The 116,571-nt window shown below is 42.6% G+C and overlaps 3 protein-coding genes and 2 long non-coding RNA genes across 7 annotated transcripts; 2 read left to right on the forward strand and 3 right to left on the reverse strand.

The window, feature by feature from the left end:
* Nucleotides 1–18,532: 18,532 nt before the first annotated feature.
* Nucleotides 18,533–20,632, reverse strand: LOC142160747 (uncharacterized). Its single transcript, XR_012693293.1, has 2 exons — nt 19,218–20,632; nt 18,533–19,181 (listed from the first exon to the last, which is right to left on the reverse strand). It is a non-coding gene; the product is annotated as an uncharacterized LOC142160747 (long non-coding RNA).
* Nucleotides 20,633–24,192: 3,560 nt separating this feature from the next.
* SHOC2 (SHOC2 leucine rich repeat scaffold protein) lies at nt 24,193–63,077 on the reverse strand. The gene is made up of 9 exons (XM_075215702.1): nt 62,976–63,077; nt 43,645–44,536; nt 34,852–34,989; nt 31,242–31,372; nt 27,588–27,776; nt 26,054–26,176; nt 25,610–25,747; nt 24,684–24,801; nt 24,193–24,592 (listed from the first exon to the last, which is right to left on the reverse strand). The coding sequence occupies exons 2-9, from the start codon at nt 44,342–44,344 to the stop codon at nt 24,384–24,386; spliced, it is 1,746 nt and encodes a 581-aa protein (XP_075071803.1). The 5' UTR covers nt 44,345–44,536; nt 62,976–63,077; the 3' UTR covers nt 24,193–24,383.
* Nucleotides 63,078–63,241: 164 nt separating this feature from the next.
* On the forward strand, nt 63,242–70,428 carry BBIP1 (BBSome interacting protein 1). Of its 2 annotated transcripts, none has more exons than XM_075215707.1 (3): nt 63,242–63,346; nt 65,621–65,675; nt 70,079–70,428. In XM_075215707.1, the coding sequence occupies exons 2-3, from the start codon at nt 65,630–65,632 to the stop codon at nt 70,243–70,245; spliced, it is 213 nt and encodes a 70-aa protein (XP_075071808.1). In that variant the 5' UTR covers nt 63,242–63,346; nt 65,621–65,629; the 3' UTR covers nt 70,246–70,428. The 2 variants fall into 2 exon arrangements, with proteins under 2 accessions (XP_075071808.1, XP_075071807.1); XM_075215706.1 differs by lacking the exon at nt 63,242–63,346 and adding an exon at nt 63,413–63,515.
* A 1,200-nt stretch (nt 70,429–71,628) lies between these two features.
* PDCD4 (programmed cell death 4) lies at nt 71,629–100,611 on the reverse strand. Of its 2 annotated transcripts, none has more exons than XM_075215704.1 (12): nt 100,488–100,611; nt 90,910–90,984; nt 89,356–89,646; nt 88,150–88,244; nt 87,526–87,639; nt 84,387–84,608; nt 83,153–83,250; nt 82,301–82,415; nt 80,620–80,727; nt 80,430–80,540; nt 80,177–80,316; nt 71,629–72,291 (listed from the first exon to the last, which is right to left on the reverse strand). In XM_075215704.1, the coding sequence occupies exons 2-12, from the start codon at nt 90,950–90,952 to the stop codon at nt 72,231–72,233; spliced, it is 1,398 nt and encodes a 465-aa protein (XP_075071805.1). In that variant the 5' UTR covers nt 90,953–90,984; nt 100,488–100,611; the 3' UTR covers nt 71,629–72,230. The 2 variants fall into 2 exon arrangements, with proteins under 2 accessions (XP_075071805.1, XP_075071806.1); XM_075215705.1 differs by lacking the exon at nt 71,629–72,291 and adding an exon at nt 76,717–77,456.
* Nucleotides 100,612–102,897: 2,286 nt separating this feature from the next.
* On the forward strand, nt 102,898–114,900 carry LOC142160750 (uncharacterized). Its single transcript, XR_012693295.1, has 3 exons — nt 102,898–103,130; nt 112,684–112,729; nt 114,206–114,900. It is a non-coding gene; the product is annotated as an uncharacterized LOC142160750 (long non-coding RNA).
* The last annotated feature ends 1,671 nt before the right edge of the window (nt 114,901–116,571 follow it).

A 116,571-nucleotide genomic window follows, 5' to 3' on the forward strand; every position in this document is an offset into this window, starting at 1 on the left:
TCAGAAATCAATACATTTCCAATACAAAAAATTTGTACATTTGCAATGATATACATTGGCACACTGAACTACTAATTAAAGTAAATTTATATAAGAAGTTATGTCTAGGTGATCCAGCCATATAACCACTCCGCTATCTTTGTTTGCTAGATACATACAACGTCCAGTAAAGTATAACTACTGCTTACCAATCCGGGTGTGATTCCATCTGCAGTATGCTGGGAGCATGGAGCCTTCTCTCCATAGGTTACATACCACACATCACCCAGCGTAAACAGTTAAACTGATGCAGTCACTGTCAGCATGTTTTGCCAATTGCGGTAGACTGCCAAAAGTATAGATGTTTGAGAGCGGTTTCCCAGCCAGAGCTGTGCAATTACCCCAATACTGAGGCTGACAATTAACTGTAAAAGTGTTTATCCTGCCATAGAACAGATTGTGCTATAATTCTTAAAACGGGGAAATAGGTGTATTAACATTCATAAATAATAGCAATATACTTCACACTCAGTCATTGTTATTCCGCATGTAGCTTTATTACATAACAAAAACCAATGCAACATTTTTAGATGATGCAGAAGATTTTGGTAGGGCTAGATATATAATTACTTAGATGACTTGGCTTCTACTTAATCGATCTACATTCATAGACATTAAGTCTTCCATTACGAACTACTTTTTAGATAACAACTCCTGATGTGACCCCCAGGAATTGTTTGGGAGGCCCATAAAGCTACTATTCAGGGTCAATTGATTAGTCACTCAGCGGCTATCAGAAAAAAGCCGGCGGAGGAAATATCCTCTTTGGAACTTAGACTACGTTCACTCCTCACTCAACACCAAACCCACCATGACCCGGTCCTGCTTCCCAAGATTGCCTCACTGAGGAGTCAACTAAATACCCTCCTTTCCCGTAGGGGCGGCCGTTACCATGCAGAAACCACAACAGCGTTTTTATGATAAAGCGGATAAAGCCGATTCTGTTTTAGCTAGAAAACTCTGGAAAAAATTGGCCGTGCTTCACATCGATAAAATATGCCAACACCCCTCTGGCCATATTACTTACGACCCAGCAGAAATTGTTAGTGAATTTAGGGAGTTTTATTCTTCTCTCTACAATCTGGATGTTCCTCTCCCTCGTCAGGATCCCCTGACCTCCACCTTGGCCGACTACCTTTTATCTATACGCTATCTCGCTACTTAATGTTGACCTGAAAATATTTGCAGAAATTCTTCACGCTAGGTTAAACTCACTCCTCCCTGCCCTCATCAATTCTGATCAGGTGGGTTTTGTTCAAGGGCGTCAAGCCCCTGAAAATATTATAAGGATAATTGACTTAATTCATACGATACATAATGATAATCTTCTTTCCCTCCTTATGGCGCTTGACGCTGAAAAGGCGTTTGACCGCATATCCTGGTCGTTCATGGAGGGAGTTCTTCGAACGATGGGGTTCACAGGCAGATTTCTAACAGGTATTTTAGCCCTCTACCGTTCCCCGTCAGACACTGTTTCTGCTAATGGTCTGACCTCGTCGCCTTTCCCAATCAAGAATGGCACTCGCCAGCGTTGCCCTCTCTCCCCGCTTATATTTGGCCTCGTTATTGAGCCTTTTGGCCGCTAGAATTCGGAACAACCGTGAGATATCGGGTATACAGGTAGGCCCTTCCACTCATAAGATTGCGCTTTATGAAGACAACGTTTTGTTATCCATTACTCATCCCATTACTTCGGTGCCTCCTCTCTTGGCTGAGTTAGATCTATATGGCTATTTTTCTGGCTATAAGGTCAACCCAGACAAGACAGAGGTTTTGGACTTTAATGTCTCTGACGCAGAGAAGATATCACTGGAGTGCTTTTTTCCATTCCATTGGGGTCTTCATAAAATCAAATATTTGGGTGGTTTTTTTTTTGTTTTTTTTTAAACATATTTTATTAAGGAGATTTTTCAGTTTTCAAAACAGTGTAAAGGTTAAGTTACATTGATCAAACAACAAGTACCTTGCAGATGAAAAGAACAATGTGAACTTTGTCAATCAAAGTAAAAACATAGAAAGGGAAAGAAAAGAGGGAAAGCAGGGAACAGGGGCAGGGGAAGGAAAGAGGGAGAGGAAAGGAGGCAATGTTAGTGTGGTAAGAGGGAGAAGGGAAAGGGGCACCTGACCTGGCATCTAGATGTATTACGTGTATCTACCATATGTTGCACATCTTCTAACTCTATATTTAATAGTTTCCATTCTAATCAGGCCTTGGTTGTTCTGAACCATAGGAGGCGAGCCAAGGATCCCAAATCGCACGAAATTTATTGGGACGGTCATTGAGAATGCTTGTAATGTGTTCACAGCTATATGTCTGCCATGTTCTATTGATGATTTCAGGCAGCGATGGGGATTCTGGATGTTTCCAATTTGCTGCTATTGCGCATTTAGCCGCATTAAGTATATGGCCTATGAGCGCCATAGTATATTTGTTAACATCCGGTATAGGCCTATGCAATAGTGAATATGAGGGGCAGGGGGGGAGTTTTACTGCGGTGACTCTATTAATTAAATTGTGAATTTTCCGCCAGAATTCCACAAGTCTCGGACAGGACCACCAAACATGTTGGAATGAGCCTTCCTGTCCACATAGTCTCCAGCATTGACCAGAGGAGTCAGGATATATGGCTTTCAAGCGGGTTGGGACCAAATACCATCTATATAAGAGCTTATACGAGTTCTGCTTGGTACGGACACAGATAGAGCTTTTAGCGACTCGTGACCTGATCTTAGCCCATTCCTCTATCTCTAGCTCGACGCCAAGGTCTTCTTCCCATTTCAGCTCGTAACGATCTTTGGCAGGTTGACGAAATGCCACCATGATACTGTAAAAAGTAGATATTAGACCAGTAGGAAAGGATTTACGTCTGCAAAAAGTTTCTAAAGGTGTACGTTGGTATATAAGCTTAAGCGTTGGGAGCGATTGATATAAGTGTCTCAACTGAAGGTATTGATAGAAACGGTCATGGGGAATGCCATATCGTCGTTGTAAGTCCGCAAATTCAGGGAATATCTGCGTGGGCGCTATGTCAGTAATAAATCTTAGACCTTGTCGGGACCAGTGGTGAAAAGAGGAGTGTTGTTGCCCTGGTGGAAAAGCTGGATTGTTCCACAGTGGGAACATAGCTTCTGGGTTTTTTATTAGCTGAAACGTGCGGGTACTGTAGTCCCACATCTGGAGGGAGAAACGGGTGGTGGATAAGAGTAACGGGAGTGGTGGTCTATGTTTGATTGATATCCAAAGCAGTGTATAGGGCGAGAGTAATTGCAAAAAAGTAGCCTCAATGTCTACCCAGAGCCTAGTGGAAGATGGAGAGTGAAATAAGACTAGCTGGGTTAGGTGTGCAGCATTATAGTATTTAGAGATGTTTGGGAGGCCCACCCCCCCTTCTGAATTTCGTCGGAAGAGCGTGCAGGCTCTTACTCTGGGTCGTTTGCCTGCCCAAACAAATCTAGTAATTTGCTTCTGGAGGGTCTGTAGCGCCAGAGAGGGTACTCGAACAGGTAGGGTTTGAAACAAATAAAGAATTCGTGGCAAGAGATTCATTTTTACCACCGCCATGCGGCCGAGCCAAGAGATATATAGCTTATCCCATTTTTCAAGATCACGTTTGAGTGAGTCTAAAAGCCTAGGGAAGTTAGCTGCGTATATCTGATTATAATGGGTCGTTAAGTAAATTCCCAGGTATTTAAGTTTATCTTGTTGCCATCGGAAGTTTGTTTGGTATTTGGGTGTTTTTATTACCAAACATTACCGACGCTTTTTCTAAGCTAATTTCCCCCATCTCCTTGACCAAATAAAGTCAGACCTTACAGCTTGGTCTCATTTTTACATCTCATGGATTGGCCGCATTAATGCCGTCAAAATGAATATCCTTCCTAGACTGCTTTATTTCTTCCAGACTCTTCCTATCCGTATTCCACCCTACGTTTTTAAATTCCTCCAGTTTCATGTCACTAGATTTAATTGATCAGGTAGACGGCCCCGAGTTCGCCTTAAGATTCTTCAGACCCCGCGGGGAGGCAGCCTGGGGATTCCTGACTTCCTGAAGATACTATCTCTCTGCCCAACTCACTCAGTGTGTCCTATGGTGCGGTCCGATAGAAGCTAGAGGTTGGTCTAAAATTGTGGCTGAAGGTCTGGAGCTGCTCCCATTATCCTCTTTCTTATGGCTTCTAAAGTCTCGTCGCCCAAAACACTTTTTACTTCACCCAGTTATACAACATTCTCTACCCATCTGGGACTCATCATCTCAAAAATTTGGCCTGTCTCCTCACCCCTCTCTGGTAATACCGTTATTTATTTCCCCGGATTTCCCTCCAGGAACTCATCCTAGACGTGGCACCCGCGGTCAGATTTCTCAATCATCCAACCACCTCCGCATCTTTCCCTCAATTTTTTGATATTCAGTCACATTATCATATTCCTTCAAAGCATTTTTCCCTGTTCTTGCAATTACGTCATTTTCATGGTGTTGTCAAGGACCGTCTTTCTTCCCACCCCCTCTCTCTACCTTTGAATCCCTTTGTTTACATCCATCCTCAAGAAATTGTTTAATTTCTGCTCTTTATTATGAGCTTGCTTCCTCTACCTTGAATTTTAGAGGCCCCCACGAATTAGCCTGGGAGCAAGACCTTGGCAAAGACTTGCTGGATAAGGAATGGTCTGAGATTTACGAGAATGCTGCCTCTAGATCTATTTGTGTAAGAATTAAGGAGAATATCTATAAAATATTATACGGTTGGTACTATGTGCCTACGTAGAATCCTTCCTGACCCATCTGATCGGTGGTGGTGGGGGTGCTCCCAAGAGGGCACATATTTGGTGGACGTACCCAAAGCTGTCAAGTTTCTGGGTGGAGATCAGAAGCAAGATTCACTCAATTCTTCAGGTGGACATTCCCCTGGAGCCTAAATTATTTCTCCTCCCCATGGGGGCTCCCTCGGCATCCCGTCATCAGAATAAACTTATTAGGCATATTCTCTCGGCAGCTACTTGCCAAATGGTGGCAGACTGGCGACTGCAATCCCCTCCTTCCATGCAGTCTATAATCAATAGTGTCTGGCAGACCCAAAGGATGGAATACATGACCAGTATTATCCGTAATTCCTCAACTGCTTTTGCCAAGGTCTGGGACCCGTGGTTATTCTTTTTTCAGGCATGCCCGTCCTTTACATAACTCATTACTATTACCTCTCCTCCTTCCAGTGTTTTCTTCTTCCCTCTTTATTTATTGGATCTAGTCACTTCTTCCCCTCCTCTCATTTTCTTTCCCTTTTTTGCTTTTCTTTCACCCTCTCTTTTCTTCTCTCTCTCTCCTTGGTTTTTCCTCTCTTCTCTAAGTATGAAAAACTTTAGGTCACTCACTTCTATTGCATCTTAATATTTGGTTGACTTGATGATTGCCAGGCTCTGCGCCGGTCGTAGACCCTGGGGTAAATGTATGAATCTCCGGATTCTTCATCTCCGGCGTGTTCAGCCTCTTCAGCGCTTAAATTTAAAGCGGCGCTGCATTGTAAAGGGAAACTTCCCTTTACAATGCAGCGCCGCTTTAAATTTAAGCGCTGAAGAGGCTGAACACGCCGGAGATGAAGAATCCGGAGATTCATACATTTACCCCCCTGTGTGAGTTCCAGTTTTCTTCAATATTTGTATTCACTTTGTCAACCGAAATTTTTTTTAGTTTGTATATGTGACTTGGCAAGATAAATCTTGGAGGAAAAATAAATATATAATTACTTAATGAAACATCTTTCATCATCGTGGACAGCTAATAGTCTCCGGTTTTGAAGAATTTTAATAAGTTCTCTGACTTAAAAGCACCTGGCTAAAAAGGAGAGTAATTATATAGCAAGGATGTACAATTCTGAAGAGGGTGACATACACAGAATTGATACAATAGAATTTAATTTTGTGCAGAGAATACACCTGAAGGTTAGGTGGGGGTGCATTATAAAGGAGGTTGGTATAAAGATTAAACCTATTTAATTTTCTTTGCTACATAGAAATCACAATAACTAGATCTGTTTTCTTCTATACTTTTTTTTTTTAAGAGAATTATTTAAAATGCTATATAATTATGTTATAAGGTCCAGTGGTCAGGTCATGTTGGGGGTGTAGTATCCTATGTCTGTATAGAGTGTAATAGAATTGTATTATGATCATGTCCAGTGGTCAGGTCATGTTGGGGTGTAGTGTCCTATGTCTGTATACAGTGTAATAGAATTGTATTATGATCATGTCCAGTGGTCAGGTCATGTTGGGGGTGTAGTGTCCTATATCTGTATATAGTGTAATAGAATTGTATTATGATCATGTCCAGTGGTCAGGTCATGTTGGGGTGTAGTGACCTATGTCTGTATACAGTGTAATAGAATTGTATTATGATCATGTCCAGTGGTCAGGTCATGTTGGAGGTGTAGTGTCCTATGTCTGTATAGAGTGTAATAGAATTGTATTATGATCATGTCCAGTGGTCAGGTCATGTTGGGGGTGTAGTGTCCTATGTCTGTATAGAGTGTAATAGAATTGTATTATGATCAGGTCCAGTGGTCAGGTCATGTTGGAGGTGTAGTGTCCTATGTCTGTATAGAGTGTAATAGAATTGTATTATGATCAGGTCCAGTGGTCAGGTCATGTTGGGGGTGTAGTGTCCTATGTCTGTATACAGTGTAATAGAATTGTATTATGATCATGTCCAGTGGTCAGGTCATGTTGGGGGTGTAGTGTCCTATGTCTGTATACAGTGTAATAGAAGTGTATTATGATCATGTCCAGTGGTCAGGTCATGTTGGGGGTGTAGTGTCCTATGTCTGTATAGTGTAATATAATTGTATTATGATCATGTCCAGTGGTCAGGTCATGTTGGGGGTGTAGTGTCCTATGTCTGTATACAGTGTAATAGAAGTGTATTATGATCATGTCCAGTGGTCAGGTCATGTTGGGGGTGTAGTGTCCTATGTCTATATATAGTGTAATAGAGCTGTATTATGATCATGTCCAGTGGTCAGGTCATGTTGGGGGTGTAGTGTCCTATGTCTGTATACAGTGTAATAGAATTGTATTACGATCATGTCCAGTGATCAGGTCATGTTGGGGGTGTAGTGTCCTATGTCTGTATACAGTGTAATATAATTATATTATGATCATGTCCAGTGATCAGGTCATGTTGGGGGTGTAGTGTCCTATGTCTGTATAGAGTGTAATAGAATTGTATTACGATCATGTCCAGTGATCAGGTCATGTTGGGGGTGTAGTGTCCTATGTCTGTATACAGTGTAATATAATTATATTATGATCATGTCCAGTGATCAGGTCATGTTGGGGGTGTAGTGTCCTATGTCTGTATACAGTGTAATAGAATTGTATTACGATCATGTCCAGTGATCAGGTCATGTTGGGGGTGTAGTGTCCTATGTCTGTATACAGTGTAATATAATTATATTATGATCATGTCCAGTGGTCAGGTCATGTTGGGGGTGTAGTGTCCTATGTCTGTATACAGTGTAATATAATTATATTATGATCATGTCCAGTGATCAGGTCATGTTGGGGGTGTAGTGTCCTATGTCTGTATAGAGTGTAATAGAATTATATTATGATCATGTCAGGTCATGTTTGGGGTGTCGGTGTTTGAGGCTTAGACGTACACCGGCAGAATGGAGGAAAAGAGGACCCAATCGCACAATGCAGAGTACGTCCAAAGGACATTTTTACCTAATAGATTCTTTACATGGTTTAATTTTTTCTGGTTCTCTTCTTTCAGTGCAGAACCTCTCATACTGCAGAGACCCCCAAGGAAATCGGTCCCGGTTGAGACCAAAGAGAAGGCGGCAAAGAAACAAAGGATTCCTGTTTGTGCGGCCTGTGATCAGCATCATCCAGAGGAATATTCTGGGAAAGTATGTGCAAGTTGTTGAAATTGTATTAGCCGGTAAGCATGTAACTAAAAGATGATTTGAGTCTGACATATCGGACCGGGAGATATTCCAGAAGAGGGAAATTTCAGTTCGGAACCGGTAGACGGCCTTATCGAGTCCATCTATAAAGCAATTGGAATTTAAAAAAAAAAAAAAGATGCTACAAGATTTGTGTTTTGCTGGCACCGGCAGTCTGACCAGTGATTCCGAATAGAGGGCGCATCGGCACTTCAGTCTGACGACTGCGCGACTTAGATGAATGTTCATTTAAAGCAGCAATGTCTGGACCTGAGTGTTTTCTAATTGTTTAAACACAGTCTACGGGGTCCAGACATTGACTCTTTAAATGAACATTCATCTAAGTTGCGCAGTCGTCAGACTGAAGTGCCGATGCGCCGTCCATTCGGAATCACTGGCTGTCACACTGCCGATGCCATCGGACATCTGGATCTTCGGATTTCAGGTAACTCTGTTTTTATTGTAACAACAAAGGATCAGTCAAAACACAAAAGCGCTCATCACCAGCACATAAAGTGAGTAAAATAAAATAAACTTCAAAAGTCCATCACAAATAACACAAAAGTCACTTGTAGAATATAATGTTGAAAATTGTTCTTTCTTTTCCTTTAATGACTGATAAATATAGTAATTCTCCAGATAGCGAATGCCCGATGTGTAGATGTCCTCAAAAAAAGGGAATATACATAATGTGTTTAAAACATAGCGTTCTCACCCAGTGTCAACATTATGTTAATATGGAAAGCACCAAGATAGTAATAAAACAAGTACCCCTATTAGGGAAAAAGAGAGAAGACTCCTTCACCTCTATGATATAGCCTTTTAACGTGCATACACTTACACGTAGTAACGAAGATCCACGATCTAATGAAGGATCAAACACCGATTTTTTTTTTCCCCATGTCATCATCCCCTTTCTGAAGTTAATACTCCAACACGTATAATCAGGAGAAAAAAGGGGGATAACATAGTATATTATCCTTTAATACACACATCTAATATAACAAGTACGTAATTCAGATATGTAGCGTAACTTCCAACATATATCCGGTATTTACAATAGTGGCAAGGCCGCCTACCAAAGTCCAACAGAAAAAAGCCTTCAATATGTCTATTGCAGTCCTTTCCTGCTGTGGCGATGATCTCAAAATGACACAGCGTGGATTTCACGGAAGCGGTCCCGCACACCCCACTTTACCAACGCGTTTCGACCTCAGGATTACTGGTCTTTCTCAAGGCTGGTCTTTCTCTGTTTTTATTGTCTTCGTTTTTTCTGAAATCGTTTTTTTTTTTGTAGGACGGAAGAATGTCAGAATAGTGGTAATCGTTAATATGATTAGCACCGTTGAAGATGGTCCAGGAAATGCAAAGAGCAATTGAGTTTATTTGCAAGGTATTTATGGACTATTAGATTATCTGCCAGAACTATGGCATCTAATGTAACATCTTGAAGATCTTTATAGCTGCATTCAGAGATGGCAGATGCTTATTTCACAAATATATGGGTGACATGACCATGGACAAGAAGGGAAATACTTTTTCAGAAAAAAGCTGGACTCTCATTTCAAAATTATCAGAAGGAAATGGCAGATTATTCTGCAAAGAGATTTCACAGAGGTCAAACAATTCAGCCCCGGAAGAAGTCACGAAAGTTCCATCCGGGAACCTAATGGGATTTTTGCTACAGATTGTTAAGGCATTCGGGAGGTTTTCCAGATTTTACTCCCACTGATGCCGAAGAGATTCATTCTTCGGGACACACAGTAGTAGGATGCGGGATCACCTGGTTTTCAGAGGAATAAACCTCAGAGTAAGACTCATGGGTTTTGACAACAGTTATGAGATGGTAAATCCTGGAATTCATGGGATATTCACTGGCAACAAGGGTCAAAAGATCTCCACCTCCAAAGGCACCACAGGAAAGAACTGCCATGTTGGATAGCAGCAGGAATTGTTGAACCAGAGAGTAGTTTACAGGGTTCCTGTTCAAAGAAACACAGTTTTCAACTCCCAACTTCATCATAGAAAAACATGGAGGATATCATACAATTTTGGATTTACAGAACCTCAACAACTATATGGACCAGAAAATTCAAGATGGAATCTCTAAAGTCTATCCTGAACGCAGTGGGGATGGGGGAAATTATCTCAGAGCAGTCGAGCTCAAGGATGTATACCTCCATGTACCAGACCAAATTCAACGTTTGTGAAGTCATCCCTCGGATTAAGAGTTCTAGGACTCATAGCTTCCACCATATATATAATTCCTTGGACAAGGTTTTATACAAGACATCTGCAAAACGGTTTTCTTACAGTTGTGAACAGAGATGTTGAAGATCTGCTGGATGCACATGGTGGTCCTCTGACAGCCGAAGGTCAGTGAGAACACGTAGCCGTTGCCATCATATGTTAAGGAAATGTTAGCAGTATTCAAAGCATTTCTCTAGTTCTGTAAACCTACACTATATGGACAAAAGTATTTGGCCACACCTGCTAATTATTGAATTGAGGTGTTTCAATCAGACCCGTTGCCAGAGGTGTATAACATCAAGCACCAGCCATGCAGTCTCCATTTGCAAATATTTGTGATACAAAATGGGTCGTACTGAAGAGCTCAGTGACTACAAGCGTGGTACTGTGATAGGATGTGTGGTACTGTGATAGGATGTGTGGTACTGTGATAGGATGTGTGGTACTGTGATAGGATGTGTGGTACTGTGATAGGATGTGTGGTACTGTGATAGGATGTCACCTTTCAATAAGATGGTTCGTGAAATTTCATCCCTGCTGGATATTTCACGGTCAATTGTAAGTGATATTATTAGAAAGTGGAAGCGTTTAGTAACAACAACAACTCAGCCAAGAAGCAGAGACCGCGTAAAATCACAGAGCAGGGTCAACGACTGCTAAGACGCATGGTGCGTAAAAGTCGCCAACACTCTGCTGATTCTATAGCTGAAGAGTTCCAAACTTCCACTGGCATTAATGTAAGCACAAAAACTTTGTGGCTGGAGCTTAATGGAATGGGTTTCCATGGCCGAGCAGCTGCATGCAAACCTCACCTCACCAAGACCAATGCCAAGTGGCGGATGGAGTGGTGTAAAGCCCACCGACACTGGACTGTGGAGCAGTGGAAATGTGTTCTGTGGAGTGACGAATCACACTTCTCTGTTCAGCAATAAGATGGGCCAGTCTGGGTTTGGTGGATGCTGGGAGAACATTACCTTTCTGACTGTATTATGCAACCTGTGAAGTTTGGTGAAGGAGGGATAATGGTATGAGGGCTGTTTTTTAGGTTTTGTGCTAAGCCCCTTATCTCCAGTGAAGGATAATCTTAATGCTTCAGCATACCAAGTCATTTTGGACAATGCTATGCTTCCAACTTTGTGGTAACAGTTTGGGAAAGGCCCTTTTCTATTCCAACATGACTGTGCCCCAGTGCGCAAACCAAGGACTAGAGACATGGTTTGACAAGTTCGGTGTGGAAGAACTAGGCTGATCCACACTGATCCCTGACCTCAACCCCATCAAACACCTTTGAGGTGAACAGGAACAGAGATTTCGAGCCAGGACTTCTCATCCAACATCAGTGTCTGACCTCATAAATGCTCTACAGAATGAATGGACACAAATTCCCACAGAAACACTCCAACATCTTGCTGAAAGCCTTCCAAGAAGAGTGGAAGCTGTTATCACTGCAAAAGGGGGACCAACTCCATATTAAAGTATATGTGTTTGAATAAAATGTCATTACAGTCCCTGTTGGTGTAATAATCAAGTATCCGAATACTTTTGTCCATATATCAAGATGTCATATCAATTGGTGAGTAGTGGCATACATCCAACAACCATAAAGCAGGTACCAGCAGCCAAGCAATGTGAGAGTATCGAGAGAATTGTTAAAATAGGCAGAAGGCAATCCTGAAAAATCTGTCAGAAAATCTCAGAGTAGACAGTGTCAAAATTGATTTTCTGTCATGACACACTGCACCCAGGAGAATAGGTTTTGGTTTTAAACTACTTGAGAAAATTGTGAACATATGTGAAAATCCAAAAATAGATCTCATGGCAACAGCAGACAACTGTATGGTCGGACGATTTTACTCATAGTATGTGGACAACATAATGGAAGTAGATGTCCTCAAAAGATGGGCGTTCAATCTAGGGTATGTGTATCCTCCAATCCCAGTGATTTCCAGAAAAGATCGTGTGAAGATAATTGTAATTCTACCTTTTTGACCAGTGAGATCGCAGTGGGGATCTCGTTGACCCATGTATCTCCCTGTATGTCCGAATCTTACGCATCAAATATGGAATCCGCATCCAGAATCTTTGAAACAAACGTTACGGCTACTGAACGGAGACTGCTTAGACAACAAGGTCTTCAACACAAGTGATACCCACTATCTAAAGTGTACTACGCCATCTGGAAGATTTTCACAAACGGTGTACTTTGGGGGGGAAGATAACAGAATGTAATTTCTCTGTTAGCTACCTTCTGGATTTTGTGAAGGATTAGATAAGGACCTAGCAGTAATCACACTGAATGTAGATTTCTGCCTTAAGACCATCATTACACAATAAACTAGCAGCAGAAGAATTCTCATTAGAGTCATGCAGGTAGCAAAAGGCAGACCAGTATTTCATCATTCTCTGACACTTTGGCAACTGAACCTAGACTTATAGAGGCTCCATTTATACCACACTTAGGAAATAACCTTGACGTTCTTTACTTTGAAGGTAGTCTTTTAGTGGCAATTACATCAGCACAAAAAGTTTTGTAGCTGTAAGCAATCTGGGCGGAGGAACCTCTTCTGAATGCCTTCAGGACAAGGTGGTAACTTAGGGCAAATCCTACTTTTTGCCCTAAGAATGTCCTCTAAAAAGCAGTAAATTGTTCTCCCTTCCCTAATAAAGCCCAAGGGGAATATTTACTATGGAACCGCCAATTCCCAACGCTTTGAAGGCAATTTCTTCAAATTACACTTTTATTAAAGACAAAACTAGATGGGCTTTGTCTTTAATAAAAGTCTGTTTATAAAATGTCTTTAAAGTGCCAGTTCTACGGTACAGCCGCATAGTGAAAATACCCCCAGATGTTCAAAGGATGACAAATGTAACTGTCTGAACTTGTTTAGTGCAGTATGATTTAACTCTCACCACACCAAGAGGACAAGATCAGAAATAAGTAAATTCCATATTCTATCAAGAAAAATTACTAGAACCGGGACACAATAATCGTTTTCCATACTTACACTACTGTATTGATGTCCAAACCTCAACAGATGAGAAATTTTGTATTAAATTGTGTAGTACTAAATATAAACCAATAGTTGTACTATAATTGGGTATGGGCCCACCAAGTGAAGTGACTGCTTGGGTACTACCCCTTAATATCTGCCATTGAAGAGTAAACTAACAAAAAATGACAGTTTCCTTGATCTCCTCCATGGCAGCCTCGTTCCCATCCCTGTGTTATTGTAGTACTTTTTGTATATGGATGGCAGAGTGGTTAGCACTGCTGCCTCAAAGCACCAGGGAGTTTGTATGTTCTCCAATGTTCGCGTGGGCTTCCTACATGTGCTCTGGTTCTCTCCCCGACTCCAAAGACATACATGGTAGGTTAATTGGCTTTTAATGAAACTAACCCTAGTTGTGTGTGAGTGTGGTAGGGCATAGATTATAAATTCCACTGGGGCAGGGACAGATGAGAATGATTACATATTCTCTGTACAGCGCTACGCAACATGTGTTGCTATATAAAAAAAAGATCTGTAAAGAAATACATCTGATTATTGTTTTTTGTTCCAAGATATGTTCACAGCTTGGGGTAAGCCAGAAGACACCTGGAGAGAGATATCTACACAATGTACCTTCCACGAATGTTTCCCGTTCTGTACGGACTCAAACAGAAGGGAGGATTAATCCCTTAGTATCTGCTGCCGTGGGGGAGATCAAGGAACCACAATTAATAATATTAGGATGAGTGTAGGTAAAGAACATACAAACATATACAATTATTTAAGAGTATATAATTACTTTTTACAAACGTGATAAGCTGAAGTTCTCATACTTAATTAAAAGTCAGTCTAATGTTACAGCGCACGTGGATAATGCATATAGTCCACGTATTAGCGATTCTATTTTACAATGGCTATAATTTAACGATTTATTTTGGCACTTTAAAGTGTCCCACTGTTGATACAGTGTACAAATGTGTTTCAAGGTTCCCAGAACTGTAAATTACGGTAACACAATGTAACTAGTAGCTGAAGTCGTTTAGGGCATCAGGGGGGGGGGGGGGGAGGAGAATCACGTGTGGTGCAGTAATCGCTAGCGTTTCGTTTTTGCAGTGCGCACACCTGGAATGGCGTTATTGAACTATGATCTTCTCGGCCCTGTGTGTAGGTGGGGGGGGTCTAAACCTCTTGCAGACAATTTGTGGGCTGAAATAAAATTCATGGCAACGCAACCAATTCTGTAAAGACTGATGACATCAGAGGCACCTCAGTGAGGTCACTGGATACTGGAACCCCCTATAGAATGTCTACCTTCACTGTGTGTAGTTGATGGGTGTACTTCAATCATGTACAGGTGAAAACTCATTAACCATCGTCCTCAGAGGGAAATCCATTAAAGATGACCTGAACCGGAGAGGACTAACCGTGCCAAAGGGTTTGTTACACTTGCAATGGTGCTGAACATTGCTAATATGCAAAACAAGCCGTTTTCACTTTCATCACAGTCAGCCCATTGTGTAGCCAGTTGCACTTTGCTCACACTTTACCATAGTCTGCAAATGGTAAAGTGTGAGTAAAGTGCAACTGGCTACACAATGGGCTGGCTGTGATGAAAGTGAAAACGGATTGTTTTGCATATTAGCAATGTTCAGCACCATTGCAAGTGTTAAACACAGAAGGAATGCACCAGCTGACAAAAGTAAAAATGCGAATTTGAAGGCCAGGTTACCATGGTCACTCTTATTTATTTTTCTAAAACTTAAACTGCAAATGTAACCCTTATCACATTATAATTATTTATATATATATATATATATATATATATATATATATATATATATATATATATATACATATATATATATATACATATGTCCCCTGTCTATATAAATAAGAGTGCAACGAACATGTACCATTTCCTGCTAAGTTTAGATAAGGGAGGGGCAGGCGGAAGCTGTCTCCAGACTCTGTCCTCACCTCTGCATCACAAACCACACATCACAGGGTCTCCAAGAACAGCCAGAACAACGTTTACCGTGCTGCCATCAGCCAGACAACATGGTATGGGAGTTTAGTGTAGAGTGTATCTGATCACCGGTTACAGAGAGGAAAGGGGTTATATTTGTAAAATAGACCTTTCATGGCCCATTTTGTATTCAACACCAATCATCAGCTATTTATATAGCGCCACTATTTCCGCAGCGCTGTACAGAGAACTCGCTCACATCAGTCTCTGCCCCATTGGCGCTTACAGTCTAAATTCCCTAATATACACAGACTAGGGTCAATTTGATAGTAGCCATTTAACCTACCAGTATGTTTAGTACTGTTAGAGAAAACCAGAGCACCTGGAGGAAACCCACGCAAACAAACACGTGGAGAACATACAAACTCTTTTCAGAAAAGGCCATGGTCGGGAATTGAACTCATGATCCCAGTGCTGTGAGGCAGAAGTGCTAACCACTGAGCCACTGTGCTGCCCATACGATAAACAGCTAAGCTGGATTTAGCATTTAAATAATTCATTAGTATACGTGGCCTGTCTGTTTCATGTGCCACTTTTATAGATTTGAACACTTATTACATTGGTGACTTAAAATGCCTTTGCTTGTATACTTGGCAAAAAGAATCACATTGAAAGTACATTCTGATAACTAATCTCCATCCCTTGAAGTTCATTAATATATCTAATTTCAGAAAACACAATCCATGCTCATAGATCTGCTTGTGAGAGCTGGACAATTCTGGCCTGTAATAATATCTCAGCAAGTAACTAATGTGTTTTCCTTTACATGACAAAATTGAACTCGCCTTCTGAATTTCTGTGCAGGACTGTTTTCACTTTCATTTCACACAGTAAATAATCTGTATTCTATGAATAACCATCCACTAGGTGGCACATTTGCATAAATAGAAAAAGAAATTGAGAGCGCAAAAACTGTGAACCAATAGTAATATTGATAGGTAATTTAACATAAATAGCATAGCATAATGTTCGCTACAGAGGCTGTAAACATTTGGGGGGTATATTTACTAAACTGCGGGTTTAAAAAAAGTGGAGATGTTGCCCATAGCAACAAGATTGTAGCTTTTATTTATTTAGTACATTCTACAAAATGACAGCTAGAATATCATTGGCTGTTATAGACAACATCTCCACTTTTTTTTAAATCCGCAGTTTAGTAGATATACCCCTTGGTCTTGTATGTTTTTTAAAAAAAAAAAAATATTAAAGTACTACAGATTTTAAATAATTGTTCAGTAAACACATCGCCATATATAATTCTACAGATTCCCATATTTTGGTATGTATACAATATAAGATCAGAACGGTAATGACTGCATTTGCTCTGCCAAAGTTAAGTAACAGATCATACACCCTGCACAACGCTGCCCCTAGTGGGCAAATCATCAGCAAAAATAGAAGAGTCCGACTTCTAATGTGAAACTACTGAGATTAAAACCGAGATTCAAGTGGTCCTACACACACAATGAAGGCAGCCATATTGGGGTTTGAACCTGTATGCAGACTATTACTTTGCTATGAACCATTGACATCTCTGAGGCATTGCTTAGTTAATGGCAGCAGGTGAATTTATAGGCTTAATAATCATCATCACCATCTGTTTATATATCACCACTAATTCCACAGCGCTGTACAGAGAACTCACTCACATCAGTCCCTGCCCCATTGGAGCTTACAGTCTAAATTCCCTAACGTACAGAGAGAGAAAGACAAAGGTCCATTCTTGATAGCAGCTAATTAACCTACTAGTATGTTTTTGGAGTGTGGGAGGAATCGGAGAGGTGCTAACCACTGAGCCACCGTGCTGCCCATAAATATTCGACTAGCCTAACAAACGGCTGCAGCACTCGAGTGTTGGTGTCTGGTCCACTTTTAGCAACAGAAAACCATCCTGTGGCATCTGCATTCTGTATGACATGTTAGAGAACGATAGGGAATCTTTATTGGTGTAGTTATGCTGTAGGTCGCTTCCCTGGATCCAGATGCTGCCGTCCTCGTCTTTCCAGGAACCAGTGACTCCCTTCAGTAACAAATAATTGTTCACAACAACGAAGTTTGGAATAGATTGAATAGCAATGTCTGTGTCTGGTACATGGAGTGAAGTCTGCCACTCCAGCCTGAACAGGAAACAGATTATTGTGGGATTTGAGAGAGCCGCACCATTGTGAATAGTTTGGGGGCTTAAGAACAGCATCAGGCAGCGCTTGCACCAACAGACTAGCCCCCCACACATAAACCATATGGAAAAACTGGAGTATTTCAGCTTCAATATTCATTTAATCCAATCAATGAGGTTTGAGGCACAACAAGGAAACTTTCGCTAAGTGCTGGTGATTCTAAAGAATATAAGAGCTGAAGAATTCTCCCTTTTCCGCATTTAATGTATTAGGATTGTTTCACACAAGAATAATGGAATGTTATGTGTCCGTTGAGAGCTACCCTGCACTTAACACACATACTTCTGCTGGTGCATAAGAGTGCGAACATACTAACATCTGACTTGAAAATGATTACTAAAGGCACATGGAACATGGCTAATAAAATAAACTTGTTGGCACTTGAAAAATGTTTTAACATTTTTTGGACCGATTTAATAAAAATCTGTAAAAAACAAAAAAGGTGGGGGTGAGGAGGGAGCAAGAAAATTGAATCCACGACATTAAAGCCAATCATAACTGTAATAATACATCATTAATTACAGTGGCATCAAATTTTCTTCTCTCTATTTTTTTTTTTTTTTAAGTTAAAAAGCTCCTAAAATCAAGTATATCAGCACCTGTGTCCTATTTATGTTTTCCTTAATTGTTTTGGGGCACATCCATTTCTCAAATTTACCGAAGGGTTTACCAGCAGAGCACCGATCATGGATCTTCCGATATATCCTGAGGATGGGGTTGGAATCACTATTTTGTATATTGATGGCGTTCGAGAGTCCTGCAGTCTTTTTGTGATAACCCAACTACTACACTGCACACCAAGGAGAGGACTCCAGACCTGGAACATTAAAAGGACAAAAAACTCAATACGCTATGGAGTGTTACCCTCACACCTCTACCTAAGACGTAACACATCATTAGAAACTATTATTCGCTACATTGGGTACATTTATCTATTGGTTATTCTGCCTCTCTATATACAATCTTATTAAAACATATTTCATACAAGTCCCACCACACTCTGCACCTAGATAAACCCACAAAGTGCATCCATCTCCAAGATCCGTGATCTACACAGGCGTACAACACACATTGAGCGTGCCGAATCATCCAAGAAAAGACACAATGCACAGTTTGAACATTTGAATTTAATTTGATACTTGCTGACATTTATATTTACAATGATTAAGAGGGAGGCAAACCAAAACAGTGCAAATGTCTGCCACTAGACGAGAAAGTAAATGTTCTGGATCACTCCTAAGGTCTCGGGTGCCTGGAGTATTACCACAGAATACATGTAATATTCTTATGACCGCAGAGGAGAAGCGCGTTCCCTTGCCAGATTCCGTGGCCCAGAGATATAGGCCGCACCCATAGCCACAGAATGCTGCCGATCCTGTATGGTCTGCTTAGTTTTTTTTAAATCTTAAAATACATAATTCCAAAGCTGGCAGGCATCCCAGCATAACTGGCAAAGGAATAAAAACATGCAGTGCCCGCTTCAACGCTATAGAGGAGGAAAGTAACATTGGCGTTCGTCATCGCACTTAAATTACCAAAGGGAAATGAATACTTATTGCAAATCATTAAATATATAGGACTGCAAAATGTCCTTATAATGGCGAGGCAATTTTATCAAGTAAACTAACCTCTCTGCGCTGATAACAGCCCTGTTTCTCCAATTAGTAAGACAGACTTTACTTCTACTAAAATTAATGATAGTAGTGACTTGCTTTTATATGGCTGCCTGCAACAGTCCAGACTCATTCAGACAAGTGCGTTCTTTGCTGCGCTCATCATACCACAGACATTGGGCACAGTGGTCCTGGAGGAATCCGCTCCTAAGAGCGAAACTTTGGACAATAATACAGGTGTGATATTCTGATATTTACCTGCCTGTTGCACATACCTCTGCTCATGAGTAAATGCTGTGAAAACACTTGTACTGAACAAGCCCTAACAGGAAACTCGCACACAGCTGCAATGGATATTATTTTCTTTTTATACACACATTTTATACACAAAGTTAAACTTCCTAGACCACAAACCAGGAATTCATAACGTAATTCTACGCAGAAGCTACACAGAGAATTGCCTTCAAGTGAATAACTAATACAATATATTTTTTTTTATTTTGGCATGGTATAGTTTTAAAACATTAGTAAATTGTATTTTAGGTTTTGCAGTTTTTCAATGCCTGGAAACTTGTGTAAATAAAAGGGAGACATTGCAGCCACCCACCCCCGTCCAACCTTATCGCAGGCGGTAGGAGCAATGTCCTGATACTGGCTGGGTCTGTGGCATCCATAGGGCAACACTGCAAAATACGTTCAAGTCGCTCTCTATGAGCAACAAGCTTTGTATATATATATATATATATATATATATATATATATATATAAGTATAATATATAAAAAATAAAAAAGTGCTTTACTTTACCAGTAAGTGACGAGGGGTATTCTTAAAATGTGTCTTACATAGTAAATAGAGGATTACGCTGGCAGACATGAAAAGTTCAATGTTTAACCCATCTTACCCTTCAAGCGAACACTGCGACAATCATTAATGTCGTTCACTTATACAACTCTTAAAAAGTTATTTCTATTCCCATCCTATATGGTTCATCCGCACGGAGATTTCATAAAGAGCACAAAGTCATCGGGGGGATAATTTAGTACAACTTTTGATCTGCGTCTCTCACTCAGACACCTGTCCTGTTTCCAACAATATAACCTATATTTAGCCACCTTATTTTCAGGGATAGAAGGGCACCTGCATGGTCACCCTATGATTGGAAGTGAAGGCCATGACAGCTTGGGATGAACATACGCCTCCTCCGGATGAAACTTGTGACATACGGATATGCAGCAAAGTATCAGTGCTGTTGTGACAGTAACGAGTTAGCCGTACATTCCAGATCAGTGGTCAGATACACGCATGCACTCACGTGGGGGGATGATACCAGGGAAAGCCGGAGAACAGAGCGGATACCTTTACAAATCAGTGAAAGCTCAATGTACAAAATTCATACACCAGAATCCCCCCCATGCACAGACGCACAATAACCCCATCATACATATCCAGAACTTACATTAATATCTGTACAGCAAAGGGAATCAACAGGTCCTATATGCTAATTGTATATTTCTGCATTTCCAATGGGAAATGCATAAAGATTGTGTAAGTTGTCCAATGATACTTAAAGTACACATACCATGGAGGCAGACAAGGCTGGACTCAGCCTAAACGCAGAGGCACTTTGTGCCCCATGCCTCAGCAATGTCCCTCCTTCCTGATGACTCGATAGGCAGCTTATTGGCAGTCCCCACACCGTGACTGTCCCCAGTGTAACTTGGAACGTGTTTTAATCAACAACCTTTGTTTTCCTTGAATCAGATGAGAAAAACCCATCTATAACCAGACCGTTGGGTTACAATAAAGAAAATAGAGAAACACAAATTGAATACATTTAACCCAACGAATACTTAGAAGATTGCACAGAAATAGGAGCGGGGGACCTGGAGGCATCTTTCTATGGTATTTGTGCCAACTATGGGACAAGCCACCCGACGCTGTACAGAGTTCTCCAGGCCGGGCACTGGAACGATGGGCGTATATCTCTGATGGTTGCATGAATTCCTGAAAAGCTTTTTACAATAGAAGCTAGATGATAACTTGTTATACAGTATAACAAGCTACAGGTATCAGGCGGATCCCTATAAAGCGTCAGGTTACAGCCAGGATCAGCATTCAGCATTGGACCGCTGTTATACAGGAGACTACAGCCAATAACAGAATACGGGTGAATAGGGGAAGCGATAGATCATCGCTGTATGACGAGCCAGACAAACCTTTGGCATTGGGGGTAAATACTGGGGCGCTACAACACTGGTGAACTTGCGTTTGGCGAAAGGAAGTTTTATGGCACATAATGGAACAAGCACAAGAGTGGGAAGTGCAATGTGAGATACTACTGTACTAGCGCTGTATTGGTGAAATATAAGGTAGGCTTATTTTGGCAAAAAGAAAAAGTTAGAAAATGATAGTTATACCCTGAGCGGTAAAATAATAAGAAATTGACAAGACCATGAAATATAGCCAGAGACGGAGAAGATGTCCACTCGCTGAGACCTACACACATCACCCTCAGCCGTACACGTTAGATGGCGTCATCATGTGAACAGCTTATTATCTTGGATGAGATTATTTGCGAGGAACCTGTGTTCACGTTCGGTAAACACTTTATATCAGGTGTTAAATATGGGACTGAAGATCGCAGGCCTAAGCGGCAGCTGCATTGTGGCCTCTCACTTACAAATGCATTAAATAGTTAACGGGTCATAATGAAAAAGCTTTTTTTCTGGGTTTTTTTTATAGTGTTAAGGAAAATTAAACCCAGATAATTTGCTTTTCAAAATCCCTCTGTGGGCTTCGTCTATTCTCAGAGACGCTGCCTAATGTCCGGGCCAAAATCATTTATGTCATTATTTTGCTTTGCATAGATTTGCTTATCATGGGTTCTAACACTCCTCAACCAAACCAGATGCAGTACATGTGTATTACAATGACATAGACCTGATATAGAGGACCCCAAGACAGAACCTCCCATAACAGCTACATTACTGGCTCCAATTACATCTCACCTACTTGGCTGGAAAGCAACAATCTTGTACAATAAAACAAACAAATACCCGACTGACCACGGATAACAATGGACAGGTTTTCTCTACCTTGGGGTAATTGTGGCAAAAGTTGTAACTCAGATTCTTGGTACCTGGCTTATAAGAAATGTGCACGAGGGGGAAACAAGTTATGGACGTAATGATTAAACCAAAAATAATATGACACGGACAACCCTCTACAAAGGACCACTATATACAATCGAGTAGGTAACCGGTTCCTCATTTCCGCTAGTTTATTAAGCTGCAGAAAGCGTGGTGGACATGTGGAAACATGGGGCAAATTTTAATGTTTTGCACAATAGGAAGTTTTGTCCCTGTTCTATGATCTCAAGTGCTAGTTAGATGAACAGCTTCTTTTAACTGATCGAAGATCTCCCTCTTATCTTCATTACTGCAGAAAGAAGACATATCCATCAGTCATCATTAAAGCTCACATCAGGAGATGTAGAACATCTGGTTGTTCTAAACCGCTAAGTGCTGGGCATGAGTAGCCTCGTACATATCATGGCAAAAGGAAGATGGCGGAAAAGGCTGGCTGGAGCCGCATGACATCTAGACCAGTGGTGATGAACACCATCCACAATACCAGGCCATGATGGGCACTAGTCACCCAGCCCACCACCAGGCCATGATGGGCACTAGTCACCCGGCCCACCACCAGGCCATGATGGGCACTAGTCACCCGGCCCACCACCAGGCCATGATGGGCACTAGTCACCCAGCCCACCACCAGGCCATGATGGGCACTAGTCACCCAGCCCACCACCAGGCCATGATGGGCACTAGTCACCCAGCCCACCACCAGGCCATGATGGGCACTAGTCACCCAGCCCACCACCAGGCCATGATGGGCACTAGTCACCCAGCCCACCACCAGGCCATGATGGGCACTAGTCACCCAGCCCACCACCAGGCCATGATGGGCACTAGTCACCCAGCCCAGCACTTGTTAATATCTACAGTCTAATTGCACTGGTCACCAGACAAGTAACCATGTCACGATGGACACCAGTCATCTAGCCTAGACAGGAGAACATAAGAAACAAAGACATTAAACTGTAGGACGATGCCTCATATCAGCACTGAGGATGTACTGAAAAAGTGACCAAGATCTCTAAATAAAAAGCAAGTACATATGATCAGTATGCATGGCCCGTCTCCTATCTGCACAACTTCAACCACCCATAAAAACAACTGGCCGAAAATATACCGTAACAAACATGTCCATATATCAGGACATTTTACGGTGATCAGTCTCACCGGAAGCAGCTGCTTTAGAGTTTGGATCTCATAGTATTTTGGGAAGTAGGAACATTTTATGACAAGCTTTAGTGTACGAGTAAACTATAAAACCGTAATACACAAAGAGCATCAACAAAATGCCAGAGTTCATGTCTTACTCAATACAAAGATGGTCATCACCAACCCCACCAGGACCACAGCTAATTTATGGGACATAATTATATACAGATAGTTACAGTGGTATAAGAACATTCTGTTACTTCATATGCTGTCTGAAGGGTATGTGGGTGTTCCTGATCACAGCTTAGGGAAGAGAGATTTAGTAAAATGTGGTAAATTCCCTAATCGGGGTACAGTAGAAGAGGGGAATATAGTATCTGTCCAGATTGTGTATCATCCATTTGACGATTAAATACAACACAATCACCCGACAGACCGACAGATTGAATGGTTTCCACGGTAAGCATTAAACCTCTATGCAATTAAAACAGAGCAAATCATGGTCATACAATACAGTGATTTACCCTGACTGTAAACAATATAAAAAAAAAAAGAAGAAAAAACATATTTATATAATAAGTTAAAGACGATATCATGAACTGGGCAGTTACAAATTCATATGTGGGGGGAGTACGGAATCCTGACGCACACGTTATAGCCGTGTGGTTTTCTTATCACGTGACAAAATGGGCATCAAGAAACACAGTAACAGGATCCCGTCAACTGCGATCCCTACCAAATAATGTTGGCAACTGATTAGAACCGTGCTGGCAATTGAGATTACAATGACGAGAAAAGTGAAGGAGGGGAAAGAAAAAAAAAAGGAGACAATAAAATAAAAATACACCAAATTCAGCAAAGAAAGAGCTCCAACAAGCAATTGATATTTTTTACGTAATAAAAAAAAAATCTAAATGGCTATGATTCCTCTATTAGCAAAAACACATAATGCAGTCAAGAAATTTGTGTATGTATGTGTGTAATATATATATTCCACATCCTTGTTCTAGATATATACATTAACACGACATGAATGCAGTTTGTACAGTGTATAGGACATCAGACCATGGCACGATAAGGACCTTGCATTTTGAGGAACTGAATGATAAAGGAAGGACCTCCAGCTACAATCTGCGGTGGGAGATGACTGAGAGGACAGTTCTCGATACTCATGATTGACAATTTGCTGCACAGGGCCAGCTCGAAGGGCAGGCCGTGTAAGTTGGGGTTATCATTGAGATACAGCTCCTCCAAGTTCTCCAGTGTACCTGTACGGAGGAGGAGGAGGAGATACAAGTGTCAGTGGAGTATTATCAGCCGAGGAGCTTCTAGAGAGAGTAGAGGTTACTGATCACTCACCTATTTCCTCAGGAAGATGCGTCAGGAGGTTTTCCCCAAGACCAAGGTGCGTTAAGTTGGTGAGGTGGCCAATCCCTCTTGGCAAGGTCGTCAGCTGGTTATTTGTGAGCACCAATTTCTGATTAACATAAAGATGGGGGGAGAAAATGTGTATATTACATAAAGAAAAAATCATTCTGCATATCTGACAATATCATATTAAAAATAATAACATACTAAGCTGAGTAGCGAGAATTGGGTACAATAGTTGCTATTTCTTTTAATTTGGGGAATAAATATTTATAATTACTATCACTTTCTCCCTCAACCTCAATGGCCAACTTGTCACTATGCTTAATTCCATAAGTAGCTGAATCACTATCAATACCCTATCAATAAGCAGACAGCGCTGTCAAATATATGTCAACAGTCAGTAATATCCCTTAAGTTTAGAAAATGCAGTAATGTATGCAAGGTGTCCATGTAATTAGCTGTCTGCCCATTCTTCTAGCCACAGAATAATCCATCTTAATTACAAACATAGAAATACAGAAAAGAAGCCAGTGGTTTCCATCTTCTTATGTACATAGAATATTCATCTAATTGGATTTTCAGAACTAGAAGGAAATTTTATTTCCCATTTGAGGATCGAACAGAGTGAACATCAGGCCAGTTACGTCCACACAACATCAAGTGCACATGAAGGGCTGCGGTGAGATGTGATCTGATCTCTGTCCTTCCTTGACATTATTATCCAACAAAGATAACATGTTTTATTACAAGCACTTCTTCATCCACACCAAGGGGAATAATAGAAGGGGAGCCCCTCTGGTGGTAAGTCTTTTTTCTTCTAATATCCTTCTACTATTGCTGTTCTGTGGAGCAGATACCTGCATGGAACGGCCTTACATATAATTCTGGAGGGGATCGGCATTGTCCAGAGTTACCTGCAGGTCTTTCAGGTAAGCAATCTCATTCGGCAGGGACTCCAACTTGTTTTCCTCCAGATCCAACTCCCTCAATTTGCGCAGATTACCGATACCGTGAGGAAGCTTCTTTAGGAGATTGTTTGACAGGATTAAGACCTGAAAGAAGGAAGAGCCAGAGGTTTTATAAGACAAGTCGTTGTGCAGCCTCAGACTATCCACACCGGTAGCTGACCGCACCGGCGTGGTAGCTGACCGCACCGGCGTGGTAGCTGACCGCACCGGCGTGGTAGCTGACCGCACCGGCGTGGTAGCTGACCGCACCGGCGTGGTAGCTGACCGCACCGGCGTGGTAGCTGACCGCACCGGCGTGGTAGCTGACCGCACCGGCGTGGTAGCTGACCGCACCGGCGTGGTAGCATAGGTATGAAAGAAACCAGCAAAACACGTTGATCTAATAGTTACCTCAATGGAGACTAAGCCGGACACATCCTCTGGGATTTTTGTCAACTGATTGGTGGCAAGGTTCAACTCTACCATACTTGTCCACGTCCCAAAATCCAGGGGTAGAGAAGTCAGCTGATTGTCCTATTGTAGGGTGATAAAGATATTAAACATAAAGCCATTATGAAGTGTTCATCGCTAGATCTATAACAAGACACACTAAGAGAAAGTCGCAGAGCCTGTTGTACCCAAACCTCAGTAGAAGCAGAAAGTCATGAGACCCCTGTAACAGGCCCCTGTCCTGATCTGTCACACTGGTCCCCAATGAGGCCGAGATCTGATGTGTAACAAGCAGGTAGTATTACACTGAAACACGTACAACATGTGAGAGGTCCTGGAAAACTGCAACCATGAAATGTAAGCACCTCAACTAAACCATTATAAAAGGACATTACAAGTCACAGAGGAGATCCATGTCCCACATAACACTAGGCCGTAAGAGAAGAGAGGACACGGGACTCCTCAGTCACTTCATATTTGTAGAAATTGTTACTTTATACCTTATATTATATAAGTTTGGCTTTTTAAAAGAAAAAAAAAACAAACAACAACTAAAATTGACAAACTATACTGACACGTGCATATCTAGAGAGACAATAAACTCTAAAACAGACACACAATGTACACAAATCTTAATAGAGACAGTCATAAGCACCCCATCCCAAACACTCAAACACCCAACCCGTGCTTCAGGAAGGGTCTATATGTAGATATTACAATAGTATCTAGTGCTGACAATCCTGTCATTGGCTTTGAGCAGCGCACAAAACAGCTCAATTTTTCCCTCAACAATTCAAACAGATCGTACCCATTTACACAGCGCTAGATTAAGCTCCAGAACCGCGACCATGGTGGGTCACCGGATGGGCAGCTACCACTGTACAAGGGTCTACTGGACTAGGTAAGGTCTAAAAACGGCTCGTTCTGGTATCAGAACACGCCAATTATACAGATATTTACAGAGACATCAGTGGATAATTCATCATACCGGTTAAACACGCCACACTTCAAGTACAAGAGAAAATATAACAAGACAATCTGCAAGACACCACTTGAGTTTTTGGGGTGGTTAAACACTTTGTTTCAGCGTGCATATATATACCTATGGGGGAACGTTCCAGATATATTGTAAACATTTGTTTTAGCTGTATTAGTGTACAATATTCTGCAGTAATGCACGACAAAAAAGGAATGTGCAACACAAAATATTGTATCTGGGTAGCAGTGTGGTGTTAACCTCAGGAAAAGGAAAAATTCAGTGGACAAGGCCCATTGGAAGGTCTTTAGGACATTAGGGGCCGGGAAATAAAGAGAAATTGAGAAAATATTTAAGTTGTAGTTTTATTGAATGAGGTTTTTCATAATGATGTGATGTAGAGAAATGGAAGATATGTGATGGATTCACTTGTACACAATTCCAGTAACATATCCAACTGATCTCTGGAGAAACAAACGCGTTTCTCACCGAGCGACAACATGACGGAACCGGACTCACCTTCATGTTCAGCTTGCTCAATACTTTCGCTCTGGAGAAAATTCCAAACGGGATTTTATTAATGCGATTATGCTCCATGTTGAGGGAGTAGATGGTGGAGAACTGGGAGGGTCCCCCCACTGGGTAGGACTGGAAACAGTTCCTGGCCAACGTCAAACTGGTCACTTTCACCAGGCTGGACAGGAGACCCTAAGGAGAGAAACAGACATAGGGTAAGAGACTTGGCACCATAAAGCACTTATATTGTCAGCGCCCTTGGAGACAACGATAGATCAGCTCAGCTCTATGCATTGGGTACACACACTAAGGATAGAATCCTCTGAAGGCGGCTTCTAATGCCTGGAATAACCAGATTATCTCTTCTACATATCGGAGAAGTTCTGCACCAGAGCCATACAGAAGACCATTACTAGACAAGGATGTGTACATGATTACAGAACTGAATGGGGAGGGAAGCAGAGACCGTACATGTACCTGGCAGTCACCCTATTAGGGCACTACAGAGAGCCTGGAAAGTAGAACAGTTTGGGACTAGGAACGTTTACACACCAGAACATTGGTGGAGCTTGGGGCAGTGTCTGGTACACTGCCAGGTCACCCCCTTCTCTCTGCACTCACTGACAGCCGTGAATAACAGTAAAGCGGCGCTATCAGCTGCGCAGGACTTTGGTGGTGTTGGGAAGGGAGGGGGGGTAATGTGTGGGTTGGCTACAGCCATAGACAAGAGCGGCTACAGAAGACTTCAAATGGAATGTGGACAGAAACGTAACTGTTTAGACTTATCTTTGCCTGCAGCTCATTCAATTTTTATTAGGAACAACAAACTATACAGCTCATATGTGAACACCCTCGCACTAGAAAAACCAACAAGGTGCCTTTTTTATTATATAAAATTCATTGGTTTTTTTGAGATACTTTAAAAAGGATTTTGTACCAACAGCAAAAAAACCTAAATAGTTGTAGCATTTTTCAGCTATGCTGAATATGGTGCAAACTTTCTATTGCTGCCAATAAAAAATCTTCCAGGAGATAAATGTAGAAACATCTTCCTGCAACATCCTGGGGGTAAATCGTGCACATTAAGCCTCCCCCTACAAGGACCACAAGCAGTACTGTATGGAGCTGTCCATCATGTGATGGACAATGGATATTACTGTATACACTGGTTAGGTATTATCTGTCGGCTGAACCAATAATCAGGCTTAGGACTAGTGACATCACTAAGGCAGGAGGCACAAGCACCCAATCAGCACACAAGGAACTGCTGACATTGGGGATCTGTTGATGATGTTAGTGACACAGCTAATTCAAGGACAGAACAAACAAATCAGGTTAAATTCTGGAGCCAGTTAGCCAATCCTTGGAGCAGGGAAGATGTGCAGCCATCGATAGGACCTCCCAGCCTGCCCTACTGACTGATAGGCAGAATATTGACTCCACAAACCACCTAACACTTGCATGATATGTCCTCTAAGTCAGGGAAACCATATGGCTACTCCCAGCCATGTATAAACGTAAATTCAATAGGTGAAATGTTGCCCACAAAGCTATTCTACCCCTATTTTAACATTTAACATGACATTTACATGCTTATAAAACACACTACAAGATGCACCAGAGTATTTTTCATACAGATTTCAAACATTTCCAGCGGCAGATTCAATTAGCCGACATGAGCTGTGAGACCATCACCGTGGTGTCCGCCTGCGCATCACGGATTTTCCGGCACACCTCTCTGGGGAGCAAGAAAAATTCTGTGATGTTACATCGCCGCGGAGAGCCCCAAAAACTGATCCGGGAAAATGTAATTGCCGCCCCTAGTCTCCATTTAAGAAATCTTCAGCATATCGGTAACAAAACTGCAATAAAACTGCAATACAAGAGGGAACGGTCACACAAACTCATTATTTCCCTACTCATTCAGTATTCAAACGGTCACACTGCACACGGCTGGCAATGCCCACCAGACAGGGGTATAGAGCGGAGCGGATTATAGGAGGGTCTTCCGTTTTGCGGCCACATATAAAGAGAAATAATATTTAGCCTAATAGTTAATCCTGACATTACCCCCTGTGCAACTTCCTGCTCTGCTCACAGCGGCGCATTAATTCTAAACGTCAGGTAATGTCTACACAGCACATTTAACCCTTTAACCCACACAAACATTGTATACGAGGGACTCTCTGCAAGCACATGTGACCCTGTTACAATTACACCCACTGACACCCCCTTTCTCTCTCTGCCTCTCCTGTAAGAGGAATGCGGCTCTTGTATGACCCCATCATTGCCAGAAGGTGAACGAAGCAAGTGGTGCGCCTAGTCCCCCGTGTATCCCCCATGTACCTCCTCAGGTGAGGAGGTGGTTAAACCTGCAGTGTAAAGATGCTGAAACCTTTTATCGAAAAAGCGCAGAGAGGGGGAGGATCAGACGAGAAGAACGGAGCTTCTGTTCTGCACCAGCAAACGACGGAGGATCTAGGTTTAGGGTGTGTTTACAGGCAAGTTTACAGAAAAGAGAAAAATTATTGGCAATTGCTGCAATCATGACTAATTTATGAAGCAATTTGCAGAAAATTTAGCTCACCATGTTGACAGTAACTGTATATATTGATGTCTCGGGAAGAAAATGTTAGCAAAAAGATCTGCAAAGTGAATTGAAGAAGGAATGAAAGAAATAACAAGTCACAATAGGCCCAAACTGTTTGAGGATGCAAGATCCTTTTTAGGAAGGGGCAAAATCACATTCGCCATTGAGCTAATACCTCTATTTTGGTCATCGACCTGGCGATACAATTTATTGGCCCCTTTTTTAATGTGTTTATCACTTAAAAAATCAAACACGTGAAAGATGCGAGATTTCTGTTCTGCAACTGCAAACAGGGCACAAGGGTCTATACATCAAGCTTAACGGACACTCGATATATACGGAAACAGTACAGCACTTCCTCCCATCACCGGCAGCGCTAAGCAGGAAAATTAGATGGCAGGAGAGGGGTCCCTTTGTCCCCCAGAGTAGCCCCAGGATGATGCATTCACTGCGCTGTGCAGCGATGCAGATTTAGTTACCCCGCATCTAACTGATGCATAGATCCCACAGTCCGGTACATTAATGTTACAAAAGTTGCGTTTTCCCCTCTTTTTGATTTGCAATCACATTGTACAGGTTCATTGTGTCTCTTCAAGAGCATCACACAGCAATCAGTCTCCTTTGTTCATATCTCCATTCACTGAGACATGTGGATATTTGTTCTCTGAATTATACGCAATAGTCTATTTTGCCAGTGCTTGGTTAGATAAACTCAATTAGAAGAGTATCTGACACAACCTGTATCTGCACATTGAGAGCCTTTTCTCCTTATGAAGTGGGCATAGCATAGAGACCAGATTATGCCGGGCCCTTAGTGCCGCGTCATCTGACCAACATCAGTCGTTTAATTAGGATTCATCCAACTTTCAATGTTACGTTCGTAAAGTATGGATCAGTCTAATTTTGCAGCACCTGTGAGCAGCCCAAATCGCTCTGTAAGTGTCTGTATAGATTGTAGGACTCCTCACATCTAGCACTAGGGCCGCTCACCCTTGGTCTATGTTCACACTTTACATATACAGGTTTCATCTCCCAGAGCTGTGGAAAATGATACTTAACGATCTTACCTCCGGTAAGGTGGAGATATTGTTGTTCTCCAGATTTAGCTCATCCAGCTCACAGCATTTAGCCAAGGAGCGGGGGATCGCCGAGAGCCTGTTGTACCGTAGTCCCAAGCGATTCAGACTGGAGAGATTTCCTGGGGAGCAGATTACAGGATGAACAGTCACAGAAGATGATTTTACACCAGATCATTTCTGATACTAAGCTTATTGAAGGTATCAGTGGCTACGTCGCTTTTCCAACTATCTTGTTTGTAAACTTTTGCAGGTAATTATGATCATCAAAGTCTGACAGATATACACCAAAACTGTTGCCCACCACATCTTTGGGCAACAGTTGCCCATCCCTGCACACTCTCCAGATACATTGGATTATCTCACTCTAGCACAAAGTACAGGCCAACCTCAGTCTGTTGGATATGGATATTGGGGACCAAGCAGATGGCATTTACGGCCACTTGCATGGATTTAATCTCCATTATACCATTACAGAGTGAGCGTGAAGGGGCGCAGTGTGATGATTTTTGTACATATTGTTTTATTTTGTTTGATATTAATCTTCTTAATGGCAGCTGTAAATTGTTATTTGACAGAACTATAATTGCAAAAATAATACACAAAGAATAGTTTTATATATTTCTCAAACAACGTAAGTATTTCTGTCCTGACCTAAATACTTATTACGTTATTTTGACCCAACTACTTATAAACTGATCGGTAATTATTTTGGAGGGGTGCCTTTAAAAAATTATGGAGACTAAGGGTGCTGCCAACTGAAAAAGTTTGGGAACCACGGCACTAGAGTATATATTTATACATAGACAATGCATCTGAGTGTAAGGTAAATAATACAGCGAGGATGGACAGATGAAGACCATGGCTGTTTATTCCTGCTACACTGCAGAGCAAGTATACATAAACACATACATTTGCATAAACATAACTAAAATAAGCTCTGCAACCACACAGAAAAACAACGCCTGCACAGCACAACAATAACAAGTGTGAAGTGTTGTGTAACTGCCCAATGCAGGCGCGTTGGCTGCTGGCAGACAAGACACTTAAAGCTTATTAAATATGTAACACGGAAGATGATTAATGGTGTGAAGCAGTCATTAGATCGTCTGTGTCTCAGATATGAAAAAAAGGGTTTTTAATATGACAAGAAATTACATGAACGCTGCAAAACAACAAGATTTCAGTGTCTGTCTCGAGAAAACAGGAATGAGGGAGGAATGCTGCTGTATTACCCTCCTCTAACACCTCAGTTATTACTGAATAAACATATACCTTCCAGAGATAAACAAAAATTTTACCCAAAAAGTAAAAATATCTAAAAATAAAATCAGAATGTTTATTCCTTTGTTTGCCAATTCTAAAAAATGAGTATAATATGCTCGAACTTTCAGGTCGACTCCAATACAGAAACAAGGACACAGTCACAAGATAACGGGTCAAATAGCAGCTCAGGACTGTCAGTAACTGTCTGATGTACACCAAGTGTTAGCACCTCATACATCATCATAATCTATTTATATAGCGCCACTGATTCCGCAGCGCTGTACAGAGAACTCCCCCACATCAGTCCCTGCCCCATTGGAGCTCACAGTCTAAATTCCATAACACACACACACACACACTAGGGTGAATTTGTTAGCAGCCAATTAACCAACCAGTATGTTTTTGGAGTGTGGGAGGAAACCAGAGCACCCAGAGGAAACCCAAGCAAAGACGGGGAGAACATACAAACGCCACACAGATAAGGCCATGGTCGGGAATTGAACTCATGATCCCAGTGCTGTAAGACAGAAGTGCTAACCACTAAGCCACTGTGCTGCCCATACAGGCCACTTGGATGCTGTGTGCTGAAATGAGCACAGGATACTATATAATGTTTTCACTATCTAAAGATGCTATTTTTGAAGTGGAGCAATAGCAAATAGGATGACTACATATGCACGCAAAGCAGCACAGGGTCACGCGTCTACACACACGCGCAAGGTCACGCGCCTACATGCACACAAAGCGGCGCAGGGCCACGCGCCTACATCCGTGCGCAGAGCAGATGATCTATACAAGTCACTGTTTGTCTGATGCCTACAAATCTTAATGAGGTTTAGTCTCTGTACAAGCTGAGGGACTATACTGTAACAGAAAGCAGGGTTGTGACATTGCTGGGTATGGTGTTAAAACCACAATTATGTTGTCACTCCCTCCAGGTCTGCAGGTCACAGGAGGAAGCTGGGGACACGGTAATGACGTTAGTGGTCCTGGATTGCTCATGCCTAGTTTACAGAATGGAAACACCCAACATGTGTACAAGCTGCATGATGATCACTCCTCATCGGACGCTGCCCACAGGGCCCCCCCAGCTCTCCCTGGTAACTGAACTAATCCTTTATGGCTGCAGTACAAGCCATGCACAATTCTGCATGATGTTTTTAAGCATTAGGGGAATGTCCATTACGGAAACATTGTATCCCGGAGATAATTACCCTCAGAGATTTACACTGTACATTAGAGGATCATCCGGCTAATATACTGCAACTTCCAGTATGTGTTACTCTCATATACATATTATAACAAGGACCAGAGAGGCTCCATAAAATGTTCCCTTAAAGAAGCTTTCCATTAAAGCAATCAATGAGCAGCTATTGTTTAGTAATTTTATTTTAGATAAAGCAGATAATTATAGTGTTTATCATCGCTCCTTATCTGCGGCACCACAATCCCTACACTGGCACCGTGTGTCCACCAAAGCCCTCAACAACACCGTCCCTTCATACATCTCAAACCAAAATACTCTCCCTCCCGCCCTCTTAGGTCTACCTCTGACCTCCACCTTGTTTCATCTCTGGTAACCACCTCTCACTCCCGCCTACAAGACTTATCCCGTGCTGCTCCCCACTTATGGAATTCCCTACCACGATCAATCAGACTTTCCAAAAGCCTTCAAATTTTTACACTCTCAGAAAACCCATCTCTTTATTAGAGGTGACTTTATCCCCAATGATGCTACTCACACTAATACACCCTCACATCTGTCCCAATCTCTTCTCTGAGCCACACTCGTTCCTCTTGCTTCAGCTGTGCCCTCTTCCTCTTAGAACTTGGGGGTGTGTGTGAACATTGAGCTTACAATCTAAGTTCTAAATGATTAAGGTGGACCGGTTGAGCTATGCTGTTGGTTGAACAAATACTGAAGAACACAGAAGCGGAGACATTGTGCTGTATGGGAGGTGAACACCAAGCAACTCCTTAAGCAGCTCACTGAAATACAGCAACTAGCTTCATGGAGGCCTGAGCATTGTGGCTTAAATATGCCTTTATTGCACTTTTATACAGATCACATTCAGGGCAAGACAGTTCTGTATTAGCCATTATGGGGGTTTTTTTTAGCTCAGATCGCACACCCTCTACTAGGCGACTGGGGTGCGCTCTGAGTCTCGGTAACAGCGAGCACGTGTGGAGCTGTTGGTGGCTAATTTAATCATCCTCTGAAGCTCGGGAGGACGTGGTCTTTATGACCAATAGACCACGGATGTGATTAGTCTCCTGCAGCCACCATATAAAGGGACAGGACACATTATAACACTGCGACACACATTCTATTCACCTATTGTATCCGGCAGGTCCAGTAGCTCGTTGTGCTGTAGATCCAAGTTGGTGATCTGAGTGCAGTTCCCGATCTCTTTCGGAAGATGCTCCAGCTGATTGTGAGCGACATCCAGCGTGATTAGGTTACACAGCTCCCCTAGGAGAGAGAGATGGCACAGACTGAGTACACAAGCATTGCTGGGCGCGCCCAAGGCGTGCGCATAGTTGTGGTATTATGGTTAGACTATTTTGGTTTCAGAAGGCACAAAGGCCGATGTGACAACTACAGTTATTGTCATTTCATTACAGCTCACTATATTTACATTTACTGTTGTGTGTAGGGGATTTGTTCTTACAATCTGGGCCAAGAGAAGATCATTAGATTATATACATTTTCATGTTATACATTGTAAGTATGTGCCCAGTGCCCTCTGATAATCTTTCAGCCAACAACACAATCTCCGCTGATTAAACACCAGACTGGAATTTGCACATTCTGCAGAGAAGGACCTATGAGATACATTCTACAGACTGGTTACTAATATAGCAGTAGTTTTATTTCATATCACATTTCTTTCATAACTATCAAAAACTATTTATTTTCTACCCCTGGGCCCCATCAAATAAATATACCCCTGTCCCATTTTCCCTTGATAATTCCAACTGGGTTTGCCCTCCCTTCTTGCAGCTACATTGCAGGACTCCTCTGGTACATAGAGAACAAACTGCATTCAGCGTTTGGCTGTTGCTAAACACTGCCGAACAAGAATCCTGCAATGCAGCGATCCAGACACTGCTTACAATCTAAACTGCCCAAGAGCTTACAATCTATAGCAGAGAGAAAACTCATCACTACCGACCAGTCCAATTGATGATCACCTCTCCACAGACCTGGGCTCTGACAGCTGTATGCAGGAGAAGCTCTATTACAGCGGAGGTAAAGAAAGACCTTCATATAGAGATGTCAGCTTCTTTACAAAACAACCAAGGAGAAATAGAGTCTATATTATGCCCATCTTAAAGTGTAAAGATCATCCCCAGAGTACGTAATACTAGAGTCTTTAAATTATAATCAGCATCAAAATACTGACTTGTGTGCGTAAACTGTTATCCTAAAGCCTATGACAGGAGGGAGCCACGATTACATGGTTGGCACAGGGTCAGACAAAAGACAATATTAAAACTTTGCTTTTATTTCATTACTAAAAACACTTACAGTAAAAACAAAAAGAAAAAACGCACACATTTTTAAAAATATATGTAAATAAAGACGACGATACTGCAGTGTATAGATTTGCGAGGATATGAAACGATGGATTGTTATTCGTACTGAATGTGCCAGGTTTAATGTATTTGGAATATTCTGGTTTTCCAAAAAAATTGCCTGAGGTCAGCTTTTTTTGTTAACAAATACTCTATGTATTAAATTTAACTTAACTAACTAAATAGGTAAGTGTGTAGGTGATGTATGTTTTAGTAGATTAGAGCAGCGAGTGTACAGAGTGTCAGGATCCACACAGCCAGGCTTACGTGGACACAATCTCTAGTGAATACATTGAGGTATATTGTGTGCAAGATCCATACACTACAAATTGTATTTAGCATATTGTGTAACACTGAAGAGTCACCAATCACACACATTGTATAGAGTATGAAACTTAACACAGTGAATAAAGTACTGAGCAGACATTGTACGGAGTCTGTACAAATCAATAAAATACTGGAAGACGCACAAAGCACTCACTACATACAAACACCAATCTATGCTGGTGTATACATAGGTGGAAGCTTTATTTTCTGGAAGTCTTTCATTTTTTTGTGTCAATACCCCAAGGTCAAACCTGTGCTAGCCAGTATCAAAATACAATTTAATGAAATGCAGAATATAAAGTTATATACTATAATTTACTACATTATAAAAAAGAACAAACTTGCATTCTTCTGATATTTTACATTTTTGAACTGATCAGCCTAAAAACTAAACAGACTTTATTTAAACAATCATCAGTGCTCACGTTATTAAAGGTAGCACAGCCTCTAGCATCCAGGGAAGGGTGGCAAAATTTAGCCTGGGGGTGAGAATTGGCTCAGCAGCCAATTAGAAACATTTTAAAGGGGGGGGGGGGGGGAATATAGGTAGCTGAGTGACCCAAGCTGAGATAGCCCACTATTGAACTGGGAACTGGCCCAGTGGTCACCTATCTAGGCCTACAGAGGCTGGTGGTCATGTTTTATCTACTAGAAAGCCTGCTGAGTCTTGTCCCTTTCACTTCCATACAAGGTAGATATGGGGCTTGGGAGCATATTAGTTGGGAAGGGATCAGGAAGAAAGTAAATGGCTGAACTTTAGATCTATAAGAAAACACTGCAATAACCAATGTAACTGCACACACAGGGTCAGTGTGACTGGGTGAAACATCACAACAACTTATCAGAGATGGACGATTCAAAGCCTGAAGTGTGAGATGAAGAGTATAATAGAAAAGAAAGAACTGGAGAGGCTCAGCGTGGAGAGGAAGGGGGGGTCCCTAGCTGTGCGGCAGGGGGTCGGTACAGTTCCCACCCATGAAATCTCTGTGTGTGACGGCAGGAAACACTTCCCATGTATTGTGCTCTCAGGCAGCTACCGGAGGAGGCCAGGAACGTCTCTGTGATCTGCAGGATATCAGACATTGTACCATGACTGTTCACTTCACTCATTACAGCCCTGCTCACTATGAAAACAGCAGCACGGTCCTGGCTGCCTGACATGCAGGGATGACTGCCCATGTGTGCAAGGCAGAGGGAGGCAGACAATATGCACACGTACATGCACATATGCTTCTACTACTACAACTCAAGTCTGTTCTCTGCCTCTATAGTGTCAGGAATTCACCATCATCATCATTTATTTATATAGCGCCAACATATTCCATAGCGCTTTACAATTAGGGACAAACATAGTAAACTAATAAACAAACTGGGTAAAACAAACAGGTGAGCAGGCCCTGCTCGCAAGCTTACAATCTATGGGACAATGGGAGTTTGACACATGAGGTTAAGTCTACATTTTGCATTTCTGCCCAGCCAGACTGCAAATAGATGAACAGACGGTGATACATGCAAACATCCAGCACACAAAGACGATCCAGAGATGGACTCTAAGGTCCTGGTATAACACTTAATACCATTATAAGTCCCTGCTGACTGATATGGTATGCTGGGACATGTAGTCCCACTGGTTTCCTACCTCTACACTATAACGCTGCCAGCTGTCCGTTTTTCAATATCTGTTACTTAGCAAAGCGCCACTTCTCTGGGTGCAACTCTGTGTGTACACTTTTATTGTGCACAGTAGCACTTCCCTTGCAGGTATGATGTATGAATACTAGGACTACTTAATTATCTACATGCAGTTCTCACTCGCTGCTTCTATCCCACGTGTATGGACACTTGCTGACTGCAGTTTCTTTTGCTCAGTTTGCTGTATACTTTATTAGGCTTAAAATACAACAAAAGGACACTATGATCTTGTCTGGTGGTGCTGTGCCACGTGTATATGGCATGGGAGGTATACCCCTGGTGTAGATAGATTAACCCATCATTGTCTGACGTCAGCTGGCCAACGCTCGGTTCTGTGCAGACCCTCAGGGTGACGCCAGGACCCCCAGTCTGCTCTTTGCTGGGGGCTAGTTTACATCTGCTGAACTACTGAGCAGAAGAGGCTTCTGGAAAGTATGATGAAACAATCTTGAGATCCTGGCACTGGGAATCTATTTTACGTCAACGGAAAGGAATTTTCATCTTGCACAGACCCAATGGCTTCGCTTGGAGGTCAGACCTCAGGAAGATTACAGGAGATCTCACAGTTTAACCCTCTACAGCCTTTATCTGACTCGCATCTCTCCAAGTATTTCTAAAGAAACCGAGAGAAAGGCACACATGGGCTCTCCGGCAACACTTGCTGCACATCCAGGTTAAAGTTGGTGTTTATGTGAACAGAAACTGATGCATTGCAGGAAGAAGTGAACGTTAGTAAGAAAAGCACCCATGACAGATGACACTACAGTAAAGTAACTACCATCATTTCAGCGCTGGACTGAATATTATAGGTACTGAAGTCACTAAGTCAGTGCGTCCCCCCCCTCGCTTCCTGTTTATATCCCCCTCCCCCCTTTACTATATCAGCAGTTTTACACCACCCCACCGTTATAAGGGAGCACTATCCCTCTAGATAAGGATGTTTTGAGGTTATACTTGGGAAAAAAAGTTGTGTAGCTTCACATCTCTCCCCTTACAGCATCGTCAGATAATGAGCTAATTATGCTGCTCACTGGGTGGGGACTCGTTATCAATAAGGAGGACAGAGACAACACGTACCCAAAATAATATACAGAATAGATCTGACAATGTGGAGTAATGTGTTATCCATAATGTATATTCACAAATAAAAATATTTCAGTTAAGACAAGAGGGAAGCATTTTTTCCTGCGCACATCAGACTTCCTGTTAATAGATCATACTATGGTGCCTTAATATTGGCAATAACTGCAGTGAAGGTGAAGAACACCACACAATCAGTAACCATACTATAATTTAATAATGACTTCACATCATTATTGTTACAAAAATATTAGTTACAGATTTCTGTCTGTTCCCTCATTTAGATCCTACATCCTCCACTTCTGAGCATTCTAGAATCCGGGAAGATTTATTTAATTTATTTTGCCTTTAAGCTGCCCACATGCTGCTAAATTCATAGGATCATGAAGAGCACACGCTTAGTAAAGGTGGTCGGAAGGTAGTCGCTATTGGCCTGTGTTGTAACAAGCCACTTGTGATCCCGTCCTTTGACTCTCGGATTACAGCGTCTTTGGCCAGCATTATATACAACAAATCTGCTATTCCAGTATCTTTTATTGTATCCAATGGCAGCAAAAATGAATCTGCCTGGAAGACCAGAATTCTCTGACATTGGAGCTCCGTTTTAATTTAGGGTTAATGACCCTTTAACCACCAGACAGCCAGGGAAGCACAGCTAATGGCCAGAGAGTGAGCCAATATTATACATGTATATTTTTCCCAACCAGGATCACAGTAAATGTTTATCAATATGTACTTTTAATCCAAGCCCGCGCACAATGCCAGGAACATCAGAGTTATACAAAGTGCTCTGCGCTGGCAGGAGAGACATGGCTTATAGGGGCTCTGCAAAATACGTATCCACAGAGAAATGATGTAATTGTAAGAGGGAAATAGTGAAGTTACTTCCTCCTTATACCATATATGAAGCGTTTCCTTCTTTACAAGAACTATGCAAATTCATCACCTATAGTCCTTATTGTTTCCTAAGATTCCTCTTCGTTCTGCCGTTTTTATGGTCTCTAGTAAATCAAAAGGAGGAGACTGGAGGTAGATGAAGCTGAAGAGGGACTAAAGATGCCAATAAATGCTGACATTTAGCCAGTCTGATAAGTTAGATCCAATTGGCCACAAACCGCAACATCTATGAGCCCAAAAACTACTGCTGATTAATGTCTGAACTGTGTGGTGGTAATCTGGTCTTATCCAGCCATGTAAGGGGTCATCAGGTGCCCGCACTTACTGTCTGTACTCCAGCCATGTAAGGGGTCATCAGGAGCCCGCACTTACTGTCTGTACTCCAGCCATGTAAGGGGTCATCAGGAGCCCGCACTTACTGTCTGTACTCCAGCCCTGTAAGGGGTCATCAGGTGCCCGCACTTACTGTCTGTACTCCAGCCATGTAAGGGGTCATCAGGAGCCCGCACTTACTGTCTGTACTCCAGCCATGTAAGGGGTCATCAGGTGCCCGCACTTACTGTCTGTACTCCAGCCATGTAAAGGGGTCATCAGGAGCCCGCACTTACTGTCTGTACTCCAGCCATGTAAGGGGTCATCAGGTGCCCGCACTTACTGTCTGTACTCCAGCCATGTAAGGGGTCATCAGGAGCCCGCACTTACTGTCTGTACTCCAGCCATGTAAGGGGTCATCAGGAGCCCGCACTTACTGTCTGTACTCCAGCCATGTAAAGGGGTCATCAGGAGCCCGCACTTACTGTCTGTACTCCAGCCATGTAAGGGGTCATCAGGTGCCCGCACTTACTGTCTGTACTCCAGCCATGTAAGGGGTCATCAGGAGCCCGCACTTACTGTCTGTACTCCAGCCATGTAAGGGGTCATCAGGAGCCCGCACTTACTGTCTGTACTCCAGCCATGTAAAGGGTCATCAGGAGCCCGCACTTACTGTCTGTACTCCAGCCATGTAAAGGGGTCATCAGGAGCCCGCACTTACTGTCTGTACTCCAGCCATGTAAGGGGTCATCAGGAGCCCGCACTTACTGTCTGTACTCCAGCCATGTAAGGGGTCATCAGGAGCCCGCACTTACTGTCTGTACTCCAGCCATGTAAGGGGTCATCAGGAGCCCGCTACTTACTGTCTGTACTCCAGCCATGTAAGGGGTCATCAGGAGCCCGCTACTTACTGTCTGTACTCCAGCCATGTAAGGGGTCATCAGGTGCCCGCACTTACTGTCTGTACTCCAGCCATGTAAGGGGTCATCAGGTGCCCGCACTTACTGTCTGTACTCCAGCCATGTAAGGGGTCATCAGGTGCCCGCACTTACTGTCTGTACTCCAGCCATGTAAGGGGTCATCAGGTGCCCGCACTTACTGTCTGTACTCCAGCCATGTAAGGGGTCATCAGGAGCCCGCACTTACTGTCTGTACTCCAGCCATGTAAAGGGGTCATCAGGAGCCCGCACTTACTGTCTGTACTCCAGCCATGTAAAGGGGTCATCAGGTGCCCGCACTTACTGTCTGTACTCCAGCCATGTAAGGGGTCATCAGGTGCCCGCACTTACTGTCTGTACTCCAGCCATGTAAGGGGTCATCAGGTGCCCGCACTTACTGTCTGTACTCCAGCCATGTAAGGGGTCATCAGGTGCCCGCACTTACTGTCTGTACTCCAGCCATGTAAAGGGGTCATCAGGTGCCCGCACTTACTGTCTGTACTCCAGCCATGTAAGGGGTCATCAGGTACCCGCACTTACTGTCTGTACTCCAGCCATGTAAGGGGTCATCAGGTGCCCGCACTTACTGTCTGTACTCCAGCCATGTAAGGGGTCATCAGGTGCCCGCACTTACTGTCTGTACTCCAGCCATGTAAGGGGTCATCAGGAGCCCGCACTTACTGTCTGTACTCCAGCCATGTAAGGGGTCATCAGGAGCCCGCACTTACTGTCTGTACTCCAGCCATGTAAGGGGTCATCAGGTGCCCGCACTTACTGTCTGTACTCCAGCCATGTAAAGGGTCATCAGGAGCCCGCACTTACTGTCTGTACTCCAGCCATGTAAAGGGGTCATCAGGAGCCCGCACTTACTGTCTGTACTCCAGCCATGTAAGGGGTCATCAGGTACCCGCACTTACTGTCTGTACTCCAGCCATGTAAGGGGTCATCAGGTGCCGGCACTTACTGTCTGTACTCCAGCCATGTAAGGGGTCATCAGGTGCCCGCACTTACTGTCTGTACTCCAGCCATGTAAGGGGTCATCAGGTGCCCGCACTTACTGTCTGTACTCCAGCCATGTAAGGGGTCATCAGGAGCCCGCACTTACTGTCTGTACTCCAGCCATGTAAGGGGTCATCAGGAGCCCGCACTTACTGTCTGTACTCCAGCCATGTAAAGGGTCATCAGGAGCCCGCACTTACTGTCTGTACTCCAGCCATGTAAGGGGTCATCAGGTGCCCGCACTTACTGTCTTTACTCCAGTCATCGGCCAAAAATCATCATTAGATGATCACAGATCTATATCTCAGAGGATTTACAGTACTTGTATTTCTCTGGGTACAGCTATCTTATGATAGGCGGAGGAGAGAGAGTGATGGCTAAATTGTGTTGTGGTTATAGAACCAACCGCATAATACACAAAGGCTCAATACCTCTAGGCTATTGGCTGTACCACAAGCACCATTCGTAGCGTAAATAAACCCGCACTAATGTACTAGAATGTTTATCAAAGGGTGTGCAACAGTGACCTAAATAACACAATGTACCCAAAATATATAAACTGCTTCCTATTGTCATGTTTAAATATCTGCCCCTATATCGTCTCACTCCAGGTATATTATTCTATAATAAAATAAACTTGGAGCGTTACTTAGGTCACTGTTGCACATCCTTTGACAAATATTATAGCACATTAAGGGGGGTTTATTTCCAAAGATATTATATACTATATATATCTCTCTCTCAACACTTTATAATTCAAAACATTTACTAATATACTAATAAAAAGGAACAAATAGAATTATTCACAGGAAGTACAGCTGTGAGAGAACGGCTTGCATTGTCCCAGGTAACAGGTATTAGTGTTCTGCGCAGGAGGCATGTTGACAGACTGTTAAACAAGCGAATAGCCAGAGATGTGGAACCAAATCTAACTGTCATGCTATGCTTTGTAATTTCAGCTATTTTTTTTCCTATTTACAAATAGAGAGAAAGATAATGTGGATTTTCAACTTTTGGTGGGGGATAAGCGAGGGATACTACATTACTCTTTACTTTAAATCTAGGCTGCAATTTAAAGTCAGACTGAGCAATGCATTTTGCACATTTGCACTCTGTATATGGAAGTGTTATCCTGTGGATCTGGTTCTACTATAAGGTGCACCCATCACCTACACACAATGATTTCAGCTGAACCTATATACAAATGAGAAAACATCATTCACTAGAAACCAGCACTTTATGAACGCAGGTTAGTGTACGGAGAGACTTCTACATCAAGTACAATACAACAAACACTCCCTTACCGATCTCTGCTGGCAGCTGTTTGATCTTGTTCTCCCTGATGCTCAGCATTGTCAGCTTGGTCAGGGTTTTGATGTCCTTCTCCACAGTAGTGAGACGATTAAAGCGTAAAAAGAGCGTGGTGAGAGAGCTCAGCCTGTAGACCACCGTTGGTATCTCCCGTAGCTTATTATGCCGCAAATCAAGCATGCGCAGCTTCTTCAAGCTGTCCAGAGAGTCCGGCAGGCTGGTTAAAGAGTTCTCACTAAGAGCCAGCGTCACCAAGTTCACCAGGCTGCCCACCTCCGCTGGCAGCGACGGCAGCTTGTTACCATATAAATAAAGTTCCGTTAGTTGCGTCAGCTCTTTGATGGAGACGGGAAGTTGGTGTATAGACTTTTTGGCCAAATCCAGGCGCGTGGAATTCTCTTCCCGACATTTGTTCAGTTCCTTAATCACCTCAGCATTGCTGGCCTTTTTACGCATCCCGGGTGCGGGGTTAGGACGTTTTATTGTGTTGTCCACAGAAAAAGCCACCCCGGGCTGTGCGCCGCTTGCGTCTTTCTTCCCTTCTTTGGCATCTTTCACTTTGGGCTTCAGATCCTTGTCTTTGCCCACCGGACCCCCCGAGGCCTTGGGCTCCTTTTCACGGTCCTTCACCGTGGTGGGCCCTTTAGGTTCCTTCTCCTTGGGGTCCTTATCTTTTCCTATGTTGCTGCTCATGGTGATGAATTACAAGCCAAGAACCACATGAACTCCACGTGGACACAGTACATGAATGATCCTTTGTCTCAGATATTAGTAGCTACAGATTAAAAATATCCCGTCGCTACATATTGTATTCCGGGACAGAACTGTGACCAACAAACCAAAGCAGACGGCAACATTGAAGAGAAGGTTCGCAGTTTAGATCACCTGAATAGAAACAAAGAGGGCAGTGTAAAATAATGCAATCTGTTACAAATATAGTTAAATAGAATATATTTTACTTCTATAAACATGGAAATACATTAATCCATCCACTGCAATAGACAAAGGGCGTTTGGTGACTAAATGTACAATGAAAATCAAAGGATGCTTTCTAGACTTTCCCCGAGCAATCTATTTTGAACCACCAAAGGAAAAATAAACCGCACAAATCTCAAGTTTAAAAAAAAAAAAAAGGTTTTATTGTATATGGAATATTCTATAAAATATAAATGATTCATAATCAAGCTCGGTTAGGAAAACCTTCTCATTAAGATTTTTATGGGCCCAAACCTTTTAACTTGCTCTGTGTTGGCTGCGGCCTTTGATTTGTCTTTGAATGTCTAATGGGACTGGGCGAATGAAGAACACCCTGGGATGGTCAAGGGTGTGTGTATGTCAACAACACTGCTCTGTTACTTCTGAACAAGGCATCTCTCAGACACTGGAGTAGTCAGTCAATCAGCAATATAAATATTTTTAAAATAAGGAATTCTCAACGGTGAAATCTTTAGAACACATATATTGAAAGATGCAGAGATGTAGACGTGTCAGCAATTGAATAAAGGACTTGCAACAACATACACTACACACAGAATAAGAACTAACAAATTAACCCTCAAATTAACAAAGAACCTCTCCCAAGTCCAGTCAGGTGACACTTTCCTGAAAACTCTGCAGCAGCTCCTTATTGGACAAAAGCTGCGGCCAATAAATTAAGTGCTGCTTTGAATGCACATCAAACGTTGGCAATGTCTCCAGCCCTCATCAGTCTGTAAAACTTAGAAAACGCTGGATTTTCTGTGCTAAAAGAGAATTAAAATTCTTGGTTGCATGGAGTCCTCCTTTCATGAGGAAGGTAAAGACACCGTAAAAAAAAAAAAAGCAAAAAAAAAAAAAAAAAAAAAAAAAGAAGCTGGATATATGCCGAAGTATCACACTGGTTACCGCGTGTAACATACCTGTCCTGGGACAACACCATTACTGCTGTACATCTGGACATTTCCTGGTTCACTATACCAGACATAACTATTCAACAAAACAATACAGATCCACCAATGACAAAATATGCTTTTATAGTATTTGTATCTTGTGTGATTTTTGTTTCTAAGCAAGTATCAATATTGACACGCAACAAAAACATTCAAACAGCGTTTGTCATTTCAGCATGAAAATCTACACCTGTTCCAGTATGTAAAGTATTGTCCTGTACTAACATTTCTAAAGGAACGCTCGACCAGCACCCAGATTGTCCAATAACAGACGCTTAGCCCGGACTAAAACCACCCACACCTGCACAATAGCCCACCTTAGACTGCCGACCCAGACTAAGGACCCCCCACACCTGCACAATAGCCCACCTTAGACTGCCGGCCCAGACTAAGGATCACCCACACCTGCACAATAGCCCACCTTATACTGCCGACCCAGACTAAGGATCACCCACACCTGCACAATAGCCCACCTTATACTGCCGACCCAGACTAAGGACCACCCACACCTGCACAATAGCCCACCTTATACTGCTGACCCAGCTGGCCCTTACTAAAGACCATCCATGCAGGTATTATCTGGTTTAGTAATACAGTAAACGTTTGCTGTGCAGTAAAATTAATGGATGACCCAGTGTACTTCAATCTTGAAACCCTAATAGATCAATCAGAAGAGATCCACTGCACAACACCATATTTCTGTGAATGTCACACATCTTAAGTCACTGGCTCACTCATACTATTCATCCCAATTTCAAGCACACATAAAAACCTATTGAAAAAAAATAAAAATAATAATATATATATATATATCTCTCTATCTCAAAATGAAAGTCAATGGGATTGTCCTCACATGTGTAGATAAATGCAACCGGTGTTGAAGTGTAAGGAGGCTTAGCTATGGTGAGTGTAGGGACTTCCGATCCCGGTGGAAACCGCGATTAGTGAATCAGCTGCAGACACAACAGAACTGCAGAACAGTGATACTAAGCGGAGATTTCTCCTCGGGATAAGGGAAAAGTAGCTGAAAACTGGCAAAACCTGAAAGACCAGGTGAAGTTTCTCCAAACGTCATCAATCACAGCTAATCACTAAGGATTAAAGAGAGAGAAAAGATCATTTTTTTCTTTAATACTTTCACTTTGCTTTGTTTAATCATTCAGTTAAAGGGAAACTAAAAAAAAGAACAAAGCTGTGGGGATTGTAAACTAAATCACTCTCAATATGGTATTTATTAAAAAATGCCAAACATTCAAACTATTTTCTAAATCATTCTCCTCTCCCACGCGCTCTGCTTTCATCCCGTGCAAGTCAGTGTTTGTAGTGTGGGGAAGGATACTGTAGGTCTTACACTGATAGACCCCTCAGTCTTCCCTGCCAGCGGTTCAAGCAGCGAGATAAGATCATGTAGATAAGAGCCTTGATCATTTTAATACACTGTGAATAGAAGAACAATTTACTATATGCAGCAAGTACACTACGACTTGGCAGTGCTTTGTGGATTCTGCGTCGCTGTATAAATGATGATACATGTTGTAGACGAGGGGGGGAACGATATAATGGTACCTTTCCTACAATCACAGTTACCCACTGGATGATGTCATTTCTAGAAGCCCTCAAGTCACTGAACAACAAACTGTTAGCGGAAATGTAGACTTTTGTTTTAACCTCTTTTACCCAACCGTCATCACCAAGTCTGGTTTTCAGTCACTAAGACCTGAAGCTCTAGGATGGATCCGAGTCACGATGCAGTATTTAATCGCTTTGCTAATAAATAATCAGTTCCCTCTATTTCTAACCTTCCCGAGACGAACACAGTACCAGGGCTGGCATCAATGCAACGTACCCCCAGCTGCCAGATATGGGCCAGGGAACCAGGCACGAACACCACTATAAAGAGCCACAATGAAACAAAGTCTTGCTGTGCACCCATCTTGAATACCTAGCTCTCCTTTGCACTTTACAAACCTCAAACACAACCCACAATTTTCATTTTGGGGGCCATGTCCTATTTCGCACAGATGACTGGTATATTATGCACTAGTTGGTTTGCATACAATATTACACAGTCACAAGAATGATTCAATAGAACTCAATAAAACAACAAGCTAACCGTCCACTAATAAACTCAGGTTCTCTCTATTCAATTCACTATAAATAAGCAAAAAGGAATATTCTGACCTTATCGACAGATACACATGTGTAACTTAGTGGACAGGTTTGAAACGTCAGCGGCATAGTCATTATATATCAGTGCATTTAAAGGGACAAATAATTAAAAATACTAGAGCCTCAATGAGAGGGATGAGATATTTTCATGGAGGAGAAATACAATAGACTCCAGTCCGACCTTGGCTCTCCCCCATCACATAAATACAGCATCAGATCTCCCATATACAGAAGATATTCTGCACATGCTCAGTGTGATCTGGGAATCAGGAAGTTACAGTGTGTGTTCATCAGCTCGGCCTCTAGGAAATGCACAAAACAATGCAGATGCCTATAAAATACAACCACAACTTTTCTAACATATCTTTACAGCGTTATACACCTAACAAGCAGGGGCGTGTGTGGCATTGATGGAAAGACTGCATTATTTAGTTGTTTTTTTTAACAAGCCTACAAAAGCTTTGTACCTCCTACTCCTGGCAGTTCTGAGCATTTCCTAAAGCATAGGGGGAAGGTTAATCAGCTTCTGACAAAATTAACCCCTGTGTGTTTGTGCAGTAGGGAAAGATTGTGAGCTCCACTGGGGCAGGAAATGATTAAATATCTGTTGTAAAGCGCTGCCTAGAACTGTGGCGCTATAGAAATAAAGGTTAATACATCAAACCTAGCGTCTATTACATTGCCAATACATGATTTGATAAATAAAAAATAAAAAAAACACCCAATATTTAGCAACATTCACAAACTGATAAGAATATAACCAGAACTGGAGACGTGAATGTACTCCACCGGAAACCTCCCCAACTGTACAGAACAATTCTTATTACAGTTTGTTATTTTATGGACTTTGACTTTTATATGCTACATTTTAATAAATATAAAGAGGGAAAAAAAAAATGAGAACCAATTTCAATAAATGTGTCCAACGAGGAAACGTAGAGATCCATCTGGGTCATGGGTGGCCAGCAGCCTATCAGGATGCCAGCCTGGACGTGCCACAAGAATTAAGGACAGGGGGAAACTTTACAATGTGAAATATATGCAATATGTGCCTGGTAATTATTTTAAAAGGATGGAGCCTGTGTCTTTGGTGATTAAACGGTTCTATTATCAGTCAATTCAGACAGAGGCTGGTGTCTGACTTTTAATAGGATTAAATAAAGAAAGTTTGATATTCATAGTAAAGAAAGCAAAAGAAATCTCCGTAACTACAAACCCTTATATATAAAAAATGCCAATGTCTTTAGTAGCAAGTTGGAATAAATGCATAGGGGACATCAATTATTTACCAATATTTAGGGTTACTGACCATTCCCCCAACTCATCGACAAATGATTGGTTGTAAAGACATAAAGACACTCCCATAGCGCGTGACCCCGCGGTCTGTAGTCCCTGCTCCCAGTGATACCAATAGATTTTTTTAATGGAGAGCCTTTATAAAAGTATAACTCCAATTTAAAAACAATTCTAAAGAGCCTCAAATTATGTGGCTAAAATATAGAACACAAGACAATTTTTACTTTCTTTGTCTTTAAAAGATCCACCCACCACCCAGCCCCAATAAGCTTTCATTGTGAGTCAAGCAATAGGAGGCTTTATTAACACTAATTAGTGTTTATCTGTATGCAAGAGGAAAAGGTACTTCACAGAAAGGGTAGTGGATAAGTGGAATAGCTCCCATCAGAGGTGGTAGAGGCTGAAACATCAGAGCAATTTAAACATGCTTAGGATAGACATAAGGATATTTTTATAAATAACGAAGGATCAAATACGGTTTGAGGTCACCATAGGTTAAAAATTAGACAGACTAGGTGGGCCGAGTGGGTCTTATCTGCCGTTAAATTCTATGTTTCTTGGTATCCTGAGCCCATGTAATTAAATGAATGGAGAAGAAGAAATCAGAGGAAAGGACATACTTCTGTGCTAGGATCAGACACCGTGCATACAGCAATTACTAATCATCTGCACATTTTACTGTCCCAGCACTAACTAGGGCACACTAACTTAAAGGGAAAAAAACACTTAACACAGCAAACATTTTTCCATGTCAATACATTAAGTGCCTTCAAGAAGTCGTGTAGTCAACAGAATCCATAAAAGTTATCCCCAACTAATTAGGCACCAACATTAACCCTTTAAGTAATGACCCTGTTTAGGTTACAGTCACAACCTTAACGTCCCTGGACCCCACGCTGCCTCATCCTTGTTTCACTGGCAAAATACAAAAAGTGTAAATGTCACTTAAACGATACAACCATCAGCTGCTAAAGAGGAAAAAAACCAATCCATTTTACATTTAATAATGTCTGAAGTCGGCATTAGATGTATTCAACCTCCATACAGAACCAAACAACGTTTTTACATCAAGGCCGTTATTAGACAAGAAGCTGGTTCCTGTGGAGTACAACAGTTGTGATAAGAACGCTGCTAACTGCGTACGGCCCCCCCGAGCCCACCCATGACAAGACAAGACAAGCTATAGCAGATCTGTGCAGAGGCAAAGGCTAACATTTAGGTTTTATATTACCTCCATATTTTTAAATGGACATCACAACACGGGTATAAGTCAGACATATAGAAGTATCAGACTCAGAGGGTATCCCCTAATTTACTCAATAATGCTTTAATAAAATGTTCCTTTGCCGATAGCTCAGGTTATGATCTCAGCACAGATGAAACAGATACAATTCACTGCATACAAAGTTCAATAAGATTAAACCCAGGCAAAAAAAAAAAAGTGAGGGGATGTCACAAAAAAAAAAATTTACTTAGCTTTTCTTAGTCCAAATAACATTTTGTTTTTGGTCTAGAAGACAGGACCCTCTTTACTACAGAGAGTCATTTTGCTACTAAGTGCAAAGAAGTTATCAACATAACCAGAACCCAGAGATAAGTACCGGTATTCCAACTTGGCAGAATCCTACAGAAAGAAGAGAATGCAGCACCCAGCAGCTGGTGTAAGGGGCTGTTCTGTGCAGACAGAAGAGGAGAAGTTGCTCATTGTCTGAGAGACATGATACTTTTCCCTTGTTTATATTACATACTGCAGGTTATTAAAGGGACAATAACCCAATTTTTAAGGAATAACATTTATAAAAGAATATATATTTGTACAGAAAAGCTCTCTGCGCATGCAGTGATGATGCAGCACATCTGAATCATTACCATTGTTCTCCTTATCATCTATATTCTACAATTTCAAGCCCTCACCTCCAGCTGCACCACTCCACCACGTGAGGCCAGTGTCCCATAAACTACACCAAATTCTACCAACTCGGCTCAAAGCCAGAACCAGGCCGCTTTCAGAATGTGACCCGAGAACACCATAAAACGGATCCTGTCCATGCAGAAATAACATTGTTGCGAGTTTGCAATTAAGCAGAAGATAATTTTGAGCTTCTTAGAGTTCTGCCATTTCCTGGACATAGTGATTGCTATTCTGTAGGTCAGGTCTGAGCAGAGGCAGAGAGAGAGAGAGAGAGAGAGAGATCTTGTATATACAGTGCCTTGAAAAACAAAGGATTGAGCTAGGAGGGGAGGTGGATTCCTCAGTACCACTGTGCTGGTCTGCACTGAATATCCACATAGGCTGTGGGATTGCTGAGAAGTACCTTGTGTGGACAGTACTAGGTGCTGAGGTCAATCTGTCTGGGAAACTGTTGTGGGTCTGTGACAGCCTGGTCCGGTGTCCCATTGGATTTAGCGGTTAATGCCAGGCAGACAGCAGAGATCTACTTCTGAAGTAGGGTACAAAGCCAGTAATTCACCCTCTGTATTTTGCAAGCCATTTATACTAGTGTATTGGTTATTAATCAGTTTTGAGTATCCGTGGTATTAAGTAAATATGTTTGGGGTCTTAATATTCAGACCAAAAAGTCCCACTCTCATCAGACCACAAAACATTCTGCCACAACTCTGCAGTATCTTCTAAATGGCACTTGCAGGAAGGATTTGGTTTACTTTCCCATCCAAAGCCTTCTCTGTGATCCTCCTGTAAAGGGTTGGTTTGTGGAATGAGATCCATCCCAGCCATTGACCTCTGTAACTGCTTCAATATGAAACTGGGCCTCTGATTAAACAGGATCAAAGCTCTTTAAGCTATATCTGTATAGACTCTACAAATTATCAATTTCAAGTCTCTGGCAGTCAGTGTGTTAATAAATAAACTATTTCAACAGCAATGTAAATAACTGACCGAGGACTGTATATACTGTGTGGGAACTTTTGACCCAGCTTAATGCGGCTTGTTCCCTTGAAAACAGAGCAAATGCAATGTATTTTACCTGACGCTCTCACAAGTAACCTACTGTTAATCATGCCAGACTGAGATTAAAGTTGAATCATGGTACGATCCCAAACAGGGCGACAACTCCAATTACACAAGTGTCCCCTGCAAACATGGTGCTGCTGTTTAGGGGTTTATTTTTATTTATTTTAAATTTGTTTGGAGGGGATTACATTCTGAAAGATTACCCCAACCAGTTTCTAAAGTCTACATTTAACCTTAAAATAAAGAGAGCAAGTTGACATATAGTCAGAAAATGCATATAGGAGCCAATAGTCCATTTATAGTTTTATTCTGTATTGTAAGAATGCAGAATTAGCTCAGATCATGAGTTTAACGGTCAACACTAGATTATATTTGATTAATTCTCACCAGTAGATTTCTGTAACAACCCGATGATTGAAATGATGTGTGGACAGCCTTATTGTGGAGTTTACAAGTCGCCAAAAAAACAAAAGTGTCCACCAAAACAACACACAAAATTGGCTACAAATTCAACTATGTTACGATTTAGAATATGCCCACTTTTATTTCATTGGTTGCAAAACGAGGCATTGTAGAATGTGCCCATGTGGATAAGATTGGCAGTGAGAGGAATGAGCTCTGATTGGTTCTAGTATTAGAATTGTATTGTCTATATACACTGTGTGTAGCATACACCAGGCCAGTGCTCTGACAAAGTCCTTGTGATGAAACGTGTAGGGTAACATGGCCTAGCACTTTCAATGTGACACAGTGAAGCTGGACTGTGGTTTAGTGTTATCTTGTCCTGTTGTGTCTTCAGCTGAAAATCATCTTGCTATATACACACACACACAAACATGGTCAAGAGGTTCAAAGCAAACACCTGAATGGGGGAGAAATACTTTTTATGTTCAAATGTTGGTGCCAGGTGGTTTAAGTAGCTCAAAAAACTGCTGATCTCTTGGTATTTTCATACACATTCTCTAGAGTTTACAACAATCATGCGCAGAGAAAAATGATCCAGAGAGCGGCAGATCTGTGGGTAAAAACGCCTTGTTAATAAGGGAGAAGAAGAATGGGCAGCCTGGTTCACGCAGACAGGAAGGCCATAGTAACACAAATAACCATGCGTTACAGCAGTGTATGCAGAAGAGCATCTCTGAACGGCCGGCACGTCCAACCTTCAAGTGGACGGGCAACAGAAGCAGAAGACGACACCGGGTTCCACTCCCGTCAGTTAAGAACAGAACAGAGGTTGCAGTGGGCACAGGCTCACCAAAACTGGACAGTGGAAGATTGGAAAAAACGTCTGTGACTGGATGAGCTTACTTCACCACCCGGTCAGCAAGAGGGAAGGAGGAACGAAGGGATGTTCTTCCTGCACCTTCTCACCGTAAGTGACCAACTGTTACTGACCACTCCTACTGGTGTCACCTGGCCACCAGACACTCGCAGACTGCGAATGCCAACTGCGCACTAGTAGTAGAATTCGGCTGCCACCACTGGGCTCAATTGCGGCACCCAGAACCGCTTACGTCTGGGTAGCTGGTATAGCTGCTGCAATGTTCCGCTTACTATGGATCAGGACTGCTGGCTAACGGGCTGAGCGTTGACACAAATGTTGGGTTCAACACAGGACAGACGGGGAACATATAAGAGTGTAAGCTCTTATCTGTATGTCACAGGATACAGCAGGTAATAGTCACAGGCAGAAACTTCAAGCAGTGATGGTTTATTGCTCAAGAGTCCTGAAAAGGACTTTTAAACACCAGTTTGAGGTACTGGTGATCATCCAGAATTTACAGATGGAATGATACATTACATGGTCAAACAGAGCTCTTTTATACAGATTGTAACACAAATCCTGGCAGGGGGTAAACCAGCCTTCTTTTCCGGCCAGGCACAGAAACGTCTGATATATTACATCAGATATTTAAAATCCAGATGTGATATATCCTCTAAATTTGCAGTTAACGCAATTTTAAACTTTGACAATATACATCAATTTCCTTAATGAATTGCTGGTTGCATTATTTATACAGTTTGTCTATTTATTTATTTTTTAACAAGACAAGGATGATAGGCAACAACCTCCTGCTGGGCATTCAGGCTAAAGCATGTTTGTCACTACTGAGATGAAAAGACTTACTTAGCATTTCTTGCATTCAGCAAAAGAGATTTTCTCTAACCAGACATAATATATTAGACATACATTTCCTGTAGAGAAATACAACACAATATATATATATATATATATATATATATATATATATATATATATATATAAAAATAATCAGTACATTTGCAATGCTATAGAGCGGTTCATTGCACCCCTAATTAAAATAAATACCTACAGTAAGTTATTTCTACATGATCCAACCAGTCACCTAGTCTGATAAATCTCAATACATCCTGCCGTGGCTCATCGGTGCAAGTTGGTGGTGTAATGGTGAGGGAAATGTTTTCTTGGCACACTGTAGGCCCCCCAACAGAACAGTTGAAATGCCACAGTTTAGCTCAGAATTGTTGCTGACCATGTGCATCCCTTTATGGCCACAGTCTACCCCCCCCCCCCCCTTCTAATGGTGCATTATCCTGCTGGAAGGAGCCATGTCCCATACCACACGTCATCTCATGCTGATTCCAAGAATATGCCAATGAGTTCAGTGTGCACCAATGGTCTCCGCGGTCACCAGATCTCAGGCCAGTAGAGCACCTTTGGTAAGTGGTGGAATGACCACAGCATTAACAGATCTGCTTCCAGAGATCATTGATCGCTATATACTAATCAGTGTTCAGTGTGTATAGGCTGTATATTTATCATACAGATCAATGATCAGCGCCATTCATGTTACAGTTACAATACGCAAGCTGCAGGACCGGAGACGTGCAATTTTTGACTAGTGAATATGAACCCATGAATAAATACCTGAAACAAGCAAAATGCCATAAACATAAAGCAACTTCGCAAAACAGAGGGTACGCCCGACAGCTCCCAATCAAAATCTGACAAACCAGCATCTGACTGGTACCACATTCAATAATTATTTTTCTCAAGCAGTTTTCACGGTAATAGTTTACCAAATTCTATTGAATGAGAAATCATTATATATAACTTATATTCGATTTAAAAAAGTCAACGCAGTATATTTCTTGTAATAAACTACGGCGACTTGTAGTTCAGAAGGGAACTTCCGTGCTGCAAAGGCCACAGTTTTTGCCCAATATCTGGACACAATACTAGTTAGTGAAATACAGCCACATGGCCACGGGGAGAGGTAGAATCAAAGCCAGAGATATCCAAGACGAGTTGATACATATTCAGGTAACATTTCTCTCACACATTAATGATATAGAAGGGTGTCCGTGTGATACCGCTCTGATATTCAGCACATATACTATACTTACAGGTATCCAATATGATGTAACAGACAATACACAACACAAAGTGACAAGTGTAAAAAGCAGCAACACTGGAAGCCAAATTATAAAAGCAGAGGCAGGGAATGAGAGCAGTGTATACTCCTGTCACACACACAGGGGACGAGAGCAGTGTATACTCCCGTCACACACACACAGTGGATGAGAGCAGTGCATACTCCTGTCACACACACACACAGGGGACGAGAGCAGTGTATACTCCCGTCACACACACACAGTGGATGAGAGCAGTGCATACTCCTGTCACACACACAGACAGAGAGGACGAGAGCAGTGTATACTCCTGTCACACACACACAGGGGACGAGAGCACTGTATACTCCTGTCACACACACAGGGGACGAGAGCAGTGTATACTCCTGTCACACACAAACACACACAGGGGACGAGAGCAGTGTATACTCCTGTCACACACACACACACAGGGGACGAGAGCAGTGTATAATCCTGGCACACACACACAGTGGATGAGAGCAGTGCATACTCCTGTCACACACACAGACAGAGAGGACGAGAGCAGTGCATACTCCTGTCACACACACACACAGGGGACGAGAGCAGTGTATACTCCCGTCACACACACACACACAGACAGAGAGGACGAGAGCAGTGTATACTCCTGTCACACACACACAGGGGACGAGAGCACTGTATACTCCTGTCACACACACACACACACAGGGAATGAGAGCAGTGTATACTCCTGTCACACACAGGGGATGAGAGCAGTGTATACTCCTGTCACACACACACAGGGGACGAGAGTAGTGTATACTCCCGTCACACACACACAGGGGACGAGAGCAGTGTATACTTCTGTCACACACACAGGGGACGAGAGCAGTGTATACTCCTGTTACACACACACACACAGGGGATGAGAGCAGTCTATACTCCTGTTACACAGACAGAGGGGATGAGAGCAGTGTATACTCCTGTTACACAGACAGAGGGGATGAGAGCAGTGTATACTCCTGTCACACGCACACAGGGGATGAGAGCAGTGTATACTCCTGACACACGCACACAGGGGATGAGAGCAGTGTATACTCCTGTCACACGCACACAGGGGATGAGAGCAGTGTATACTCCTGTCACACGCACACAGGGGATGAGAGCAGTGTATACTCCTGTCACACGCACACAGGGGATGAGAGCAGTGTATACTCCTGTCACACGCACACAGGGGATGAGAGCAGTGTATACTCCTGTCACACGCACACAGGGGATGAGAGCAGTGTATACTCCTGTCACACGCACACAGGGGATGAGAGCAGTGTATACTCCTGTCACACGCACACAGGGGATGAGAGCCGTGTATACTCCTGTCACACGCACACAGGGGATGAGAGCCGTGTATACTCCTGTCACACGCACACAGGGGATGAGAGCCGTGTATACTCCTGTCACACGCACACAGGGGATGAGAGCCGTGTATACTCCTGTCACACGCACACAGGGGATGAGAGCCGTGTATACTCCTGTCACACGCACACAGGGGATGAGAGCCGTGTATACTCCTGTCACACGCACACAGGGGATGAGAGCCGTGTATACTCCTGTCACACGCACACAGGGGATGAGAGCAGTGTATACTCCTGTCACACGCACACAGGGGATGAGAGCAGTGTATACTCCTGTCACACGCACACAGGGGATGAGAGCAGTGTATACTCCTGTCACAGGCACACAGGGGATGTGAGCAGTGTATACTCCTGTCACACGCACACAGGGGATGAGAGCCGTGTATACTGTCACACACAAGGGATGAGAGCAGTGTATACTGTCACACACAAGGGATGAGAGCAGTGTATACTGTCACACACAAGGGATGAGAGCAGTGTATACTGTCACACACAAGGGATGAGAGCAGTGTATACTGTCACACACAAGGGATGAGAGCAGTGTATACCGTCACACACACACAGGGGATGAGAGCAGTGTATACCGTCACACACACACACAGGGGATGAGAGCAGTGTATACTGTCACACACACACACAGGGGATGAGAGCAGTGTATACTGTCTCACACACACGGGATGAGAGCAGTGTATACTGTCTCACACACACACACACGGGATGAGAGCAGTGTATACTGTCACACACACACACGGGATGAGAGCAGTGTATACTGTCACACACACACACGGGATGAGAGCAGTGTATACTGTCACACACACACAGGGGATGAGAGCAGTGTATACTGTCACACACACACAGGGGATGAGAGCAGTGTATACTGTCTCACACACACACACAGGGGATGAGAGCAGTGTATACTGTCACACACACACACACAGGGGATGAGAGCAGTGTATACTGTCACACACACACACAGGGGATGAGAGCAGTGTATACTGACACACACACACAGGGGATGAGAGCAGTGTATACTGTCACACACACACACAGGGGATGAGAGCAGTGTATACTGTCACACACACACAGGGGATGAGAGCAGTGTATACTGTCACACACACACAGGGGATGAGAGCAGTGTATACTGTCACACACACACACAGGGGACGAGAGCAGTGTATACTGTCACACACACACAGGGGATGAGAGCAGTGTATACTGTCACACACACACACAGGGGACGAGAGCAGTGTATACTGACACACACACACACAGGGGACGAGAGCAGTGTATACTGTCACACACACACAGGGGACGAGAGCAGTGTATACTGTCACACACACACACACGGGACGAGAGCAGTGTATACTGTCACACACACAGGGGATGAGAGCAGTGTATACTGTCACACACACACACACACAGGGGATGAGAGCAGTGTATACTGTCACACACAGGGGATGAGAGCAGTGTATACTGTCACACACACACAGGGGATGAGAGCAGTGTATACTGTCACACACACACAGGGGATGAGAGCAGTGTATACTGTCACACACACACAGGGGATGAGAGCAGTGTATACTGTCACAAACACACAAACACACACACAGTGGATGAGAGCAGTGTATACTCCTGTCACACACACAGGGGATGAGAGCAGTGTATACGGTCACACACACACAGGGGATGAGAGCAGTGTATACGGTCACACACACACACAGGGGATGAGAGCAGTGTATACTGTCACACACACACACACAGGGGATGAGAGCAGTGTATACTGTCACACACACACAGGGGATGAGAGCAGTGTATACTGTCACACACACACACAGGGGATGAGAGCAGTGTATACTGTCACACACACACACAGGGGATGAGAGCAGTGTATACTGTCACACACACACACAGGGGATGAGAGCAGTGTATACTGTCACACACACACACAGGGATGAGAGCAGTGTATACTGTCACACACACACACACAGGGGACGAGAGCAGTGTATACTGTCACACACACACAGGGGACGAGAGCAGTGTATATTGACACACACACACAGGGGACGAGAGCAGTGTATATTGACACACACACACAGGGGATGAGAGCAGTGTATACTGTCACACACACACAGGGGATGAGAGCAGTGTATACTGTCACACACAGGGGATGAGAGCAGTGTATACTGTCACACACAGGGGATGAGAGCAGTGTATACTGTCACACACACACACACAGGGGATGAGAGCAGTGTATACTGACACACACACACACTGGATGAGAGCAGTGTATACTGACACACACACACAGTGGATGAGAGCAGTGTATACTCCTGTCACACACAGTGGATGAGAGCAGTGTATACTCCTGTCACACACACAGGGGATGAGAGCAGTGTATACTGTCACACACACACAGGGGATGAGAGCAGTGTATACTGTCACACACACACAGGGGATGAGAGCAGTGTATACTGTCACACACACACACAGGGGATGAGAGCAGTGTATACTCCTGTCACACACACAGGGGATGAGAGCAGTGTATACTCCTGTCACACACACAGGGGATGAGAGCAGTGTATACTCCTGTCACACACACAGGGGATGAGAGCAGTGTATACTCCTGTCACACACACAGGGGATGAGAGCAGTGTATACTGTCACACACACAGGGGATGAGAGCAGTGTATACTGTCACACACACACACACACACACAGGGGATGAGAGCAGTGTATACTGTCACACACACACACACACAGGGGATGAGAGCAGTGTATACTGTCACACACACACACAGGGGATGAGAGCAGTGTATACTGTCACACACAGAAGAGATGAGCGCAGTGTAAACTGTCACACACAGAAGAGATGAGCGCAGTGTATACTGTCACACACAGAAGAGATGAGCGCAGTGTATACTGTCACACACAGAAGAGATGAGCGCAGTGTATACTGTCACACACAGAAGAGATGAGCGCAGTGTATACTGACACACAGAAAAGATGAGCGCAGTGTATACTGTCACACACAGAAGAGATGAGAGCAGTGTATACTGTCACACACAGAAGAGATGAGAGCAGTGTATACTGTCACACACAGAAGAGATGAGCGCAGTGTATACTGTCACACACAGAAGAGATGAGCGCAGTGTATACTGTCACACACACACACACACACACACACACACACGGGATCAGAGCAGTGTATACTGTCACACACACACAGGGGATGAGAGCAGTGTATACTGTCACACACACACACAGGGATCAGAGCAGTGTATACTGTCACACACACACACACAGGGATCAGAGCAGTGTATACTGTCACACACACACGGATCAGAGCAGTGTATACTGTCACACACACACACAGGGGATGAGAGCAGTGTATACTGTCACACACACACAGGGGATGAGAGCAGTGTATACTGTCACACACACACACACACACACACAGGGATCAGAGCAGTGTATACTGACACACACAGGGGATGAGAGCAGTGTATACTGTCACACACACACACACAGGGGACGAGAGCAGTGTATACTGTCACACACACACACAGGGATCAGAGCAGTGTATACTGTCACACACACACGGATCAGAGCAGTGTATACTGTCACACACACACACACAGGGATCAGAGCAGTGTATACTGTCACACACACACGGGATGAGAGCAGTGTATACTGTCACACACACACACAGGGATCAGAGCAGTGTATACTGTCACACACACAGGGATCAGAGCAGTGTATACCGTCACACACACACACACAGGGATCAGAGCAGTGTATACCGTCACACACACACAGGGGATGAGAGCAGTGTATACCGTCACACACACACAGGGGATGAGAGCAGTGTATACCGTCACACACACACACAGGGGATGAGAGCAGTGTATACCGTCACACACACACAGGGGATGAGAGCAGTGTATACCGTCACACACACACAGGGGATGAGAGCAGTGTATACCGTCACACACACACAGGGGATGAGAGCAGTGTATACCGTCACACACACACAGGGGATGAGAGCAGTGTATACCGTCACACACACACAGGGGATGAGAGCAGTGTATACCGTCACACACACACAGGGGATGAGAGCAGTGTATACTGTCACACACACACACAGGGGATGAGAGCAGTGTATACTGTCACACACACACAGGGGATGAGAGCAGTGTATACTGTCACACACACAGGGGATGAGAGCAGTGTATACTGTCACACACACAGGGGATGAGAGCAGTGTATACTGTCACACACACACACAGGGGATGAGAGCAGTGTATACTGTCACACACACACACACAGGGGATGAGAGCAGTGTATACTGTCACACACACACACAGGGGATGAGAGCAGTGTATATTGTCACACACACACACAGGGGATGAGAGCAGTGTATACTGTCACACACACACACAGGGGATGAGAGCAGTGTATACTGTCACACACACACACAGGGGATGAGAGCAGTGTATACTGTCACACACACACACAGGGGATGAGAGCAGTGTATACTGTCACACACACACACAGGGGATGAGAGCAGTGTATACTGTCACACACACACACAGGGGATGAGAGCAGTGTATACTGTCACACACACACAGGGGATGAGAGCAGTGTATACTGTCACACACACACACAGGGGATGAGAGCAGTGTATACTGTCACACACACAGGGATCAGAGCAGTGTATACTGTCACACACACACAGGGATCAGAGCAGTGTATACTGTCACACACACACAGGGATCAGAGCAGTGTATACTGTCACACACACACAGGGATCAGAGCAGTGTATACTGTCACACACACACAGGGATCAGAGCAGTGTATACTGTCACACACACACAGGGATCAGAGCAGTGTATACTGTCACACACACACAGTGTATACTGTCACACACACAGGGGATGAGAGCAGTGTATACTGTCACACACACACAGGGATGAGAGCAGTGTATACTGTCACACACACACAGGGATGAGAGCAGTGTATACTGTCACACACACACAGGGATCAGAGCAGTGTATACTGTCACACACACACAGGGATCAGAGCAGTGTATACTGTCACACACACACAGGGATCAGAGCAGTGTATACTGTCACACACACACAGGGGATGAGAGCAGTGTATACTGTCACACACACACAGGGGATGAGAGGAGTGTATACTGTCACACACACACAGGGGATGAGAGCAGTGTATACTGTCACACACACACAGGGGATGAGAGCAGTGTATACTGTCACACACACACAGGGGATGAGAGCAGTGTATACTGTCACACACACACAGGGGATGAGAGCAGTGTATACTGTCACACACACACAGGGGATGAGAGCAGTGTATACTGTCACACACACACAGGGGATGAGAGCAGTGTATACTGTCACACACACACAGGGGATGAGAGCAGTGTATACTGTCACACACACACAGGGGATGAGAGCAGTGTATACTGTCACACACACACAGGGGATGAGAGCAGTGTATACTGTCACACACACACAGGGGATGAGAGCAGTGTATACTGTCACACACACACAGGGGATGAGAGCAGTGTATACTGTCACACACACACAGGGGATGAGAGCAGTGTATACTGTCACACACACACAGGGGATGAGAGCAGTGTATACTGTCACACACACACAGGGGATGAGAGCAGTGTATACTGTCACACACACACAGGGGATGAGAGCAGTGTATACTGTCACACACACACAGGGGATGAGAGCAGTGTATACTGTCACACACACACAGGGGATGAGAGCAGTGTATACTGTCACACACACACAGGGGATGAGAGCAGTGTATACTGTCACACACACACAGGGGATGAGAGCAGTGTATACTGTCACACACACACAGGGGATGAGAGCAGTGTATACTGTCACACACACACAGGGGATGAGAGCAGTGTATACTGTCACACACACACAGGGGATGAGAGCAGTGTATACTGTCACACACACACAGGGGATGAGAGCAGTGTATACTGTCACACACAGGGGGTGAGCGCTGTGTATACTCCGGCCCAGGCTCCGGGGGTGACGGCCCCGGGGGTGATGCTGGTCTCTCGGTCTCCATGGGTCAGACACGCTGTACACACAGACACTCGGGTGGAGGCCCCGCGGTACACGCACCGTGTTGTTGTTATTCCTCCGCCCGTCTCCCCGCTCTGCTCTCCGCCGCCATCCTCCTCCTCTCCGCCTCCTCCTCGGCGCTGCCACGCATGACGTCACCACGCTCTCCACCCTCCGCGTCACGTGACCCGCCCTCCGCTCACGTGACCCCGCTGTGCCCAAACCTCGGCCCGTGAGTGACGTCTCGCGTCACAATCTTTGTTTTGGGTTCTCTTTTCTTTTCAACAATCTTTAATCATAACGAACAAGAATACAACTTGGTTATCTGTATAGGTTGTGAGATTAGCTGGCCTACCCAATGATATGGTGATCAGATGTACACCGCAGGCGGCCTATAGGAGGGAGCTGGTGCCTCTATCACTTCCCCCGATGTACTTACATCAAGTATTTTCTCTCGTGTCATAGAACTACGTGTCCCGGCATGCAGAGCGGTCAGCAGTGTACCACGTGGTAAACCATAGTTGCTTAGTAACAGGGGATTGTAGGATCTGGGTGAGCAGCTGCTGCAGCGTGAGGTGTAAACAACCCCCGGAGAGGCCTGTAAGTGTGCTGGGGAGGGGGTGACCCGGTGCCCAATCTGATGCAAGGGAGTGAGAGACACGGTCCCCTAAATGGTGCAGGTGTGGGGGTGACACTTATCCCCCACATGTTGCAGGAAAGGGGGTTACAAGGATCCCCCACATGGTACAGGGGAGGGGGAGACACGGGTCCCCTAAATGCTGCAGGTGTGGGGGTGAACCTGGTCACCATGTTGCAGGGGAGGGGGAGACAAGGGTCCCTATATGATTCAGGGGAGGGGGAGACACTTATCCCCCACATGTTGCAGGGAATGGGGTGACACGAGTTCCCCACATGATGCAGGTGTGGGGGTGACACTGATCACCACATGTTGCAGGGGATGGGGAGATAAGGGTCCCTATATGATTCAGGGGAGGGGGAGACACTTATCCCCCACATGATGCAGGGGAGGGGGTGACACGAGTTCCCCACATGATGCAGGTGTGGGGGTGACACTGGTCACCACATGCTGCAGGGGAGGGGGAGATAAGGGTCTCTATATGATTCAGGGGAGGGGGAGACACTTATCCCCCACATGTTGCAGGAAAGGGGGTTACAAGGATCCCCCACATGGTACAGGGGAGGGGGAGACACGGGTCCCCTAAATGCTGCAGGTGTGGGGGTGAACCTGGTCACCACATGTTGCAGGAAAGGGGGAGACATGGGTCCCTATATGATTCAGGGGAGGGGGAGACACTGATCACCACATGTTGCAGGGAATGGGGTGACACGAGTTCCCCACATGATGCAGGTGTGGGGGTGACACTGATCACCACATGTTGCAGGGGATGGGGAGATAAGGGTCCCTATATGATTCAGGGGAGGGGGAGACACTTATCCCCCACATGATGCAGGGGAGGGGGTGACACGAGTTCCCCACATGATGCAGGTGTGGGGGTGACACTGGTCACCACATGCTGCAGGTGTGGGGGTGACACTGGTCACCACATGCTGCAGGGGAGGGGGAGATAAGGGTCTCTATATGATTCAGGGGAGGGGGAGACACTTATCCCCCACATGTTGCAGGAAAGGGGGTTACAAGGATCCCCCACATGGTACAGGGGAGGGGGAGACACGGGTCCCCTAAATGCTGCAGGTGTGGGGGTGAACCTGGTCACCACATGTTGCAGGAAAGGGGGAGACATGGGTCCCTATATGATTCAGGGGAGGGGGAGACACTGATCACCACATGTTGCAGGGAATGGGGTGACACGAGTTCCCCACATGATGCAGGTGTGGGGGTGACACTGATCACCACATGTTGCAGGGGATGGGGAGACACTTATCCCCCACATGATGCAGGGGAGGGGGTGACACGAGTTCCCCACATGATGCAGGTGTGGGGGTGACACTGGTCACCACATGCTGCAGGGGAGGGGGAGATAAGGGTCTCTATATGATTCAGGGGAGGGGGAGACACTTATCCCCCACATGTTGCAGAGGAGGGGGGTGACATGAGTTCCCCACATGATGCAGGTGTGGGGTTGACACTGGTCACCACATGTTGCAGGGGATGGGGAGACTTATCCCCCACATGTTGCAGGGGAGGGGGTGACACGAGTTCCCCACATGATGCAGGGGACGGGGCAGGATCATCAGGGCATCATATTCTTTCCCTGAAGTTTGACTATACTGTATAAATACTATTTACCTATCTATAGCATTGATGGTTCAGAGAACCTGTAGCCCCCTCCACATCCTGGTCGGTTGAGTTCAGCCTCATACCCCCGCTGATACTCTGGTAGGATGAGAGTGCACTCATTGCACCCACAGTCCGGCCCTTGGATCCGTTTTAGATGTGAGACGAAAGAGCAGTAACATTGTTACATAAACTGATCTCTGCAAAAAAGGAACATTTACATTGTTGCAGCTTAGTGTGAAACATTCATCTCCATGGACTGACGTTCCCACAGTATTGGGGGTGTAAATTGTTGCACGGATTTATCTCCTTTCTCTCGCTTTGTCCTGACTTGTTGCTTGTGTTCACCTATTAAAAGGTCACAAACTTGTGTACTTTTTTTTCAAACAGATGTTGCGTCATTTCACTATCAGCCATACTCCAGCAAATGTATGCTTTGTTTTTGTAGATCTCTACAATGCCAGAAGTGAAATCTATGTTTCGGGAGGTACTGCCCAAGCAAGGTGAGTGATTGTATTCTAAGAGGATCTTTATCATGAAACAAAGAAACTTGTTGAAATTAAAAAAACAAAAACAAAACCATCTATTCCTTTTGTGCAAGAATTAATGATCAATACAAATATTAAAAAAACAGGACTGATGGCCTTTACAGTTCATATTAATAAGTAGAGTAAGACTGATTTTCAGTAGCAGGTTCGTCACCAATTTTTAGGGGGCTTTGCTTAAAACATAGCGTACAGCTGTGTGTCTCAAGCAGCAAATTTATCAGAAGATCTCAAAATTGTTTTTCATCTATTTTTGGAAATTTGGGCTAGGTACACACTGAAGAATTTTCTGACCGATGTGTTATCTCAAACGATTGTACCTATGAACAGAGCCGGATTTACACCTCATGGGGCCCTAGGCAAGATATCGGTTTGGGCCCCCCCTTTACACACACAGTGGCCCCTCACACACACACATAATACAAGCACGCAGTGGCCCCTCATATACACATAATACACGCACGCAGTGGCCCCTCACACACACATAATACACGCACGCAGTGGCCCCTCACACACACATAATACACGCACGCAGTGGCCCCTCACACACACATAATACACGCACGCAGTGGCCCCACACAGACAGTGGCCCCTCACACACATAATACACACAGACAGTGGCCCCTCTCACACACATAATACACGCACACAGTGGCCCCTCACACACACACATATACTACACACGCACGCAGTGGCCCCTCACACACAAATAATACATGCATGCAGTGGCCCCTCACACACACACATAATACACGCACGCAGTGGCCCGCCCCTCACACACACACACACACACACACACACACACACACACACACACACACACACACACACACACACATAATACAGGCACGCAGTGGCCCCTCACACACACACACACACACACATAATACAGGCACGCAGTGGCCCCATACACACACACACAATGCACACACACAATGCACGCACGCACGCACGCAGTGGCCCCTCACACACATAATACACACAGACAGTGGCCCCTCTTCTGCTCCGCCCTCACTCCATATGTCTGCCCGGAGTTTCCGAAGCATTGGTACTTAGTGTCTACTGTTCGTATTATGTAAGGCGCTGCGAAAACCCTGTGGCGCCCAACAAATAAATGATAATAATAATAATACACGCACACAGTGGCCCCTCACACACATAATACACACAGACAGTGGCCGCTCACACACACATAATACACACACTATTAACATACTACCCTCCCCCCCAACTTACCTTTTTCCATCTAGGAGCTGTCATGTGGTGCACGTCCCATGTGACACACAGCAGACTAGCCCCGTGTGGCCCCTCCCCGGACTCGCGGCACCCGACCCCCCCTCCCCCGACTCGCTGGCATGCTTTGCCAATATATAGCTGGAAGGGTATGCTGGGACTTGTAGTTTTACAACACCTGGAGTGCCACAGGTTAGCCAAGCCTGATATATAGCAGGGTTGTCCAACCCGCGGGCCGCATGCGGCCCAGCACGTCTGTAAATGTGGCCCAGAAGGAGTTTTGGTTGTGGCAAAGGGGCAGCACTGTTAATGGAAAAAAAAAATCCTGAAAAGAAAATACTTACCTTGCGGTCACGGCGTACTCCGGCTCCCTCCCTTGTCTCCTCCTCCGTGCGGTGCTCACAGTGAATGTCGGGCGTGATGTCATCACGCCCAACATCCATTGCGGAGCGCAGCACAGAGGAGTCACCCGCGCGAGAAGAACAATCAGCAGCACAGAATTGGAGAAAAGAAGAGAAGAGGACAGGAGAACAAGCCGATTAAAAGGTAAGTTAAGGGGGATTTTTTTTTATTATTTCAAGGGACGCTGACCAGTGAATAAAAGTCACCTGGTCCTGGAGCATCATGGACCTTATCTCCCTGCTACATACTTCTACTTGTAATACTAATGGGGCATTATATATTATTCTCTTTGGCCCATTATAAGTTGTTATCCCTTAACTAACATAGTGGTTTAATTAGCAAAACAGGTGACAATTTGGGGTCACAGTGGTGTATATGTCAGGTACCGCAGGCCTGGTCAGGGCACCCTGATATACAATGCCTGGCTTAAATGCACTTTATTGATATTGCATCAAAACAATACAAAAAGTGATTATAGTATAATAACTAGAGAGGATTTTTTGAACAAGGCGATTGAAAGGTAAGTATAGGGGGATTTGAAAAAAAAAGTGATATATATAGATATAGATATATATATATATATATATATATATATATATATATATATATATATATATATATATAAAATCACTTTTTTTCTCATATATATATGTTAACTATATTTTCTATGGTTTTTTGGATGATCAGCTATCGTTACTGTTAGTGTATCTTATGTGCGGCCCAAACCAACTCGTCGTCTTCCAATGTGGCCCAGGGAAGCTAAAAGGTTGGACACCCCTGATCTATAGCATTTAAACAAACCATCTCTCCTTCATGGGAATGGAAGAGTTCACTATAATAAATATATTATTTACAATATATTCAGCATCATTTGCATTTAAGTTTTAAGAACTCTTATCAGTCTCTCATTAAAGTATAGCCCCACCAAATCCTGAACCTGAGCCCAGAATTTTGCTTATCCTGGCTTTCTTGTGATTCGATGGTCCCTCAAAGTCTCACGCATGCTTGATGCTGGTAGCTTGCTCCCATTGGTAGCATGTTGTCAGTGGTCAGGTGGAACTGACTCTTCTTGCTCCTTATACCAGGTCTTTTAATGTAGGCAGCAATACCAATGCAAATATCAATCCGCAATCAGCGCCAAAGCAGGGTACCCTCTGGACCCTCGGTAAGTAATCTTCTGGGATCAGGTTTACCATTGTATATGACTGTCACACCATAGTCTATATCAGGGGTGTCCAACCTTTTAGCTTTCCTGGGCCACATTGGAAGACGACGAGTTGGTTTGGGCCGCACATAAGATACACTAACAGTAACGATAGCTGATCATCCAAAAAACCATAGAAAATATAGTTAACATATATATATGAGAAAAAAAGTGATATATATATATATCACTTTTTTTTCAATTCCCCCCATACTTACCTTTCAATCGCCCTGTTCAAAAAATCCTCTCTAGTTATTATACTATAATCACTTTTTGTATTGTTTCGATGCAATATCAATAAAGTGCATTTAAGCCAGGCATTGTATATCAGGGTGCCCTGACCAGGCCTGCGGCACCTGACATATACACCACTGTGACCCCAAATTGTCACCTGTTTTGCTAATTACACCACTATGTTAGTTAAGGGATAACAACTTATAATGGGCCAAAGAGAATAATATAAAATGCCCCATTAGTATTACAAGTAGAAGTATGTAGCAGGGAGATAAGGTCCATGATGCTCCAGGACCAGGTGACTTTTATTCACTGGTCAGCGTCCCTTGAAATAATAAAAAAAAATCCCCCTTAACTTACCTTTTAATCGGCTTGTTCTCCTGTCCTCTTCTTCTTTTCTCCAATTCTGTGCTGCTGATTGTTCTTCTCACGCGGGTGACTCCTCTGTGCTGCGCTCCGCAATGGATGTTGGGCGTGATGACATCACGCCCGACATTCACTGTGAGCACCGCACGGAGGAGGAGACAAGGATTTTAGGATTTTTTTTTCCCATTAACAGTGCTGCCCCTTTGCCACAACCAAAAATCCTTCTGGGCCACATTTACAGACGTGCTGGGCCGCATGCGGCCCGCGGGTTGGACAACCCTGGTCTATATATTAAAAACTACACCCATGCGTGCTACTAGGTAGCAAAGTGTATGCAAGGAACAGAAGACTATAAAAATGCATTAACAACCTGATTTATATATTTACTGTTAAAAAAGCAATTATAAATATTTTTAGTACTAAGAGTTGTTCATTATATATATATATATATATATATATATATATATATATATTTTATTACATGCATTCTAATGTGCTTTTATCTTGTGTATTATATATATATATATATGTGTGTGTGTATATCCTGCAGTCTTGTTTACATGTGGCAAGTGATTAGGCAGAGCGTACTTGCACCAAGAATCAAATGGAAACGTATATAGAGATCCGCTTGTATTTGAATAGTCAGAAATACATGCTCATTTTTTTTAACCGCAAGTTACATCTGAAGATGAATCAGGTTCTGTCAATATCTAATTATCTCTAAGGAGTGAAATACTGTATAAGGAAAATGATAGTGGTAACAATCTACATATACCCTCATGAAAGCACTGATTTCTCATTTAGTGCACAGTGCAGACCATATGGGTAAAAGTAACCGTTCAGAATTCTCCTACAGTTAGTGTAAGTTGTATGTACATGTGCAAATAGTTTTCAGAGACGAGTTTGCAATTTGTTTTTCTAGGACAGCTGTGTGTTGAAGACGTTCCAACCATGGTGTTGTGCAAACCAAAGTTATTACCCCTGAAATCGGTGACACTCACAAAGCTGGAAAAGATGCAGCGCGATGCCCAGGAAACGATACGACAGCAGGAAATGGCTCAGAGCGATCCGTCTCACACCCAGCCCTGACCTATTCTGCTTCTTGTGTAGAAATGCAGTGTTCAATTATAACAAATTCCTTCCTCTGCACATTTGTATAGCGTGTGGAATTTAGATGCCTAATGAGGTTTGAGTCAGTATTCCTGGTCTTTTCCTTCTTCGTGTATGTTTGACATTTCAGAATAAATAATGAATAAAAGCTACATTTGCTTATATGTGTAACATAGCACAATAACTTCTTAGCAGTGTGGAGACATCAACCTGAGCCTTCAATATCATACGGAGGTTGTCTGGGGAATGAAATAGAACAAGTAATGGTTCAAAAAGAAGCTGAAGAAAAGCATTAAATCAGAGTTAGAGGTAGTTACTTAGTGTTAAAGGTTTCACTAATAGTACAGTAATTCCTTAATAATTACTGGCTGGCTCTCTCACTTCTTACCCACTCTCATTCTTGGGAATATCAACAGCCTCTTTGACAGACGAACACTGCAGCCTCTGATTTGGTCTCTGTGGATGTCATATACCATCATGATGTACACTCCCTGGACCTTGTGTCCCACCTTCAGCTTCTCATACAGACTCATTTCTTTCTGCCTCACCGATCCCCTGTGCTCCCAAATCCATGCTCACACAGCAACACCTTAACATCCTCTTAGCATAACTTGTACCAATCCTTGCTCACATTTCTACCCTGTCCTGATGCCCCTTCTACACTACACTAATGGAGCCCTAGAGGAGGCAGCACCAACCACCTTAGTCTCCACCAATCCAAAACCCATCCCTGGTATTCCAAAAAGAGCTAGAAGCAGAAAGTGTTCCCGTACCACCAACCAACAATTGCTCCATTCTCCTGTTCTTTGACATCTTGATGATTTTTTGATACAGTTCACCCCTTTGGACTTGGCACTGTGCTCTCCTGGTTTACCTCCTACCTTTCTGACCATTCCCTCAGGGTCTACTTCTGGCATATCCTCCCTTCCCAGACACTCCCACCCATCATCTGAAATACCTCCTCTTCACTAAAACCTGTCCAACACCCACCTGATAATACAACCAGCTCCCCTTCCATCCCTCTAGCACTTAAGTGTCTCGGCATTACCCTCTTCTCTAGACTAGATTGTAAGCTCTCAGGAGCAGGGCCCCCATCTCCCCTATGTCTTTTCTTCTATGTATGACTTCTTTTACCAACTGTCTGGAGTTGAGTTTTGTGACACCTTATAAATAACCAATGTTGGTAATGGCTGCAACAGGTTAGTTCTTACCTGTAGTCTGTTAATCTTTAATATGTTTATTTTGTATCGTGATTTTATTCTGCAAATGTAAAAGTGCTTTGAGTCCTATTGGGAGAAAAGCGCTATATAAATAAATTATTCTTATTAGTGTTACAGAGACAACAAATCCCAGCACACCATCTTTGCTTCACTAAACATATTTATTTAGTTTTAGAATTCATCTTGTATTTCCAGTTATATTTTTGTAGAAAAATAGATGTTCCAGCCACCATATACTGTACTTTCAGGTCATTTTTTTCCTCTGGAAAGATGAAGAGAAACATTTTTCACATTACCCGATCCCTAACCTTTTGGCTTAAAAAAAGCAGAACTTTGCACCTCTGGCACAAGTGGATAAATTATTTAGAACAAGTCACTTCTTCCTTTCCACTACCAAAGTAAATGTGTATGAAGAGCAGCAGCCAACAAGGGGTCACAAGGACACTTTCCTGCAATTTAAAAAAAAGCTTTGATAGTGAATTCCCATAAAACACTGACCTCAGAAAAGGAGCGACAGTTACAGGTGAATGCAGAACATGGAATGATGTGAAACAAACTGTACGTCCAGAGAGTCAGCTTATACATTTCACCAGCTGCCTCTCTGTACATCTACCTACCCCAATCAGTTACCTCGGAAACGGTTTATTCGGAAAACTATTTTAGAAAGTTTCTGTACACATAAGAATTTATATAGATATTTATAAAACATTAACGGTGCTCATCAATTCAAAATTTTTGTTGTGTTTAGTAGCTCTCAAACTTCAGACGTCCTCCGTCCCCCTCGCTCACAAAGCGCTTTCGTCCTCTGCAATGGGGAGAAACAAAACACCAAATCAATTTTCATACAATATACAAACAATCCACCCATCTTAAATCAATTCAGCTAGATTTGGACAGCGATACATAGAATATACATTCAAGTACAAAGTTGCTTTAAATGTTATATGTATATGTTACACGTGTTAATGCCAATTTCTAAGGATGCCGTCTCCATTCCAAAGCATGCTACATGAGCTTAGGAAAGAGAGCTTGCTTGTCCTTGATAGAGGGACTCTGATAAAAGGGAGGGGGTTACAGTCTGAGCAGATCATGCTCTGTATACAGACAAATGCCAACATCGAGCGGAACATTACAACAGCTTTTATATGATACAAACCCTTTACCTAATCTCTCAATTAATAAGATGATCCATAAAACATTGATTTTTTTTCTCCAACGGTCACATGTTTGAGAAGTAACATTTATCACATCAGCTTCTCTGCAACGCGTAAGCTGGTGACAAGTGATCAGCCACTGGATCACTATCAGGCCACACACGTACATTAGATCAGACAGGGAAGAAATCACACTGAGACAATGGCCACATACATAGATATCTGATCACATTTACCATCTATTCCTGGAAGCGGTGGGATTCTTGGACCATATACACTGCAATTTGAACAATTAAGACTAAAACAGCCATAGAACAAACATATCAGACCAGTATTTAGTGGTCACAGGTAGCTCTGTCACTACTGGCTTGAAGCATACCAGCTGAAAAACCTGTAGTGTGTACCCGGCTTATTATTGGGCCAATCACGATAAATGGGAGTTAGGTCTAATATCGCATTAATTTGTACGCTGCAACGATGAATAAGGTCATTCCAATCCTGCAGTGTGTATACACTCACGACCAGCAGTATAGGCAGAGCTCCATTGAGTCACCATCTTTTCAGCCTATAGTTATGACAGATGAAGAGCACAGATCTGAAGGTAAATCTTGTAGAACGTGTATAGTGTGTACACAGGAATCGGCTGCTGATCGGTAATATCAGTCCTTGCTAAAATCGTTAACGACATTGCATCGGGAGAAGTTTTCTGTAGTGTGTACCCAACCAACTTTTTATGCCGAGCGATTTCACATGTGATCGATGGTCCGATCGCTCAGTCCATGGACTGCATACACACTAGCCTTGTTTAGGAAGATATAGGGAAGAGCGGACTTCCCTTTAATGACTTTTTACAGCCATGTTGTCGTGAGCAATGACTGTAATTTCGTACTCACTGTTGTGGATCAGTCGGAAGTTTATACACACTACACAGCGGAAACGAGATTGGAACGAAAATATTAAACGGTACGACCAACCAAATGAGGCGACAATCGTCCATTTGGGCAGACTTTCGACCATCGTGTCACTGCACACACTGACCCGACTTTTGAACGAGCGGTCGTATGTCGGCTGATTTAGCCGATTATTGTATGAAAACTGTGTAGTGTACCCAGCTTCAGCCACTTGTAAGACTTTCAATTACACTGGCTGAAACAGTAGCACACTTCCTCCTATCATTGATTCTGGTAAACACGTCTATTGAAGACACTGAAGCTAAATACAACAGAACTTGCTGGATCCTGGGACACAGCGAGCACATAAGACATTTACCTTAGAGATCCTAAGATCTCCTCCTGGATGTCCTCTCGATTCCTCAAACTTAACCTTGCCAAAACTGAGCTCATAGTTTTTCCTCCCTCTCATACCCCATCCCCTTCTGACCTCTCCATCACTGTCGACAACACCTCTATCTCCCCTGTCCCCCAACTTCGCTGCCTTGGTGTCATCCTCGACTCCTCTCTCTCCTTTGGCCCCCACATCCTCTCTTGCTAAATCCTGCCGCTTCCAGCTGCGCAACATCGCTCGCATCCGGCCCTTCCTCTCCCAAGATGCCACCAAATGCCTTATCCACTCTCTGATCATCTCCCGCCTGGACTACTGCAATCTCCTCCTCACTGGCCTCCCCCACTCTCATCTCGATCCCCTTCGATCCGTCCTTAACGCTGCAGCTAGGCTTATTTTCCTCTCTCGCCGCTCCTCTTTTGTCTCCCCCCTCTACCTAGCCCTTCACTGGCTCCCATTCCCCTTCAGAATCCTCTTTAAGCTCCTCACACTCACCTACAAGGCCCTCGCCAACTCCACTGCGCCCTACATCTCCACCCTCCTCTCTATTCATGCTCCATCCCGCCCTCTCCGTTCTGCCTCTGACCGTCGCCTCTCTTCCCCCCTTATAACCTCCTTCCACGCGCGTATCCAAAACTTCGCCCGCGCTGCCCCCCTCCACTGGAACAAGCTCCCTCCCTCCATCAGAACTTCCCCTAATCTGTCCAGCTTCAAACGGGCCCTAAAAACCCACCTTTTTCTTAAAGCCTTTCTGTCTCCCACTTAACTTCCTACCTTATCTTCTGCCTCTGTCCCCCTACTCTCCCTCGCGTCTCTCTGTCTGTCCACCCCTCCCCTTAGATTGTACGCTCCTCTGAGCAGGGCCATCTCTCCTCCTGTTTCCACCACTTCTAACTCTGCTCTCCAGCTACTTAGCCCTCCTCCTCGAGGGTCCTCCACCCCACGTCCACTCTCGCTCCCTCCTCCCCCCTGGGGGTCTCCCTGTCTTCCGCGCCCTCCTTCTTGGGCCCCGTCGTTTGCGGATCCTCCCTCCCCCTTCCCCGCCCTCTCTAGCTGTGCATTGAGCGTACTGAGTTGCTGTGTTTACTGTACTGTGCTGTCTCCCATTGTATTGTGATTTTGTTTGTCTCTGTACGGCGCTACGGATGCCTTGTGGCGCCTTATAAATAAATATTAATAATAATAATAATAATAATAATAATAATCAGTAATCTCAGTAACGAGTTCTACCAGCACTAAGGACTATTGTTTTCCCTGGTGTGAATGAGGCCTAGCAGCCCCTTTTGTTTTAAAATGTTTAATATCCATTGTTTAATTGAGCTAAATGTTATCTAGCTTAGGTTAATAATTTGGAGAGGGTTAATTTAAACTTATATAAAAATGCAGCAAACTGTTTTAAATGTAGAAATGCAGTCACTATAAATATTAATTAAGCCTATAACCAAATAAAAAAAAAAGTGCAAGAGGTTTAACCCTTATAGTAATGCAGCATTTTCTACCATTATATGTGGGTGCATGTTCTTAAAATAAAATCAGCTGCATTTCACCCAATCACTTTGTTCCTCAGTGTTAATGTAGTTTGGTATGAACAATATAGAATGTAAGCTCCTATGTGCAGGACTTCCAATGGGTCAGCAAAAAACACGATCACCGAGAGAGAGATTCTGCTGTGGACTGTACAATATACATTGTATCATTAAGCATATTCAAAGAAGCTTCAGGAATCCTGCAGATCTTCAAGTGCGGGATGTAAAGGTGAAACGTGGCAGTGAAAAGTACACGTCAAGGCCGTCAACTAAAATACCAACATGGGCAACATGACAACACAGGACTCCGGAAGACTGAAGAAAATGTGTTTTATAGTTCACTTAGTAGTAAGCTTCTTGTGATTGACATTACTTTCACCCATCAGTCGCTGTACATACCGTAATTCTAATAGTGAATCATGGTGAAGGGTGTGTGATGGTCTGGGGTAGTCTTGAATATTGTGCTGCATAAATCTGATATAAATTATATTGCCAAAGGAGAGCTATTATAAAACATCCACCAATGCCACGTGCCAGGGAAGAAACTCCTTGGGCACAGCTTTGTGTTCCAACACGATAACCCTAACCTAGGCACAGCGCTGCGGAACCCTTGTGTCACCTTATAAATGAAAGACAATAATAACCTCTCTCAATTCCTTCATCAGTCAATCTTTGTTCCGTCCACACATTTTACAATGGTTATAGAGATGTTGGCTCCTATACCTGCCTGTTAACACACTGTTGTAAGGTGCTCTGTTATAACATATATGAACAACTCAAGAAAACAATCAATATAATCAACTAGCTTTAGTGCCCGGCGTTGGCTGGGTTTAAATCTTCCAGTTATTAAGTTATCAATGAGTTGACTGTCAACATTTTAAAAATAATTAGCAGCTCTTCCAACACACCTATGAGGGGGCTGCCCAGCATCATTTTTGTTTTTATATTAAATGTCTTCCAAATCCATCCAATGTAAGGACCAGAACAGGTTCCTCGCATCAAACGTACACCAATGGGAGGTCCGACCGGGACCCTAACCCCCCCCCCCCCTAAAACCTGGCCATGATCCAACTGGACAACCTCATCCCAATCGGTGCAGGGGTATTTGAATGCATAACCAGACAGACAAACAGACCAATGATTTTTATATACAAGATAAAAATAAGGATGGTTAAAAAAAAATAAAAAAGTGTTATACATTTAATGTAAAAATAAAGTTATAACTCAGAATGTTCTTAAGACATACTTTACATACAATGTGTTTTATAGTCTATCTTCCTTGCATACACATGATCTGTGCTAGTTAGAGGCACGCATGCCGTGTCATCACCTGTCTTGTAGCTGGTTAGAAGGATACCCATAACATAAGTGTACTTCTGAGCCTCTGCCATATCTGCATCGCACGCCCTTACTGTACATTGCCTACGTTCGTTCACCCCTATTGCCTCCGCTCAGGTGATAAGCAGTAGTAAGTGTCATCTGCGCTCAGATGTGAATTTCATGCAATTACGGTCATTTGTGTAAGGACTATTTCTGAGCATACGCAGAGATACGTCACACAAACGCACTTCCATCCAAACATGAATCAGGCCCTTTGTGTAGACACAAGATTTATAGCAGATGAACAGTAACCTGATTGGCTGTTTTCCCTTACCTGTAGTGACCACATCATGCACCCAATAGCTACATATCTAAATAAATGAAAGTATGTCAACCATGTACTACTGCTTAGGTAAAATACCTGTCACCTCATTGCTCAGTCTCACACTGCAGTGCACTAAGATCTGATGTTGGTCAGTCACTCCTCACACTCCGTGTCCTTCCTCAGCACTTACATGCCTGCCACCCACTCTGAATGCTTATCATATTATGCACAAATAATGCCATTGTATTACAGGTCTAACTTCTTTATGCACTATAGATATATCAAATTAATTAGCTATTCCCTTACCTCACTCCTGTACTACACATTTAAGGAAAATGTAGGCTTGCTTTCTTCAATAGGCAACCTAATATTCAAGAAATACAACACTATTACGTCTGTCAGTAGCACTGCAGATAGATGGAAGGAAAAAATACTTACAACTAATTTTCTTTTTAATGCTTTCAAATTCAATGAGTCATTATACCTTAAATAAAAGAGATGGCCTCTAAATAGAAGAAAAATTAAAGTCCTGGTTTTGAGACGTCGTGAGGTTCATACATGTGATAGGTTGATATCTCATACTAAGCAGCCTCACCTGACTGATCGCTGTAATGAAGATTGGCTGCTGTTACTTATACGTGGACAGTAAACTAAGTGATAGAGTAATAGAAATGCTTTGCTCCAATGATGTGATATGTAAAGAAGTAAAGGTCAATGTAGCATTCATTGCTGCAAACAGGGAAGTATAATCAGTTATACCCTACCAGTCACCCAATTACACCCCCGCTCCCTCTCCCCCCTAGTTGTAGGGCTTCAGTAAGAGTTCACCAACAGGAAGGCCATCTTCAGCTGACCAGTTTGGACTGTGTCTGTGGCCAGTCTTTAGACCAGTAGGGGCCGACAGAAGTTCTGCAATGTAACCAAAGCAATCCTGACAGTGTCCTGCATGGTTTAATGACATTATACACCAGAGGACTCCAGCCTGCTTGATGGTTAAGGTCTCCCTAGCGCCCCCCACTCACCTGCGAGCTAGTCCTTAATTCAAAATCCAGCTTCCGTCGACCCCCTCCACCAATGTTTATGTTCCCCCGTCTTAGAAACTCAGCTCTACTTGGCTTTTTAAAAGAGTCAGCCTATTGGATAACCAGGCCCTGGGGGGACTGGGCATTACAATCAGGTCAGGCAATGAACCCTTAAATGGTTTATAGATCCTCAGTGTAGTTCTGTAAAAGTGAATCAGACAGCCTTAACCAATCACTCAACAGTATACATCCAGCATCGTCGGATTCATTTTCTTATTAGTCCTGATTGGACATTCATTGAACAGCAATGCAATACAATTCACCATCCTCTACAATATATGAAAATATTTTGGGGAGGAGTAGTTTCACTTTAAGACCAGTTCTCCCCCCAATAATTTAATAAAGTATTATCACCAAGATAACGGTAGGTACTGGCTTGATTAGTATGTGTAGCGAATAATGTCTATGTGCAAATCAGTGATCCCCATTCTCTGTGTGCGTATGGGTCCATGTGAATGCGGCAACATAGAAATCCCAAGTTAAACTTCACAGTGAATCAGTGGTGCAATCATTTACTTATAAAAAGGAAAATATGTGTTTTACCCAAAATAATTGCTTTACATGGATTAAGAAATTGACAACGTTTGATCGTTATGCATATTAAATCATGCATTAATGGATAGCATACACAATACCCTGGGATTTTGCATGTGTCAGTGATGTAGGTTATTAAATGATATACCTCTGGAGAACTATTTTTGATGCAGTAATAAAGGATAATTTGGTTCAATCACTTTTTTGAAGGATCCCTTGGTTTTAGATCTCAAATTGTAGGACCCTCCCAGTTCCTTTCATTTATATGACAATAGCAAAACACAAGCCCCTGCATGCACGGATAAGTAGTTGGAAAAGGTTTTGAAAGCTTAAAGCTTTTAAACATCTAAGACTCTGCAGCCACAATGCTAAAACACATCTAAAAAGAGCTTCATCGGAATAAGAGTTACTACTCGACAGCAATAAAGGTTTAGCCAGTTTCCCAGCTCTTCCCATCCCAATGCTAAACATGTTTTAATTAACGTTTAGATAAAAATATAGAACAGAACCTTGGCAGACAGATTTAGCATTCATTTTGTCTCAATCAATGGACAATAAAGATTAATAAAGGATTTGATATCTGTTCCAGAATAGACATTTACACAAGTAATATTTCAGCAATGGACCCTGGTCTGTATGGTGTAAAAACAAATGTCATTTACACATTAGTAAAACATATGGACAGAAACGTAGTTACAAATCACGAATATCCACTGTGTTTGTCTTGTGTCTGGCGGAAGGAAATCTCCCCGTTAGCCAGTACTTGTTTTCTTTTCATTATTTCTCAATACCACTTTATAAGACCAGCGCAAAGCGTTCACTTTCCATCTTCTAAAGAATGCATTTTTGAAATAGTTTATGAATAACACAGGGAATCTAGACAAGTTACTCCTTTCTTTTCACCCCGCTATGCTTATTTACCACACGCTTAACTGTATTACAATTCTATTGTAGTCTCCCTCTGTATCATGTTATCAGCTTTAGGTTGTTGTTAGTTCTACACGACCCTGCAGGGAAGAGGAGTGTATTACATACCATCCACAGACAAAGCTCTATTGTGGGTTATGATTCTCGTCTGCAGATAGCACACGATGTTTCCGGCAGAGGACGCCTCCCATTTGCTGTGCAGAGTGGTCATTTTTTTGGCAAATGAATCTCCCCTTTACATTTTAGAAGTTAGCATCAGAGGACAGCGATCGTTACATCTGGTCACAGAATTATCTCTGTCCCTGTCCTGGGTAACTGATGATTCTTATAAAATCTATATGTACGACTTTGCTTTAATCTCAGCAAATGGACAACACAAGACAGTCACTGCCAAACTCTAGATGCTGCATACATCACAGCATCTCCAATAAATTATACCATGCCCCCATCTTCTGGAGCCACACCCACTTCCCCACCTTTGGAGTATTAATATATTTACATACAGTAATATATGCAAATATGTCACAAAAATAATAGTCACCTTGAAGGACACAGGTCCCGGATTTGTTTGGAAATGACCCCATTTTTGAAGCAGTCTTCCACGAAGCGCTCCAGAACAGAATATGCATGTGGTACATCCAAATTAATGTCTGGAATCTCATGGTAAATTCTATCATAGCCCTAGAGAACCCCACAAAAACAAACACAATCAGCTTATAGTCTAATAAAGTCCTATAGAATTATCACAGCATATATTACATATTCAGCTTCCCACCAGTAGAGGGCACACTTACCCTTTTCATTTGATCCAAAGTGATAACCGCCGACTTCCAAAGAGCTTCCAACAAGCTCAGCATCATCTTATAAGTGGTGTCTCCACTCGCTTCCAAAACCATCAGTATTGCCTACAGTCAGATGAGAAGGACACAAATGAGTGGCGGAGTAACCAGTAAAAGCACAGATTGGCTATAGCCGGAAGCTTACTTCATATACAAGTTCATGGTGAAAGTGAGGAACTTCCAGCTCCTGCAGACAGCGCTCTGCTTCGGACACATCCCCAGAGAGTACGTACTCTTTTAGCAGCATATCGATCTGACAGGAGGAAGACAAAACAGAGCTGTAATACACAGATTATTGAACATTTCAGCTCTGCTCCTGGTAACAAGTTGCAGCAGGGAAGTTTATAATAACTTAATGCAACAAATGGAGATAAGACCTGACCTATCAAATAACAAGGGAAATGTTAGTGAGCATACAGGAAATACTACAAAGGACCCACAAATCTTACAATTACCTCCAATCTATATTGTGTGGCCAGATGACAGGAGAAGGGACACTGAAGAAGCTGCTTGTCTTTCTATGTCTATTAGAGATGGCAGGACATGGAGCATAACTACATTACTACATGTCACAGACACCACTTGTAAACAATCTAAATATAGAAAAAACTTCTAAAAGGATCAATGTATATCAAAATACTCCATAAAAACCTCAGAGGTTAGTTCTGGTCATATACTATTTATATGGTGCTACAAGGTGTCCGTAGCGCCGTACAGGAACAAACGAATAACAATACAAGGTGAGACAGCACAGTACAGTAAACATAAGCACAGTAACTCACCTCAATGCACAGCTAGAGAGGGCGGGGGGAGGGAGGATCCGCAAACGACGGGGCCCAAGAAGGATGGCGCGGAAGACAGAGAGCCCCCCAGAGGGGGGAGGAGGGCCCTCGAGGAGGAGGGCTAAGAAGCTGGAGAGCAGAGTTAGAAGTGGTGGAAACAGGAGGAGAGATAGCCCTGCTCAGAGGAGCGTACAATCTGAGGGGAGGGGTGGACAGACAGAGAAACGCAGGGGAGAGAGGGAGAGTAGGGGGACAGAGGGAGGGAAGGGGAAAGAAGGGGGAGAGGCAGAAGATAAGGTAGGAAGTTAAGTGGGAGACTGGAAGGCTTTAAGAAAAAGGTGGGTTTTTAAAGACCGTTTTAACTGGACAGATTAGGGGAAGTTCTGATGGAGGGAGGAAGCTTGTTCCAGTGGAGGTGGGCAGCGCGGGCGAAGTCTTGGATACGCGCGTGGGAAGAGGCGACGGTCATTGGCAATTCGGGTAGGGCGGGATGGAGCATGAATAGACAGGAGTGGAGGATGAAATGAGAGAGTGGACTTCCTCGCCCGTGGTGGGGCGGAAGGAGTGGAGGGGAAGGTGGTAGGGGGGGGGGGGGGCGGAAGGGTGGGAGGGATAGGAGAGAGAGTGGAGAAGATTTCAAGACGGATGGCCTCGATTTTAGAGGAGAAGAAGGAGCCGAAGTCTGAGGCGGTCAGGGAGGAGGGGGCACTAACACCACAGAATACAATAAGCTTTTATCTGTCTGGTGGTGGACAGAGAATGAAACCAAATGTGTGATTGGTTGCTATGACTTTAGTGTAGATTTGCACTGTTAAGTGATGTCAGTAAACAGCTCTCTTACATTGGTGGAAAATATTTACTTTGCAGAACTGAATTTAACAGTATGTTGAAATGTATTTTATGTATTTTGTTGTTATGAGATAGCACCCCTCATATTTCTAATAGGAGAATAATTTATGATTATTTAGAGGGAAACTCAGTAATTTGTGCAATGGGACTTCCATAATTTGTTCACGGAACTGAATTTAATTAAGTCATATTTACCTCTTTCACCAGTTTTTTGACAGGCTGCTGGCCGCCACCTGTACCCCACACACTGTCAATTTTTCGTCCAACCCTGGTCATGCTCAGAAGGACTGCTGCCCGATTCAAAGCGTCTCTAAAAGTAAATAGATCAACAAGAATATAACAAGTTACAAAAAGGTTATGTTGTGTCAGATGATTCCAAATGAGACACTGAAGATACCTGTTAAGACCTTTGCTTGGATTCATAGACATGCAGGTAGAGCAATCCTTCAGATATAAATAAAGCACTCTGAGAAACCTCATTATAAACATAGTGTGGACGACATTGTATGTCAGAGGGAAGACCTTGCCTACATAGGCACTAACTAAATGGACAGTTTGTAAGGCTATAATGGTCACAGCTCATACAGAGTCTAGAGGAGGTATAAACACAGAAGGTTGGTTCTGCTTTTACTAACTCTTTTATAGAAAATGATTTGTCTTTTTAAATCTTCTCACCCTTTCCCCCACCTAATCACAGCCACCATAAGTAAAGATGGAGCATAATGCTTTTGGTGCTGGGCACCAAAAGGGAGGTATGCAACTAATGCAGCACTGGAATGGATTGGCTGCATGTCCTGTCCAATCACATTCTGCATTAGTTACACACCTCCAGTCTGGGCTCCTTCGATTTGCCCACCTGTTAATGTCAGCTGCAATCAGATAAAATGAGGGGGTTGATCAAAAGTAGAATCCCCATTCAAGTGAAATAGGTCACAGCTATACTAATTCACAGTAGGTCAGAAAATACAGCCATTTGTTTTTTTAAAGTTTACATAAAAAGTAGCTGAAAAACATTTAGTGTTTGTTTGCACAGTGGTTATAACATACCGTTCATGTTCACAATCCACTGTGCCTTTATAGCTCTCTATGTAATTCCTGTTCAGGATCCCATCTCCAACTGCTCTAGCGATAAACTGACCCAACAACTGCAGAGATAGAATTAAGAAGATTACTCACAAAGCATCATGTTTACAAAAACATCATCACTCCCCCAAAAAAAAAAAAAAAGGATCAACATTGCTGTGGACTATATCTGAAAACCAGAGCATTCTGCAGATAACAAGAGTCTGGCTTGAAGGGAAAGCCAAATAACAAACTTGTATGAAAGTATATATTTCACTCTACTTTGTGATCCATTCTCTGTAACTTGCACTGTCCATCCCATCTGCCTGTGTAGATGGGACACTTCTTCCGCACTAGAGAACCCATGAAGAAATCGGTCATCCGATGTCAGCAGAGGTGCAGACCAGCCACACACAGCAGCATAGTGCCAACTTATTTTACTGACATAATACAATGTACAAATCTCTAAACATTTAACACGATTGCCTCAGAAATACTGTACATAACATGAAAACATCAGGGTGTTCCGGGATGTTAGCCAGCAAGTATGACAGATGATAGCCTTACACAGTTACGTGATAACCCCTCGGTGCTCAGTGTCTCCCAGGTGATTGTGTTAAATGCAGCAATCAGATTTTTAGTGCAGGGTCTGGACCATCATCATAAGACTATTAGAACAGGAAACCAAGCTCTTGAACCCATACAGACAACCACACAACCATTGATAGGGCCACATGATTAGGTTTTTGAGCAACTAGAGGCACACATGAAGAGTCAGACCGATGGTTACAGTTACTTAGGTGGTAGATGTTTCTTCTGGGTTAGCTGATGCCCTCAGACACGTAACATTACTACCTGGTCTCCGCTCTGTCACATATGATTTTAATGGTTTACTAACAACTTACTTAGGGGATGACAAACCAGTCAACATTTTAGAAGACAGTCCAATCGGCCACCAAGTCTGCAGCTAGCAAATATCAGCATCTTATCCCTTCACTAAAAGCACAATATAGCGGTACAAAAATAAGAAGCAGAGGATTGTACAAAAGAAAACACAACATAACTGAATGGCCAAAACCAGCGGCCTCGGGTATTGTAATTGTAGTGAACTCTAGCAGACATTTCACACTGAGTGATGAGGGTATTTTGTTCTTCTCTGACAGGTAAAGCTGGCGAGGTGTGTATACACACACACACACACACACACACACACACACACCTGTGGTGCTCTAGGTGTGTCCAGGACGAGTTCAGGCAGCTCCTGCAGCAGTTTGTCAAAAGACTTTGACACATCTTGTGTGCTCAGAAGAGTCCCACACAGATCATGGAGGAGCTTGGAAGTCATCTCCCGGTGGCTGGCTTTTCCTTCTAGGGCAAGGGATACGGCCAGCATCGGAAGACCACACTTCATCTCCCCAAGATTTAAATCCTTCAACATTTCCTATAAGCAAAAACAAGAAAACAAAATAAAAATCAGACCAAAAAATAAATAAAAAATGTATTTATCCCCCAAGAAACTCAAAATTCATATAAAGTGGAACGTGTCAAATTAAATACCAAAACATAGCATCATAGCCATTATTGTATACACCAAATACTAGGAAGCAGGCAGGAGTACGCTTCACTCCACTGGCTGTAGGAAATAAAACATGCTGCCTAAACCTTCCACATGAACAACTGCACTAATAATATATAAACAGATTTACAGAGCAGTTTTCATATGGTTATTTATTAATAACCGGCAATAGGGCCGATTTTCTTTTGCCACTTATCTCACTGATCGAAAATCGCCCATCACCTTAATATATTAAAATCTCGCTGAGGCAGCTGAGCGATACTCCATTGTCTCAGGGATACTGATCCAGATTGGAAAAAGTTAACTTACCGATTTGCCGGGCAAGTTTGGGGAGATTATGTGTATGCTGACCTGAACATTACTTTACCGGAATTCAGATATTTCTTTTTTAAATAAGAGAAGTCTTAGCATAATAATTTATCAACACTAGGGGTAAAATCTGCATAGGAAATACCCTCTTGGCTTTATAATGGTGGTAAGGTCTTTAAAATGTACACATTATACATGACACATACATGTACTGATTTACTTGAAGACTGGTTTAATAAATAACATGTGCAATAATGGAAATATTGGCAGCACAATAAAAAGTGATGATCCAGAAAAGCTTTGCAGTCCAATTAAACATCAGTTTATTCTGAGCAATGCCAGTGTCACCCCTGTATATGTACAGGGGTGACTATAAGCAAAACGCCTGTGACCCTCTGAAATGTGCGTTTTGTCATCAGATCAGTTGGATTCTCTACATCATCTTACAGAGACTGTTTTCTAGATAAAGGCTTTCCTTTCCTCTCCCTACAATACATGGGCCCACTCACACATATTTACTGGGAAAACTGGAAAAATGCGCAAATTAACTTTTAGAACTGCATTCACAATGCCCACCCCAGTAGTTGTCACCTGGGTGCCAGGTCCCAAAAACGGAGGCCAAAAGCCTTTTTTTTTACACAGCTTTTAAGTGCTACCATCTAATACAACTCAATACTCCTATCTTGGGTAGACTGTAAGAAACACTGGGGTTAATAATGAGCACCCACATGTAACCTTTAGCACTAACTGGCGCGTTCCTTTCCACTAACGGAGCCTCTGGAACTGCAAGCAGGAAACATTTTACCTGGGACTGCATGCTCAGCAGTGGAGGTAGATGTCATAAACCAATAGAAAGTCATAAGAGAGCTTACAGCTTCCTATTGGTCCACATGGTCACACCCACTGGTGGCATATTAAAACTATTAACGGGGACTATAGTTCTCAGAGTAACTGTACGGCCCACCAGGGTATGGCCTTATACCACCACAGGACAATCCACCCCAGATCAAGTCTTATTATTACTACTTTCTGCACTTCCCAAATTAGGATTTTTAAAAACAATTATGTATTTATAGTTGTAAACAACTGTTAAGCAATTAACAAGAAATATATTACCAATTACAAATTAAACTGATTCATGATGCCAAGTCACAGGCTTGATCTGAGACCCAGCATGTAAAAGTTGAAGAACCATCAGCATAATCTATATACTGCATTTCTCAATATCACAGGTATTGCATGATAATATCAGTTTACACCTCTTCAGACATTCTAACTACAGTAAAAACAAACACAAAAACTAATACATTAATGACTATTACTTCTAAAGGTCATCAAATCGTAGGAGCCAGTCACATACATTGGTTCATAATAGGAGGTGTGCATGTCACCACTCAGCTGGCAAAACCAGGGGTAAAGCTGGGTACACACTACAGGGTATTTCAGCAGATTATCGGGTCAATCAGACAATAAACGAACATTCGGTCTGATATTTCATTAGTGTGTACTCTCTAATGATGAACAATTACCGTTCCAAAGCACGTTGTATCATTTCATTTTTAAACTGAATTAAAAATCTGTAAATGATGGAACGATGACATTTCAATCCTGTAGTGTCCATAGATCCGCAGAGAGTTTAAAGAGTCACAACCTTTTCAGCCAATGATTATGGCAGATGAAAAGCACAGATCTGAAGGTAAGTCGTGTATAGTGTGTACACATGAACAGACATGCTGATTGCGACTTTTTTTTCTCCACCCCCCCAGTTGTTGGTGAAATCGTTAAAGATATTCCATCGGGAGAAATTTTCTGTAGTGTGTACCCAGCCTAAATTACTACAGTTGTCTGATATACACTCACCTCATTCAATTGGTAAACAAGCTTGTGTTTGCCTATCTACAGCCTGCTTCACTTTGCTGTAAGTATTGTTATCTCCACTACCAGAAAGGGCACATCTCTCCTCAGTAAACAGAAATTATAACTGAAAATACCCACCCTCTGTCACATGGGAGAGAATATATAGTACACAGAGGTCAATGCTGTAATAGCACCTTGTAGTGGGGACTATGCACTGTCCTTTGGTGAGGTTTTTGCTGGATTTATTGTCTTACACTGTTAGGTACTAAAAAACAACCAGCTCCATGTTTTTATAGCCCACAGCAACTGATCAGATATTTCCCATCATTAGCTGATCAGAGTAAACATTTGGATTGCTATCAGTTACAGAATAGGTTTTTATTTTGCTCTCATTATCAAACGGTTTAAAGAAGCTGCACAATTTCTCGCACGCGCCAGAGCATGAAAATAAGGGAAGATACATTTTGGATTAAAAGTCTGTTAGTTTGGAGCAAAATGTCACTCTATAGTCTAGTTCATGGACAGGTTTTTATATTCATGAAAACATTAATATAATGTTGATGATGTCAGTGATATATTTAAACTGACAAGAAAAGTTAGAACTGGAGAAACATACTGCAACTTCATTGGTGTCCCCATGCTCAAAATACTCCTGCACAATTGGTGTGACCGACTTTTCAAACGCCTTGTCATCCAGAGGAAGGACAGTCGTCTCGTAAACACAGCTCTCCTATAAAAAGTTTGAACAAAGGGAAAAAGTGCACAATCAGCAAACGTGAAAACAAAACAGAAGTCTGCCTCTCCTTTCACACTGCTGAACTATTAAACATGAAATAATACAGAGCTCAATCCTTTCAACTGTTTCCCTGGCAGAGGGATCTGCCACAGACAACACTACAGAGGTCAGAAAAACAGGCGCACCCACAATTTAGATCTTGGCCACGGTTGTCACATACGGGGGATATCATGCATCAGAACCACATTACATACACGGAATCATCTAAAGAATATACATTTATCCAGGTTGTCCTGTTAACATATATACATATTTTCAATGACTGACACATTTTAAGATGCAAATAAAATAAAAATAAAACTTGGTTTCAGGTCTCATTTCTGCCCCCCCAAAAAAATAAAGTGTAGTATAAAGACCTTCATCCCAATTTCAAAATTGGTAAGAGCATAAATCTTCAGACACAAGAAAACTACTAACCCTAATCACTAAACATACTAGACCTACTTGATCCTCATCATAATTTGGATCTTTGACATCAACTTCTTCTACATCGTAAACTTGACCAGGAGTTCCCCACACTCCCTTACCACCAGCTCCACCTAAATAAAATGGGAAAGAGACAGTTACTAAGTTACTACTATGCTCATATGTACATTAGTTACTCCCTAACATCACTGCTTCTCTCCCCCATCATGTAACCAATGGTTTCTTAGCCTAATTGTACAACTTGTGTTCAGTACATTCAACAAATGCTAACGGTGTAAACCAGGATTCTACAATTCTTTTGACACCAGGTCACCATTGCTCCTAATAATTGTGCCATGGTGCCTACTCTGACCGCCAACACCAGCATCCAGCGGATGCCCCAAACGTCTGTGTGCACGGAGCCGGCTTTTAAACTTGCACTGAGGGGAATGGATCACAGATCAAGCAGGAGCTGGTGCCGGGATTGGCGGTGGTACAGAAGTACTAAATAACAATAAATAAAGGATGAGATTAATGATGGGCTGTCATGTTGATTGATGAATATTCATAGTGCAGAATGGAGGGGTAAATAATAGTGGATTTCGGTTAATGGTAATGTAGGAAGGAGGGGTTCATGCTAATGGAAGATAAAGAGAGTTCATGATTATAATGATGTAGTTGGGATGATTGGGGCAGGGTGATGGTGATGATGGGGACAGGATACTAATGAGGAAGATACATTGATAGGGGGATTATTAGAAGAGGATGAGGATGGGGGGCAATCAGATAAAGAATAGGATTGAGTGGGCAATGAGGGAGCATAGAGAATGGACTTGAGTGTGTGGGATAGAGGAGTTAAATGAAGACTTGTATTGAGGAGGAGATAGAAGGGGATAGAGAAGGGTTATGGTGTGGATTTAAGAGGGTGTAATGTCTGTAATAGGAGTGAGCTTGTGTAATTGGGGTGGGGGGTGTTATGTATGGATTCCATATAAAATGGTTTTACAATTCTCCTGGCTCCCAAATTTTTAGCCTGCGCCTAGAGTGTAAAATATTTGTCGAGCACTGGTGTAAACACCACAGACCACAGGCTTTCACGGTGGATCTTGTGGACACACTAAAGTAAATGGCAAGCTATAGCAACAAGACATCACTTGCAAACCAATTCTTTTTCCTGTTATATAAATATATTCATCAATATATTAGAGATTGTGGAAAGAAACCAAACTACAATGCTTTACAAACCTTTTTTTGGCAGCCCCCTTCCTTTCCCAGTTCTGGATTTACGGTCCATAAGCTTTGTCTTTGGACTAGTGGGCAGAACCCCTCGAGCGTTTTCCCCATTATCACCGACGGAGTCTCCTCTTCCCGAGTCCCGCGAGGAGTTTTTGCGCAAGCATCGTTTGGCTTTGGCATCAACTCTAGCATCATTAATTGCAGAGGCAGGCCAGTTTCCATTCACTTCATTCCTAATTTGCTCTGCTCCACTGTGCTCTTCATCCCCATAGAACAGGGAGTCATTATGATTATCGGCATCTGGGGCACAAACCATAATCTTCAGCAGAATCCTTGTCACATTTCACAAGTGTTTCACTCCCTACTGTCAGTACATACAACAAGTCAATGTGACACGTACCATCTACACAGTCTCAGGGATATCCACTTATCTCTGTCAAAATATTATTATTATTTTTTGGGGCTGTGAAACAATGTTTTCCAAAGAACAAGTGATCCTGACAAGTCCTTGTATACAAAAACCTATACCCAGAAGTAAAGATTACATACGGAATTACAGTCAATTAACTGATTAATTTTACAAAATATCTGTGTATTCTAGGTAGCACTCTATAAAAATCATAGTAAACCGTTACATCTCCAACACTAAAACAAACTGCTACATAATTACATACTTTCCTACTAAGTGACAGCATCTAAGCATGTCACATGAAACACAGTCTCGGTGGTCCACAGAGCACTACAATCCCACTCATCATTTAAAGTCAGTTAAGTTAGTAGACATTTGCAGTGTTTTTTTTATTTATTTCTTTTACACAATGCAGTCATGCAGCTGAAAGCTTTGAATAGTTTTTAGATGTTCTAGCATTTAAAAACCACTCGCACACGAAAGATCACTTTTAGATCCTATGTTTATCCGAGCAGTGCGGTAGAAGTGAGTAATAACCAGAGCTCTCTACACCACGCGTCAGGAAATAGGCCTTTCTATTGCACAATGCTTTGGAAGATGTTCATACGGTACAGCAACAACAATGGTATACCCAAAATTAACAACTTTAATCTATGGTTAAAGGAAGTTTCATTAAGTGCAATATTTATCCATTCAGAAGGTATCAAAAGGTTAAATTTAAATATGTAACAAATACTGGTGCTATGGCAACAGTCCACACACTGCATCTTATTAGTGCTTATATCTTGGCTTGTAGTAAATTGATTAAAGTTACTGTAAAGTATTTACACAAAGATGCTTTGAAGGTAAAATAAAGATGTTGCAACAGAAATATAAAGATGTATATTGTAAACCACATCTCACACGGGAAGAGCCTGTTTACAAAGGAGAGATACAGAACTGCAAGACCAGACACCACTGTACTTTCATGTCAATGTCTATATCCTAATCACCATGCAGAACGACTGCTTTAAAGAATAAAAATACCAATAACTGTGTGACCACTTGTCTAGTTCTGCTTCAGCCGACCTTTTCTAATCAAATACCGTATACTATTATTACAGCGTAGCTTACAAAACAAATGCTATAACAACCTTTTCTACTGAGAAACATACCTAGTAGATTAGCATTTAATTCACTTGGGATCTCCACTTCCATTGTTATTCTTACTTCAATATGAACAGTGTAACCTGAAAATAAATTTAAATTAGAAAAAAATAAAAAATCTGGAAAGTAAAAGTAAAATGGAATTACACAATGTTATCATTACCTTTCAAGAACATTCATACACAACTCATTCAGCATCTCAGTATAAACTTCCATCTCCCAGAGACTCTCTTACTTTCACCACCACTTTAGGAGCAGAACACAGGATTTCCAAGTCCAATAGCACGTTTTTGAGTAGATTAGGGGACAGAGAGGGGGACACAATGCTGCTCCACCCCTCCTGTGCTCTGTATAGTACATAAATGCTTGCTCTATACTGTACAGAAAGCATTTACATGATACAGTTGAAATGAAAGATCAAAACAAGCTACATATAAATATATGTCAAATCTTCCAGATAATCTTAAATTGCCCAGGCATTTATTATGTACATTGTCACTCCCCAGATATCTGCAGCTGGTAAAAGTATTAGGAGTGGAACTATGGAAAGTATCAAGAGTTTCACTTGAATTTTACGGCTGACAAAAATATATTGTGTCATGTACAGCGCTGCAGTATCAGTGGCGCTATATAAATAAATCGTGATGATGATGATGATGATGATGATAATAATGATGATATGGTGCTAAATAAAGTAGATCTCAGCCATATTAGCTTTTTCGGTTGTAGTTTACTTTAGAGTACAATCTAAAACTACAAAATCTAATCCAGTGTTCCTAACATTAACAATACTCGAGTTGCATTAAATCATATAGCCCACCGGGTTTCCCCACTGCTCAGTTTAAACACTGGAGACAGGCTGGTATAAGAGTTGCTTATGACCCTAATGTACAAAATCCTTGGGCCTCTCTAGATGACATTGTTCACAAATTTCCTCCTCTTAGACCCCTGCTCCCCCCCCCCCCCCCCCCCAAGTCAGACAATTCCTTACTTCCCTTCCCCCTGCGGACTCCCTGATGGATCTAACCCTGTTTGAATCAATTTGTCTAAAATATCCCACAAGCAAGGGTATGATCTCTATGGTATACGCTACTTATCAGGGGTTCTCCTTGAATCTTAGGGCAGACAATGACAGGAATTGAGAGGGGGATCTTGGATCACCCCTTGACAGGGGAGAAGGTTAGGGAGGGAATTGCAATCAATTCGATTTCACTCATATCAAAGAAACTATTTATAAGCTCTATTATAGGTGGTATTATACCCCAAAAAACTAAAATGTTCCCAACCTCTGAATGGCACATCACATGCATGGAAAGCATCACCTATTACCTCCATGGTAAACAAGCTAAATGTGATGCCATAGGGGCCCTCTGGTATTTCCAAGAAAACTGCCCTGGCCATCGTCAAACAAGGGCACCAACACCTCCTTAGTTTTCTATCAGCAGATGCTGATCTGTACAAGTCCGTAGCTGCTACCAGGTCCTTCTCATGGTCATATGGACTGGGAGCATCCACCAAGTATAAGCTACCTCATTCTATCATGATGTTTTGTGCTATCCCAGATCCTGCACTTTTGAATATGACATATGTCATTGTTGGAATAGAGTGTGAAGTGTTGCCTTGCATTGTACCTGTGCCCCCCCCCCCCCCCTCAAAAAAAAAGAAAAAAATTGAGAAACCCCGTTTTTCTAATGGATACTGCTATTCTATGTGTACGTGTTTCTTCAATAAATACAAAGTTTATCAAAAATAAATCTTCCCCTCCACTCCAACTAGCTGTTGGGGCCCCACAAGGCTCTGTTCTTGGCACTTTTCTTTTTTTCATTGTACATCTCTTCGCTTGGGGCACTAATTCGCTCATTCGGCTTCCAATACCACCACTTTGCTGACGACACCCAAATCTGCTTTTTCCCCTGACCTCTCTCCTTCTGTTCTTTCTCGTGTAACCAACTGTCTTTCTGCTATCTCTACATGGATGTCCCAATGTCACCACCTGCCCTCAAATCTCCCTCACTATCAATAAAAATGTCCTCAGTCTCCCAAGCCCGCTGCCTTGGTGTCACACATGACTCCACCCTCTGCTTTATTCCTCACATCTAGACTCTCTCCCAGTCCTGTTGACTCCACTTTAAAAACATTGCCAGAATACACCCTTTTCTTACTCAACATGCTATTAAAACTCTTATCCATTCTCTCATCTTGACTATTGCAACCTCCTGCTATCTGGCATTTCCGACACCCATATATCCACACTTCAATCCATCCTAAATGCTGCTGCAAGGCTGACCTTCCTCTCTCACTGCTCATCTGCTGCACCACTTTGCAAATCCCTACACTGGCTCCCTGTGTCCTCCAGAATCAAAATCAAATTACTCACCTTTATCTACAAAGCCATCAACCACACTACCCCTGCATACATCTCATATCAAAATACTCTCGATTCCGCCCTCTTAGATCTACCTCTGACCTGCACCTTGTCACGTCTCTGGTAACCTCCTCTCACCTGCAAGACTTCACCTGTGCTGCTCCCCACTTATGGAATTCCCTACCACTCCCAATCAGACTTTCCCACAGCCTTCAAATCTTTAGGCACTCTGAAACCCCCATCTCTTTTTTTTTTTTTTTTTTTTTTTTTTTTTTAGAGGTGACCTTAGGCTTGATAACACTATTCACACTAATGTAACCTCACAACTGTCTCAATGGCCACTCTAAATCACATTTGTTCCTCTTGTTACAGCTGTGTCCTCTTCCACTTCAAATGTAAGCTCACTAATGAGCAGGGTCCTCCATACCCTTTGTTTTAGTGTCTGCATTTATTTTGTCTACCTTGTATGTCCCGGTTTCATTACTCTGCGGAGCACTGTGGTGCCTTACAAATATATGATAATAATTAAAAAAATATATATAACTAAAACACAAGTTTATCTTATGAATATGTTTATAGTAAAATTAGCAACAAGGTTTTATATTTCATACAGACTATGTTTGCCATGCTTACTTGGGAAGCATTGTATATATAAGCCCAAGGTAAACTATTGCCCTGAAATAGCTGTCACATAACATAATTCAGTAATTTGGTCCAGCACCTGAATCTCTCATCGGTGCAATTTGACTCTACAAGCACAATGCTTAACCCCTCTATTGCTGAGGCTTTTCTCACCCCTGTGTACTTTGTGGGCTTTTTGTATATGCGGGACCAACATAAATGTTTTCAGAAGACTTTGAATATTCACAAAATACCATTAGTTTGCTTATACCTCCTGAAACAGCAATGAAAATCTACCCTATATAGCCAAACAAAGGGGGAGGGGGTCTTGTTGAAATTGCAAGAAAGTGAACTGAAAGCAAAGTATTCTTTTTTTTTTCTTCTTAACCACCACCAAGTAAAACTTTGCGGTTCTTGCTTTGGCAACAATCCAACTTTCCAAAACTGCAATAAGTAGAATTCTACTCGTAGGTTTTCACAATAAAATCTCCTGCACATTATATTTTTATTAGTTTGCACTTTATCTTGAATTACACAAATAAAAGGTGTAGAAATAAAAACAAGGCATACCACTTTGTAAACATGCAACTACCGTAGTTGAGCGAGAGCTACTGAGAGTGAAGATGTGAGGGGGCTGTCACTCTATCGCCTGTCGCCGTCCCTCCTACTCGCTTATTCTCAAGTGCCTGCCCAAAGGTGACTCATTGGGCATATTTAATAAAGCACGATAGTGCTTTTAACGGGTCATTAAGGTGTCCTCCTGTCCTCCGCAAATTTATTAAAGATGCATCGCAGTAGATATCATGGATATCTGCTGCTTTGCATTCCTCTTCGTTTTTGGGAGCAGTCACCATTCAACAGTATGGTGACTGCTCCTGGCCGCAATCTAACAAGTCCCGAAAAAACATTTTTTTCGGGAACGTGTCATGTTAATGTACCAGCTGAAGCTGGCGTACAGCATCGGAATTGAAGAAATCTAATGCTGTCAGCTCTGCTCCGAAGAGCAGAGCTGGACAGCGCATGTGTGGAGGGATCACATGATCCCTCCCTGTCACTCAGCGCGCTCTCTCTGCAACAATCGTTGCAGAGACAGAGAGGGGATCTGTGTGCGCATGTCCAGTTCTTGGAACTGGATATGCGCAATTGAAGAGTGAAGAGAAGACCCGGAGACAGCGCTTCCGAAGAGGGGAGTAAGTATGATTTTTTTTTTATCACTGAAACAGCAGTTTTTCGGAACTGCTGTTTCTGTGCAGGGCTGTACATAAATGTGAGAAGTAGTTCAATCCTTATCATTGCGATAAGGATTGAAAATTACTTTTCACTTTATGTGAATATAGATAATTGTGCCCCATTGTCTCCAGCCTTTACCATGTGAATATATCAAGATTAAAATCTTCTACATTTTCCTTATGTTTTCTTTTTACTTTGGATATCAAAATATTTCCTTATATTTTAAAGTGATTGTTTTCCAGTAAGGTTTTTTTTTTTATTATTTGTGTACTTAGCTTTTTTAAATTGTGCCAGAGCCCCCACCCCCCATTAACAGTATATAGTGTGTTATGCCTACTGCTATTGCTTCTTTATGTCAGACTCTCTCCCCATTAACAGTACATATAATCTTTGGTTACTGGTTGTGCTTTTTTTATTGAGTCAATTACCACACCAAACCCCTCTCCCCTGTCCTGTCCTGCAGTCGATTGAATTCAACTTTTCATTAATATTTTACTTTCTCTTAAAGATTGCTAAATGTGCCCAGTGATTGGGGGTGTTTGAATTAATAACAGTGCAGCGTGGGTTGGCAGACAATGGTATAAGTGAAGGGGAGATCTATTTCAAGGGTTTACTGGTGAGGTAATAGGTGCAAAGGAGGAAGGATTAATGATATTGTCAATGCAATGGGGGCTGGCCATATGTTCAACGAAGTGACCTGAGAATGGGAGCAATGCAAGGTAGAAGGCAGACAATGGAATCAATACAATACAAAACCACTAAAGTTTTACCAGAGCTGGAATAAGACTCTGGAGGGGCCCGGGACACTTAAGGTGATCAATTTTAGACAAATACACAGGCAAAACTGTGTGCACTACTGTTAGGTGCACGCAGGTCTGTCTTTCATTAGTACAGTGTGAAGAGGGACATACCTACCAACTGTCCTTGCAGTCAGACCACATCCTGACTAAGTGAGACAGTCACCCAAATTCAGGACTGCATAACCAGATTCAGGACATCTGTCCTGCTCTCTCCTACCTGTTCTTGTCACTTTCACCACTTGTGGCTGCTGGTAGCTTTAGATCAGTTGCTGCTTGTCTGGATCCTGGAATGTTGGAGGCCCTATTTGGTGAAAAAAAAAAATGGGTACATGAAATTCAGAGAACTCCAACCAGCCCTGGCATTCAATCAATAGCACCCACGATTAATAATTAGGCCTTCCTCCATCCCCAACATCAAAATAATAGTATTCCCATTTGATAAATAGATCCATATCCCTCCAACCAACCCGAACATTAAAGTAATAGTATTTCCATTTAATAAAAAAAAAAAAAAAAAAAAAAAAAAAAAAATCTATTTCCCTCCCTCCAAACAACCCCAGCAATAAATTTATAGCATTTGCGGTTAATATAACTATTTCCCACAATCACCCACGGCATTAAATAATATCCACATTTAATAAATAGCCTTCATCCCCAAACTCTGCCCACATTTAATTAATAACCACAAACTAACCCAGCATTGAATTAAATAGCTCCACCATCACCCCACAAATAAAATAGCACCCATTAGATAATTAGCCCCTACCTAAAATACACCATTAAATTTATAGCCTACCTTCCACAATTTATAGCCTATCCCCTCCCTTCGCTCCTATCACACAATATAGTAAGACCCTCTCCCTGTTGTTTGGTATAGGTAGTCCCTTTCCCTATAGCTTAATAGGTACAGCCCCCCCTTCCCTATAGCTTAATAGGTACAGCCCCCCCCCTCCCTATAGCTTAATAGGTACAGCCCCTCCCTATAGCTTAATAGGTACAGCCCCCTCATGTACCTTTATTAGCGCTGCCCAGCGTCGCTCTTCTCCACACATCAGCAGACAGGAAGTGAAGACTGATTCCTGTCTGCTGCACAGTATTGTGGGGGCCCCATACAGCAACAGGCAGCCTAGCAATTGGCTGCCTGTTGCTGTCTACCAATGGGTTATTTTATAGTTAATCCCCCCTCCCCCCACGCGAGTATTCAAGAAATGTATTTGGCATTTTTAATTAGTGCAGCTGACAGGAGTCGGGGCCTGCCAGGGAATACCCCGTCATCCCAGCAGACCAGTCCGACACTCTAAAGAAAACAATATATAAATGACTATGTGTCAGCATATACAAATAGGATAATGTTGTGCACAATATAGCTATACTGGAATAAGCTTACCTGCCAACGTCACGGAGGATAGTCCCTAGTCTGTGTAACAAGTGTACGCAGGATGTCACAAATAAAGCCTTCTTGAGTCTCTATATCAGGCCTGTCCAACCTGCGGCCCTCCAGATGTTGTGAAACTACAAGTCCCAGCATGCCCTTCCAGCTGTCAACAGGTTGTCTACTGGCAAAGCATGCTGGGGCTTGTAGTTTCGCAAACACCTGGAGGGCCGCAGATTGGACAGGCCTGTTCTATATAGTAAAGTTATAATGTATTGACTAGATTTTTAAAAAAAGTTTGAATAAATAATAGCTTTTAAAGACTGGAAAATAAGCACAAGTAATAAGAACTGCACCTATGTAAATAATACATGAAACTGTTCTGTTAAATTTGAAAAATACTAAGATTTTTCAGGAACAAATCAGTAAAAATTGGGACTGTTTGTGGGAATTAGGGAAAGCGGATAACCGTACACCAAGTTATATTGTGAATTCCAGACAAGCACATCTTCATTAAATATATATGCTGGATCTTATAAACACGACAAAAATGAGATGGGATGCAGTAAGTGTGTGCAGAGCGGTCTTCTCAAAGGGACATTATTATGAAACAAATGTATTTTCTTAATGGTTTATGCTTGTATAATATGCAGCACAGTCCTGTTGTCAATAAAACAAAATAAATACCAATTAAAGCTTAGCATTAACTTAGATATAATATTGAGAACCTATTTACAAAATTAAGCTAAGAGACCCTTTGAGACAGAAGACAGCTGCAGTTCCCACATGAAGAACTATTGTGCAATATGTTATCAACATAAAATATCTACTAAACGCTCATAAAAGGATATGTTTAAACATAACAATTGAATTACGCACAATTCTGGTGATCCTGAACCTTTAGCCACCAATTATAACAAGAAATCAGAATTATATGAATATATGCATGTCCAAACACAATGTGACAAGGGAGGCAAGTTCCCCATTCACTTCAATGTGCCTTCAGTTTCATAGAGCTCAAATTGCTATCTGTGAATTTTTCTAGCTCGAAAAGAGTCAAAAGCACCCTTCTGACACCAGCTTTGCGCACAAGTTAAAAACATTTTGGAAAGAAGTGAAACACCATTATTCTGTGCTAGAGCAGGACCATGCTTCAGGCTGATCTGGCCAGGAAATGGTTATTACGGATGACACGTGAATGACAAGGTTTACCTGTCACCTTACACATACACAAGTAATCACACCTTCTTTACATAGACAAACACAGACTGGAGGACGTGGTTTTCACATAGCTCAGCAAATATGACAAACGTGGCTGAGGCCTCAAAATATGTGGCAAGTTTCCAGAAGGCAATCCTGCAAAGGTGCCAGAACATTGACATATAACCACTCCCTTCACAATAAGGTGCGAGGACAGCTTACTGACTGGAGGCAACAATTCACCAGGCCCGAAACAAAAACAATGCCTCCGGGAGCAGTGTGCAGTCAGAGCTGCAATAAAATAGCTATAATGTAGCGCATAGAAATGTTTGGGGTCATGTTTGCAGGCACATGAAGAAAATACTGTCACTTATACAGACGGACATTTTCATTAAGACAAACATGAGAGGCTCAATCTAAATTGCCATTCAAGAGACTGTCAAGTGTTGAGACAGATTTTTTTGTTTTATTTTTTTTGAAGAGTGGCAGGGAGCATTATCCTGCTGAACGAAGTCACTGCCATCAGGGAATAACGTTGCCATAAAGGGGTGTACCTGGTCTGCAACAATGTTTAGGTAGGTGGTACGTGACAAAGTAACATCCACATGAATGCCAGGACCCCAGCAAAACATTGCTCAGAGCATCACACTGCCTCCACCAGCTGGTCTTCTTCCCATAGTGCATCCTGGTGCCATCTCTTCTACAGGTAAACGACGCACAAGCACCCTGCCATCCACATGATGTAAAGAAAACGTGATTCATCAGACCAGGCCACCATCTTCCATTGCTCAATGGTCCAGTTCTGGCGCACACATGCCCATTGTAAGCACTTTCGGCGGTGGAGAGAGGTCAGTATGGGCACTGTGGCCAGTCTGCAGCTACACAGCAAGTTTTCTATCAGTCAGTGTTAACTTTTTCATCATTTTGTGCTACAGTAGCACTTTCTGTGGGATTGGACCAGACGAGCTAGACTTCACTTCCCACCTGCAACAATGAGTCTTGGGCGCCCATGACCCTGTTGAAGGTACTAACCTCTGCACACCCCACAAGACCTGTCGTTTTGGAGATGCTCTGACCCAGTCTTCTAGCCATCATAATTTGTCCCTTGTCAAAGTTGCTCAGATCCTTACACGTCCTGCTTCCAACACATCAACTTCAAGAACTGACTGTTCACCTGCTGCATAATATATCCCACCCCCTGACAGCTGCCATTATATGAATATAATCAATGTTACTCAATTGTCAGTGGTTTAATGTTGTGTCTGATCAGCGTATATTACAGACACTACATGTTACACAAACACTATATATTACACACACACAATATATATATATATATATATATATATATATATATATATATATATATCTATCTATATCTATCACACAGACACTATATATTACACAGACACTATATACAACACACAGTCACTATATATTACACAGACACTATATATTACACACACACACTATATATATATATATATATATATATATATATATATATATATATATATATATCTATCACACAGACACTATATATTACACACACACACACTATATATATATATATATATATATATATCACACAGACACTATATATTACACAGACACTATATACAACACACAGACACTATATATTACACACACACACACACTATATATTACACAAACACTATATATTACACACACAGACACTATATATTACACACACACACACACTATATATTACACACAGACATTATATATTACACACAGACATTATATATTACACAGACACACCCCCTCGTGTTCGGGCAGACTGGGTACAGACACATGGATAACATCCCAACTGACTATAAGTTGCCCGACATGACTGTACAAGTTCCCCACAAGAGGTTCTGCAGCAGCCACCGCCACTAGCACAGGACAAGAGTCACGATTCCGGTGTGAGAGCCCCTTGTACATACGGGTCTCTCTAGGTCCGGGGTCCCGGGACACCCCCCGTCCTGCACTCACCTCGTCAGATTCCAGCTCTCCCCGACTCTGTTTTTGTTTTGATCTTTTTTTTTTTTTTTTTTTCTCCTAACCACCCTCAGCACGTCTGCCCAGTAACAACATCACGTGTTGGAGGCGGAGCCTGTTCGGATTGGCCGTCGTTGAAAGGTGTGAGCGGAGACTGACCAATGAAGACGCCGGGTAATGTGTGGGCGGGGGGGAAATGTCGGTTGGTCGATGACGGTGCGGCAACGGGCGGGATTATACTGTTTATGTTTTGTGACTGGAAAGGGAGGCGCGGCCATTTTGTGTCAATAACAGACCTGTCAGTCAGGTGTCTCCGCCCACCGTGGTGTGTCCCCTCCTCGGTGCAAAGTCTCCATATAGTTCAATCAATGCAGCTATATTCCTGAGGTAAAGTATGGGCAGTACCACACCCCCTGCATCAGGCCATAATATAATTATATATATATAAATAAAAAGTACTATTCACATATGAAATAATATATATACATATAGATATACAGTGCTTTTTTTTTTGGCATAGAACACATTGGAACTGAGTTCCGGCACCTTTTTGCGACAGATTTTCCAAGTTTTAAAAACTAACTTTTGAACATTTGATGTTTGTGACTTATATATATATATATTTTCTTTGCAGTGCTGCTACGGTGCGCACTGCATCTTAGTGTATGTCCTTTACTTGTTTCCTGACAGAAAGAGAGGAATTCAGAAAAACGAGGGCGGCAAAAAGAGTGTGAGTTCTGGCACCTTGTTTCTTACAAAAAAAGCATTGTATATATTTCTTACAAAAAAAGCACTAATATATATATATATATATATATATATATATATATATATATATATATATATAATGTTCATTGACCCCCAGTGTTTTGATTTTGGATCTGGATTAACTTCGTGTTTTGGTTTTGGATCCTGATTTTTTTTTTGCTAAAACCACATAATTTGGCTCTTTTTTTTTATCCCTACAGTATTATTAACCTCAATAACTTTAATTTTCAATCATTTTCAGTTAAATTTTGTCAAGTGACAAGAGCACTGCTATCCCTCCTGTTTCTGTATGAGCAATGGCACTGGAGAATGGAGAGTGACAAGAGCACTGCTATCCCTCCTGTTTCTGTGTGATCAATGTCACTGGAGACTGGAGAATGACAAAAACACTGCTACCCCTGTTTCTGTGTGAGCAATAGCGCTGGATCTCATTGGGTGGGAGGTACTTATGGAATCCAAAACACACAAGGTCCGTCAACACAACAATGACGTTTTGCTGCGATTCAGATCCGAGGACGCGCTGAGATACCGAACCAGCTCGCGAGCCTACTCGGGTGCCCTAAGTTCGGGTGGGCTCGGTTTTCAGAAAACCGAGCCTGAGCGTCTCTAATGTGTGTGTGTGTGTGTGTGTGTGTATATATATATATATATATATATATATATATATATATATATATAAATAAAACAATAATTGTATATCTATATATACATCAATGCTATGTGAGGATTCAGTAAGAAATCGTGAGCTCATATAAACTGTCATGACGGCAATGAGATGACTCAGTAACTCAGTAGCAGGAATTTTGCACCATTTATGGTTGCGTGTTCCGTGGTCCCCTTTTATTCCCTGTTTATTTGGATGTCTCGTACTTCACAGGATCTCATACAGAAGACATTGGAAAAGGGAGGTCATTTTCCACTGATGCCTCCTTACCATTCCTGTAATATATAATCTGTATTGTGTGTTTAACATATAAAGGGTCACATCAAGACTACAAACCTGTTTTTTTTAGCACATGTTCACATCTTTGTGTTAGGTGTTTTCGAAGGAATATTCTTAAATAAAAAAAAATATATTTTTTCAAATAATGTTTGATATCTTATCAGGGCTCCATTCAGTCAGTACAATGACTGGAAAGAACTGGCATTAACCATGCTATATTGAAAAACAATAAATGCAAAGCAATATACTGTCAAAGCAAATATGTGATGTGTCCTTTTGAATCTGGGGGGTGTAATATAAAAGTGGAGGTTGAAAAAGGTGGAGGTAAATTGTTTAGTTGGCGAAAATTAAATTCATATTCTATTAAAAAAAACAAAAAACTCGCAATAGTGTGATAAACTGTAGATAGTTGTTTTTAGCGAATATAAATTTAATTTACCTCCATCATCATTAAAAAAAAAAATATTTAGCGCCAGCAAATTCCGTAGCACAATTGGGAACAAACATTAATAAAACAATACTGGGTAATACATACAGACAGAGAGGTAAGAGGGCCCTGCTCGCAAGCTTACAATCTAAGGGGCAATGGAAGTTTGAAACACAAGGGCAGGTGCTACATCATATTGCTCATATTGACTGTGTGATCAGTCACACAGCAATGTTGGTCAGAAGGCAGTTTATCTTCTCTTTCTACATACTCCAGTTTTGTAGAATGTCCCCTTTAGAGAATACACTACAGTGTTTCTAATGTGTCCACAATACCTAGAGTAACATATAAGCATTGCATATCAGTATATTGTATCATCAACAGTGAGAGAGCAGAGCTGACGGACCGCCTCTCCTGCACTGCGCAGGTGTACACTACGCTAAAGAACAGCAGGCTGTGGCAGAAAAGAGCGCATTGGTCTCAGCAGGCAAACAGTCAAGTAAGTAGTGATAAGAAACTGATACAACCATTTACATTCTAAGAGGGTGGAGGTTTGTGGGGTGTTATGAGTGCACTACATTCACATATGTACTGTTGTTGATATAATAGCTGTTTAATATTGTTTAAATACTTAAAGTTTAGAAAAGACAAATTGTACCTGGCCTTATCGTTTAATCTCAAGTGGCAATGCAGAAAAAAACGCACTTTTTTCACCTCATCATATTCCATCCTATATCAAGAACATTTCTCCCCTCTTTGAAGAAGAATTGCGGAGGATTCCTATTGTTGAGGAAAACATTTCTAGGAGGCGCAGACATGCTCGTGCTGACACACGAGGTTGAATTTGAATTTGGTGCGCTAAGGACTGGATTTTGTCCATCCTTTCTTGAGAGAAGCAGACTTTGTCTTTTCTTGTATTTATTTGCACTCCTAGAAACACAAGCTGTTGTGACAGTGTCAGATGGCTTTTTGATACATTGACCAACCAACCGTGCTGTTGCAGAAACTGAATTACTTGGCTGTAACCTCCTAGGCTGCTCCTGACTTTGCCGAATTTAGAATATCCTCCAGATTCGGCCACAAAGTCACTCCTCTTTCCCTGAATGCTGCTATGAGTACTTAAAGGACCTTGGTGAATGTTCTTGGAGACGAGGAAAGACGGGAGACAAGTGAACTGGAAGTAACATCCTTGAATGCAAAATCTCAGAAACTGCTGGTAATGAGATATGATTAGAATATGGAAATATGTATCTTTTAAGTCTATTTCCACCGCCTTGAGAATTGTGTTGACAGATTCCATCCGGAAATGTCTTGCTAACACATAGTAGTTGAGAGCCCTTAAATCTAGCACTGTCCTGAAGGCACCTGATGGTTTCTGGAGGTGAAAGAGTCTGGAAACCCATGTTTTCCTGACTTGACGGTACTGGTACGATAGCTTTTGTTTTCACCAGGCCTCTTAGGCTTTCCTGCAATGCCTGCTGTTCTAGGAAGGACGAAGGACTTCTTGACTGAATAAACTTGTTTCCTACAGGGTAGGTATGGAATTCTATGATTCTATGACGTAGCCAGAACACCCTTCTTGCTACAACTGCCGAGGTCATACTCCTGGAAGAAAAAACAATCGTATCCAACGAAGTATCACACAGGAAATCAATGCTTTTCTGCATAACCTCTAAGGATTTAAGAAGATACAATCTATATATCTTATCCTCAATGTCTGTATGTAGAGTACTGGCCCACAGCCTCAGGGCTCTAGATACCGAAGCCATGGCTATCCCAGACTTTAGAGTTATGCCTGAGGAGATGTGTAATTTCCTGAAGGAAGTCTCCATTCTCCTATCCATAGCATCCTTTAATGGACCCCCATCATCCCACAGGAGAGTGGTCTTTGAGAATAAGCCAGCTATGGCTGAATCCACCTTAGGCACAGAACACTATTTCAGCACATATTCATCCTGAAAAGGATATATACGATTCAGTCTCCCCATATTAGGTTTACCCTTTCACTTCATCCTCATTATCTGACTCCGAATCCCATTCCTGAGCAGAACTGAATGTTTCAGAGGACGGCCCTGGCCCCATTTCCTCCATATCTTCTGCTATAGGGATCCTGTCCCTTTTTGTTCTCTGTTCTGGGGCCTGAAACTCTTGCATTGTTTTAACCATCCATGAAAAGAACTGCTTGAATTGTTCAAGGGGACCAGGCTCCTCTACCATTTCCGGGGTGCATGACACACGCAATGGATCAGTACAATCTTTCGGTAAACTGCCAGCACAAGCTGCACATAAATTTTCAGTTTATATTTCCTTTTTCCCTGCACAAGCTCCACAGAGGTATTGTAAACAATAGAAAAAGGAACTAAATAACCTAAGAGTAACCAAAAACCCCTTTTTAAGGGCTTACATTGGGGTTCCTTCAGCTTTTTTGGGACGGGCTCCTGGTCCTGGTGCACTTATTCAGGTAGCTGCTAGGTCCTGCAGCATCAAACACCAAGCCAATACTGAGCCTCATAAATGGACTGCAGCTGCTCAACACAGTGCCTGCTATTAACCACACCCAGGCGTGGCAGATTATTTTACACCTGCTTCCCCACCTGCTTCTTGGAAGGAAATAAAGATCCTGTAGACTTCGACACTCAGGGGGGTGCAAAGCCTTACGGGGCTTACCCATACGCGTGCACGTCCTTGTCCTGCGCGCGCGACTTCAGTGTGCACGCCCGCTGGCAGTCTTGCTAAACCTCAAAGAGGCAGACTTGTCCGGCACTTGCCCTGCTGGAGCTGTACCACACAGCCAGCTCTGAGGAAAGCCAGAAAACCTCCAGGTAAGCCCTCTCGAATAAAATAAAAAATCAAACAACACACACTCACTACACTACCTGTCCTATACACTGCTGAGACACGAAGAAAAGACACAGAGGAAGAGGAGGAGCTACCTTATATAGGAGTCACCTGGGACAAAATTCTTCCTGTCTACACTAGCTGATTAAGGATGAACCCATTGTAAGGGCTGCCATGAAGTAGGGAAAGGAAAAATACATTTATTGCACATAATATAATATAATATTTTTATATAAAACATATAAAAAACATTAAAATAAGGAAAACTGGAACATGGTGGAATATGAGTATCCCTACCAGATAGAGACTGATATGAGCATGATGTTAAAAATCCCCAGGGTTACTGCACAGTCTCTGCTCCTCTGGTACTTTTTATGGTATAATCGGGGTCCTTCTTGTTCCAGAATTCACAGCCCTTTCACTCCAACGCGTTTTAACCTCCTGACTTAGGTCTTTTCAAGGATAGCGATCCCTATGCTTGAAAAAGACCTGCATCTCTACCAAGTTGCCAGATCTTCAGGTCTACACTCCTGTTCAGATGTCCTGTTCTCTGGCGACTGTTTGCTGCCTGTTCTCTGAGTCTCCAGCACATCTATGCACAGGTCATCACAGCCTCTGTGTCTACTCCTCTTTCCTGTGGTAACGCTCTGCAGAATATTGCTACCCGTTCTCTGAGTCTCCAGCACATCTATCCATAGATCATCACAGCCTCTGTGTCTGCTCCACTAACCTGTGGTAACGCTCTGCAGGTTATTGCTACCTGTTCTCTGAGTCTCCAGCACATCTACCTGCAGATCATCACTACCAGTCTCCAGTATAACCTGCATACTCGCCTGCTGTTCCTTACTCTCAGTACATTGGCTCTACCGTTACCCTGGAAAACTGCCTCTTAGTCATTGAGCTACTTCTCATCCATGGCATCTTCAGTTATTATCTTGGTTCTCATTACAGCCTCGCTCATCACCCCCTAAGAGGGCCGCGACCTGCGGTCTGGGAGCAGCTAACTCCAAACTCCCTGGCGAACACCTCCCTCACCGTTAGACTCTGTGCCTCTCGGGGGGTAATATTACGTGAGCCGGCTGTACGGGCAGTCCTCTGACCCTAACTCAGTGACAATTGACTTGACCTGTAACCATGAGCGACAATTGTTTCCAAACATGCATCCTACTTTTTAAATAATCAATTTGAGGCTGAACATTATATTCTATGTAGCGACCCATTTCATTAGAGATCCAAATACCCAGGTACTAAAATTTGGAGGTCCATTGCATGGGAAGTTGGACAACAGGACTAATCAGGTTAGATCTCTTAAGTGGAGAGATATTAGATTTGTCTCAGTTGACCTGTAGTCCAGAATATGTCCCAAATTTCATCACTACAGATAGAGGAGCAGGCAAGGAGTAACAGAGTCAAAGGCTGTAGCAGCATCCAACGACACTACTACTGCCTTGTCAGCCCCCATATCGCAGTTGCAAGTGACATAACAATCTTTGGAGATTAATGGCAGTCGACTTAACTGGCATAAAACCAGTTTGGACAGGATGCACAAAATCATTAATAGCCTGTTAAAGACGCAGTGCCGGAATTTTTGACGTCAGTAGGGATATGGGTCTGTAAGACTCCGGAGACAAGTGATCCTTTTCCGATTTAAGTATCAAAACTTTAAGTGCCTCAGACATAGACGTAGAAACAGAGTTTGAAGCATAAAAATCTTTGTAAGTTTCCAAGAGTTTAGGGTCAAATTTTTCTTGTAGAATTCAATAGGTATGTTGTCCATTTCTGGGGCCTTTTCATTAGGAAAGAAGGAAACGACATCATCTATCTCCTCCAGTGTAATGGAAGAATCCATAAATTCCTTACTAGCCAAACTAAGCCTGGGTAAAGTAACAACCCCAACGTGTGCTACAAGATCAGAGTCTGGATAGGTTGCCTTAGAGGCATACGTATCCTTAAAGTAATCATAAAAACCGTCAGCTATCTCTGGAGCCAAAGTCCTTGTGTGTCCCAAAACATCTTTGATTCCCGCAACCACAGTAGTTGCCTGCTCAGACCTAGCCAGGTATGCCAGAAATGTACCACATTTATCAGATTCCAAATACTGTGTATGTGTCACGATCTGCCTGCAGCTTGCTTTGTATTGGCAGCTCCTGCCTCCAGGAGTATTAGACTTTATTATTTGTGTTTCTTTTTATGTGTTGCAGCAGTACCTCTATTTACCAGAGGTGCTGCTATTGTGCCTGCATCTAGTCCCTTAGGAGTTAACCCTGCTGCACTGATTATCCCTGGCACCTGGGTTTTCCCTATGTATACTTGTCTCTCCCAGCATTCATTGGTGGTTATTGATGTTACTCTCTGTTGTCACATCCTGTTGTTACTTGTTCCTGACTTCTGATATGCTTCTGGTTACCTGCTGCTTGGGATCTGTCCATACCTCCTGCTTCACTGCATTAGCTGTGTACCTGGTGGTTTCTGCAAATTCATATTACCTCCTGCTTCCTGCATCAGTTTTGAACCTGGTATTTACTACAAACTCATGATTACCTGCTATTTGTACATTTCTGCAAATAAACATAGAGTGTTTTCACCATATTCGTGGCTCCTAGCTGTATTCCTGTATTTAACCGTGACAGTATAACCAGCCCAAAAAACAGCTTAGGAGTCAGGTGAAAGTTTTTTATTCTGGGACCTTTTTTTTCTGCAATTCATTTTCATTTATTTTTTGGAACATGTCTGCTTTACCAGCTTTTGAATTGCCACAGCTACAGGCTTTACAAATGGACACATAATCCTGCTACGCTCCCAACTGGCTAAATTTTCTACTTTGCTTATGGACCCACTCAGGAGACTGTCAGATTCTGTCTCTCCTAATTCAGAAGCTGCTGATCTGTCTCAATCCACCTCCTCTGCTGCTGAACCTGTGCAAACAACACCTCTTAAATGTGCTTCTACAAATTTGCTGTTTACTAAGAACTATGGTGTAACAAATTTCCGGTTCACAGGTGGTCCACGCCCCCATCTGACCGAAGAGGAGCGGCGGTGCAGAATAGCTAACAAACTGTGTCTCTACTGTGCCAGTAATAAACACTTCTTACAGAACTGTCCTCTCCGCAGACCACAACAGCCTACTGATCCATCCTCTGTTGTTTTCTCTCCGCACTCCGGATTTGTTTACGCTTCACTATTTCTGTTCTCTGGGGTGAGACCCAATCTGCTAACCTCAGCCGCCTGTCCTGAGGCGCCAGCTCCAGCCGCCTGTCCTGAGGCGCCAGCCTGTTCCGAGGTCCCAGCCTCTGTCTCCTGTTGCGAGGTCCCAGCCTCTGTCTCCTGTTGCGAGGTCCCAGCCTCTGTCTCCTGTTGCGAGGTCCCAGCCTCTGTCTCCTGTTGCGAGGTCCCAGCCTCTGTCTCCTGTTGCGAGGTCCCAGCCTCTGTCTCCTGTTGCGAGGTCCCAGCCTCTGTCTCCTGTTGCGAGGTCCCAGCCTCTGTCTCCTGTTGCGAGGTCCCAGCCTCTGTCTCCTGTTGCGAGGTCCCAGCCTCTGTCTCCTGTTGCGAGGTCCCAGCCTCTGTCTCCAGTTGCGAGGTCCCAGCCTCTGCCTCCAGCTTGGAGTCTCCTGCCACTGTGTCCGGTCCTGAGTCTCCTGCCACTGTGTCCGGTCCTGAGTCTCCTGCCACTGTGTCCGGTCCTGAGTCTCCTGCCACTGTGTCTGGTCCTGAGTCTCCTGCCACTGTGTCCGGTCCTGAGTCTCCTGCCACTGTGTATAGTCCTGAGTCTCCTGCCAATGTGTCCGGTCCTGAGTCTCCTGCCACTGTGTCCGGTCCTGAGTCTCCTGCCACTGTGTCTGGTCCTGAGTCTCCTGCCGCAGCCTCTGCACCCGAGTCTCTTGTTACAGTGCTTCCCAGTTCCGAGTCTCCAGCCGCTGCCTCCAGTTCCGAGTCTCCAGCCGCTGCCTCCAGTTCCGAGTCTCCAGCCGCTGCCTCCAGTTCCGAGTCTCCAGCCGCTGCCTCCAGTTCCGAGTCACCAGCCGCTGCCTCCAGTTCCGAGTCTCCAGCTGCTGCCTCCAGTTCCGAGTCTCCAGTTGCTGTCTCTGTTCCAGAGCTACAGTCCGCTCCAGAAACCTTGTCAGTCCATGCGGTTCAGCCCGAGTTGCCAGTTCATGCGGTTCAGCCCAGTTGCAAGTTCATGCGGTTCAGCCCGAGTTGCCAGTTCATGCGGTTCAGCCCAGTTGCCAGTTCATGCGGTTCAGCCCGAGTTGCCAGTTCATGCGGTTCAGCCCGAGTTGCCAGTTCATGCGGTTCAGCCCGAGTTGCCAGTTCATGCGGTTCAGCCTGAGTTGCCAGTTCATGCGGTTCAGCCCGAGTTGCCAGTTCATGCGGTTCAGCCCGAGTTGCCAGTTCATGCGGTTCAGCCCGAGTTGCCAGTTCATGCGGTTCAGCCCGAGTTGCCAGTTCATGCGGTTCAGCCCGAGTTGCCAGTTCATGCGGTTCAGCCCGAGTTGCCAGTTCATGCGGTTCAGCCCGAGTTGCCAGTTCATGCGGTTCAGCCCGAGTTGCCAGTTCATGCGGTTCAGCCCAAGTTGCCAGTTCATGCGGTTCAGCCCAAGTTACCACTTGGTGCTGTCTGCCCCCAGGTTTCTCAAAGTGCTGTCTGCCCCCAGGCTTCTCAAAGTGCTGTCTGCCCCCAGGCTTCCCAAAGTGCATAAGATTCTACATCTGATCCATCTTGTTGGAGGAATTGTGGCCATAGGGAAACATTTTGTCATATATGGTGGACATGCCTGGAAATATCTCTTTTAACTTCCCATATCTAAAGATACTTGAATATAACTCCTCTCCTACTTTGCACGAAATCAGACAAATATTCTATGAAGATGATGTCCCACATTTTGGCAGCAGTAAAATAATCCATGGCAGCCCATTGGAAAAAAAACAGACCCCCTCCTTTCAAAATCATGTCTGACATGTTGCATGCATGGAGAGAATTACAACTTACTTTCATGACAAACCTAATCTTTTCTCTCAAGTCAGATCCCCCTGGCTTTTTCTAGAAGACCCGACTCCACACTGCTCCTTATAATAATCATCTTCTGCCTGGCACGAATAACCGCTTTACGATTTCTTTTAATCTTACCCACCTCACAATAGCACTGTTACTGAGCTTTATTAATCCCATTTTACATTACGCTGGTTCTCCTTTTGGTAGTGCTAACTAGAAGTTTCAGGTCCTGTTGGTCTGATCAGAGGATCGTGCCTGCTGCTCTCCTGGTTGAAGTCTCCATGGATCTTGTTACTTTGTGCCTGTAAAAAGCAGGAAGATATTTGGCTTGATACCTCCCTTGGCAGTTGAGGAGTGAATACTGTGGCTCAGTGATCAGGAGAGCGTTCCATTTGAAGTGGTGAACATAGCACCTTTAGGGTATGTTCGAATAGTATGTTCTTTGTGTGGTGACCCCCCTGGCCTTTGTTCCCTCTACCTATTGTTATTCCCCTGTGTATATATATATATATATATATATATATATATATTTTTTATATAAAATAAAGCACACTACTTCTATCCCAGTTGTTAGCCTAAGTGATTCCAAAATCATGGTACCGGTCACCCTCGGTCAACACATAAGACTGCAGTGAGAGGCAGTAGCGGGATCACTTATCCCTGGGCACTTACCCAGGTGGATTTGCAGGAAAACTCTATACAAGGTGTGTTCCAGAGTACTGTAAGCAGTTGGTACTCAGGAAACAGGCAACGCACATAGCCAAAATATTTCCCAGCCAGGAGGCGAATATGTCTCATGCAAGCAGCACTGAATTCCATACTGAGATGGATCAAGCATACTAGAGGAATAAGAAAACACTTCTGCAAGAGCTGTACCAGCGAGAGTATAAGCTTTGCCCAAACCAAGGTTAAAAAGGCACTCATTGCCCAGAAAGTTGGGGAAGGAGACTCCAACGTTGAGAATTGCATGTTGGCTAATCAACCAAGGGTTTCAGAGATAGGGCCGGTCAGGAGTGGGAACTCCAATGGTCCAGCGACATTCCTAGAGTAAGTTCTGCTGGCTCTGGGACCAAACATTATGGAAAATGAATGAGCCTGTGCCATGAAGTCAGTCCTAAAGGTACCAGACTGGCTACCAGTGGTTGGAAGGTAAAAAGCAGTGGGATTGGGGGGTTCAAAGCCTGAGCCTCCAAAGGGAGGCTGCTTAGAGTGCCCAGAGAACTTCTACTGTCCCTGTCTGCCATTGGTTTTACAATGGACCCCTCACTCGAGTCTGACACTGAGTCCAGGGCAGCATATGGCTTCAGAGAGCAGTGTATACTGACACAAAATATCATAAAATAATATAAATATATTGTTATTTTTCACTTATAGCTACATTTGGCTAGGGAAGAATGAAACAAATGCAACAATTCGTATTATTTTTATAAAAGACAAGACTACTGTACAGATCATAAGAGTGCCTTTAGGTTACTGAGTGACTCATAGTAATCCTTCATCTGTCTCTGATTACACATAGTCTGTGCTCACAGGAGTACATGAAATTGTAGCACACATCATATGTATGGTCTTTTTTCACCCAAGCCAGTGTGAATGAGCAAGTTATAGCCATATAAACATCAATGATAATATAATCTAACACCTCCAACACTAAATATATTTCAGTTTAGATATTGCTGTGATCTTGTGGGCACCAAAATGGTTATTTATATTTATATATATATATATATATATATATATATATATATATATGGGCATGCTTTAAATACTGACTCATGATTATTATCATGTACAAGTGTATATGAACCAATACATGGACATATTATTGGTTGCTTCATTGGAAAGAGTGCAAATTTGCAGCTGGACAAACCATGTTGCAATGCATGCCTGCACACTTTAAAAATACTCCTCCACCCTGCAGTGCAACATGGTTTTGCCAAGGTGCTCGCAGGATTTATACTAAATCAGGCCCATAATACAATGCATCTTTGTATATGTAAATTCATAAAATATTGTTTAAGTGCATGAAATCTCAAATACAATACAATTAATATTAGCATGACTTCTCAGATATTAGAGTTAATACAGACCTTAAATTGTTACTTTGCACGGGAAACATGAAATGGGTTTCTTTATTGCGTACATTTTACTCACCTTGCACTGACTGGATGTTTAATTTATGCTTACATTTTGAACTTACAAATTGATCAACTTTCTTTTATAGTGTCAAAATAGTACATTTTCTGTTGGCTCGGGAACACCAAAGACAGGTCAGTGATTGTGTTTTGCTAGCTTGTTTTGTGAATTATCAAAGTATGTGAAGACTTCATTTTTTTATATGACCTATGCCGCTATTACTCAGTGTCTTGATAAACACAGATATGATCAGCAATTAGTGATATGAGTCAATGTGGAAGCATTTAAAGTTATATGGGCAGCATGGCAGCTTAGTGGTTAGCACTTCTGCCTCACAGCACTGGGATCATGAGTTTGATTCCTGACCATGGCGATGATGGTGGTGGAATTATGTACCATTCTGGTGGCATTATGAAGCTATACTGTATGGTGGTACTATTATGTTCTATATGACAGAAGTAAAAGGACACAAAGTAAAAAAGTCCACTGAGACTTCCACAAGGCAACCAGTAGGCACGATCCACTGATCAGCCCAACAAAAAAAAGTTTTTTTAGTTGCTAAGGATATTTCGTATATTTGATATTACAAATATAGGTTATTTTGTGGTTGCTGAATTTATAAATGAAAGTATTTTTTTTTTCATTAAATAACCTCAATGAATAAGGAATTTAGCTATAACGTGTGCATATGGGAGTCTACCAGAACATTCTAGAAGGTGAGACTAGCAAACAATCTAGGCGTTCACTCTGCGATCATTCTAGAATATTCTCCTTTCATATATGTGATCGGTTACCCAACCAGCAGTCAGTTGACATTTGCAAGTGGAGCGGTTCGCGCTGTCTGTTGTGTTTTTCTTGTTTCTCGCCCGTGTAATATATTTGAATACTTGTAATTAGTGTAAATAAGTCAAGTTGTATACAGAATGGAAGCTGGAATCTTTTGACGGCCCTCAAATATGTAAAATTATCAAGTATTCTAATTTCACAAAATGTATGAATGGTGATGACGCTTCTGGCTGGTGCAGTTATATCTCAGTTGTCAAGAACTTCTTGTGTAACTACAGAGCAGTCAGTTGTCAAGAACTGATGCAAAACATGCTCAAAAACTTTAAAAATGTGGGTACTGATGTGAGCATAAAGGTACTGTATCTGGATCACTTATAAATAATTTATTGTAGATTTCTTATTAATTAGAGGTTCAGTGCACCACTGTATATCATTGCAAATGTACTGATTTTTTTATATTGTGTTGTATTACTGTATAGGAAATGTATTGATTTAAGAGACAGTAGCCATTGTGGAGGAAATGTGTTTTTGTAAGAAAGGAAACCCTAAATTAAGTTAATTAATTATTTACATCTTAGATTGACAAATGCATCTGTTGAACCTGAAAACACAGGAGGGAGTGATTAGACTTGTTATCTCTCTAAGACAGGATGCAAGTAATATAGAAAACTTAACACCAAGTACTAGGAACTCACAGATTGACTTTTATAAGTTAAATTGTGTTAAATGCAAGGATATATTACATCCAGATGGTAATTATTGAAAATAGTATAGCAGCTGTTTGACCATGTACACTTGAGCTAATAAAACATCATTGCTTCAAGATCCTGCTTTGACACCTACTTACCTGCGGAAATTCCTGTGACCTAAAGATTAGACCAATCTAATTCGTTATCCAGCTGTTCTGAGGTTGGTACCCAGCATACCAGTACCAATGCTCTGCCCGCTACCTTGCAGGTCTGGCCAATGTGATAGGCCAGGAGGAACCATCCACAGCAATCCTGATCTAAAGGAAGAGGTTAGGGGTACTAGCGCAGGTGCCCAGCAAAGGGGTACACTAGCAGCGAGAGTTACCCAGAAGGATGTGGTTATAGGTGCCGGCAGAGGAGCCTGGTGGTGTCAGCAGCAAGCCCCTCCTACTGCATTTAGAGGGGCGTAATTTGGATAAGAAAGCAGATGGTGGCAAGTCAAGCCCAGCCGGTGCCCAACAGCACGGACAGGGTGGCATAGGAGGTCCATCCTGTCACAGGTACACTTTCTCCATAGCCACTTACACAGATTTCCAGATAATCGTGGTGATTTAAGTGAGGAACATGGAGAGAGGTTTCATCAAGCTATAAAGGTGATGGAGGGAAGGTGTCAAGGCACATGGGACAGACACATGATGGCTGACTATTGCTGGAGCCTCCAACGTGATTGTCCCGATAAACCACATAAAAGAAAATTGTATGAACAGTGTTTTGCTATGCATTAATTATCCAAATCCGCTTACTATGTTTATTTGTTATTATACCGAATAAAATGCCATTATGTATTTCATGTGTTTACTTTTGTATGATTTGATATAATTTCAATGCGATTTGTAAGTAGGCTTTAATTTACCAATACATTTTTTGTATTTTTGTGTTTTTCATTGGGATACTAATTATCTCAAAAAAATTAGAACCAATCTAGGAAAACCGATGTCATATTCAGAATCAGCACCACAAAGTTACCACAAGATCACTCTATTATGAGTGTTGACCAGTGTTAATTTATGATTCTGCAAATTACATGATTTAATTTTGCTAGGTTTTGTAATACATTGCAAACTTACAACAGGTCTAAGCTATAATATTGGCATTAAAATACTGTTAAGCCCTTTAGACATGCACAGGATGGTATTTTTAGATGCGATTGTGTTAAATTTACTGAAGCAGTGTGGAAAAATTTTAAATATTGTAGTAGAACATGGGTTAGTTGTCTGGCAAAATTCTGTATCCACACGTTATGGAAGGCAATTTCCATAAGTATGTTCCAGTTTGAAGTTGTTATTATCCCAATTTGCCCTCTGTATCTGTAACAAATTCCAGGTCAGAATGACAAAATTATGACACAAGTGTTCAAGAGTTATTCCGAAGGCCAGGGATGGACTTTATGCAGTTTGGCACCAGTTTTGTTTGTCATTGCTATATTTATCATTGTGCAAACAAAAGTAGAAAGATGCTGGTTATGAGAGGTTAAACAATCAATAACATAATTAGTCCAGCTGCCATTGTGTCTCAAGTGTTTTTTTTTTAGTAGTTACCTGTTAAAGGTGTAACTGATAACACTAGGGGCCCGAGTCTTTAAGGAGAGCAAAGCATAAAAAAGGAGTAACTTTGCACCTAGGCAAAACCATGCTGCATTGGAGGGGGAAGTAAGTTTAAAATGTGGGGACAGATTTATAGTTGGGGTAGGGCATGTTCTAGATCAACTTTAAATTTCATTGTAAAAATAAAGCTAAAAAGTACTTGTGTGCTGCATGAAACAACAGCCAGTATTATAATATATACATATATAACTTATGGGAAAATAATAAGCTAATTTGCACCCGTTGCATTGTAACCTGGGACATGTAGTCTAATGAGAACCCTGGGTTTTCACCAGGAATCTACCTGGACATACACCTTTCAGGAGACTATCTCTTGCCTCTGCTGAAGGGCAAATGCAGTGATATGCAATGATGATGATAACTAGTAGCACTCTGTAGTCGCTTCTCATTGGCTGATCATGTATTGACCCATCAAGCTAATAGTACTTAAATTATTAGCATCGGTCTACATTATATGAAATCACAGCCTTCTTAATTGACATTTCAGTTGCAGGAAATGATATTCCCATTTGATTTATAAAGGGGAAAACAATAGATGTTATTTAACTTTTTTATTTTTCCTTTTAATATAGTGTAATTTTAATTTCATTTGTGTTTGTATATAATTACATTTTATATTGAATATGTGGCTTTCACATTTATTAATAACACAAGATAATGTAATCTCTTGTGTATTCTCTTGTGTGTCTTGTGTGTACATTATTATTTTGTGTGTAAACAGGGTAATGCTGATTTAGCATTTAATACTAACACTGTCAAGCAATATCTCTATGCTATCTAGGGGTGTAATACACACTTGTTATGCCTGATTTACGACTGACGCACATGCTACTGAGT

The sequence above is a fragment of the Mixophyes fleayi genome, chromosome 6, assembly GCF_038048845.1.
Source record: "Mixophyes fleayi isolate aMixFle1 chromosome 6, aMixFle1.hap1, whole genome shotgun sequence".
Taxonomy (NCBI): domain Eukaryota; kingdom Metazoa; phylum Chordata; class Amphibia; order Anura; family Limnodynastidae; genus Mixophyes; species Mixophyes fleayi.

Excerpts from the sequence above, each read along its gene's own strand:
- SHOC2 (XM_075215702.1), bottom strand. The coding sequence starts at position 44,344 with ATGAGCAGCAACATAGGAAAAGATAAGGACCCCAAGGAGAAGGAACCT. Across the intron at positions 34,990-43,644 it reads ACAGCTGCCAGCAGAGATCG|GGGAGCTGTGTAACCTAATC; the intron begins GTAAGGGAGTGT and ends TCTCTCTCCTAG. Across the intron at positions 27,777-31,241 it reads ATATCTCCACCTTACCGGAG|GGTCTCCTGTCCAGCCTGGT; the intron begins GTAAGATCGTTA and ends TTCTCTCCTTAG.
- BBIP1 (XM_075215707.1), top strand. The coding sequence starts at position 65,630 with ATGCCAGAAGTGAAATCTATGTTTCGGGAGGTACTGCCCAAGCAAG. Across the intron at positions 65,676-70,078 it reads GGAGGTACTGCCCAAGCAAG|GACAGCTGTGTGTTGAAGAC; the intron begins GTGAGTGATTGT and ends TTGTTTTTCTAG.
- PDCD4 (XM_075215704.1), bottom strand. The coding sequence starts at position 90,952 with ATGGAAGTGGAGATCCCAAGTGAATTAAATGCTAATCTACTAG. Across the intron at positions 83,251-84,386 it reads ACACACCTAGAGCACCACAG|TTGTTGGGTCAGTTTATCGC; the intron begins GTGTGTGTGTGT and ends CTATCTCTGCAG. Across the intron at positions 80,728-82,300 it reads TCAAAAAACTGGTGAAAGAG|ATCGATATGCTGCTAAAAGA; the intron begins GTAAATATGACT and ends TCCTCCTGTCAG.